This window comes from Acartia tonsa, chromosome 15 (assembly GCF_053477335.1).
Source record: "Acartia tonsa isolate MP-2025a chromosome 15, ASM5347733v1, whole genome shotgun sequence".
NCBI lineage: Eukaryota > Metazoa > Arthropoda > Copepoda > Calanoida > Acartiidae > Acartia > Acartia tonsa.
Window position 1 is genome coordinate 17831587 of NC_137274.1, and position 144179 is coordinate 17975765.

At 33.0% G+C, this 144179-nt stretch overlaps 2 protein-coding genes and 2 long non-coding RNA genes across 4 annotated transcripts; 1 reads left to right on the forward strand and 3 right to left on the reverse strand.

Moving 5' to 3' along the window:
* Positions 1-50741: 50741 nt before the first annotated feature.
* Positions 50742-51771, forward strand: LOC145306861 (uncharacterized). Its single transcript, XR_013875247.1, has 2 exons — positions 50742-50813; positions 51691-51771. It is a non-coding gene; the product is annotated as an uncharacterized LOC145306861 (long non-coding RNA).
* A 4778-nt stretch (positions 51772-56549) lies between these two features.
* Positions 56550-58707, reverse strand: LOC145307250 (uncharacterized). Its single transcript, XR_013875367.1, has 3 exons — positions 58585-58707; positions 57574-57681; positions 56550-56683 (listed from the first exon to the last, which is right to left on the reverse strand). It is a non-coding gene; the product is annotated as an uncharacterized LOC145307250 (long non-coding RNA).
* A 22869-nt stretch (positions 58708-81576) lies between these two features.
* LOC145306963 (uncharacterized) lies at positions 81577-86036 on the reverse strand. Its single transcript, XM_080149305.1, has 9 exons — positions 85968-86036; positions 85652-85756; positions 84125-84175; positions 83843-83877; positions 82728-82818; positions 82351-82401; positions 82167-82213; positions 81710-81845; positions 81577-81627 (listed from the first exon to the last, which is right to left on the reverse strand). The coding sequence occupies exons 1-9, from the start codon at positions 86034-86036 to the stop codon at positions 81577-81579; spliced, it is 636 nt and encodes a 211-aa protein (XP_080005431.1).
* A 45525-nt stretch (positions 86037-131561) lies between these two features.
* LOC145307704 (uncharacterized) lies at positions 131562-142315 on the reverse strand. The gene is made up of 10 exons (XM_080150215.1): positions 142199-142315; positions 140676-140739; positions 139536-139595; positions 138130-138222; positions 134266-134364; positions 133990-134088; positions 133727-133825; positions 133104-133202; positions 132563-132620; positions 131562-131697 (listed from the first exon to the last, which is right to left on the reverse strand). Exons 1-9 carry the CDS (start codon positions 142214-142216, stop codon positions 132592-132594), a joined length of 660 nt encoding a protein of 219 aa, XP_080006341.1. The 5' UTR covers positions 142217-142315; the 3' UTR covers positions 131562-131697; positions 132563-132591.
* Positions 142316-144179: the final 1864 nt, after the last annotated feature.

Sequence of the window (144179 nt, forward strand, 5' to 3'; positions counted from 1 at the left end):
GGCACTGTAGACACGGTGCCCTCCAGCTCGTTCTACCAACTGCTGGATCCTGGGCAGGGGGTAGCTATCCAGTTCCAGGCACTTGTTGAGGGCTCTGTAGTCGACGGCCCAGCGGGTGCTCCCGTCCTTCTTCTTGATGGGCACCAGGGGGCTGCTCCAGGCGGAGTCTGACGGCTCTATAACCCCCTCCTGTAGCCAGGTGTCCAGTTGTTTCTCCAGCTCAGCCTCCTGCCGCGGGTTCAGATCCCTAAATCTCTGGCGGATCGGCTGGGTCCCTGGCTTGAGGCGCAGCTGCAGCTCGACTACATCTGTGCAGCCGGGGGTAGAGTTGGAGAAGACGTCCCTGTATTCTGATAACATGGTCCAAACCTCCTTTTTGAGCAAGGGGTCCTTGCGCAGGAACTCGTTGTCTTCCATCTCCAGGGCCTCCCACAACTCCTGCATATCTGGGGGCTCAGCAGGCTCTTGGAACGAGTGGAGACGCGGGGGAGGCGTATCAGAAACCTCTAGAATGTCAGGCTTGACCAGCTCCCCAGCCACTGGGAGGCCAGCGTCCAGCAAGAGGGGCATCTCCCCTTCATTAACCACCAACACTCGAAACACAGTGGCGGAGCCATGCCTGTGGGCATACAGGCCTTCTGGGATGACAAGATCCTCCCCAAACCTCTGTTCTGGGGCAGCTAGTTGGATGGCATCCTTGGTGCGGTGGCCTACTAGCTCAACAGGGACCGCCATGACACCGCGGCCAGGCAAGACCACCCGCTTGGCCGTGCGGAGCTGGGGTGGCTGGCCGTCAGTTGGAGTGACAGCGCTTAGCCTATACATGGCTGGTGCGGGGTCAGCTTTGGCTCCGGGACCCACCGGCCGCGACTTGACGGGCTTGGCCTCTGGAGGGGCTGACGTGTTGGAGCCAGGTGTGGCTCCGAGGGCGTCCGGCCACGACTTGACGGGCTCGGTGCTGGGAGAGGCCGAGGTGCTGGGTCCAGCCTGGGCTCCGTTGGCGTCCGGCCGCGACTTGACGGGCTCAGCGCCGGGAGAGGCTGGTTGCTGGGAGTTGAGTGTGGCTCCGGGTGCCTCAGACCGCGACTTGACGGGTCTGGGCTCAGACTTGGCTGGCTGACTGGCTGGGGGCCCCAGGTAGAGGGGGCCAGATGGACACGGCTGGCCGTTGATGAAGGTGTCGGCGGAGAAGATGGGTTCTGGAGGGCTGGCAATCTCAGGGAACGTTGTTGGCAGGCTCTCCCGCGGCACCTTGGGCACTGGGGGCAACCCCATGGCTAGCAGGTTGGCCCCCTTGTGGGCGTTGAGCTCAGTGTCCACCCAGTGCGTGCCTTTCTCGACCACACGTGGCTGCTCTGGCAGTGGGCCTGGCAGAGGCCCCTCATAACTCAGCTCTCTCTCGGCTGTCTCCCGGTCAATAGGGACGCCACGGAGTGGGATAAACTCCCCACGCACCCACAAGCAAGGTGGTTGCATATCGAAACAGAGCCTAGTTCCGAACTCCTTGAGAAAATACCCTCCTAGGTTCAGAGGGTGTGAGAGGTTCCGGACCACAGTCACGTGGTACAGATGGAGTATAAGGGTGTGTGAGACTGCCATATATAATTCTTTCAATTTTCCTATTACCTGGAGGGGCTGGCCTTCCTCGTTAGCAGTCAGGATTTGGGTGTTGTCCGGAATCAACATGCGTTGCATGCCCATCGCGTGCATGAGGTGTTCAGAAATTACAGCAGACCCTGGTACACGGTTGCCAGAATCGATCATGGCATCAACCTGTACATGCTGGGCAGGGTCAGGAGTAGGAAACCTCACCCTGATATGGCAGGGGAAGTGGAGGTCCTGCCCTTGAGACAAGGGGGCCTCTCGTTCGGCTGGGGTTGGCAGAAACTTCGGTGGTGGCCGAACCGCAGCTATGGTGGTATCGCTTACCATGGTGGCTTAGACTGTAGCTTTGAATCACTAGAGCTTATTAATTATCACTGGGTCAACAATTTTATATTTTTTTTTTTTTTTTTTATCACTTGGTTGACATTTATACACACTTAGGTGTTGTTATCACTAGGAGCTCTAGGTGTGATTCTGGAAGCACTGGCAGCAGGGAATGTCCGTCCTGCAAGGTTCAGAGGGGTGACGGCGGTAGGGAATGACCCGTCCTACAGCGCCGCTGGTTCGAATCCCGAAAATGGCGGCAGGGAATGGCCCGTCCTACAGCGCCTCGGTTTCGAATCCTGGGAGGCAGCGGCAGGGAATGTCCCGTCCTGCCGTGCCTGTGGCTCAAAATCTGCTACCCGTCGCAGTGGTAGGGCTTACTTGTGTGCTGAAGCTTCGCAGCCACACATTGCCTTCTCAAGGAGACCAGCACCCAGCTGTCTGTCTCGTAGGTTTGGCCTGGGTGTCCTGGGGCTTGTCCCAGCTACACTTGCCAATTTAGACTCAGTTCTGTAGCCGTCTGAGCTAAATTATCCGATTACCGTGGCTGCGCACCTAGCGCTACTCCTACACGGTACGGAAAAAGCGTCTTAACTGGCGCTTTTAGCAGGCTAAATCTGCTTGCCGTAGGCCAGAGGCCCACATATTGCGTTCAAAATGATGGAAATTCGACCTAAAAAGGCCGTCTCACGGGTCAGTTGGCTTCTCAGTTGGCGGCTGATTGTCCCCTTACTTGCCAAAGGGTCCAATCAGAGGTAGAATAGGCTAGTTTCTGTAAGGCTCGATTGAAACACGCTGACACCAAGTTCTGGTAAGCCGAGCGTTCTCGGCCCACAGGGTAACGAGTTCGAATTCAACGAGCCCTAGCCTTTAATTATTCTACCAAAACAAACAAGCAGGATTTAGTCATACAGAAATTATATATTTAACTGAATAATATTTACAGTGAATGTTTACTATATATATACAACAGATTATAACAATGGTTAGGTTTGAAGGGGGTGTGGGACGCTAGGGCTTAGCTCCCGGCGGTAGACAGGCTGTGGGGGCAGCGGTGGTAAAAGGGGAGGCAGCGCCTCCCGGTTGTATAATCGCGTGAAGAGCGCGTGATAGCTGCATGTTTGAGTCCCTCCCCACATTTAGGCAGGCCAGTTTGACCGCTGGGTTGCGGGGTCAACATCGGTCATGAGATAGATGGTGATATAATAAGATTAGTGCAGGGGGTTTGTTATGATAAGTCACAGCGTTGCAACTCTGTAAACTGCCTGTCCGTCTGGTTGTCGTATTACCACAGTTGCACCAGATTTGTATTCACTCTGATAAAGCAAAGCTCAGCTCGTAGCTGGCTAAAAATAACATGACCCTACATCCACCCCCTTTTACCCCATTTTCTCCCCTTCTACTGGATGAATAAACTGACCCATTTTAGCAACCTAAATTTACCCCTGTCGATATATCCACGTATATCATATATTTATTAGACCATGAATTGAACTGGAATGGAAATTTCCTTAGAAAAAGTATTTTGTTGAATTGTTTACATAAAATATAAAGATAACAGAACTAGACGTGTACAATTTAAGGTCATTTTAATACTCAAACAAATATATAATATTATATAAAATATTTTTTTCTGTAACTTAGAATTTTAATTAGGGTTGGGCCGGATATCCGGTATGGCCGGTTATCCGGCCGGATATCCGGTCATTTTCAATATCCGGCCGGATACCAGATGCTAAAACTATCCCGTTATATGACATCCAGCTGATTTTTGACGCCAGATATCCGGCATTAAAATCAGCCGGATATCCGGTATCCGGTATCCGGCCAAAAAAGTATCCGGCCCAACCCTATTTTAATACATATTGAGCCGATTGAGTTCTTTCTTTTAAGGAAACCTCACCTGGATCCTGTTATCATTTAAGTATATTTTTAAAAAGCTCATCTTTTCTATAAATTAGGTTCGGTCTATCCGTCACAGACAGTTAGCTCTTTTCATTAATTCAGGTTAAACAGGTTAGAATTGTCCTATCAATTCCAAACTTTCCATGATTATTTCTGTAGTAGTTAGGTACAATTTTGAAAGCGTAGCAACTCTATGATCAATACCAGAATGTCCGTACGTCCATTTGGAACATGTCGATTTTTAACTTTTTTGACAACAAATTTTTGTATGTTAAAATTATCCGATTCTTCTGATTTTTTAAAAACTGATTCCTATTCCAACAAGGTACAATATTATAAGCAAAGCATCTCTATAAACCAGTCCCAAAAATGTAAGTATGTCCTTAAACAGTATTATCTATTTATGCAGTTTTGCAACAAATTTACTTACAATATTGTTAGTACTGATGCATTTAATATTCTGCTAATTCAGTTCTGACAATCTACAAGTGTTAATGTTTGTTTGTCCTACCATTTCAGAGCTTTGCTTTTCTGGATGTTGTCATCCTTGTTTTACATAATATTGTATCTTATTTGATTGAAATGAATTGTTTTGAATTCAAAATTACTAATCAAAATCAAGAAATAAAGAAATGCGTCAAATAAATTAGCATCGCACTTACAATATTTTGTTTGTTAACAATGATGACAACATCCATAAAAGCGAAAAAAGAAACTGGTATCGGCAAATGAAACCAATAGCATGCATAGGGTTTAGCCAAGGGAGGTGGGTGAAGCACAGATAAAGTTTTAGGACGAATGTACAAACAGCCTGGCCCTAATTACAGAATTTGCCCCAAGAGGTAATTTTTAAAAAAATATGTATTTCCAACCAACAACAAAAAAGAAATGAGAAGCATTTTTTGTTTTTTGGGGGGTTGGGGGTGTCCCATCCCCCAAGAAAATAGCTTAAAAGCACCACAGTACTAGAAGATATATTCCCTGAAGAGTAGAACCCAATCGGTTCAGTGATTACCGAGATCTTAAGGGAAGGACGGACAGACATCAAGCTACTTTGAATTACAGATAATATGTGAGTAAAAATTATCTATATTAGTAGAGAAGCTACTCTATAACTGACTAAAAGGGATGCAAGGCTAAAGATACTTTTATAGTAGATGCTCTAGTAATAATGTTAAAACATCTAGGGGCTCTATATTCGAAGGAAGGGCACTAAAATAGCCTAAAACCATACCCAAAGACTTTTTAAAAATGTAATGGCCTAAAACCATCCCAGGGTCTATAAGACGCTTCCAAATAAAGGAGGAACATATCCGTTCAGAGGTTAGCGAGAACTATCGCTACAGACAAAAAAAGCTTACTACTTTATATAATAGGATATAACATTTTGCCGCTAGTCTCAGTTATATTTTTTGAAAAAGAAATCAATTTTGTCCAAGTTGTGTAGGAAGTTTTAATTTATTTCATATATTTCATAATTTCATCATTTAAAGGTTTTTAATAAAATATCTTAATTACAGCTGTGGTTAGGGGGAAACATATTAGTAAAATTGAGGACCTCTCCATTAGGGTTGCGCCGGATATCCGGTCTGACCGGATATCCGGTCATTTTCAATTTCCGGCCGGTTACCGGATATTAAAACTATCCGGTTACATAATATCCGGCTTATTTTTGACGCCGGATATCCGGTTATCCGGCTGGATATCCGGTAAATTGCCGGATATCGAACGTTGGCCAGATATCTGGCCGAAACCGGATATCCGGCATTAGAAATCAGCCGGATATCCGGTACCCGGCAAAAAAAGTATCTGGTCCAACCCTACTCTCCATTTGCCCCCCAAATACTTATAAAGAATAATTTATTTCGCTTGTTGGTTATACCCTATAACCTATTTTTTTTTGGCTTTCCGTCCGACCAAAACGCTGAGAGAAAAATATATCTATGATAGATAATAAAAGAGAGAGATAGGGAGATATATATGATTGACAGATATTGAGAGAGAGAGAGAGAAAAAACATCCACGGTAGATAGATAAAGAGAGAGAGAGAGCCAGGCACAAAAATGATAGGGAGAGATAATTTCTAATCTATATTGCAATATACGTTTGTCTTTTCGTCTGTTTGAAGCTTAAGATCTCTGTAACCACTAGGGTTGGGCTGGATATCCGGTGTGGCCGGATATCCGGCCGGATATCCGGCCATTTTCAATATCCGGCCGGATACCGGATATTGAAACTATCCGGCCGGATATTCGGCTCTATATTTTTTATACTTTACACCAAAAATCTCTGCTATTTAAAATTTTAAATGGCTTTAATTTTCTTATTATTGAAGCTAGAAGAACATTTTTTCTGAACAAGTTTACCTTTATGTAAATTTATATAAGATTTCTGAAGAAATTTTTTTTTGCTACTTTAGTATCTGGTAATTTGGCCGGTTATCCGGCGTTTGAAATCAGCTGGATATCCGGTATCCGGTATCCGGTATCCGGCCCAACCCTAGTAACCACCGAACCGATTTGGCTCTACTTTTTAGGGAATATAGCTACAGGTCCTGTCGTGATTCTTAACTATTTTGTTGGTTTACCTCTTCCGATTTGGTTCTCCTGTACAGCTAAGTTTTATAAGTGAGTAGTTGCCTCGCCCTGGCATCTAGAAAATATACCAAGTAATTCATAAAGCTTCCTTGAAAAGTACAACACATTCGGACCAGCAATTTCCAGGATCTTAAGCTTCAGGCAGAAACCCCTTACTACTTTAATTATAGGATTTGAGGCAGGGTACAAAAAATCCCCCCAAAAAAAATATCTTCTCCCCCATTTTTGTTGTAATTTTTCAAAAACTAAATGACAACATCCATAATTAGCGAACTAAAGACAATATGAATAAAATAAGCATTAAAGTTAATAAAATGTAAATGAATAAAAAGTATAGTTATTTTATCCAGCTACAAGTTTCACTTTATTGAAGTACATGATAATCTGGTGTAAGATCCAAGCAATAATAAATCCATTTTTACACAACAGTTAGAATACAAAAATTGTTGCCAAATAAACGTACAGTTTCTGGTAGAGTTACTACGCATTGTAAATCAGATTTTTATCTCTATCTGCAATAAAAAGAGACAAATGCATAGAGTAGCTTCACTACCAAACATTATTAAAAGAATTCAAGATTAATTGATATATGATAAGAAGTCTACTTCCTAAACAAAATACAAACTTGATATATATTTTAATTTTTGTAGGAAAGCTACTCCTAAAATATTAGATTAAAGTACCATCTCTGGGGCAATGATATCCCCCCCCCCCCGGCCCCCCCCCCCCACTAAATTGAAATATATTAAAAATGAGGAGGGAGGGGGAGTTTTATAATTGTTATTTCCACAGTGTTAGGGCACTCTTAGGGGTTTGGCATAGGGTAAAAAAAACTACTTACTTTTAATGTTTTTCTTTTAATGTGTTGAAAGTTAACAATAAGAAAGAGAGTAAGAAAGAAAGAAAGACAGGAAATAAAAGAAAGAAGGAGAAAAACAGAGAAAGAAAAGTATGGTAAAGACATGTTCAATAAAAACCCTTATTAAATTAGCTCAGCTTAAATTCAGCCATGCAGCTTTTTATCCACCCAATAACCTCGGATAGCCTCTAGGAGACAGGATACACTACGAGATCTTATCTTAGTGTATCTCTGAACCATATCTATGTTAAGGATGTGCCTGAATTGGTAAAATCCCTTCGGACTATCATTCCTTTGATTGCGCGACTTTTATCTGGCAGTTCTAACTGTACATGGTAAGTAATGAGCTACTGCTTTGGGCCAATGCATTACCCCTACTTTAACTACTTATGTTGCTTACCTGACATGCATGGAAGCCTTTGAATTTTACAACAAGTTGGAGACTTTACAAAAATCAGCCATTTGACGTCATAAAAATGAGTGATTATCCATCTCTTTTTTTAGGGGTTTGCTTTCCCACTTCTCCTCTCATCTAGCTCATTCATTTTTATGACGTCACATGGCAGTTTTGTGAAATTATACAAGTAGGAACCATTTTTAACGGAATTTTGGGCCTAGATTTAAACCTATCCACTTCCCGCTGTAACCACGCTATGTTGTGCGACCAAGGGATCTATAGGGATAAGACAATGGCCTATAAATTGATGTACATCTCCAATGATAATATACAAAATTACCCCCTCTGTAGAATTGAATTAGTAGTAGAAACGTTTTTTGAACACTAAACCTTAAGAATTAACCAATAAAACTTCACTAAAGTGCCCAAAGTTGTTAAGCTATAACTTTGGGGACTAGTGTGATACAGCCGCAACAAACCGTTAGTGCGGGAGGGGACATTGGACTGTTTATTACACTAGTCCCCAAAGTTTTATATTTGCGTTATTGTTCATAAGCTTCAGAACTTTGGGCACTTTTATTGAATTTTTATTCATTGCTTAGTTTCAACCAATAATTGTAATCTACAGAAGGGGTAAGTTTGTGTATCATCATTGGGGATGTACATCAATATTATCGGCCATAGTCTCATCCATGACAAACCGCGCACATTCCAAGAAGCTTTCTAGCGGCTTGTAGGCATAACATATCCATAGTATAGATGTATATACAGAAAACTACCAACCCCCCTTTTTCGTCTGCTAGCAAATTATTTTCTGCTACTTGGCTGTGTTAATATTCCCGTTACTACAGATTTCTTTTTAGTGATGGTTATATTTGGTATAATTGGGTTGAGATTTTCAGTTTGTGTCTATTATTCTTAGCTTAGCTTCCCTCCCTTTGTAGTTCACCCAACCTTGTTAGTTTGGGATAGTTTTTTTTTACATTTTTTTGGTCCAGGCTCGGCATTATTATTGTCTAATTTTAAGATTTTATGTTTTTTAATGGTTTTATTGGATGTTTATTTTAATATGATTTGTATTTTAATTTAATATTCTCGCTTTATATGAATAAATGGACTAATATCTGATTTTTTGTTTTATTTTGGGTCAGATATTGTATAAAATATGTTATTTAGATTTAGAAATAATTTAGTTTTTTTCTTATTTTTCTAGATACAAGAACAATTTTTTCAGAAAATGTTTATTTTTACTTAATTTTTATGTTAGAATTCTCATGTTTGCTGGCATCCTGTGCCCGCCAGGATATTCAAAAAATTTCAACCCAAAGTTATGTGGCATACCCATATTTAAAAAGTCACTCAGTTATAGCCCTTTACTTTTCACACACAGAAAATAAGGTAAGAACAAGGATGATAACATCTATAAAAGTAAAGTTCTAAATCAAAAGTAAGGACTAACAAACATAAACACTTATAGAGTGTCAGAACTGTATAAACTGAATATAAATGTAAAAGTAGAAACCAAATTGTAAGTAAATTTGTTGAAAAACTGCTTAAATGCAGGATACTGTTTATGGACATACTAATATTTTTAGAACTTGATTATAGAGATGCTTTGCTTGTAACATTGTACTTTGTTATCCTAAGAATCAGAACTCCAAAAATCTGAAAAGAATAATAAAATTACATAAAAAATTTTTGTCAAAAAAGTTAAAAAATCATCAATCAACAAATTATAAATGGATGTACGAACATTCTGATAACGATTATAGAGTGGCTATGCTTTCTGAGTCCTACCTAGCTGTTACAGGAGTTATCATGCAAAGTTTGAAAACAATAGGACAATTCTAACCTGTCCAAATCAACAAAAAGATCTAATGGTTACGGACCGACTAAAATTATACAGCTGTTATACAGCTAATTTTACCAATAGCGTGCGCAGGGTTTTGACAAGGGGGGTGGGTGAAGCACACATAAAGATTAGAGCTATACATTTCTGACGTATGTATGTACTATCCCACCCTAATTATAGAGAATCTTAGCTTTGATTTAAGTAAATGTGCCTATAAAAATAATTTTGAGAATTTTCGATTTTTGTTCAGACTTTGAATTAAGTATTATTTGACGTCATAATTAGTGTTTGTCAATCTATCTGTCTGTTAAATATAACCTATGTTGATGGTGTCATCCTTGTTTTTTATCTCAATTTTTTATTTGATACAAAGATAATAGTTTAAAATTAAGTTTGTAAAAAAATCCGTCAAATGAAAATTGAAAAATCCGTGAACTTTAAAAATTAATTTTAGTTTTTATTGGCATTGAAAAATAAAAATGTAATAAGCATCAACTAAGGTAAAATATTTAATAAACAAGGATGATAACATCCATTAAAGCGAAGCTCAACAAATTGTCAGGCACAAGAAAGTAAACAATTAAAGAGTAAAGGTTTTAACACTTTGGTTGGATTAAAAAGTTTTGGGACTTTATTTGTTTATAAAAATCTATCACTGTATAAACTTTTTCACCAATAATTTTAATCTAAAGAAGAGGTATTTTTGTTTATCATGATTAGGGTGTACATCAATATATCGTTCATTGTCTTAACCCATTAGATCACTGTGTACAACATTAAATGTTAAAAATTTTAACCAACCAACAGCGTCTAAACTTTTCTTTCAATATTTTTAATTTAAAAATGAGTAATTTTGTTTAAGAAACATTCTATTTACCGAAAACCTTGCTTTTACAATTTCATCCCAAAAGTCTGTGTGACCATTTTAAACTATTGATTTTATTATTTCTAAGATTTTTAAAAATCTTATTGAAATGATTGTTCTTTTTTCTTATTTTTGAAATGGCAAATCCTAGGGTTATTCGAGTGATGGACATAAGCAGCAGACACAACAGACTGTTCATTAATGTTTATAACTGTATTGGGGGAAGGGTACCAACACCCTACCATGAAAACTTGCACCTTGAAAAAGTGCATCTTTTCCTAAATATTTTTTTTTTTAACTGAAACTAAATGTGAAGTGTTGACTCATCACTACTTCACATAATTGCCCTTAGAGGCCACTAGCATATTTAAAAACAAGGATAACAACATCCATAGATGTGAAGCTCTACAGCCAGTCAGACAAAAAAACAAATATTTAGTGAAAGTGCATTATGTAACCAAGAAACCAATAGGTTCAATCATTAAGATCTTATTAGACAAACAAAAAAAACTTTACTGCTTTTTAAAAGCTTAGCTTTTCTATAAAATGATTGTAGCCATAACCGACCAAATGCTGGTTAGTTCTTCAAACTCTGCAGGATTAATTTTTAAAATTCATCTGATTTTTAATATTGATTCCCAGAACAACAAGGTACAACAATAAGTGTTTATGTTAATTTGAAATAACCTCTATCTTTAAAGCTTTGCTTTTATGGACATTGCTATCCTAATTATAATAGGATAGAAATAACAATTCATCATCATATTACCAACACTATAGTATTATAGCCAACATCTTACAAATCATATTAAGAATCAAGAATTGATAATATCCATATGATTTTAGAACATATAAAGCATCTTTTTAAGACTTAAAACTTAAGTTAAAATAGGTCTTTCAGACTTGTAACTGACAGACAAAGAAAATTAAAAGTAGCTAAGCTAGTAAACAAAATTAAAATGATAAGTAAAAAAACTTTAAAATCTAAATATTCTTATTTTGAAAATCATGAATCTTACAATAATCAATTTTTATAAAAAAGGCACAGTTTTTTTTAAATCCAGATAATAAAGCATTGTAGGTAATCATTCTATTGACCCAAAGCAGTTCTGTCCTAAAATAATTGTTATATGAATTAATCATAATTATATTGGAATTAATAACAGATATAAGATTTTAAGAGATAGACTGGTAAAATTCATAGATTAATAAAAGAAACTAATAATTAGAAAAGTTTTTTTTAACTGTTGATTGTGAGTTTTATATTAGATATTTCGAGATAGGCAGATAATTAGCAAATATATAGATATAAAGATATGTTTAGATAAATAAATAAAATTTACTTCACAAAGGAGAGATCTGTGCTCTCTATGCACTTTAAGTGAAAGAACTGATATAGCTAATTCTTTTCTTCTTTAAACTTTTCATAAGAATTTATTTAAATGTTTTACCTTGTTATATTGTTGTATTCTGACTTTACTCAATCTCATATCCTTTCTTAGCTCCTAAAAAAGATTTTAACTTTTAGGATCAATGTGAATTTCCCTAAAATTTTTAACTAAATTAGTTACTTGGTTATCTTAAAGGACAAATCAAAAAACCTTTATAATTAACCAAGATTTTCCCTCCCCCCCCTCCTTAATTTTGAAATAAGGGCCTCATAACCTCTGTACTGCACGCCTATTGAATAAACTAAAGACTATATCTATATGTGAGGATTTTTTAACAACATTTTCACATTTCTTGAAAAGCTTACCTTTTTTTCTAAGTATATCTGCTATTTCTCTCTTTCTTTTCATTGTTTCTTCAGTGTCCCAAGGATATTCTTGAGCCTTATCCAGAGCTGTGCTCCCTATGATATTTATTGATTATTTAATAATATACATACAGGGTGGGGCACATAAATCCGGACAAATTCTAATTTTTAAACAAATGAACATAAAATCTTCAATTTTAAAGATTTTATTGAATTTTAAAAACTTGGAAGCAAAATAGGTATATGACTAGTAGATTATTCAACAAAATCGCCGCCAGCCTCAATCATCGCCTCTACCGGCCTCCTCAACCGCCGGCAGGTTCAGGTCAAAATGTACCTGTCCAAGCTGGCGTAGTTCTCATTGATAGTGGCAATGAGGGAGGTCTTTGTGGTATGGGCACATCTATTGGTGCATGCTTCAAAGTAGCCCCAGGCCCAAAAGTCCATTGAATTAAGATCGGGCTGCTGGGAGGCCACATTTCCTTAGGAACATGAGTAACCGCCAAATTGACAAAATCCATGTTTTTGCTCTCATTTGGGCTAGGATTTAGCTACAGTGGACTTTAAGTACTCAAAATGCGTGTCTCAATGAGCGTAAGACACACACAAAAAATTTGGGTCAAATTTCCAACTCCTTCCCTGTCGGGCCCTACTGTTTGTGATTTCTTAAGGCTCAAAATCTTGAAAAATCAACCTCTTTTCGGCTAGTATTGAGCTAAAATGGATTTAAACACGGCAAAATGTGTGTCTCAATAAGCCTAAGACACTCACAAAATTTGGGGTCAAGATTCTAACTCCTTCCCTGTCGGACCCTACGTTTTGTGATTTTGCGCATTAAACCACCGGCGCATTTGGAATCTGCCTTGTTGAACATATGCGCGGCCAGCTAGGTGTACACGTCCATCATCGTCCAAAGATTTTTTTGTGCTAAAAGGTCATTACCTAAGCTTTCTATAGTGGGGTCAAACGTCCTGATTGGTCAAGTAGTTTTGACGCTATGGCCGTTTAAAAAATGTCCGGATTTATGTGCCTCACCCTGTATATTAACCCTGTCAAAATTTTGTACAGTGAAGTGATAATAGTTATGTAGTCATAATATGATTAATGCTGTTTATATGTCAGCAATATATATTTTCATTACTTTATAAAGTTGGCATAAACTATATTTGAATTGTACACATAAACATAATGTTTCCAAGATAAATGGACAAGCAACATAGCAAAGTATTACTGAGTAGAGAGATAGATAGAGATAGAAATAGAGAAAGAGAGAGATAGAGAGAAAGAGAGAGAGATAAAGTTGAAAGGAAAATTTACGTATTTGTGCATAAGATTAATAAATAGATAGATAGTTAGATAGAGAGATATATAGATAGATAAATAGATATTAAGATTAATAAACAGATATATATTTATATATATATGTACAGGGTGGGGCAAATAAGACCGGACAAACTTTAAACAGCTATAGCGCCAAAACTACTTGACCAATCAGGACGTTTGACCACACTATAAAAAGCTTAGGTAATGACCTTTTAGCACAAAAAAATCTTTGGACGGAGATGGACGTGTACAACGACCTGGCCGCGCATATGTTCAACAAGGCAGATTCCAAATGCGCCGGTGGTTTAATCTGGATTCTCGACTAGGGCCCACTAAATCTGGCCTCAGCCCATCTGTAGGTGAGGTAGAGTTATGCAACTTACTGGGGATACTGTTAGATACATAATTAAGACACTAGAAAAGACTAGAGCTCTCTATCTGAAATGGCTTGGCCGTAGTACTCCAGCAAAGTGAAACGGGGCTGATTTTAAGACGTAAAAACGTCAAAAACCGTAAAAATTCGTGAAAATTTCTCGGTTCTTGACTTCAGGGACCCATATTGAACTTTAAAACTAATTTTAGACTATGGGTTGCGCTGACAACCCTAGCTGAAACTTCATGCCATTTCTAAAAAGGTAAAGAACGTCATTCTAGCTCAACTGTGGTTCAAATAAGAGCCTTCGTGTATAAGGGTAGTTGAAAGTTGGGCGAATTTGGATCCTGCGATTACGGACGTTCCTAAGGAAATGTGGCCTCCTAGCAGCTCGATCTTAATTCAATGGACTTTTGGGCCTGTGGCTACTTTGAAGCATCCACCAATAGACGTGTCCATACCACAAAGACCTTCCTTATTGCCACTATCAAGGAGAACTACGCCAGCTTGGACAGGTACATTTTGACCTGGACCTGCCCGCGGTTAAGGAGGCGGGTAGAGGCGGTGATTAAGGCTGGCGGCAATTTTATTGAATAATCTAATAGTCATATACCTATTTTGCTTGCCAGTTTTTAAAATTCAATAAAATCTTTAAAATTGACGATTTTATGTTCATTTGTTTAGAAGTTAGAATTTGTCCGGTCTTATTTGCCCCACCCTGTATATAGATATAGATAGATAGAACAAACTGTAACTAAAGATATACAAATATAATATAATAATATTATGTAACTAACCATGTAAATCATTAGCTTTATAGTTGACATCGGCTCCATATTCTAGAAGTATTCTGACTACTTCTGTATTTCCATTCCATGCTGCATATATAAGACTTGTCCATCCTAGATATAAAAATATTAGTTACATTATATATTATTTTTTTCAGAGTACAATTATAGATATACAGAGAGAGGTATACAGAAATAGATAGATAGATAGAATATACTAAATATACAAATATAGTATAATATTAGAACTAACCATCATTATCTTTATAGTTGACATGAGCTCCATGATCCAGAAGTATTCTGACTATTTCTGTGTTTCCATACTGTGCTGCCCTCATAAGACTTGTGTAACCTGGATATAAATATATTAGTTACATTATATATTCTTTAGTTCAGAGTACAGTTATAGATATAGAGAGAGAGGTGTACAGAGATAGATATTTAGACTAAAGATAGATAGATAGAATATGACAGATAGATAGATAGATAGATTAATAGATAGATAGATAAATAGATAGATAGATAGATAGATAGATGGATAGATAGATAGATAGATAGATAGATAGATAGATAGATAGATAGATAAATAGATAGATAGATAGATAGATAGATAGATAGATATATAGATAAATAGATAGATAGATATATAGATATATAGATAGATAGCGAGAGATAAAGTTGAAAGAATTTACATATTTGTTCATCCAACAATATGTTACAATATTTAAATAGTAAAATAATATTATGTAACTAACCATATATATTTTTATTGTTGACATTAGCTCCATGTTCTAGAAGTATTCTGACTACTTCTGTGTTTCCATACTGTGCTGCCCACATAAGACTTGTGTAACCTAGATATAAATATATTAGTTACATTATTAGTAGCTAAGCTACTCTATAATTTGAAATGTCCGTCTGTCCGTATGTCCGTCAGTCTTAGTTTGGGGGAAACATGATTTTCTCGGCTTGTATAAAAGATAAAAGGCTGAAATTTTTTGACAACATTCCCATTATTAAGGAGCCCAATTAACTATAAAACATCAATTGTGATCGGACCGCTTTTTAGCAGATTTTAGGCTATTTTTGATTTTTCACATTTTTCTCCATATCTTAGTAAAAGGGCGTTGTGGCGTTGAGGCGATTCAGCGTGTCATGGGCAGGTACTCGGTAAGCCGCCCATGACATTTCCAGCCTCCAGATGTGGGAGTTCTAGGACTGCTTGGGCAGTCCTCGGTACTCCGGCAGGTTATTCAGCATCAGCTTGCGGTACTCGGCTGGAGCCGGGGATTGTTCTGGAGCCATCCTTGAAGTTGATCGCCTCCTTGCGCTTGTTGTTGCTCCATAGGGTCAAAGGTTCAGCGTCGTGTCACTAATTCTAAGCCAAAACTATAGGCTGCTTACACTTTTGGTCACTATTCTAGCAACCGCTACTGTTTATCACTTGGTTGGTAGTTGGAAATACAAATATATAAATAGGTATACACTAGGGTATTGTTTCACTAGCTTCTCAGCTTTAGGGTAGGCTGGTAGGTCTAGAGAGTTGTTGAGGGTCTGAACTGCTGTCAGGAACTGATTTAGTTTTCCTTATCACACTGTAGATAGCGGGAGGAGCTTTGCAATTTATTGAAATATATCCTTTGTATGCTATAGAGTAGCTCCCCTCCTTTGTGTGTGTGTGTGCGTGAAATACCCTTTCTCACAACGCGCCTATGCGCCGTCAGAGCGCGCACACAGGTGAAACGCGCATCTATCCCTCAATCTGCTCTCTCATTGGTCCGCTTTATCTTCTTTGTCCGTCAGACTTTGTTGCATTCCGAGCTTCTCTGCGCAACCCGTGAAATGCGCTCTGTTCTCCCGGTCTCTGTCTCTGCACGGTAGATGGACTTATCTGAGTGCGGGGAGAAGTGGGAACGCATGAGGGGACGGGGTAAGGACGCCCTTCCCCAGGTGGGGAGGGGGTGCCGCGGGCTTCAGGTGACTGGGTTATAAGGTAGGTGGGCTTCTCCCTTAATCCTTGGCTTATCAGATGTCACCTTAGATTGTATTTACTTCAATTTATGGGGGGACGCTCCCCTTCTGTTGGCGTAAGGGGCGGTGTATTTGCCGTGCTGCAGGGTTGGGGTCCGAGTTTTTACCAATGCATTGTTAACTCGCACCTGGGTTCTATTTTTGGCTTATCAAAATTCCCGGCAATTGTTTACCAATCCCTGCCCATAAATCTGTTGTTTAGCCTTCACACCAGGGAGGCAATCCATAAAATCTGATACAATATCTGATTTTCTCAGTGGGTGGCTGCGCTGTAGCCTCTCAGGATACTTGGGGTTAGCGTAGTTTTCTCCTACTTGGTACACTACACTCGTATTTTTGCTCACAGCTCGCGGCTATTTTGCTTGCTGCAGCCAGTCGGCGGCAGGGAATGTCCCGTCCTGCAGCGCCGTGGGTCCGAATCCAGGTGGTGGCGGCAGGGAATGTCCCGTCCTGCAGCGCCGTGGGTTCGAATCCCGCTATCTTTCGCAGTAAGTAATGGGCCTGTTTCAGCCGTCTGCAATTACTTTGCCTGTTTCAGCCAGTCCGCAGGCCTGTTTCAGCCCTTGAGCGCACAATCCTCCGTTAGATTTCGTTGCTCTCCGCGGTTATCCGTCGAATTTTGCCGCTCTCCGCGGTCTTTCGTCAGATTTCGCTGCTCTCCGCAGCTCTGGTTCCGCCACTCCCTGTGGTCTTTCGTTAGGTTTCGCTTCCACAACTGCCGGATCCAGGGTGGGTAATTCAGGTTGCTTGTGTCAGTTTTGCCAGTTTCACTGCTGGGAGTACCTTAGCCTCAGCTGCGCGTCTGCTCTACACTTGTGTTTTGCTGTAATCTCACACAGCTGTCACCAAGTTGTGGTAACTGCCTCGGTTAAATGGCCGTTACCCAAGTTCAAATGACTACGGCAGTGCAAACAGACGTGGACACGTATAATTATAGAGAAGCTGTGCTTCTCTATCTATCACTAAATAACAAACAAAGTCTATTCAGATGTTACTTTATTCAGGGTCTAAAGGTTACTACTTTATAATACAACAAATAATAAATACACAGATTGGAATAAATAATACTAGAGCAAAATCAATATAACTATATATACATTAATCAAAATAGGCAACAATGATCCCCCATCCCTGGAAAGGGGTGGGGGAACAAAACAATGCAGCTTAGCCATAATGCGGCTGTCAAATCTATCATTAATTTTAAGCATGGGGAGGGGTCAGGTGGACCCCTTCCCCGGTACTCGGGGGAGGGCCCTCGGCCCTCCTCCGAACCAAGGTCAGGGTTGCCACATAACATGGCTCAGGGTCGCCGAATACCACACTATAACGTTGAATTAAAATCCTTTTTTTACTTGAAAACAACATTATAACATAAACATCAAAATAATATAATAATTACATTTAAAACTTAATTTAAAATCCTTTTTTTTAAAAGAAAAAATCAATTTTCTTTTTGCTTGGATTTTAATTCTTAGTATAAAAATTCTTCATATTCATTCCTCGCTCCTCCCCCCTTAATCTCTTAATCTCTTAATTTTAATTGACAGATTATAAGAGATCATCTTATAAAACATGAGTAATTAAAGAAAACACACTTTTCACGGACAATTTCAACCCATGATAACTTGCTTATTTTTAAAGACATTGAAATGAAATAAAAAGTGACTTGTTTTATTTGTCAATGCACACAGTATTAAAGGAAGCATGCAAGAAATACCACGCTTTAACTGCTGAAAGACTGCCACAAGTAGACCAAATACCCCAAATTTGAAGCCTTCAGCTTCTATAACAAAAAAGTTCTAGGCATTTTAAAATGACATTTTATGTACAATGGAAATTTTGAAAGAATTGCAATGCTCATGTTGAAAACTTTAAAATTAAACTACGTGGCCTAGAAACAAAATTATAAGCTTATTTTTGTCATAAATTTAGGTTTCCAGTAACTAATTATATTTTTACAATAAAAATACCCATTTTTATAGTCAAAATCATAAAAAAAAATTAAGTTTTACTTGCGTTGTACCGAATATACTGTAGCCAATCAGAAGGCTGAATCAGCTTAACAACCAATCACAGCTAAGCTTGTATTAGTTTACCCCTTTGTTTCCGCTATGATTTTCGTTTAAAAATGCAATTTAAATCGAATTTTTTTCATAGATTTTGACTATGAAATGTGGTGTTTTTATTGTAAAAATGTAATCAGTTACAGACAATCTAAGTTTCTGACAAAGATAAGGTTATAATTTTATGTCTAGGCAACGTAATTTAATATTGTTTTTTATTTTATGAGCATTGGAAATCTTTCAAAAATTCCATTGTACATAAAATGCTATTTTGAAATGCCTAGAACTTTTTTGTTATTGAAGCTGAAGGCTTATAATTTGGGGTATTGGGTCTTCTTATGGCAGTCTTTCAGCAGTTAAAGCGTGTTATTTCTTGCAGGCGTCATTTAATAGAGATTTTTTTCTAAAAATGACTTTGTCATAGAGAAATAGAAAAAAAGTAAATTCTGAAGAATCTAAAAAGGTCATTGCATGGAGCCAAAAAAGAAAATATGTAAAAAATTTCATATGTAAACATTGATTTAACCTTTTACTACTTTGATATTGTACTTTCGAAACAATATGTTGCAAAATATACAAGTTATTTCAATCTAATTGATATCTCATATTCAACATCAAGCATTTTTCCTCTACATGTACCAATCAGTACAGCCTCATTTTTAGAGATATCAAAAAACACCTTAAGTAAATCTGATGTACATTTTTACATAGAATATGGACCTATAATCCTTTCTTCATATTCCTTCTGGTTGTTTCTCAAAACCGGAAAACACAGTTTTTTTTAAACACCGTGTATATATATATGTATAAAGGGTGTTTAAAAAAAACTAATCGCTTCACTCTTTACAATATAAACCCTACAGTTTTGGTCTAAAACTAACAAAAAATTAGCCAAATCATGTCCAAGCAATGACAATGAAAACACAATTGAATTTTGATTTCTTGTCACCTCTCCTGAGCAGTACAGCTCGAGTCTTAGCTCTTGTGGAAAATTTTTCTCTATGTAGAGAGTGCATATTTTATTACAGATTAAGACAGTTTTGTCTTCTTTTAAAAAGAATAAACTGTCTAAAGTACTTGAAATCTTGTAGATAGACCACATAATGTTTAGAATTTTTGATGGAGCATGTGAAGACCTTTCTATAGACGCCTTAAACAGATTTCTGACTCAATCCTTTCAAATTTAGCATCAAAAAGACAGACATCAAACATTGAGACATGACTGCTCTGTCTTAAAAAAAACGTCTTAAGTACTTAAATGGAGTGTGAACATAAAAATTTCTCATCTGATTATCAAATCTTAACATTTACTAATTACATTTCACTACACTGATCAACCAAAAATGTCCTATTCACAAAAATATCCAGAAATAATGCCTTGATTTTATGGTATTTTGAGAGGGAAAAAGGAAAAAACAGGGAAAATCTGAACGTTTTTGTTTCTTATAATGTTTGTAGGGATATTTAACTTGTCATATATAGTTGAAACAATTTACTTACTGTTAAGGATTTATTTTATGCTAAAAAATTGCCAATTCGTTTTTTTATAACATAGTAATTAGGTAATAAAGACATATTTTAAATTCGTATTATTGACAAAAAAAATACCTAACTGTCTACAAAGGGTTGAATCTCATAGGTTATATAAAATAATAATATCCTTTTTCATTGTGTTGAACAATAAATAACCCACTTTGGAGAATTAGTTTACACTTTTATCAGACTGTTTATAAAGAAATATTGCGTCTTTATTATTTACAAATTTGTAATTAAAGGTGGGCGAGAGATGGGCCATTTAAAGTTAATTGGATACTAATAAAAAACCTGTTTCTGGCTTTGTTATTGTATTTGGTTTTCAATAAAAAAATATTGCTTATTTTATCAATTTCTACGTAACTATACATTGGATTAAAGCAAGGATTATGTTAAAAGTGAGCTTAACTGTTAGGAAAAATCTAGAACTATGTGAAAAAGTTTAATTTTAGCTATAATGGGAGAAAAAAGCAATTTAATGCACACTTTATATAATACGGAAAATTTCTTCCTTTCCCCGTACCTTATAAAAATCGTCGGAAAAAGCCGTTTTTTAAGCAAACAAAAGCGCGTTTTGCTCTATCTGTGAGATATTATGAATGAGATAATGTTAAGATTTGATTTTAAGATGAGAAAAATTTACGTTCACAGTCCCTTTAAAATCTTGTAGATAGAACCCATAATGTTTTGAATTTTTGATGGAGCATGTAAAACCTTTCTATAGACACCTTAATCAGGTTTCTAACACAATCTAAGCCATTTGACATCAAAAAGAAAAATCTGTCAAACACCAAGAACTAGAGAGACCCCTCATGTGTTTGATGGATCTGTCTTTTTCATGCCAAATTGGCTAGAATTGAGTTAGAAACCAGGTTAAGGTGTCTATAGAAAGGTATTTACATGCTCCAACAAAAATTCTAAACATTATGGGGTCTTTCTGTAAGATTTTAAGTACTTAAGACAATTTCTTGATTTTTAATCTACATGTAGGGAAAAATTCTTCACAATAGCTAAGACTTGAGCTGTAGTGCTCAGGAGAGGTTAGTATAAATCAATATTCAATAGTGCTTTCTCATTGCTTGGACATTATTTGCTAATTAATGTGGAGAGATAGATATAGATAGGTTGAAAGATAGTTATATAGATAGTTAGATATATAGATAGAAAGATAGATAGATAGACACAAATAAATATCTAATCAAGAGCTGGTATTGTAGGCCACCAAAAAAATCTGATATAGATAAGGTTTTGATATGAATTTGAAGTGAGCTATACTTAAACAATGAACAAAATTTACCAGAACTATGCTTATTTTTAATATTGCTTACTTAAAGGAAACCTCAGATTCTTGAATAATAAAAAATTTTAGTTTGCATTCTAATGTGGTATCCGCCTCGGTTAAATGGCAGATACCCAAGTTCAAATGTCTACGGCAGTGCGAACAGACGTGGACACATATATTATAGAGAAGCTGTGCTTCTCTAGCTATCACTAAATAACAAACAAAGTCTATTCAGATGTTACTTTATTCAGGGGCTAAAGGTTACTAAAGATGTACAACATAATATAAATACATATGGATTAGGAATAGAGATAGTTAAAGGTAAATCATACAAGTAAAACATAGATAGTTGCAATGGTTAGGTAGATGGCTATCCCTGTCCGGGGGAGGCAGGATAGCCCATGGAACAGCACAATAGGTAGATAAGAATAGAGGGGTTGAGTGGTAGGTATGGGTACTAAAAGGGAAGGTTTGATGATTACTGTGACAACAACAGTCTGTGTGGGTGGTGAATCTATCGGGTGAAGGAAGGCTTAGAACCTTTATCCTCAGGGCTCAGGTGGTGCTGATAACTTGGTGGTTGAAGGGGAAGGTTCCGGTGCTTAAGAAGGGAGAGGGAGGGGTCACACCCCTCCCTCCACTTGCAGGACAACTGAGAGATGAAATCAATACCGTTATCTTACATATTTGCAGGTGGCTTTACAATTGTAGAATAACAGGATTAGCATGGTGCGTAGCATCACTATAATATCTTGGTTTCCTTCGAGCATACCACACTAACGTCAGTTATATTTTTGTGCATTAAAAGTCTGTACTGCCAGTAGTTTGGCCCATAGCTCATGCTCCAGGTAATAGATAGATAGTTAGATATACACGGTGTTTCAGAAAAAACTGCGTTTTCCGTTTTTCTGACACAACCAGAAGGAATACAGAAAAAATGATTATTTTTCCTTATTCTCTGTAAAAAAGTACATCAAATTCATAACAGGTGTTTTTCATTATCTCTAAAAATACGGCCTCTATGATAGGTACATAGTTTCCAAAAATGCTTTATGTGAAAAATGTTGTGCAAGAAAAATTAAAATAACTCTTTTATTATGTATAAAAACATCATAGAATTTCAATATTAATTTAGAAAAAGGTATAAGAAAAGTACCTTAATGAGTTTTAAAGGTGAAATGCTTTTTAGCTCCTCACAAAAGCATTTTTAAGAAACTGCAATTTGTCATTTTTTCACATTTCTTGATTGTGATGCATTTCCAGTAAAAGAATCTTCTTTAATAACGTAGGTTATAGTAAAAAGAAAAAAACTCCTTTTTATTTGACAAAAAAATCCCTAAAAACAAAAAAGTTATTAAAGTTTGATTTTTTTTTATTAAAGCATTTAATTACAAATTATGGATAAATTATGAGTTTATATCTTAACCTGTCAATCAAATTAAAGGATTATAGGAATAAATGAGGGGTGGGGATTTACGAACATGAGCAATTTTTAAGGTCATGTTTCTTAAGTATACAAAAAGAAAAACTGAATATTTATTTTCAGTGAGGGAATTTTAAATGAAATTTTTAGTTTAATTGGTAGAAAATTGTATTGGCTGTATTAAGATGTTGTTTTCAAGTGAATAAATTTTTGAAAACCAACCTTAAGGCACAAATTTTTATCAGAAAAAAGCATCATACGCATCTTTTGAAATATCTATGCTTTAAAATGCGCCGTTATTTTCAGAGATATTAAAAAACACATGTAACAATTTCAATGCATATTTTTATAGAGAATATTGACATATAATTATTTTTTTTTGTACTCCTAATGGTTGTTTCCCAAATTTGGAAAACGCAGTTTTTTCTGAAACACCCTGTATATCTAATAGATAGATAGATAAACTTATATTCAGAAATAGATAGATATATAGATAGATCAATAGATAGATAAAAAGATATATATATAGATAGATAAATAGATAGATAAATAGATATATAAATACATAGATAAATATTTGGATAAATTGATAGATAAATAGAAATATAAATAGATAGATATATAGATAGATAAATAGATAGATAAATAGATATATAGATAGATATATAAATAGATATATAAATACATAGATAAATAGATGGATAAATAGATAGATAAATAAGTAATAATTATATAAGTAATTTTGAGAAAATAGAATTTCTGAATTCAATACTTTTTATATTATAGGAAATTTTATTGTTTCAATGTTTTGAGTACAGATATAGTCATTTTTACCTAAAGCAAATCAAATCTTTTTCTTTTTACAATTATTGACTCTTTGAAGAATTTGAGTAAATGTTTAAAATTGTCACATTATCAAATAGGTAATGCATATGATTTTAACTAATCTTAATGAAACAGCTTCTGTGACTGAAATTTCTTTACTCTTTCTAAAAAATGTTACCATCATAGTTAGTTTCATCAACAAAAAATTGACCAGTTTTCAATATATTCTTTACTTCTATATTGTCTCCAAGTCTTGATGCTGCAAACAAAGCTGTAAAAAAATTACTATATTAATATCCATATGCTATTACCATATGGAATGCTTTATTCAAAATTTCATAAGTTTTTAGTGCATAGAATCTTTATGAAATTGAAGGAGGAAAACATACTAGATATTGTTCACTGTGGGCTAAAATTGAACCAAGACAAAAGTAAGTGCCGAGCCCTGGGACCTATGTATGGTGAAAATAGACATAAAACCATGATGATTCCATGTAAAACCAAAATATTTCAGCAGGGGCTTTTTGAGAAAATTAGATTGTAAAATTTAACCCATTAGTGACGAACCGGGTATTAAAACCCGGTTCCAAAAAATGAAAAAAAAAACGGTTTCCGGCTTCATAATTGCATCATTCTCAGTAGGAATCCCCCCTCTACTACCCTGGCTTTCATTTCCCCCTAAAGCAGGCAGTTTAGCTTACTTCCGTTTGCTAGTATAGCTCAACAAAATTTGAAAATCATGAAAATTCCAAATACCCTTCTAACTTTTTTGTTTTTATAGTAAAGTTGCTGATTTTTTTCGTGAAATCTAATGTTTATTGACAAGTACATCTATTTGTTAATTCGTTTTATTCAAATTATTATTTTTTATATGATTTTTTTATTGTTTTTTTACACCCTTTTTTTGTGTATGTCGGGTTTTAAAAATTTGACAAACAGGCTTTTTTACCCGAAACGGCCGAAATAACCGGGTTTTTACTACAAAACCGGGTTTTAATGCCGCGGAAACCGCCCAAATAATGCCTGGTTGGTATTTATGGCCAGGCCGAACCGGGTTTTTTTGCAACTTTCCTGTGCATGCCACTAGAGCAAAACAAAAAAAATTAGAATTCCGTTTTTACCATTATAAAGCTTCCCTGAGATTTTCAGCTCGATTGGCCCATAAAAGTGGCGCTCAGCACTAATGGGTTAAAGTTCAATTTTCACCCCCTAGGAGTTGCTGCATAATCACGACAAGAAAAGCAAATATTAATTATTTTAAATTTTGGACAACTTTGCTTTCGTGAAGTCTTTCATAAAACCTCTCTATATATGATTTATGTTAGGATGAATTTTCGTGACCTTTGCAAATCAAGTGATAAAAATGGCCATTAATTAACTCTCTTCAGGAGTGGTTTTACGAAGAACTTTATAAAAGCAAAGTTGTTCAAAATTTAAAATAATTAATATTTGCTTTTCTTGTCATGATTATGCGGCAACTCCTAGGGGGTGAAAATTGAACTTGAAATTTTTAAATCTAATTTTCTCAAAAAGCCCCCGTTGAAATATTTTGGTTTTACCTGGAATTATCATGGTTTTATGTCTATTTTTACCATACATAGGTCCCAGGGCTCGGCACTTACCTTGTCTTGATCCAATTCTAACCTAAAGTGTGTTGAATGTTAAATGCATTGTTACTTTAAACATGTCAATGTTCATTTGTTGCATCCTGTTTTATTTTTATTTTCTGTCCAAATTTATTAATAAAAAGCCTTATTTAACAAAGTTTTATTATTGTACATTTACCTTCTGTCTTGTAGCTTACTTTTGATGCTAAAAATAAAATGTAATTATTTAATTTTGCTTTAAATGGTTGTGCACTTTAAAATAAATGCAAATAAACATTTTTTATAAAAATTAGTCAAACCTCCACATTGACTTTGTCCAAAATCACCACCAGCCTGTTTAATTTTCAACACAAAACGAGGATCACCACCTGCTGTTACAAGAGGTGTTTTTCCTGATTACAAAACATATATAAAAACTGAACCTTGTTATTTTTACTAAATTTAAAATTGATATGAAATAATTTATTGTATTAATAAATCTTACCTTCTTTATCTTGGATGTTTATATCTTCTTTGTAAACCATTACCACAGTATCAAATAAGTTGATGCATTGTGAAAGATAATTTCTACAATCATCTGAAATATATTATGAAAATGTTTAAAATTTTGAAAGTTTAAGCATGCTTAAATATTTAATCTGTTTTTTTTTATCATCATAGAGGAATCATCCTAGTGGTAACAGTATGCTAGCATATCTTGATTGGCCAGCTAACCTCTATTTATTAGCGTATATGTCAAGGGGTCATACAAAATACATGAAGATGGTACATACTACTGAATAATTAGAGTACAGTTTATTGTCTAAATTTTGTTACTTAAAGGAAGCCTGCAAGAAATACACTGCTGTTAGAATTCCAGAATTTATGCCCAGTTCACAAATAACTTTTCAGCTTATTTTAGTGCAACTAACATAACAGGCAATCAGAACTAGTAAGGAATAATGTATTATGGAAACACAAGTTTAGGCGCCCTAAAATGGTTTAAGAGAGATGTAGTATTAGTAATTCACAGTTGTATTCAGTATAATTTTTGTTATCAATGTTGTGCCAAAGTGCCTCAATAAAATGATCCTTAGAACAGGAGGAAACTGGTAGTGGATGTATCATTTATTAAATAATACATAGATATCCAATTAAAAACATTTTGATTGTGTAATTGTAAAACAATAAAACATGTATAGTCTAAATATTTTTTACAGTTCTTTATTGATATTACAATTATAAATGATGACAATAGGAGCTCCTTTTAATCCACAAACAATAAAATATGTATAGTCTAAATATTTTTAACAGTTTTTCATTGATTTTATAATTACCAAAGAAGACCATTAGAGTCCCATTAAATCCACAAGCAATCAATTGGGCTATGAGGTGAAAGAGCCTGCATTAATGTTCCCATTTGGCCATCATAAGTAGGTAGATTAGTAATTATACAATTCATTCATACCTCTTCTCAATGCAAATAAAAGGCTTCAGTATGGAAAAAAAGCATGAGGCACTCTGAAATCAGAAGAAACAAATCATGTAAATAAGTGCCCTTTTAAATCTTCATGCCACCTATTGCTTTTAAAGACAAAATTGCCTTCTTGTAAGGTTCCATATAATCATCATTTTAGGGGGAATTGGAAATCTAATTATTATTTGGTATTGTGTGAGGGTCTACAAGTGTACACAAAAAGGGCAGGGGGAATAAAATATTTTCCCCTCATCAAAGATTATTTATATATATATATATAGATGTTTAGATTAAAAAGAAATAAATAAATCTGCCCTTTTTTTGTATAGTCTATGATGTTTTAGGGCTGCCTTTGTACAAGGGAAGGCTGTACAAAATAAACCTTTGTACTGTAAATATTGAACTGCCTTCCCCTAATTGGAGTCACCCCCAAATCATCATAGAATAGACAAGTAGAGCCCTCTATACAATAAAAATAGCAATTGTAAAAGTATTTCTTTACAAGATAGTATCATGTTTGAGAGGATAAATAGGCAATGTTGAAGGGACCCTTTTAGTGGTACATATATAGAATCATCTTCTCAATCCTTGGGTAATTTAATAGCAGAACATTTATGTATGATCAGACCAGAGAAGTGATGAATAATGCATTCTAAAGCAACTGTATGAATGTAAAATAATCAAACTACTATCACAATAAAAGAAATGGCTCTAGAAATATTTTTCAAATTTATTTATTCCTTTTAATCTAAACATCTATATATATATATATAAATAATCTTTGATGAGGGGAAAATATTTCATTCCCCCTGCCCTTTTTGTGTACACTTGTAGACCCTCACACAACACCAAATAGTAATTAGATTTCCAATTCCCCATAAAATGATGATTATATGGAACCTTACAAGAAGGCAATTGTGCCTTTAAAAGCAATAGGTGGCATGAAGATTTAAAAGGGCACTTATTTACATGATTTGTTTCTTCTGATTTCAGAGTGCCTCATGCTTTTTTTCCATACTGAAGCCTTTTATTTGCATTGAGAAGAGGTATAAATGAATTGTATAATTACTAATCTACCTACTTATGATGGCCAAATGGGAACATCAATGCATGCTCTTTCACCTCATAACCCAATTGATTGCTTGTGGATTTTATGGGGCTCTAATGGTCTTCTTTGGTAATTATAAAATCAATGAAAAACTGTTAAAAATATTTAGACTATACATATTTTATTGTTTGTGGATTTAAAGGAGCTCCTATTAACACCATTTATAATAATGATATCAATAAAGAACTGTAAAAAATATTTAGACTATACATATTTTATTGTTTTACAATTACACAATCAAAATATTTTTAATTGGATATCTATGTATTATTTAATAAATGATACATCCACTACCAGTTTCCTCCTGTTCTGAGGGTCATTTTATTGAGGCACTTTGGCACAACATTTATAACAAAAATTATACTGAATACAACTGTGCATAACTAATACTACATCTCTCTAAAACCATTTAAGGGCACCTAAAGTTGTGTTTCCATAATAAATTATTCCTCACTAGTTCTGATTGCCTGTCATGATAGTTATACTAAAATAAGCTGAAAAATATCTTTTTAGACATTTGGTACAACATTTTTAAACCTTACCTGCAAGTTTTTCAGTTGTCATAAAGCAAAATTGATAACAACAGTATAAAAAGCAGAAATTTATCTCTATTTCGTGAGTATGAATTTTATTAACTCCATCTGTGTTAAGAGAAATGTCAACAAATCTAAAGGTTTGTTTAGCACAGAATTGTGTCAATAAATTTTAGTTATACTGTAGCAAATTTAAAAATAGGAGTTTTAAGGCACATTTTATATCAAATTTAGCAAAATTTGGCCATGATTTTAAATAACTTAGTAATTCCAACTATGTATCAAATTTTTGTTTCAAATGTATCCCTTGCTTCATGAACACTTTAAATGCTGAAAGACTGCCATACATAGAAAAATTGCCCCAAAATTGAAGCAAAAATTTTGATGTAACTAAAAATGTCATCTTTTAATAACTACAACTATTTGCTTATTGAAGCTAAAAACTTCAAAATTAAGGTATTGTGTCTCCTAGTAGCAGTCTTTTAGCACACACCCCACCCAAAGGCATGTTAGGTTAGAAAAAAAAAAAAACGCAGAAACCGTTCACACAGGATGTACTGGGACCTTATAGTGAGTTCAGAACATGCTTTCTCTAAATTGAGTTAGTACCTTCCCATAGTAGAAAATTTTAAAATTACTTTTAGTGATCAAATTTTACTTTTCACCTTCACCTAATCTGCTTTATTGTCTTATTTTGTCTTTCATGTTTATCATGTTATCATTTTGAGATATCTTATTTCAAAGTATTGCTGTAAAATTTTCTTTTACACAGCAAAAAGTTGAAAATAAAATTAGTTATTTTAGAGAAAATTACAAGTATCTTCATGTAAATCTTTCTGATTTTCTCCAAATTGACCAAATTGGATAGTTAAGGTGCCTTAAACTATCTACATTCAATGGACAATCCAAATCCACACTTTTTGAGACTTTTTAAGTCAAAAAGAGACGGCTAAAATGTAATATCAAAGAAACAAATGTAATGTAATTATTTTCAATGATCATGTTATTTTTCTTAAGATATGTTTCTATTGGTTCAAAATATCATATGATTGTTTTTTATTGGCTTTCTCATTACAAAGTGTCAACTTTATACACCATAACTTATCTTAAAATCCTTGGAAAAGTAAATTAAATTTCAATTTATTCAAAAAAACAGCAAATATCTTTTCCTTGAGCATTTTTAAAATTCACTTTATCATGCTCCTGTTGACTTATAAAGATTTTTAAGGCTTTCGTACCATCCCAATTTTAAAGATTTTTTCTTAATTTCAATTCTAGTGTGTCGATAAAAACCTGAAATTTCAAAGTTCTTGTACCAGTGCACACTGGTCTGAAAAAGCAGTTTTGGGTCAACAATTTATTTTCAGCCGTCTATTGGCCGATTTTGATGCTCAATACAGCAAATTGGGGGTTTTAGGGACCAAGGAGTCCATTTATGAGAAAAAAAATACATGACCTCGAAGGTCAAAGACCTTTAAAATGACCTTTAAAGTCTGATTTTCTCTACTCCTGAGGTTTTATTGGACATTTAGGGGGGGGGGGAGGAGTTGTCAAATCAAGAAGACTCTGAAAAATTTTTTTTGTAGGCAATTGCATTGGCTAAATATCATGTGAAGTAAAAAATTTTGTAGGTATAACCAGTTTTCAACCAGCCGCAAATTTCAAAGGAGCTAGGAAATCTTCTACAAATCCTATTATATGAAAGAAGTGAAATTTTATATAAATAAATTAAATTATCTTTTTTTAAAATAAGTTATTTGAGGAAAAACCCGCCTTAAGATGTAAAATGTCGTCTTTTTGTTGAGAAAACTTATTCTAATCCGCATAAGTGTCGCCATTCTTTTTTATATGAATATTTCTATATTCTTATTATAGAAAAAAATGGTAAAATGTTTTACCTTTGCATTAAAAGAATGTTTTATGTTTGTGATTTGTTTTTATTTAGAAGTATGGCCATAATAGTATTATAATTTTGGCAACATTCATTTGGTTTTATTGATAAATGCTTACTACACTCTTTCATAAAAGCGTTTGGGGAAATCTTAAGTAAACATTTTATGAGTTTTTGATGATATTTAGGGTATTTTAGATCTAAAAACAATAAAATTGAGTATTTACAATATTTTCCTCTAAAGCGCCTAAATAAAAATGTTTGTAAGCCAATACTTCAGTGTCTGCATACAATGGAAGTCAAGAATAATAAAGGAATACTTTTGAAAACGGTATTAAAATACTTAAAGGGACTGTGAACGTAAATTTTTCTCATCTTAATATCAAATCTTAACATTATCTCATTCATAATATCTCACAGATAAAGCAAAACGCGCTTTTGTTTGCTTAAAAAATGGCTTTTTCAGACGATTTTTATAAGGTAAAGGGAAAGGAAGAAATTTTCCGTATTATATAAAATGTGCATTAAATTGCTTTTTTCTCCCATTATAGCTAAAATTAAACTTTTTCACATAGTTCTGGATTTTTCCTAATGGTTAAGCTGACTTTTAATATAATCCTTGCTTTAAACCAATGTATAGTTACTTAGAAATTGATAAAATAAGCAATATTTTTTATTGAAAACCAAATACAATAACAAAGCTAGAAACAGGTTATTTTATTAGTATCCAATTAACTTTAGATGGCCCGTCTCTTGCCCACCTTTAATTACAAATTTGTAAATAATAATGACGCAATATTTCTTTATAAACAGTCTGATAAAAGTGAAAACTAATTCTCGAAAGTGAGTTATTTATTGTCCAACACAATAAAAAAAGGATATTATTATTTTAAATAATCTATGAGATTCAACCCTTTGTAGACAGTGAGGTATTTTTTTGTCAATAATACAAATTTAAAATAGGTCTTTATTACCTAATTACTACGTTATTAAAAAACGAATTGGCAATTTTATATCATAAAATAAATCCTTAACAGTAAGTAAATTGTTTTAACTATATATGACAAGTTAAATGTCCCTACAAACATTATAAGAAACAAAAACGTTCAGGTTTTCCCTGTTTTTTCCTTTTTCCTTCCCAAAATACCATAAAATCAAGGCATTATTCCTGGATATTTTTGTTAATAGGACGTTTTTGGTTGATCAGTGTAGTGAAATGTGCTTAGAAAATGTTAAGATTTGATAATCAGATGAGAAATATTTACGTTCACACTCCCTTTAAGTCTTAAATTACAAAATAACACATGGGAAATAATATTTAAAGGGTGATGTTGATGTCAAATAATTATTGTTAACTGCTGCAAAATTTTCAAGTTAAGAATATGGGTTATTATTGTTTAAGCTGTTGTATATTGGTGTTGTAATATGGAAACATACCCACGTCATCAATGTAGCAGAGCACACAAATATGCCTTCTCTCTGGGAGTCTTGTGTTTTCTGTCATATAGTAAGGACCTTGTCCTGCTGTGACTTGACACTGAGGCTCACCCTTGCAATTGCTGTGAATCAAGATGTTGTGCTATGGCTGACTGGTGTTTCAGACCATAATTTAGTATAGTTGTTGTATATTTTAGTATCCTTATTTTATTTGTTGTTTTAAAATAATATAATAATAGAAGTAAAACTGTGTTTGTATTTCTTGCTCGGCTACGCTACATTTTGGCGCAGTCTGGGTACGGACTTACATTCCTTTTCTACTTTGAATTGTTTTGTTCTTTTTAATTCTTCTTGTTTCATTTGTGTTGAGTATTTTTGGCAAGATGAATATGGACTTTGCTGAGTACAGGAAATTGTCTCCTGAAGAGAAGGAGGAGTTTCTACTTAATTTCTTGGATTCGGTCATAGGCAAGCTTCAGGCTGTTGGTAAGAAGCTTGATGTTTTGTATGGGCATGTTGAGCCCCTAGAGACGCAGATGGGGTTGCCAACACATTCTAGGTTGGAGGGGGGAGAGTGTAGAGGTGGAGAGATGGTGGACTAGGTCAAGGACAAGGAACAGGATGGAGAGATGGAGGACCAGGAGAAGGATGGAGAAATGGTGGACCATGTCGAAGACCAGGAGAAGGATGGAGAGATGGTGGACAAAGTCAAAGACCAGGAGAAGGATGGAGAGATGGTGGAACAGGTCGAAGACCAGGATGAGGAGAGATATGTGATGGTTAAGGACACCATGACACCATCCTGTAAATTGAAGGACACCACGACACCATCCTGTATAGTGAAGGACAACATGTGGGTGGAGGACACCAACATAATGTCTAGGGAGGGGAATGTGCCACCCTGGACATGTATAATGTTGGTGGAGGACACCATGATACCAACCTGTCTATTGAAGGACACCATGACACCGTCCTGTCCAGTGAATGTCGCCATGTGGGTGGAGGACACCAACATAATGTTTAAGGAGGAAAATGTGCCGCCCTGGACATGTATCAAATCAAATCAAAATCAAATTAAAATACTTATTTCAGTCAACATATTAAAACACAATTATATGATTCGAATATTTACATAGGTATATTGTTTATATAGTTTTATTTTGTTTTATTTATTTTAATACACAAGAAATATCAAATATGTTGCCTAGTGGCAGGACCTAATGCAAAACACAATGTTTAAATTTTTTAGTATTAAGTGGATTATTAAACAATAACACTGTGATCATGCGGTAAACAGAGATCAAGCCTTATTAAGAATATAATACAATAAAATAAAAATGAGATGAAAGTTAAATATTATAAGGGAAAAAATTTGTATTTCTTTTAAAAAAATAAAAAAGTAAATGGAGCATGTAGTTCAAAAAAAAGAGAGAAAGGAAATGTACGGCGTTGTAGTATGTTTAAAACCTGGCAATTTTTGCATTCTAATATTTTTTGATCACAGAATAATAAAATTATAGAATAATGGCAGCATTCCAACCAACAATAGTTCAAATTGCATTTAAATGGCAAATATGGCAAAGCAGTCTGTAGCAGTTTGTTTCAATATTTTCAACCATTGTTTTTTTCAAAAAATTAAAATTTGGCTTATTTTTTAGATCTTTCAAAATTTCTGCATAATTATTCCATGTTTTTGGTAGAGAAATAAAAGGCAATCTAGAAATTAGGGCAAGTCTGGATAATGGTATAGCAAAGTCAGCTTGAGTTCTTAAAGCATAAGGAACATTTCTGTCTCGATTCAAAGTCCAACAATTATCTATCCTGAATGATTTAGGCTGCAAATCTTTTAAATAAAGATACATAAAGTTTAATTTAAAATAGTCTATTAGAGCAGGAAATGGCAAAATACCCCATCTTTTAAACAGCGATCCTGTATGTGAATTATATTTAGCATTGGAAATACATCGAATAGCTTTCTTCTGCTGTTTAAAGACATCATTAATAAGACTATCATTTGTTGAAGAATATGCTAGAATTACACAGATTAAATGACAATGAAAAGTTGAATAATATAAGGATTGCATTGCTTCAGGGTTTAATATTTTTTGACATCTTCGTAAAACAAAAAGTGATTTTGAAGCTTAGCATTTAGTTGTTTAACATGGTACTTAAAAGTTGGATCAAAGTAAACCCCAAGAAATTTTATAGCAGGTATGTCTGATTCATGATTTACATATTCTAATTTTTAATAATTTGCTCATTGGGGGAAGGACAGTCAATATTATTTTCATTAATATAAATATTTATTTCATTCCATGGAATTAGATGAGGGGAGGGATGAAAAATAGTAAACTTTGTTTTTAAGGGTTGAAGAGACATTTTGTTAGTGCAAAACCAAGTAGAGACTTTTTGCAGTTCTGAATTTACAAATGAAACTAAATCTGCTAGATTAGACCCAGATGCAAGAAGTGTAGTGTCATCACAAAAAAGCAAAGTATATAATAGAGTAGATTTGGGTAAATCATTAATAAAAATAAGAAACATAATTGGGCCAGGTATTGATCCTTGTGGCAAGCCAAGTTTAATTTCGCGAAGAGTGGATTTGGTAGAATCAATACAAACAAATTGTTGCCTATCTGTTAAATAGTTTCTAAACCAGTTAAGATTAGACCCCTGTATACCTATCTTTTCGAATTTTTTACACATAATGTCCACAGGAACCATATCAAAAGCTTTGGTTAAGTCACAGAAAATTCCAACTGTATATTCATTATAATTCATTGCAGTTGAAATTTTGTTAAGCATATGAATCATAGGATGAATGGTAGAATTGCCTTCCTGAAAACCAAACTGATTAGGATGAATAATGTTATGTTCATTTAAATAAACTTTCAATTGAGTTGAAACTAATTTTTCTAAGATTTTACTAAATACTAACAATAAGTTTATGGATCTGTAATCATTTAGGTTTTCAGGATTTCCCCCTTTTTTAAAAACTGCTGACACTTTAGCTATCTTAAATTGAGAGGGGACTATACCATAATAATAATGTTTATTTGGTGCTGCCAGGTACCCCCTAGCTTAGGAGATAGCACATACAATACTCTAAATTGCTGCTATCTATTGACAATTTAGAGTTTACATTATGATGTTTAGTCTCATACAAAATAAAATAATATATACTAAGAGATTAATTATTAACTAAATATAAATTGGTGGAAAAGAAGTAAAATTTTCAGGATATGCACCAGGAGCTACAGGAGTACTTGACCAAAATGGGGATAGTGTATTTGATTCCTGAAGCCCCTTTTTAAAGAAGACAAAAAGAAAAAAAGAATATAAAACAAATTAAATGTGAAAGGGAAAATTGAAACTTTAATTTAGTTAAATTGAGTTGTGAGGATGGTAAAAAAAAGTGAAAAACACAAATAAACATTTATATTATGTTAGAGAAATCAGTAAATATTAAGAAAGATGAAAAAAAATATATGAAGGAATTTAGAGAAAAATAAAACAAAATTAATATGAAAGTAAAGAGAATAAAAAGGAAAAATAATAAGATAGATCATTGTTGTATATAATTTTAATACCATATTTCAAGTTTTAAAATATCATTGAAGATTAATAAGTAAAGTTTTTATAAAAAGAAAGGAGAAAGAAAAAAAAACATTAAAAGGAAAAAAAGCAATACTTCAAGCCTTTGTCATTATATTATTTTTAAAAAAAAACCAGAAATTTCTCAATTCAAAATAATATTTTTTATAGAATGCCACTTTGAGCTTTGCCCTATATTTAACCCTCCCCTCCCCGCCAAAAAACAACACTCCCCTCCCCGCCAAAAGACAACCCCCCCCCCCCTACTTAAAAAAATTAAAGGTTTTTTATGAAATCAATTTTCAAGATCGGTTTATGCACTCAGAACAGTTTTCTCTATTACAAATAAAATTAAGTTTTTCCAACAAAAAATCTTTGAGTTTCATACAAAATTGTTTTCTTGACATAACTGTGCTAAAAGTATAAATAACATTGTCATTATTATTATCATTTTCAGGATTAGGATTAGTATTAGGAATAATGATTTCATTCCATAACTTTGGTAGATCAGAGTAAGGGAATTTTTTAAATGTCTCAAGTCTAACAAATGGAACATTGTACTGTTGATTATTTCTAAGAACTCTTGTTGTTCTTGTGCTATTTCTAATCCATAAGTTATCAAAAGAACATGGAAGCCTATGATTAACGTAATCAAACATAAATTGTAATTTAGAATAGACAATTTGTTGAGTTACAGGAAGAATTTCTAATTTTTTAAATAAAATTGTAGTATGTGCATTATATTTTGAGTTGGTGATTATTTTTAGTGCTTTTTTTTGCTGTTTTACAATTTTATCAAGAGTTGATGCTGCAGCACTTCCCCAAATTAGGGCACAATATGTAAGTTGGCTATGGACAAGTGAATTGTATAGAGTTTGCAATGCTTTTCCACCAATAATATGTTTTGCAGCATTTATAGCAAATAATGAGCGTGAAATCTTTTTATTTATCATATCAATATGAAATTAAAGTTTAATCTAGGATCTAGATAAACACTTAGAAATTTAATTGCAGGAGTTTCACTCCTTGAGTTGACATATGAAAGTTTGTGTACCAAATTTGGATCATTTAGGTTATCATTATTGTGATCAAGATTAATACTAATGCTATCAAAGTCAATTGTTGATTCATCTTTTGTAAATATCATAAATTTAGTTTTTGATGGATGTAGGCTTAACTCATTAGTTCTAAACCAATAAGTTATTTTTCTTAATTCAATATTAAGAATATCAATAATATCATGAAGGTTTTTACCCGAAATTAAAAAACTGGTATCATCAGCAAAAAGTAATGTAAATAGAGTAGTACATTTAGCTAAGTCATTGATATAAATTAAAAATAGTAAGGGTCCTAAAATAGAACCTTGAGGTACACCTTTGTTAATATATTTCATATCAGACTTTTCATTGTTGATGTAAACAAATTGTTGTCTATTTGCTAAGTAATTTTTAAACCATGTCAATTCTGTACCATTGATTCCAAGCTTAGAAAGTTTGTCCAGCAAGATTCTATGAGAACAGCAATCAAAAGCTTTTTGTAAATCACAAAAGACTCCAACTGTATACTTTTTTTCAGTACTATTCTTTACAATTTCATTTATTAGATGAAAAATGGGCTGTATGGTTGACTTTTTTTTCTGAAAGCCATATTGATGTTTGTATATAAGGTTAATTTTATCAAGATATGCAGTCAGTTTATTTGCAACTATTTTTTCAAGAATTTTTTAGAAGATTGGCAAAAGACTTATTGGTCTATAATTAGACATGTTACTTAATAGATCAAATTCTTTTGTTTTAAGTTTGAAAATTGGCAAAACTTTGGCTATTTTCAGCTCATTTGGAATGTTGCCTGACTGTAAGGATAAATTTATAATGTGAGTGAGAGGAATAGCAATATTTTCAATGTTTTTTTTCATAAGTTTATTAGAAACACCAAGCATGTCTTGTCTTGATTTAGACTCTAGACCATTTACAATTGTTACTATATCTTTAGGTTGAATATGAGTAAATGAAAATATGGAGTCAGATGCAGTGCCTTAAAGATAAATTAAAATGTGTGCAAGTGGCCTAGAAATTATTGGCAGAATCTTTTTAACTAATTTAGTGGAGAGACCAGTAAAATCAGTGCTAGATTTGCTTTCAAGTTGGCTAAAAATTTGTATTATTTCTTCAGATGAAGTTAGATTGAAACTAAAATTTGCACCAGCTTCATCTAAATAACTATCAGGGGGACAATCCGTGGGGGGGATTGTCTGCTGGATGTTAGTAGTAACACTGGTAAAATGTCTATTAAATGCTCAACTATCTCCTCTGTTTGACTAATAATATTGCCATTAATGTTCAAGGATTTAGGGGATGAACTGGCCCTCCCACTCTTATTACATGCCTCTTTGATAATGTCCCAAGTTTTTTTTTAAATTACCTTGATTAGAAATAAGTTGCATACTATAATGTAGTTTCTTCATTGCCCTAATTAATTTATTATAAAGATTCTTACAATTATTAAAAATTTGTTTGCTTTCAGCTGAACGGTCTTAAGACCAAATTGAGTAAAGCTCTATTTTTTTGCGTCTAGAAGTTAAAAGACCATTTGACATCCATGGTTCTATCTTATGTATATTGATGTTAAAACGAATAGTTTTTTCCTCAAATTGTGTGCATAAAGAGAGAAAAAAATGTCATGAAATTTGTCATAAGCTAATTGTGGGTTTTCTTGCTCATTGAATGTACCTTGAAAGTTAGCCTGTTCTAAAAGGGTCCTAAATGAATTAATGTTTTCAGCAGAAAAATTTCTAGTTTTTATAAATTTTGGTCTATTGGCAGTTTTATGACTATTAACCCTTAATGGTCGGGGGGGGGGGGGGGGGGCGTTCAACGCCCCCCCATCCGGTTTTTTCTATCTCATTTTATGTGTGTGAAAGATAAAGAGCCCAGACTGCTTGACTTTTTAAACTGTTTTTAACCTATTTTTAAAACGTATATAAAAAATATACTATGACACCAGTAGAATCAGACTGCAGAGCCTAAATTTGAATAAAATCCCCAATAAACTTTTTTGGGGGTATTTAAATATTAATTTTTACTGTTGCCGTGATCATTTTGACCGAAGCAAAAGGTTTTTTTTTATTTGGGTAAAATTCGTAGCTTTTAGAGTGTTTTGCTTCATAAATATTGTATTCTGGTATAGAGTAAAATTAGGCCTTATGATTTTACTATAAAAATTCACTAAAAAGTTAATTCTCTATAATATATCAACTAATTAACATTAACATGTTTGTGTTCTCTAACTTATTTTAAAAACATAAAAAATGGCTGTAAAGGGTTAAATGACAACAAATGTTTATGCAATACAACAAATTTATTTTTGTCACATATACAAATGCGTTATAAAATAAGATTATTCAAACTTATTTTTTAAAATAATTTTAAAAAGAATGTATCTTTTATGTGTATGGTTTTCATTCTTTTCATTTTAATTAACCCATTAGTGCCGAGCGCCACTTTTATGGGCCGATCGAGCTGTAAGTTTCAGGGAAGCTTTATAATGGTCAAAACGGAATTCGTATTTTTTTGTTTTGCTCTAGTGGCGTGCACAGGAAAGTTGCAAAAAAACCCGGTTCGGCTTGGCCATAAATACCAACCAGGCATTAACACCCGTTTTTGGTGCTTTCCCCCAGTTTTAAAACCCGGTTGACCTGTATAAACCCGGTTATTTTGACCAAAAATCGAAAAATGTAATTTTTGAACGCCAAAAGTGAGATGAACACTTTTTAGAACTTTGATACGATCCGTAATTGAAAACTACACAACCTCATGTAATCTATAGAGCTACAAGTATAATACGAAGCGATTTATTTCAAATTTAGTGTTTTGGCTATAGGTGCCGCCGTTTTCGGGTAAAAAAACCCGTTGCTCGAAGTTTTAAAAGACACACACTACAAAAAAAAGAACATATAAAATTTGGGTGTTACATATCAGAAAACGATCATAAAACTATTGGGTGACACCTATAGAGATTACTAGGGTTATTATGGTGGCTCAAACCCTTACTAATGACGTTAATTGTTATTTTTATTGGTTGAAAAGTTAAAACCGGGTAATAAAAACCGAAACCGAGCCGGGTTTTAAAATTTTCGGGTATGTATGGCCAAGCCGAACCGGGTCATAATAGGGCGTAAAAAAACGAAAAAAAAATCATATGAAAAATATTAATTTGAATAAAACGAATTCACATATAGATGTACTTGTCAATAAACATTAGATTTCACGAAAAAAATCCGCGACTTTACTATAAAAACAAAAAAGTTAGAAGGGGTATTTTGAATTTCATGATTTTCAAATTTTGTTGAGCTATACCATAAAACGGAAGTAAGCTAAACTGCCTGCTCCAGGGGGAAATGAAAGCCAGGGTAGTAGAGGAGGGATTCATACTGAGAATGATGCAATTATGGAGCCGGAAACCGGTTTTTTTTCCATTTTTCGGAACCGGGTTTTAATGTCCGGTTCGGCACTAATGGGTTAAATAAAAATTATTTAACTACATTGGAAATAAGTCACTTTGTAAAAACACTCTTTTTTTGAATTGTTAGGAATTGAAATAAAACAAGACTTCTTATTGGTTAGATTTCAGAATTATTTGTTTTATTGTAAATGTTAGATTTTTCAATGAAATTAATTGTTCTGGAAAAAAAATTATTTCCAATGAACAGAGTAATGTTTCTTTTATTGTATCAATATAAAGTGAATTATATAAAAATGTTCTGTAAGCCACAATATTACCCAAAGTAAAAAAAGAGCTTTTGCTCCGGTCAATATGATTACAGCAACACTAAAAATTAATTTTTAAATCCCCCAAAAAAAGTTTATTGGGGACTAAATTCAAATTTGGGCTCTGCAGTCTGATTCTATAGGTGTCCTAGTATATTTTTGACCCCCCATTCAAAAATAGGTTAAAAACAGTTTAAGTTTGGGTATGACACATAACCGAGAGTTGAAATTTTTTGAATATCTCCATCCCGGCGGGCACAGGTTGCCAGCAAACCTGGCAGGGTCATCCAGGTAAAGAGCAAAAGTATTTTTTTGACTTAAAAAAAGCATTTTATCTTACCAAAATACTAAAATATCCTCTAGTACTACATCCTCATATTAAATACAGGTGTACAAGTCAATTTCAGGTTCCAGGTATGATCCTGCAGGTCCTGATCCTCCAGGTCTCCAGAAATCTTTTAATGACTACTGTGGCCGCAATTTTTGACTTAGAGACTTCAAATTTTAAGCTTAAGCTTTTCTTAAATGTCTACATATCGTATTAAAATTTCATAAAGATCCGCCGCCGTTTTCCTGCCGACCGCCGTCTGCGGCGGCTTGCAGCTGCCAAGTACAGCTGCGGCCGCTGAAATTTATATTTTTATATTTGAAATATATAATATATATAAAGATTAACATTTTCTGAAAAAAAATTTTATTCTAGCTTCAAAAATAAAAAAAATTACAGCCGTTTGAAATTTTTAAGTAAAAAAGGACCTAAAAACAAAGTTTATTAAAAAAAAAGGGTGAAGGAAGCGAAAATTGACCTTGACTTACTTTAGGTCGGAAATTCATCATAACACAGGGGACTTACACAAAAAATTTTAGCCCTCTAGATCTAATAGGAACTGAGATAACATGAGGGGGCGTTGAACGCCCCCCCCCCCCCCCCCCCCCCGACTGATTAAGGTGTGGCAAGGGGCCCGACTGTAAGGGGTTAAAGAAGCAAAAGGGTGCATAATGATCTAAAGTATGCGTAGTTATTATAATAGATTCTTCGTCTAATATTTTATACTTTATGGTTTCAGAAAGAAAAAAACCTACCCCACCCCCCCTAGATAGAACTCTATTCTTGTTAATTAATTCATGATAACCCCTTAATTTGAAAAAATCCTTATTTATTATAGAATGTAGTTCTTGAAGACCAATAATATCCAATGAAAATTTGTGACAGGCTAATTGATTCAGAAATTCTTGTAAATTATTGAATTTTAAAGCGAGACCCTGTATACTTAAACTTAGCAAGGAAGAAAGTTTATTTTCTTTAAATCAATTTGCAAACTCGTGTTCGCTATAATATGCACAATTTAAAAAACAGTTTTTGTAAGGAGAGTCAAAAATAACATTTTCCTGACTGCCTATGCCATTTTCATTTTGAAATAATGAGTTAAATTTATAATTATCATTGGCTAGAATACTACCTATACCTAGCAAATTATCATCCTGGATCATGTTTAAGCCCTAGGTGAAAGTCCCGCCAGGTACATATGTCCGCCACCGCCACTTCCTTCAACGCTCCTGCAAAGAAAAAAAAGTTAAATTTAATTTTTAGAATTTTAATTTTGTAAAAGGTAACTGGTAAGATAAAAAAGAGCCCTAAATGTACAATCATATAAAAGTAAGAAAGAGTAAAATAACACAATAAGGCTTTATTAAAGGGCGAATATAGGTTGGATATGATATGAGCTTATATCAAAGGTGCAATTATATACATTATGAATAACTCAAGCAAATAAAGATATTCCATTGGATAAGGCCGTTATGGCTAAAAACCTAGCCAATTTGGGCCAATTCATGACGTCAGAGGAGTGGTTCCCTACAATATTCAAATACCCATATTCACAACAGGATGTGAGTAGAGTTTGCATAAATACTGTTGTTATTTTGCAGTACAAATAAATGAGAAAAAGGTTTCTGGAAAAACTTCCTAGACAGTACTGAAAATCTGATTATTTAGGAAAATATTAATATTAAATACTAGGAAAATATTTACGGAGAAAATTTGTCCCCCCCCCCCGTACGCAAATGAAAGTCATGTTGAGATTAAGATAGCAGACGGGACGACATACATAACATAAACAAACAAAGTTTATATGTGTGTGTCAGGCCAAGTTGGCTGTACTTATCATTAGGTAATAATTTATTTTTTTAAATGTAGCGTATACAGGTAGTTCCAATTATGACTAAATTCCACTGGAATGAAACCAGTTCAAAGTCAAACCCATGACTAAAAATCATGTATTGTATTTTATTGTGGACAATTGAAAAAAATAAAATTTATCGATTTATTGGCCCCAACTAAACTGCAGAATAGATTTTGTTTCCTAAGTGAAATTAACATCAAAACCTAACTTTTATTATCTACTTTTCATCTGTTATCCTTTTGAATTTAGTGGAATGGGATTGATATAATCTAAACGAATAAGCTGACAACTAAACTAATTTATTTATAGGAATTTGTATGAGAGGTTTTAGCCAGAAAAAAGAACATTCAAGCCCTTTTTTCAGTTAACCCTTAACGGTCGGGGGGGGGGGGGCGTTGAACGCCCCCCCATCCGGTTTTTTCTATCTCATTTTCTGTGTGTGAAAGATAAAGAGCCCAAACTGCTTGACTTTTTAAGTATGGGTATGACACATAACTGAGAGTTGGAATATTTTGAATATCTCCATCCTGGCGGGCACAGGATGCCAGCAAACCTGGCAGGCTCATCCAGGTAAAGAGCAAAAATATTTTTTTGACTAAAACAAAGCATTTTATCATAGCCAAATAATAAAAATCCTCTAGTAGTACATCCTTACAGGTGTTCAAGTCACTTTCAGGTTCCAGGTATGATCCTGCAGGTCCTGATCCTCCAGGTCTCCAGAAATCTTTAAAAGGCTCCTGTGGCCGCAATTTTTGACTTAGAGACTTCAAATTTTAAACTTAAGCTTTTCTTACATGTCTACATAACGTATAAAAATTTCATGAAGATCCGCCGCCGTTTTCCCGCCGACCGCCGACTGCGGCGGCTGGCAGCTGCCAAGTACAGCTGCGGCCGCTGAAATTTATATTTTGATATTTCTAATGTAAAATTTACATAAAGATAAACATTTTCTGGAAAAAAAATTTCTTCTAGCTTCAAAAATAAGAAAATTACAGCCGTTTGAAATTTTTAAGTAAAAAAAGATCTAAAAACAAAGGTTGTTAAATAAAAGGGTGAAGGAAGCGAAAATTGACTTAGACTTGTAAAAGGTCGGAAATTCATTATCAAACAGGGGACTTGCACAAAAAAATTTAGCCCTCTAGCTCTAATAGGAACTGAGATAATAAGGGGGGGCGTTGAACGCCCCACCCCCCCGACCGATTAAGGTGCGGCAAGGGGCCCGACTGTAAAGGGTTAATGGACCCTCCATGGTGTCTCAGACATCAACCTTGACCTGTAGAAGCATTTACCAATAGTCCCAGGTAAAATTGTTTTAAAACTTATATCAACAGTTTGTTTATTAAACCGAAATAGCACGGTAAAAAGCCTTTAAGTTATCTTCTACTAGCAGCTTGTATACAAAGCAAAAATGTATAAAAATAGAGGGAGGGAGGGGCTGTCCACGACCACTTATGTTTAATTTATGAATCGGGAGTGAAAGTTGAACATCTATAGCAGTTAAATATTGTTGTGCTTTGCTAGGTATTTAATATTCGGGAATAGTCCCTTTTGTGGCAACGCCTCTTAAGGGGCGATTCTTGTTTTTTTTAAATAGCTTTTTATAGGTTATTTTAGGTTAGGTTATATTGGGTTAGGTGATTGCCCCACAGGGTTAGGCAATTAACTCCGCAAGGTTAGAGCCCACCGCAGGGGCTAGAAATAGGAGAAAAATAACTGTGAAAAATACGAAGAATCGCCCCTTAAGGTGCGTTGCCACGAAAGGGACTATACCCCTAGATTCTCAGCCACATTTGTATTACAAAATTTTCCACGAATATTAAAACAAAATCATCGGCCCCTCTGGACTAACAAAACTTGTTTTAATCTAATTTTTCATTTGTATATCCACGTAAAGCTGTCTATAATAAGATGCTATAATAGTTATTTATTTCATCGTATTATTAACAGCTTTCCACGGATGAAAAAGGTACAATTATAAGATTAAAAACTTTTTTTTTAGCCCCCTAGTCTATAACCTAACCTAATTATAAAAAATATTGTTCTCGGGTGTTGGGGGGGGGAGGGGGGGAGGGGAAGGAATAATGGGTACCAAAATTTTCAAAATGTCTTAATTTTCTAGGACTACTGAAAATCTGCTATATAACGAATTTTTGTCCATCCATGATTGTATTATAGTACCTAAAGAGTTTTTTTTTTGTAAAAAAAACGTTCATCCTTATTATTGCTGCGCTTCTTATGGACCTAATCACCCTTATTATCAGCAAGATAGAGTTGGAGGTGCATGAGAAAGACAAGACTCTGCTGAAGCTGCCCATGAAGAAGATGCTGGAAACAGAGAAGAATGGTTTAACCATGGATCTTGCCAAGGTATGTACAGGGGACAAGACAATGGACAATGAATTGACAACAGGGGTATGGGGTCCGACTTTTCAGCTTTCCATGGACAGTAATATAAAGAAGAAAAACACATATAATATATTGCATTTACATTGTCTTTCAAAGGTACATAGTTTTAAGTTATTTAAGGCCATTATGAATCAGCTAGTAGCCTTAAAAGTATAAATATTTTTTTTGGTGATATAATCGATGCCAGGAGCATTCTACGACAGGGGTGTATATTCTGCACAACATTTGTTTTTTCCCCTGCCACAAATTTTAAAAATCCCTCCCCACATATTTTTTACCAAGGAGGGGGGGGGGGGGGGGATGGAAAAATATTTAAAGAACTCTAGGTATATATTATTCATTTATCCCCACACATTTTTTTTTTCAAAAAGGAGGGAAGGGGGGGGGAGAATGGAAATTTTTTTTCTCAGTTCTTTTAATTTTTATTTTTTTTCCAAACCACATATTTTTTTTTTCTCCCCTCCTTTACTAGGGTCAATTTTGCAGAATATTCACCCCTGTTATACTGTGAGCGGCACAAAATCTATAATATTTTTATATTTAGATTGAGATGATCCAAAGCCAATATCTTGAAGATAGCTGTGACGTTAGCAATAGCCAATCCTTGCTACCTCTATACTTCATACATCATTATACTCAATTTCCAGAAAAATATATTTAATTTCAATAAAATAATAATATAATACTAATCTAGCTCTATTTATATGTAAACTTGTAGCTGCTCTATTACTATACTAATGGTATCAAAGTCCACCTTTTCTTTTAGTTTCACTTATGTTAGACAGAAACCAGTATGACAGCCATAAGAGCAACAAAGAATATGCGGGCAAAAATAAAATTTAACATAAGAATGAAAACATCTATAAAATCTAAGCTTGATTATACAATACAGATAACCTAGATAAACTCTTGAGGATGGGATACACCATTAGGTGTTGTTTTGGTGTATCTCTGAACCAAATCTTGCTACTGACAACCAACCCTTTGATTGCACTACCTTTGAGAAGTATTAAGTGCATGGTATTGAGTTGCGCCTGTTTTGGGCTAAGACATTCCCGAGACTTTAACTATTTATGTCGCGTGCCTGACATAGCAGCAGTAGAAACCATTTTAACGTATTTAGTTATGACATGATGTCGGGCCGAGATTCTAACGAAAGATGTCATAAATGTTTCCTCCTGCTGCTATGTCAAAAGCGCATCTTTAATAGTTAGAGTTTGGGGAATGCCATGCCTTAAAATAGGCTAACCTTTATAATGCATAGTTAAGACTTGCAGACAAAGGTTCTGCAATCAAAGAGTAGGTTGTCTGTTACTTGCATCATAATCAGGGTGTATGGATAGCAAAGGAGAGTTAGCTTAGGCTCCAGGGATCTACAGGTATAAGACAATGGTCAATGAGATGGTTGCATTAACCCCCCCCCCCCCTTGCTTCACCGCTAGATGCATATTCATCACACTTGAGGAAGGAGAGGTTTGTCAACCACCTTAAAGGGTGGGGGGCGTAAAGACATTTAAACTTAAACCGTGAGCAAAATGGTCTAAATATTGAGCTAGACACTTGAAACTTGGTACATAAGCCTAGTCCTATAGGTACTACATCTAAATGGCGAAAAAATCAAATTTTTTTATTTTAGGTTAGGTCAGGTAAGAAAAACCCTGCGGAAATGGGCGAAAATGGGGTTATTAGGCCATTTTGGTCTATTTTTATGTAGAAACTTACCTATAATTTTTTTTATTACGTTTTTTCCTTGAATACACTATGTCTATTACACAAGGACATTATTCAAGATGATTCAGCAAGTCGAGGACAGACCCCAGTAGGCTAGGTGAGTGGCTCGAAGGAGTAAAGTGCATTTTTTCTAAAGTTTGTGTGTCATATATCAAATCTAGGTTTTTTGAGTTTTGGTACCAAACTTGCTGAATCGTCTTAAATAATGTCCTTATGAATAGACAAAAAGTTTCTAAGGAAAAAACTTAAGAAAAAAAATTAAAAGTGAGTTTTTACATCAAATTACACCTAACCTTAAAATAAAAAAAAATAATTTTTTTTTCATTTAGATGTAGTATCTATGGGACTATGCTTATGTACCATTTTCAAGTGTCTAGCTCAATATTTAGACCATTATGCTCACAGTTTAAGTTTAAATGTCATTAGTCCCCCCCCCCCCCTTATTTTTAAAGAAAATAAAAATTTTACGGAGAATATTTATTCTAGTACCTAGCGACCTCAAAATAGAAAGAACAAGGATGACAACATCCATAAAAGCGAAGCTCTGAAACTGTAGGACAAAAGGACATTAACACTTGTAGAGTGTCAGAACTGAATAATCAGAATATAAATGTATAAGAATCGAAGCAAAATTGTAAAGGGGGGAGGCGGATGAGCCACTTTTTGAAACTAAAAGTAAAACGCACATGATCTTAGCTCATAAAAGAGTTACATCTCTAAAATTCGGCACAGCAGTTGCTTTTGTGAGAACAATATGGAACTGTGAAGAAACGGCGGCAGAACAGCCGCTCCCGCTGAAAACCCCCGTTTCCCGCCGAAATATTTTTTTACTTTTTTCGCCAAATTATACAGTTCTAGATCATCAGAGATAAACTTTTTTCTCATAAAAATTTTCCTTACATTTTTACATGACACTTGTAATATTTCAAACATGCCAATATTAAAAAAATTACAATTGTAAAATTGTCAAGTGAAAATATAAGGGAAATTTTATCAGAAAAAAGTTTATCTCAGATGTTTGAAAATTTCTATTATGGCAAGAACAGGGGGAAAAAATTTCGGCGGGAAAAGGCAGCTCCATACTGTTCTCCACAAAAGCAACTAATGTTTAAGGACATACTTACATTTTAATGACTTCATTAATATTATAGACTTACATATATTATTGTAGTTGTCCCAGGAATCAGTATACCAAAAATCAGATCAATCGGATAATTAGATCATATAAAAATTTTTTGTTAAAAAAGTGAAAAGAAGAACATGTTGAAAATGGATGTACGCACATTCTGGTATCTGACTACTACAAGGATCACCATGCCAAATTTGAAATCGATAGGAGAATTCTAACGTGCCTAAATTAACGAAAAAAGCTATACGTCATGGACGGACAGACCTACCCTAATTATAGAAAAGCTTTGCTTTTAAAAAAACTGTGGATTGAGAATTTCTACCCTTATTTTACTATTTTTATCATTATACAAAAGTAACAGGATCTGTGTATGTATGTTTGTCTTGCTAAATTTCTTCAGAAACACTTCATGGTATAACTTTCCTGAAAAATATGAAATTTCTTCAAAATAAAAAAATTAGTGACATGCACAGATACCCCCTTAAACCCAAATTGAGTGAAGTATAATACAGGCAACAATGGTGGTGTTAGTTTATTGTCAGAGGGATGGATTCACCTTCCTATATGTCAACCGTCTAGCATACATACTTAAGAGTCAAATTATCTTTAATTCTTGAAATTACGAGCGAAATTATGCCATAGCAAGGGAAAAAAGGGACAGAAAGAGAATATATTAAAATTAAAAGAATATCATGAAACCTTTAAAAAAAAAGGTTTATGTCTGTGTAAAGACTAGAATTGCATGTCATATGAATCTTCACTGAAAATTTCAGCTGTCTATCTTTTAAAAAGTTTTATGTCTTCTAATTCATGACTGACAGCCAGACAGGCAAAAAAATTAAGACTAGATGTGCCTTTGTCATACATAGGAATTAGGGTTGGGCCGGATATCCGGCCATTTTCGATATCCGGCCAGTTACCTGATATCGAAACTATCTGGATAACGGATATCTGGCCAGATGTCTTGTAATTAGCCGGATATCAAGCATTGGCCAGATATCCGGCTGGATACCGGATATTGAAACTATCCGGATACCGGTTTTCCGGTATCCAGCAAAAAAGTATTTTGCCCAACCCTAATAGGAATAGCTGTGTATCTTAAATAGCAGCCGAAAAAATCAAATTGACTGACGCATGGACAAAGTGAATCATAGAGTAGCTTCGCTACTCAAAAAAAACCTCCCTTATTTTTACCTGTATTTATCTGTAAATTGTTGAACTTTATTTATCTGGCTTTTTAGACTTCATCCACATTTTCACCTGAAATTAAAAAAAAATATTCTTTAATTAAGTCTTTTAAACTTTTGAGGTCTCAGCCAACTTCACAAGAATGAGAATATCCATGAAAGCAAAGATCAAATAAGATGGACAAACATATTGAGTAATATTTAAAATAAACATTTTTTCAGTGGCGTGCAGAGCATTTGTCATTCCCCTTAAACCAAAATCGAGCAGGGTGTAGATGGGTGTCAGATTCAGAGTGTGTTTTACTGACAAGAAAATGAAATTGCTGGAAAAAATATTTAGTTGGTAAAAAATAATAAAAAGTATACTATGATTAGAACAAAATTATCAAAAAGAGAGTAGCAAAAATTAGATGTATCCCAGACAGCTAATCCACAATAGAGTGAGACAGGGAGAAGGTTAATCAAAAAAGAGAAAGTGGAGGTTGAAGTGGTAAAGCTCCTTACACAACAATTCCCATAAAAATAAAAACTTAGGTAGATTCAAAATAAGGTAGGTAAATAGAAATATGAAGTTAATAAAAACAATGCTTTTCTATAATTATGGTTATTCTACAGTCTACACATCTATAAAGTTTAGCCTACTAGTCCAAACGTAATCATGAAAGCATAATAGTACAATAATAAAGAGTAAATAATTTTCAAAATAATTGTTTAATATCCTGCCGAAACCAGTTGTTATGTGTTATGAAATACTACGTACATTAGAAAGAGTGTTTGTTATTGAAATCAGCTGACATATACGCACAGGGATAGATAATTGCATTAAAAATACGTTTAGTAATGAATATTTATCAAAGTGGAATGTGTGACGTGTCAATGACGTCACACCTATGTATGCTTATTTGTAATTAAAATAATTACATTTAAAATTACGAAAATTAATGATTTTACGATCTTAAAAGATGCGTGCAAATGTATTAATTAAATGAACATAAGTAAAGTAGTCAAAAAAAAAAGTCTTGTAAAGGGCTAAAATAAACGGTTTGTCGGCAATCTCATTTATCAAATGTTCAATTGAAACAGAAAATTGCAAAATCTACTTAAGGATTTTGAATTTTTAAATTTGGCATAGATATTCTAAAAGTATGAAATGGCACCTTTCATATAAGCTCATATCATATCAAACCTATAGCCCAGTTCACAAAAGCATTTTAGAGGTCGACCGAATTTTTCAGTAGGTCAACTGATTTGAGTACAACTGAAATATAACCCAACCGAAATATAATCTTATTTTTTGCTGCAATTACACAGTTTTTGTACATGAAAATGATTAGAGATTGTAATAATAACCCCATTTTTCTGATTTACCAGTATAATTATATTGTTTAACGAAAAAAAAGTTACTCTATACTTGGTCTCATTTTTCATATCTAATTTAAATCATTGGTTTATCTTTCTATCCCTGCTAGTGGTCAGTAGTGAGACGATGTTTATTTGAAAATTACTCAAAAGCTGTCTTTTAAAAACGTTCAATATTATTTCTTTTTACTTGTACTTTAAAGTTTAAACAATTTAGATAATTATTTAATTTCTTTGAGGTTTATAGCAAAAAATTATATTTAGCTAGCCATGCATCGCTTTGTATTTAAAAAAATATTAGTCGCTGTTTGTATTTTATAATGATCAGCTGATATGATTTTACTACGATATTTGTTTTTGTATATAAAAAATGTGTTTATGACAAGGCCGGACAGTAATTCATTTAGTAATTAGCAAGACTATTTTTGTTTTTACCTTTTTATCATGTAGCTTTTATTTATAATTTAAAAGAAAGAAGCCCGCTATGTTTTTCCGATGTATCTTAGTCAAATAAATATGAAAAATTAGATTGAAGAGTAGGTATCATTCCGTGTTAAATTTCAGATTTAAAAAAATGATTTTCATGAGCACTGAACAGCTCACTTCTCTCTATGATTTATAAAAGGTAATTATTTTATAACCATTGACTGTTGCCTAATACGCAGCACATCCGTTCGTTTTTAGGAAGGTTATAGGTTCGTATCTCGGCCCAACTCCACGTCATACTTAAAGATGTTAAAACTTGTTCCTATTGCTGCTATGTTAGGTCTGTGACATAAATAGTTAGATTAGATGGGATTTGGGAAGGCCTTGGCCCAAAATAGGTGCAACTTATTACCATGCTTAATTAGTACTTACAGATAAATATATAGTGGCGTGCACAGTGTTGTGCCATGAGGGTGCACAAAGGAGGGGGTAGTTGACTTGCCCCCCCCCCCTCATTTTCAATTTTTGTTTGTAAAAGAAAGAAAATTGTGGGGAGGGAGGCCAGGTCAATTTTTGGTGGAGTTAAATATAAGTTCAATGGTAAGTGCCCTACGTGACGGACAAAACAATCTTTCTATCCTCTTATTGTATAACGTAATGCGATTTTTTTTGTCTGAAGCTTAAGATTTAAGTTACTACTGAACCGATTGGGTTCTCTAGTTTATGCAAGCTTCACATAGGTCCTGTGAATGTTTTAGGCTATGTTAATTTCCGATTTTAATTATGGAATGGGTTTAAGCTGTCTTTCTAGACCATTTCTGCCTTTTCGAATACAGAGTCCCTAGATGCCAATAGTATCTTATAAAGCAGTATGTTTTTTTGTCTGTAGCGAAAATTCTCGCTATTTGCTGAACCTATATGGTTCTCCTTTGCAGTGAAGCTTCCTGTAGGTCCAGGGAAGTGCTCTTTGAGGCTTATTGTCCTTAGCTCCTCTTATTATAAGTCACAATGTGAAAATGGACAAACATTTCGAATTATAGAGTACCTTTGCAACTAAAAAGTATTTACTATTTTAGAGGTTCCAGTTAGGCTAAGTAGGAGGAAATGAAACCAACGAGATGAAACTCTATGTTATACAATACAGCACACAAGAAAAATAATTTAATGTCGATGTGTAGTAATATATATAAGAAGAAAGTGGTTTGGACTTCTTTCCCTCAAGTCTTTATCTAACCAATGAACGTATTTTGATAACAACATGATATTTTTCTAATGATTATTAATGCCGTATATATGTGATATTTAAAAGAAAATTATATAATACTTTTTAGTAGATAAGCTACGCCAAATCTAAATGTCCTTCTATCTTTGTTTTGTTCTTGTTTTATAATATATTATCAGTATTAAATTTTACTTTTTTCTACAAGACCTTTATGCAAAGATGAAAGAACAAGTATCGTTACTTTTTATGTTTTTATAAGAATTTCTGGTTGCTCTGAAGTTTGTTTCATCCTTATAATAAAGTAACAGGATCTCGCTAACCATTGAATTGTTGAGGATCTCCTTAACAGGGTTGATTCTCAAATGTCTCAGGAAGGTTTATAACTATTTTGGTGGAGGGTACCACCCCCCTCCCAAGAGAAATCGCCCTTTAAAAATTAAGTTCCTCCCTAATTTTTTTTCTTTTTGAATTTAATATTTCTAATTCATCTCCTCCCTCAAGTGACATTAGAGGCCTCTAGGGGCATAGTCGCTAGATGTATATAAAGAATCATGTAGGTAGCTTTTTTGAATTATTCAATATGCTTCTGAAATTATTTCAAGTTATTTATTAGCATTCATTCTACATGTTAATTTGTTTTTCTGTCTGTTTTCTAGTCAAATTTTTAATGCTTTTGTGCTTCAATACTAATGAATGTTGTCATCCTTGTTTTATTATTAATACATTTTTTTATCCTTGCATTTTTTGTAAATAAACTTTCACATTCGAAGGCTTCATATTTGCAATTTAAATCAACAGCTTGGTACCTGTCTTATAACTATACCTAATGCTAATATAGTTAAATCAAGTTTTAAGCAATATCTCATGTAATTTTAAGTATTAACATTTCGAGAAAAAAAACCTGTCTTCAATGTTTCTAAATAACTGTTACATAGTTTACTTAATCTCATCGTCAAATTATGATTTTATAATGAAATTCAAATCTATAAAAAAAATATAATCATTCCTTCAATCAATCCTTTTAATTTATTAAGATCGTGGCTACTTTATAACTAGGTAGAGTGTTTGCATCTGTTATTTACTTAAATAATTTCAATACAAGGTGTGTGTATCATTCCAAGAACTTACAAAGGGAGAAATTTTTCTTGCTGGGTTTGCCATGGATGTATTTATTTTAAGTAGAACATAGTAGAATGCTGAAATTTGGCATGTAGTTGCTTCAATGAGATACAGTATTTTACTGAAGATACCGCCGCTGCCGCCGAAAACCGCTACATCCTGCAGATTTATCTTTTTCTTGCTAAATGAGATAAAGGGGGAGGTAGGTTGTGCTAAAATTCCGTAAAGGTATGAGTTTTAAGGCTTGAAAACAGTAGTAAAACGATAAAAGGGGGGGTTTTTTTAATTCAACCATCTCGTAATCAAGGAGCAAATGGCACTTAGAATTCGAATTTTGATCTGAAATTTTGCATGATTAATCCTTGGTAGGTCTATTTTCCCTAAATTGTACAAAAATTTGGAAAAGTAACGGCTGGCGGCTCAGCCGTTTAGCCATTTTTTAACTCTTTTCAAGGCAAATCATCACGAAACCTATCTCCACATAATACTCTTTGCTGCTCCAAAACGTTTTCAAACGGTTCTAGCCGCTGGTTGTTGGTACTAGAAATCTAAAAATGTTTTTTTTGTATCATTTCACATGATTTAAAGCAAAAACATGTTTCAAAAGTTGATTCCTACATAATTCATGGCAGATTTGACCTAAAGATAGCCAATAAATGAATATACTAGGGTTCTGTGTAATATCATTATATCGATTTAAAAAATCAAGTTTCACTATGGTTTTAAGTGAAAAAACAATTTGAAATGTTGAGCAATATTAGATGAAATATCATCAAATATTTTGTTGAGTTCAAAAGTTCGAAAAAAATAACAGGCCAAAACATAATCAAATGCTGTAAATTACAAAAGTACACTAATAAAACTGTTTATAACATTACAAGTTACCATCCCTTTTTCTAAATTAACATTTTTTAGTGAAAAAGTTTACTTTTGTGTCACAGCAGTTTGAACTCAACAAAACATTTGATGATGTATAGTTAAAAAATGTCTAACATTTTAATTTTTTTTTCATATAAAACCATGGTGAAATTAAATTCTTTAAATTGACATATTGATATTACACAGAACTCTCGTATATTCATCGAAAAAAACATTTAGAATCACTGCTGGATCATGCTTAGATTCGTGGATAGTTACCAGAAAGTCCTGTTTAAAAGTGAAGCTTTTCTATAATTAGGGTCAGTCTTTCTTGTTGTAACAGGTAGCTCTTTTGGTTAATTTAAACAGGTTAGAATTGTCCTATCATTTTCAGACTTTGCATGATGATTCCTATAAGTTAGGGATGACCTAGAGATTGCAGCAACACTTTAATCGTTAGCAAAAAGTCTCAAATTCCAATAAAATAGGCTCATTTTTTACTTTTTGACAACTAATTTTTTTGTGTAATTATACAATTCATCTGATTTGAGGAATAATGATTCCTATAACAACAAGGTACAATGTTATAAGCAAAGCATCTCTACAAAAAAGTCCTAAAAATGTAAGCATGTGCTTAAACAGCATCATGTATTCAAGCAGTTTTGCAACAAATTTACTTACAATTATGTTAAGGCTTATGCATTGATATTCTGCTTATTTAGTTCTGACACTCTACAAGTGTTAATATTTATTAGTCCCTCCATTTCAGAGCTTCGCTTTTATGGATTTTGTTATCCTTGTTTAAAAAAAAGGGGGTTGGTTATCAATTCTATTTTTCCTTAAAGTTATGTGTTCAGTTCATAAACTTTAAAACAGGATTTAAATGCTAAGATTAACAAGGATGACAACATCCATAATAGCGAAGCTCTGAAACGGTACGACAAACGGACATTAACATTTGTATAATGTCAGAACTGAATAATCAGAATGCGAATGTATAAGAGTCAAAGCAAAATTGTAAGTAAATTTGTTAAAAAACTGCTTGATACAGGATAATGATTATGGACATACTTACATTTTTAAAACTTGATTATAGAGTTGCTTCGCTTATAATATTGTACTTTGTTGTCCCAGGAATCAGTATACCAAAAATCAGACCAATCGGATAATTAGGTCAAATACAAATTTGTTGTTAAAAATGTAAAAAAAATTAACATGTTTAAAATGGACGTACAGACATTTTGGTAATGATTATAGAGTTGCTACGCTTTCTAACTTGTACCTAACTATTACAGGAATCACCATGCAAAATTTGAAATCGATAGGACAATTCTAACATGCCTAAATTAATGAAAAAAGCTATTTAAAAAAGTAAAAAAATAAACATGTTTAAAATGGACGTACGGACATTTTGGTAATGATTATAGAGTTGCTACGCTTTCTAAATCGTACCTAACTACTAAATGAATCACCATGCAAAATTTGAAATCGATAGGACAATTTTAACATGTCTAAATTAACAAAAAAAAGCTATCCGTGACGGATGTACGGACGGACGGACGTACGGACGTACGGACCGACCCTAATTATAGAAAAGCTTCGCTTTTAAAAATGGTTGCTTTTAAAGAGTAAAATGTAAAACTATGAATAAACGTCATTTTTGTGCTATTTCTTTTCTTAGACAACTTTAAATCATTTAAGAACTTATTTTTTTCCTTCAGGTTTAAAATATCACTGATGATTAACAATACTACAAGTTGTTGAGCATGAAGTAAACGTTAATATTATTCTTTGTGGACTAGTGCAATAAACAGATTAATGCCCTCTCCCTGCAAATATTTAAAATTAATGGAGAGAAAGAGCATAAAAAACGGTAGGAGATGGCCGCAGCGGTCCTGCCGCCAAAACTAAACAGTTCCACATTGTACCTAATCAAGTACCAGAGATCCTTTTACTTTTCAATAAGGATTAAAAGTATGACATTTTAAACTGTACTACACCTAAAGAATAGTTCCACGAAATGATACCAACAACAACTTGGAAATTATCTTAATTTTAAAAAAAATTTGTGTGGAAACTCTTTCAAAAATACCCGATGATGTTTTAACTCAAAACTCCCACATTATTTTTAATTTAGAAAATAAACAACATATTTCCAACAACTGTTTATCCCCGAAGGGCCCTGTTCCTAGGGGATACTACCCTGCATAGATCTTCTATCTCTTTGCCAAACCTTTTCATAAATAAACATACAAAAGTTTTCAAAAATAGAATGTATAGTCCATATGCGATCTGAGGGAACCCGCAACAATTAAAAATGTGTATTGATTCAAAAAGTTGTTTTCTGAAGGTCTTGTTTGAATGGTATCAAGTACGATATCATTAACTAGCAGCAAAGCAGAAAAATAAATATAAATTCAGAGATAGGTAACAATGGACTGTTTATTACACTAGTAGTAGTCCATTAAGTTTTAAAATAGTGTTCTCATTCGTTGGCTTAACAACTTTGTGGACTTTTACTGAAGTTTGATTGATTGGTTTATTACGTTTGGTGTTTAAACGTTTCAACAACTAAGTTTAATCTAAGGGAGGGGTAATTTTACTATTTGGGATGTACAATTTATCAACCTTTTATCTTATCCCTTTAGATCCCTGATATAATTCTATGTATGTTAAAAAGTACATTCAAATTAAAGAGTAGCTTCACACATTACATCATTGAACTAAAACAATATATGAAATATCTTATTTTATTTTGTTACAATAATCTATAATTTTGAAATCACTCACAAAATTTTATTAATATTACAAGCTATCGAACTTTGAATGTTTTTTCTTGCATGCAGCTATAAATACAACATCACTGTTTTCTGAAGAAAAAAAATACTTAATTCAAGAGTAGATTCTAACCATTTCTTTTATAAGCAAAGGTACTGCCCATTTAAAAAATCTAACAGCCATGCTTATGAAAACTACACTTTAAGAAAAGAGGGGGCATTTCTACAATAATTAAAAACAAACATTTTCATACTTAATGGCTTTTCCAAATGGCCTTTAATGACAACATCCATAAAAGCGAAGCACTAAAACGGTAGGACAAACGGACATTAACGCTTGTATAGTGTCAGAACTGAATAATTATAATATAAATGTATAGGGGTCAAAGCAAAAATGTAAGTAAATTTGTTGAAAAAAATGCTCGATTCAGGACAATGTTTTTGGACATACTTACATTTTTAGGACTTGATTAGAGATTTGCTTCGCTTATTACATTATACTTTGTTGTCCCAGGAATCAATATACCAAAAATCAGATCAATCAGATGATTAGTTCACAAAAATTTTTTGCTAAAAAAATCTAAAAAATCAACATGTTTAAAATGGACGTACGGACATTTTGGTAATGATTTATAGAGTTGCTACGCTTTCTAAATCGTACCTAACTACTAAAGGAATCACCATGCAAAATTTGAAATCGATAGGACAATTCTGACATGCCTAAATTAATGAAAAAAGCTATCCGTGACGGACGGACGGACCGACCCTAATTATAGAAAAGTTTCGCTTTTAAAAAACGATTTTTCTCTTATTCGTGGAATATCCCTTTTTGATAGTTTTTATTTCAATTTCTGTACGTAGATATTTTGCAGATCTTAACTATAACCTCTTTCTGACTTAAATAACTAAAACTGGGAAGAGACTTTAATATTTACGACCTTAAAATGAAAAAAAGGTGAAGTCCTTGAGCTGCGTATATTTACCTTGATATACATAGGATGTAGTGTGCAGAGAAATTCTTCGTTGTTTTATTCGTTGATAAAAGCTGTTGTTGTATAGGCGTGCTTCAAGTCAGTCTGCTTTCTATTAACCTAAATTTAAAAAAATCATAAACAACACTATGAATAATCTTTATAACAGTAACAGGATGTCTATCTGTCTGCGTGTACTGAAAGATTCTGATTTTTCCAGGTAAGGTTTAATCTAATTGTTACTCCCAATTTAAATTAGTTTTACTTTTCATGGAAGCTGCTTAACATAGAGTTGAAGCAAATAGTCCTATTTTATAAAGATTTTTTTTGTCCGAAGCTGAAGATGTCACAAAATACCAATCCTATTAAATTTACTTCACAGGGAAGCTTTATAAATATCTTGTGTAAGTTTGGACTATTATTCTCGCCTCGCCGTGAGGCTAGGGGCGAAGTAACTAACTAATAAAATCATGAATCCCTCTTCATAAATATATCACTGTACTAAAATCCAGTTTATATATCCACGACCATGGCTAAAAACGTTACGCATCCGCAGGTCGCCAGGGAGGTGATAGGGTCGAATCTCAGCTTAACACCACGTCATAACTAAAGACGTTAAAAATGGTTCCTACTGCTGTATAACTAAAAAATTTGTAATCGTTGAACTGAACTAATATTAACAGATACCATTAATCTAACAACAAAAAGCCTTTTTACTTCTTAATTGCATCCGATTTAAGTTTTGTAAATAAGAGAGGGGTAGGTTTATGGTAGAATCCGTAAAGGTGTGTGTTTTAAGGCTTAAAAATAGTAGTAGAACGACAATATTCACTAAATATGTGTATTTCTTATTGAAAAGAACTTTAGACAAAAATTTTTTTTTAAAAGTTAACATAAATTTTTATCGTTCTGCTACTATTTTTAACTTATAACACATAACCTTTACGGATTTTACCAGAAACCTACCCCTCTCTTTTTAACATGTGGGTTATATTGTAGTTCAAATGAAAAATAATGTAATACCTTATTTTTTTAGTAGAACATCGTAGAAAATCAATCCGCCGTCACTCAAAAAATTTGCATCTCATCTTTAGTAAAATCTGAAAGGATCCAAACTATTAAGAATATCGACGAAACAAAACAGGGATATAACACCCAAATATAAAATATTATGCCTTATTCATTACACCATATATATCTTTAACGTCAATAGTTGGTGGTAATTGGAATTATGGGTCTCTACACCACTAATAGTAACTCCCAACTTGTTTTTGTGAAATTAGGAAAGATGTTTTTTTGGCAGCTCTGCAAAAATTTTCTCAAAATGCCAAATTGGGCACTATACCTCACTAAAATAAAAATGAGGAGGGGGGGGGGGGAGGTGGGATATTTCCCGCTTGTTTCTTTATTATATCAAGTCAGGTTAGGATATTTTTGGTGCTATCGCTCGATCATTTAATACCTTGGGATTTTAATATCCATTTATGATAAATTTTGTTATAATAGACTCAGACACACACACACTTAAAAGTGCGTAACCTTTTCATTCCAAAACAACGTCTTCTCCGCCCGCCTTGCTTGATTTTAATTAACTTTTAGCAAACGTTTATATTATAATATTTGAAAAAAATCACAAAAAACTCAATATGATTTATACAACATACGTATTGCAACAATGTATTATTTTTATTAAGATTACGAAAATTTAATTGTTATTGTCTGGCCATTTTGTTTTTTGGTTGGACTTTTTAACGATCAGCTGTTAGCTTAGGTTAAATATTGAGAGATGTTTCTTCAACATTACAAAAAAGTTTTAATAGATGTAACAACACAAATATTTTATTTTCATTTCAATAATTAACTATATTACAAGTACTTTAATATTGTAAATTTAATTTCTAAATTTGCTAGAAAAATCAAATATTATTGAAATAATTTTCTTGGGATCATAAGAACGTCAGCCTAAATTTTTAAAAGTGTTAACCTCCAGCTGATTTCCTCAGGGAAAAAGGAACATTAAAGATTTTTTTTACTAAGTATATTTTAAAAAGTACGACTGAAAAAAGGTTGACCTCATAAAAGGTTGACCTTTTATTTCTCTCAGTCAACCTTTTAGCTTTTGTGAACTGGGCTTATATTCGCCCTTTAAATGTAAAATGATTATTATTTAAGAATAAAAGAGTAAATGTATAAGTACGGATCAAATGTATAGAAGTTTTGTCATTCATGAAAAATGTTGTTTATGTTTAATAGATTGTTATCAATAGGATTAGTGGTGCTAAAAAATATCAATCTGTAAGAAAAATAGACATGGACGATTATGTCTAATAGTGGTAAGAAGAATGATCATGTTTTAAATAAAAGGAAACTTATCACTTTATTTTTGAAGTTTCAACCTCAGCCCTTATTCCAGGCTTTCTTTTTCCAACAGGTGGAGGGTGTCTGGGGCTGCCGCGAAGCTCAGCTTGTACAGGTGACCTGCTGCCATTCCTCTCAGGGGGACTTCCACCATTCCTGGCTCTCCTGCTGCTCTCGTCCGCTGTCGAACTGTTCTCCTTATCTGAGCTGCCTCTCTGCTTAACAATAGATGTTATATTGTCAGCAGTGTTTGAGGCTGCTGTTGCACAAGAAGAGATAATATCTTCTACTGCTGGGTACACATCATTAACTTGATATTTGATTTTATCGTTTGAGAGAAGACAAAATCTAATGTGTCCATCTATGGACCAGGCTGCTTTAACTCTACTGTCTTGTTTTAAATTTGTCAGCAAAAGATGGTTGTCTCTAGTTAGATCTGGTGTGACATAGTAATAGCTTATGCCTCTAGCAACTTCAGCATTTGATGGTAATGGCATATGATTCCTTTTTAGTTGCAAAAACAGGTTTCTAAAGTAGCGAGATTTGAACCAGGAGATTATTGCAGGTGGTAGCAATAAATCCTTGCTTTTTTTGACTTTGTAGGACAACCCAAAAATGAGCATTTTCTAAAACCAAAAATAAGCCGGGAACGAAGTCAATCTGTGTTTCCAACTTGGTGCCAGAATTCAAATTAAGTTCTGCTACTTTCTCGGGCGTCAAGCATAGGAGCGTGGGTTTAATAACTTTGTCATAAATATGACGCAAACATCCAAACTAGAACCTCATGTTGGTGGAGGACACCATGATACCAACCTGTCTATTGAAGGACACCACGACACCGTCCTGTCCAGTGAAGGTCACCATGTGGGTGGAGGACACCAACGTAATGTCTAGGGAGGGAAATGTGCCGCCCTGGACATGTACCATGTTGGTGGAGGACACCATGATACCAACCTGCCCAATGTCCTTAGTCAAAGACATAATGTCTAGGGATGGAAAGGTGCCGCCCTGGACATGTATCAGCAGGGAGAGAAAGATGGAGAGAAGGATAGACATGTATTGTTAAACATTAATTCCTTCTACAGTTTGTTTCTACAGGGAGACGAGAAAAGACGAGTATCGTTAAATACGTATTCTCTCTACAGTTCGAGATTGTATCAGCAGGGAGAGAAGGATAGAGAATATTAGACATGTATTCTCTCTACAGTTCTAGCTATCAGCAGGGGGAGAAAGATTCTCTCTACAGTTCTGGATTGTATCAGCCGGGAAAGAAGGATAGACTTGTATCAATTAAACGAGTATTTCTCTCTACAGTTTGTTTCTACAGGGAGACGAGGATAGACGTGTATCGATTAAACAAGTATTTCTCTCTACAGTTTATTCTGGATTGTATCAGCAGGGAAACAAGGACAGACGTGATCGTTAGACAAGTATTTCTTTCTACAATTTGCACGGAAGCAAGGATATACATGTATCATAAACAAGGACAGACGTATATCGTTAGACATGTATTTTGCTCTATAGTTTATTCTGGATTGTATCAGCAGGGAAACAAGGACAGACGTGTATCGTTAGACGATTGTTTTTCTCTACAGTTTGCAGGGAGGCAAAGACATACATGTATCGTAGACATGTGTTCTCTCTGCAGTTATTATGACGGTTCTTACAGTTTATGCTAGTTCGAGTACAGCAGGGAAAAAAGGATATACATGTAACGTTAAACATGTATTCTCTTTACAGTTTATGCTTAGCATGACGGCGGTTTGACGGCGATTTGACGGCAGTGTTGCGGCAATCGATTTTTGTAGTTTTGCATTTTGTGTTTGAAAAAACAAAAATAAGATATCTATAATTGAATAATGTTGAGAAGTTTTGCACCTGATAGATTTAACGGCTTATAAAAATGTGTAGAAGTTGTGCATCCGAAAGTATAGATTTGACGATATAAAGTTATATAAAGCTTATAAAGAGATTTTTAGAAGTTTTGCACCTGAAAGTATTTTAATTTGATTAAATGCTTACAATTGGGGATGACAAACTCGGAGATGTTATGTTGACATACAAATCATATCATTTATTGGTAACGAATTAAACCAATAGCAAAATTATATCTTTGTGGAGCAACTTTGTGCAACATTTTCTAGAATGAACAAAAATTTATCTGCTATTGTCATATCCATGTAGATTACTGATCTTACTCGATTTTTTGGAATGAACGTCAATTTATTTGCCATTGTCGTATCCATTGCTAATCAATGCAGATCCCTGATATTCCTCGAATTATTGGAATAAACGTTAATTTATCTGTCATTGTCGTATCCATGAAGATTTCTGATCTTACTCTTGTTAATAATTTTATGATATTTGTTGATATAATAATAACATAAGGTTTAACAGAATTTATACAATGTATAAATAATAAAGAGTAGAGCTACTCTTATGTTTATATGTATGGAAACAAAATATTTTGAATATTGTTAAAATGAGACTATGAATAATAACGATTGTATTTGCGTAAATCTAGATTGTGATATATTATTCATAGTAAGAAATTTTATTATTTATAGAACAGAAATTATTTTTGATTTAGTTGTAAGAACCAAAATATTCAAAATTCGGATTGCTAAGCTATTGTAGAAATAATAAATGGTTTTGGACATAATCGTTTTGTTTAAATCCATTATATTTTCTTTTCAGGCCATTGAGGCACCGAACATGGATAAAAGAAGATGCATATTGAATGGATATAATGAAAAATTCAGAATTGTTAGAAATTAACAATTATTAGTTTATTCGAAAATAAGCAATATTTCTGAATTTAAGTTGATTGAATTAAAATGTACTTTGACTACGTTGACAGAATTTTGTTTTCTAACTGATTCAGATGTTTATAAATCTAAATGTTTGATTTTTAAACAATTTAATCACGATTGAATTTGGAATGTCAATTCATCAAAAATTTGGAATGAAGCAACTTTGTTAATCGATGATGTAGACATTCCTTCATTCCTAGTTGTGGAGAAGAGAAAGAGAGAGAGAGAGAGAGAGAGAGAGAAGGTGAGAGAGAAAAGGTGAGAGAGTGAGAGAGAGAGAATGCTAGTACGAAAACTTGTTGATTTGTGCAAAATTGGAATGTACAATGGACATATTATATATGGATAAATTATCAAAAATATTTGTATTTCGAAGAGAGAGCTAGTACGGAAATTTTTGTTCTTCTTGACAGTAAATCTTGAATGTGCAATAGACATATTAGAGATATAGACGATTGTGTCTGGACGAGATGTTTATTGTGTATATCTATTTTGAAGAGAGAACTGGTACGGAAAATTCTGTTCTTGTTGAACATATATTTTGAGTGTATAATAGATATATTATATATGGATGATTAAATAATGGGGAGAATGCTACGAATTATCAATAATTTTTGTTCTTGTTGATAAATAAAACTTTGTGTAAGTTTTGACAATAGACATATAAACCAAGGATGACAATATTCATAAAAAATGAAGCATTAACACTCCTATAATAAATGTTGGAAGCTTAGATTGGCTGATATATGACTTCTATTGGATATAAAAATATAAAGTTTTTTTAATAAATCAATCAATCGATATTTATTGTAATGAGAATATGATGTATAAAAACAAAGATGACAGCATCCGTAAAACGAAGCAATGGAATGGCAGGACAAACGGACACACTTGTGTAGTGTCAAAATTAAATAATCAGAATATACGCGTATAAGATTCAATGCAAAATTGTAAGTAAATTTGTTCGTATAAAAACAAGGAAGACAACATTCATAAAAGAGAAGCGCTGAATGGTAGGACTGACAGACATCAATACTTGTATAGTGTCAAATCTGAATAATCAGAATAAAGGTGTATAAGAGTCAAGGCAAAATTGTAAGTAAATTTGTTCCTATAAAAAAAAAACAAGGAAGACAACATTAATAAAAGCAAAGCATTGAATGGTAGGACAAACGAACATCAACACTTGTATAGTGTCAGAACTGAATAATCAAAATATAAGTGTATAAGAGTCGATGTAAAATTGTAAGTAAATTTGTTAAAAAACTGATTGATACAGAATGATGTTTTACTTACATTTTAAGAACTTGATTATAGAGTGGCTTCGCTTGCAAACCGCTCAACACGTAGCACATCCACTCGTCGTTGGGAAGGTGATAGGTTTGAATCTCAGTCCGACACTGAGTCATAACTAACAACGTTAAAAATGTTTCCTCTGCTACTATGTGAGATGCGTGACGTAAAAGTTAGAGTGGGGGAAATGTTTTGCAAATGTGAAAGGTTTAAATCTCGGTCCAACACTGAGTCATAACTAACAACGTTAAAAATGGTTTCCACTGCTACTCTGTGAGATGCGTGATGTAAAAGTTAGAGTGGGGGAAATGTTTTGGCCAAAACAGGCGCAACTCGTTACCATGCACAGACGTTAAAAATGGTTCTCACTGCTACTATGTCAGATGCTCGAAGTAAATAGTTAGAGTGGGGGAATACCTTCGGCCAAAACAGGTGCAACTCGTTATCATGCATAGACATTAAAATTGGTTCTTACTGCTACTATGTCAAATGCTCGACGTAAATAGTTAGAGTGGGGAAATGCCTTGGCCCAAAACAGGTGCAACTTGATACCATGCACAGTTGGGATTTCTCAGACAAAAGTTGTGCATTTCAGAGTGTTGGTTGTCTGATGGGTGATTGGATGCTTGACACCTGACAAGATGAATGTGGAGGAGTTTAAGAAGCTGTCTATGGACGACAAAATCGATTGGGTGTATAGATCTGCTGGAGCTGACGTTAACCCGAACAGTGATTCTGTTGCAGGTTTGGCTATTAGAATGGACAAGTTAGATGCTTGATTGGCTAACCTACAGGAGCTGGCGGTCGTAGCTGAAGCTGATGGTAATATAAAGGAGGAGGAGGTGACGGTGAATGGCAATTTACCTGCTGATTATATGTCTGATACACAACGTATTTTTGGTAGTTTTACGAGGAGATATCAGGCCATGATTTTATGGCTGGTCAGCTTGGTCGATAACGTATTCTTGATAATATAGCGAGGAGAAATCAGGCCATGAATCAGGAAGGAGGACAAAGTGGTGAATTTTGGGAAGTAGCCAGAGTCGATGCTAGAAAGGATTTGATTCCCAATTTTTTGAAGAGATTGGAGGCTTTTTGTGGTGGAGGTGAATGGCTGTTGTGTTGTTTGAGAAAATCATAGTTGCTAAGTGAAAACCAGTTGCTAAGTTCATAACTAAGCTAAGGTCAACTGGCTGGCATGGTTATATCATTTGTGGTGTTGTAGCATTGGGCTACCAAAACTGGTTGAAGAGAAAGAACTGGTTGGCATGGTTATATCATTTGTGAGATGTTGATGGATTGATGGATAATGATGGATTGATGGATAACTTGGTCTGCTATTGACAACTTTGGGTATTGGATTCACTGCAGTTCAAGATTACTGGAAGAAAATTAGTCATGATCACAGGACTTGGTATTCTCATTCCTGGAAAGAAGATACAGGGTTTCATGAAAACAGTTCCAGTATATGCAAAACATTGTCAGGTTCATTGTCAAACACTCCAAATCATGGTCTAATTTAATAGGATCATTGTCAAACACTAGAAATCAGGAGTCTCATCAGAACATTGGAAGTGTGAACCTTTGAACTGCTATATTACCCTGAACCAAGCACTTGGAATGTGTATGAGTGGTCTCTACCAAGGACTGGGTAGAATTTTTAAAAATTTGATTTCAAATGGATCTTGAGGCTGTTTTGATGAATTCAACTTGGATGAATTTGACCGGAATTTTTGGTTTAAGCCTGAAGACCAGTATGGTTATAGATGGAGGAGAATGTTGTATATTGGTGTTGTAATATGGAAACATACCCATGTCATCAATGTGGCAGAGCACACAAATATGCCTACTCTCTGGGAGTCTTGTGTTTTCTGTCATAGAGTAAGGACCTTGTCCTGCTGTGACTTGACACTGAGGCTCACACTTACAATTGCTGTGAATCAAGATGTTGTGCTATGGCTGACTGGTGTTTCAGACCATAATTTAGTATAGTTGTTGTATATTTTAGTATCCTTTTTTTATATGTTGTTTTAAATCAATATAATAATAGAAGTAAAACTGTGTTTGTATTTCTTGCTCGGCTACGCTACAAAGCCTTGGATTTGTTTTCATAGTGTTCTTTATTTAAATCTTATTACATCTATTGTGAAATTTAATAAAATGGGTGTTAATGTATTATGTGTTTTGTAGATTTAATTTAGTTGAAAACTTGATTGCAGTAGAAGAAATAATAAGTTTTAATTGTTTCATACTTTGCAAAAATGTCTTGGTTACTTTTTGCACTATATTTGCTCTTAAAAGGATTCTATATCTGATTTTTACATTCAGAATTATAGATTTTATGCCAATTATTGTGTTTACATCAAGAAAAAACACATTTTTTGTTCCTAAACCCTTTTTTTATCATAAAATGTAAGAAACTGCTTTTTTCATATATAAGGTGAAAAAAGTAACACTAAAGAAATTTTTTGGCCTTAAGTATGTTCTAAACTTATAGATAAACACATTTCATAAAAAAAGATTTTTTTCTAAATCTGTCATTTAAGGCATGAAATTAATTTTGCAAATTAACATTGCAGATTTTTGCAAATAACTTGCAAATATGATTTCTGGATGTGTTTGTTTGTTTGTTTGAATGCGTGTGTGTGTGTTCATGTCTCTCCTGCTACGAATGACATAGCAAGACGCGGGCTGGCACTTAGACACACACACACGAAGACCGAATATTGTTTTGTATTTTCAGTAAGCTATCTTTCAAATAATTAAACATACTTATTAAAAAGAATTTATTTTAATACTTTAAAATTTCCCAAATTGTAAGTTTTAACAAAATATTTACATATTATGAAAGCTAATGCATAAATGTTTTGTGTAAAAAAAAATTGTTTACCTTCGAGAACAGAACACAAATATTTACCAATGAGAGTGAAGCTTTCATATCTTATACAATTAAATATAGAATTTTACCGCTTTCATATGTTTTGGTTTTATGGCCAATTTATACCATTTTGGATTAATTCTTTTTTGTGTAGAGATAGATAAATGAATAATGCAAAAAAAAATTATTTTATAAATAAGTGCTAGTTCCATGTCCCCAAGTAATACCATTTTTGTTTCAAAGAACACACACTTAAATTTTTAAATACTTAAACAAAATTGACCAATCAGAGGGTCAAAAGTTTTACAGGTGACCAATGAGAGCTTCTGCATTTTTCATAACAACCAATCAGAGGCGAGATGGGTTTGAATAATGTTTTATTAAAATATTGATATTTTATGACATATATTTTATTTTTTTATCAAACGTGCGTTTGGGATTAATTTGAAACCGGGTTTTTTTTTGTTACATATAGCAAATTAAAATATTCTCTTTGAAATTCTCTTTAGTAAATAACCATTAATATCATGTCCTCTTCATAAGGAATAATTTTCTAAACTTATCTATTTGAAAGCTGATAAAAAAAATCACTTTTTTGCATTTTGTAACATTTTTTGTTTTTTAAATAATTATAATAATATATTTGACTTATTTTAGTTGGATAATTTCCAACATACAGATATTTGATTTTATTAAATTTTGAGCAAGTATAGCCAATTTATCAATGTCAACAATACCTTCTCATATTTTAGGGTTCTGCAACTTTGGCCCCAAATTATTTCAAAAAACATATTAACAACATGGGTTGATATTTAAAATTAATGTGGCCTAGGATGTCTTGGAAGACTGGCAGATCAACTTTTGTCTAAATTGATGGGTAGGAAAAATTGAATTGTTGACCCATCTAGACCACTGTGCAGTGCAATTTTTTGCATTACTGAAAAAAATTTTTAAATGGGTATTTTTTTGCATAAATCAACCATATTTTGGCTGGGGGCCAAAATTTTAACAAAATTTTTTAATCCGCTACGTGCTAATATATATATGAGTTTGACTTCCAATGAACACTTATGAGTGAAGTATCCAGGTAACAAATCCACAATGTAGCAACTTGCATTAATGTATTACCTTGTTTGGCATACAAAGCTGGATTACAATTTTTGATTGATCTGCATGCATCAATTGTTGTATGAAAAGCTGTCAAAATTTTCACTTCATTCCTGAATAATTTTAGAATGGTTTAAAGTTTTTTTTGTCATTTTTCTTATTTGTAAATAATTTCCTGTACAATAACTGATCGCCTTTTTTTATTATGTAGAAATAGCTGTGTAAATCATATTTTCCTTTTAAAATGACTCTCATTTTCTTACTGACAAACAAATGGACTAAACAATGTTTAATATTTAAGCTTTATAAATGAAATGGAAGTTTAGAAATTCAGACGGACTAAATGATAGATTGAGTAGGTTTTGTAAACAAACAATAAAAACTTACCCTGTTTTTGTCCACATTTTATGTTTTGGCCTGCAGGATGATATGATTGAGTCTGCAAGTTCAAATTTGTTATCTGGTTCCCAAAAAACGGTGCTGGCAGTGTTGATAATTTCATGGAGAGCAAATACAACTAATTATATGAGTATTTTTGTAGAAGTAAAATGGAAAAACTGAAATTTTTTTTTTCTAAGCATTATGATTGGCTAATGTTAGATTACAGAGTTGAGATAGATTTATATTTATAAAAGATATCACACAGAAATAATATTTAAATCTTGGAATTCCCTGTTTGTACACATAAATTTTAAATCGATACCTGGTGTTTAAATATAATATAAATTACAAGAAACTATAAAGAATATGACAAAAAATCCATTTAATATATTCTTAATTCTGCCTCATAAAATCTTTTAAAGGATGCAAACATTCTGTGTGGTAAATTTTTATTTTAATTTGTATCAGGGAATAATTTCCAAATTAAACATTCAGATGTTATTTTATTTTTTAGCTGTAGCTGTAAATAAGAATACTTTCCTAGTGACTCTGGTTTGTTTTCTAAAAGATTACATACACTGTTATTTCTAAATATTATATTTTATAATGTAGAAAAATATATGTGTCTGTTCTGTATATCCTGTAAATAGCTACACTGTCTTTACCCTATTTTAAAAATCTGAATATGTTCAAAGAAAAAAATTTAATCTAAAATGTAAATATATATGAAAAAAAATGTGGGATATTTGTTATTGGGTTGGGGTCAATATATAGGCTGAATTAAATCATAGATTACTTCAAGAAACTAGTTTTGAAATATCTTTTTGTTGAGAGGAAAAATTATGAATATACCACGCAAGAAATACCATGCTTTAACTGCTGAAAGACTGCCAGAAATAGACCCAATACCCCAAATTTAAAGTCTTCAGCTTCAATAACAAAATTAAATTACATCGCCTCAACACAAAATTATAACCTTATCTTTGTCAGAAATTTAGATTGCCGGTAACTGATTACATTTCTACAATAAAAACACCACATTTTATGGTCAAAATATATAACAAAAATTCGATTTAAATTGTATTTGTAAACAGTACACTCAGTATAACACAAGTTAAACTTAATTTGTTTCAATGAATTTGACTACAAAAATGTGTATGTTTATTGTAAAAATATAATTAGTTACTGGCAACCTAAATTTATGACAAAAATAAGCTTAAAACTTTGTTTCAAAATGTCATTTTAAAATGCCTAGAACGTTTTTGTTATAGAAGCTGAAGGCTTCAATTTGGGGTATTTGGTCTACCTGTGGCAGTCTTTCAGCAGTTAAAGCGTAGTATTTCTTGCAGGCTTCCTTTAATAATACTAGAGGGTTATTCAAATACTATAAAATCAAAAATAATAATAATTCTCCATATATTTTCACCATTCTTAAGTTGGTTTTGTTCAATTTAATAGTTAGGTATAATGTTAGGTAAAAATTAATGATTTTTTATAAAAGAAGACATTAAATATTTTGGCAGCCTCAGTAATTAAAATTTTTTGTCAACAATTTTTCAAAAATAACATTCTATTGCAACAGAAATATTAATATTAAAAATGAAAAAAACTGTGAATATTACAAAAAATGATTACCCTGAGTTTTCAATATTTTCTATGAGTTGGGCAATTTCTGTTCTATTCATATTTTCTTGGACTTCAACAAATCCTGTTTCTCTGTGAGTTTGAACAATTGCCAGCGAAATTGCTGAAATGATGAAACCAAAAAGAAGAAAACCTAAACATGGAAATAAGCTTCATACTAAAAGATCTAACAAAGATAAATAGATATTTGTCATAACTTTATACTTCTACTGTTTCAAAATAGTCTAAAAGTAATTAGAATAAGCATAAATTTTAATTTTAATTTTAACCACAATAGGAAATAACAATAAGAATTAAATTCCACATTATTTTTTAGGTAAATAACAAATTTATTTCTTATATTCAAAAAAAATTTATCACAATACTTATATATCTTTAAATTTTCATCTTAAAAAGTGTTTTGCTTATTATATTCTTTTAAAAATTAGAATAATTCCAGCCTCCTGATTGATTTTATTGTTACTGTAAAGGTTTACCCCTACCTTAATAAATTCTCCCCACCCCACCAAAAAAAAAAAATAAAAAATCTTGCATTTCTTGTTGTGCCAATTATCCTACCTGCAGCAAAGTCAACAATTCTTCTTTTTTCAAGAAATCTAAGTAAGATAACTATGAAGATTATTCATAATATTTTGACACATGTCACACACTATTTTTTATTTTTTTTTTAGAATTAGAGGCAAAAAAACAATTAACATGTCTGAAAATATCAAACTGGTAGTAATGTTAGATTTGCTTTAACTTCCCAAACTAGAATGGTTGGAAGGTTTTGCTTGCACTGGATGTAGTTGCCAAACAAAAGTATTACTATGAAAGGTTGATATGATATGAAGTTTTAGTGGGTGTTAAAACAAATATATACCTTTTCAGATTTTCCATTCTAGAGGTGACAATATTTTCTTCTAAATAGGAAATAAATGTTACATGATTTGATTCCTAGGAGAAATAGATAGCAACAATATTCAAAGATCTAAAGTTATAAAACAAGAAATTTTAGCGTAAGAATTTTGCAAGACTCAACCCGCAAGACTTTTAAAGACTTTTTCAGAAAAAAGTATTATTGACATAAGTAAGGTTAGGTAAGAATGGCTATTTGGTAGCTATGCAAGATAAGGCCATCTTTTTTTTCTCCTGACCTTGTAAATTCTGTCTTTGTTTTTTCCAACTAACCTGTAGCGCTTCCTAGTGCTTCCAGAAACAAGAAATTGATCCAACATGACTTGAACATCAAGTATTGAATGAATTCAACACTTGATATCCCAAGACATGTGGCAATTGTCATCCATACAATCTTCTGAAGAAACAGTAACTTTCTGGCTCTCTCTGCACAGTTCCACCTATTAACAAAAAAAAAATTGATTTCGGACATTTAAAAATAAAATTTTAGAAGCTTACCACAAATCAGGTTCAACAAAAGGAAAAACTTCTTGCCAATTCAGGATTTGTAGGACCACAACTACTACAATTAGAATGAAAACAACAAATTTGTTGTACATTCTGGACAGGATGATGTAGTTAGGATCTTCAGCCAACTTGAATGTAGGAACAGGCATGAAAACAGTTGATCGGTCAGAAAGAGAAGTTTGGTTTTTAGAGTGTTTATTGTACCACACAGCCAGTGAAGGAATGGTGAACACAAACAAGCATATACAGGATGTTGAAATAAGAACACCATACTTCCAATTGAGACTGAAAACTATGATGCTAATCAACATAGCCAATCTAAATAAAGAACAAGATATATAAAGTTTTTGTATTTGCTCCCATACTAATTTCCAGAAAAATTTGTCATAACTAGATGCATTTCCAAACTTGTTTACCAATCCTACTTGTAATCTCAAAGCAAAAGAAAAATTTTATCATACACTAAATGTGAAAAAGTGGTATTTGTTTTCCATCCTCAATCAATATGATATAATTTTTTGTATAAGTGTATTACTACAAAATAATAAATAATATATTTAAACAAAATGAAGAGATTGCAAATTATCCACATAATTTTATTTATTGTTTTTGTCCTATATTTGATTCATAGATAATAATTTTTTAATACAATCAATCAATGAAATCAAATACTTACTTTATTTTACAACAAAACGCTTTGAAAGCTGAGATTTTTTTAAAAAATAATAAAAATGATTGTAATAAATGATTCATTGGACTTTTGTAATTATAAAAAAATGGAAAAAAATGTATTAAAGTTTTAAAAAGATTTATGCCCCCCCCCCCTCTAGTTTTTTCAATGTCATTTTATTTGTAGGTAAGATAGAGAGTTGGGACTTTATGACTTTTTAAGTTAAGTAATTATACGTATGCAAGAGTTCATCTTATAAGGATATCTGGTCTGTGTCAGTAATGGCATCCAGTTAAAGTCGGTTAGGTGGCACCAAATTTAGAAATAATTCTAAATAAATCTTAATTTCTATATTATGACTTTTGTGTATAAGGTAGAAACCTAATTTTTTTTTGGTGAATACTTAGATATCAATAACCCTCTGAGAAAAGTGGTGTTATGACCGTTTGACTGCTCCCTGACCGACTTTTGACAGATTTTTGTCTTGGTTGTACTAAAGACATATATCATGAATGTAGTGGCTTCTATTAAAGCTAGAGACCTATAGTAAATCCTTGAGCAACAATAAACAGATAGAAATATTAATTGGTGCTGCCAACCGCCGTTTTACCGCCATAACTGCTAAAAATGGCAGTTTACGTTATTTGCCTTTTTTCAGCGATGATCAGAAAAAGTAATTTTTTTGTTATGTAAAATAAAAGTTTGTCTTAAAATTTGGTCATCCTAGCTGCAAAATTGGCCGCTCTACAGCTGTTATAATATTTAGCGGCTGGCCGCTAAAGAGCAGCTAAGGAACAGTCTGCCCCTATGACTTGAAAAAGTAATTTTTTCTAAAAATACACATGAACCACCAGAAAAATTTTATGTCTCTAACTGTAACAGGAGCCGATATAGAGGGGGGGGTCAATATGACCCCCTCCCCCCAATATATTAAGGTGAGAATTGAGGCCTGATCTGTAAGGGTTAAATACAATAAAAAAAAAGATCTGACCTTGCAATGATATCAACAGAGCTTCTCACTATCAATATAAGCTTGTCCAAGATCTTAGGCTCTCTCTGAGTCACATTTATCTTGAAACTGCTAAGGCCCCACAAGATGCTGATGAAGGAGGTTGTTATACTCACCATTTCCACTGTGTAATCATCTTCTTTCATGAATTCAAATTGTGATGGTGCAGTGTAGAATAACTTGTACAGTAGAACTCCAGACTGAAGGAAAAACTGTAAAGTTGCCTCAGTACTAATTTCATACACCTACAATGTTTAAAAATAAATGAAAAAGTATTATAGGAAATAACAATATTATTTAGTTTTGGGAAATAAAAGGAATTTCAAAAATATACTATAACACCAGTAGAATCATACTTTTTTGGAGGATTTTAAAGTTTATTTTTTAATATGGGTTGAGAAAGATTTTGCTTCATAAATATTGTATTCTAGTAAAGAGTAAAATTAGTTCTTTTGATTTCATCTATCAAAATCAAATTATCATAAAAACATTTCTTTACAATATATAATGAATCAACATACAAACTATTCTGATTCAGATTTCAGATCAAACAAAAAATCTTGATTTCTTTAAATTTCAGAAAGAGTGTTTTCACAAAGTAACTTATTTTCAATATAGTTAAATAACTGAAATGAAAAGAATAAAAAATATGCACATAAAAGATACATACTTTTTAAAAATATTTAAAAAGATAAGTTTAAATAATCTTATTTTATATCATATTTGTATATGTGACAAAAATAATTACATCTTACATATTTAACTCTTTTACAGCCAAATTTTGTGTATTATAAATGGGTAAAAGATTATAAACATGTTTATGTTAATTCATTGATTATTTTAGAGAATTATTTTTTAATGAATTTTAATAGATGAAATCAAAAGGCCTTTTTTTACTATATACTAGAATACAATATTTAAAGAGCAAAACACTCTAATACCTAAGAATTTTACCCAAAAATAAAAAAAACTTTCTCAATCCATAGTAATTTTTTTTTTTAAATCCCCACAAAAAGTTATTTATAAAAAATAGCATCTTATTTCATTTATAGTTCGTTGTCTTTATAGGACACAGTTTTAATAGCCCTTAATTTTATAATTTTTTTTTTAAGGGCGTGTTTTGTGAAAATTTCTCATCATATTATCTAAGCACCTTTCACTAATCAACCAAAAACTTTATTTGTCATATATACAGGGTGAGTCAGAAAAAACTGAGTTTTGCGTTTTTCAGAAATAACCAAAAGGAATACAGAAAAAATAATTATATATCCTTGTTCTCTGTACAAAAGCACATCAATCTTGTAAAAGGTGTTTTTCATTATCTCTAAAAATGCGGCCTCTATGATAGGTTTAATGAGTTTTAAAGGTAAAATGCTTTTTGGCTCCTCAATAAAGCATTTTTAGAATACTGCAAATTGTCATTTTTTCATATTTCTTGATTGTGATGCATGTGGTTTAAAAGAATCTTCTATAATAACGTAGCTTATAGTAAAAAGAAAAAAAACCTTTTCATTTGACAAAAAAATCTCGTAAGATAAAAAAGTTATTAAGGTTTGAATTTTTAAAATGAAAATGCCTTTTAGAAACCCTACCCTATTTAAATGAAGTTATTATGACTGATTATAACACACAAGTATAATTTGTCAAAAGAGGGCGGAGATTTTTGAGATTAAATCCAGTCTTGCACCAAATATAGAGGAAATTCAGGGGGAGGGGGTAGAAATTTAGGTAACAAGATGGAATATTTCCGGTCATGAGCTGGTTTTCCGGTCATGGAGTTTTTAATCTTAAAATAGATTACAACAAAACGTTTGATTTATAATGTGATAATTTAATTTAAATAAATTGCATTTTTAAGATGTTAAATATTTACAATCTGTTGAGTACAAATTTTAATAATCAAAAAATATGTTTGTTTATCTTTTTAGAATGGTAGACATATTTTATTATTCATAAATCTACCTAAAAAGTACAAAATAATGGCCGAAAAAGTCATCACACACACTTTTTGAAATCTCTATGCTCTAAAAAGCGCAGTTGTTTTCAGAGATATTAAAAAACACCTTTTCTAAGTTTAATGTATATTTTTATAGAGAACAAGAACCTATAATTGTTTTTTCCATATTCCTACTGGTTGTATCAGAAAATCGGAATACTCCGTTTTTCTGACTCACCCTGTAGTTTAAACAATGTACTTACTGTTAAGGATTCATTTTATGATTTAAAATTACCAATTCATGTTTTAATAACATAGTAATTAGGTAATAAATATTTATCTTGAATGGGTATTATTAACATTATTATTCGAGTAAAATTAGTTCTTTTAATTTCATCCATCAAAATTCATTCTTTACAATATATCATAAATCAACATTCAAACTATTCAGATTCAGAATTATACAATGAGAAATCTTGAATTCTTTAAATTTCAGAAAGAATGTTATCACAAAGTGACTTATTTCCAAAAGTGGTTAATCAAAATGAAAAGAATGAAAACTATACACAAAAAAGATATGTACTTTTTAAAAATATTTTAAAATTTTTTTTTGATCAATAATCTCATTTTATTTCATTTTTGTAAATGTGACAAAATAAATTTGTTGTATTGCATTTAATTACATCTTACATTTTAACCCTTTACAGCCAAATTCTATTGTTTTAAATGGGTAATAGATCATAAACATGTTTATGTTAATTCATTGATTATTTTAGAGAATTGATTTTTTAAAGGGACTGTGAACATAAATTTTTCTCATCTTGATATCAAATCTTAACATTATCTCATTCATAATATCTCACAGATAGAGCAAAACGCGCTTTTGTTTGCTTAAAAAACGGCTTTTTCCGACGATTTTTAAAAGGTAAAGGGAAAGAAAGAAATTTTCCGTATTATATAAAATGTGCATTAAATTGCTTTTTTCTCCCATTATAGCTAAAATGAAACTTTTTCACATAGTTCTGGATTTTTCCTAACGGTTAAGCTGACTTTTAACATAATCATTGCTTTAAACCAATGTATAGTTACTTAGAAATTGATAAAATTTGCATTTTTTTTTTATTGAAAACCAAATACAAAAACAAAGCTAGAAACAGGTTATTTTATTAGTATCCAATTAACTTTAGATGGCCCATCTCTCGCCCACCTTTAATTACAAATTTGTAAATAATAAAGACGCAATATTTCTTTATAAACAGTCTGATAAAAGTGTAAACTAATTCTCGAAAGTGGGTTATTTATTGTCCAACACAATAAAAAGGGATATTCTTATTTTAAATAACCTATGAGATTCAACCCTTTGTAGACAGTGACGTATTTTTTTTTGTCAATAATACGAATTTAAAATAGGTCTTTATTACCTAATTACTATGTTATAAAAAATCTAATTGACAATTTTATATCATAAAATAAATCCTTAACAGTAAGTAAATTGTTTCAACTAAATATGACAAGTTAAATATTCCTACAAACATTATAAGAAACAAAAATGTTTAGATTTTCCCTGTTTTTTCCATTTTCCCTTCCAAAATACCATAAAATCAAGGCTTTATTTCTGGATATTTTTGTTAATAGGACGTTTTTGGTTGATCAGTGTAGTGAAATGTGCTTAGAAAATGTTAAGATTTGATAATCAGATGAGAAATATTTACGTTCACACTCCCTTTAATTAATTTTCATAGATTAAATCAAAAGGCCTAATTTTACTCTATACTTGAATACAATATTTGTAGAGCAAAACACTCTAAAAGCTATTTATTTTACTCCAAAAAAAATTTTCTGATCAGTAAAATCTTTCACAATCCAAAGTAAAAACAATCATTAAAATTCACCAAAAAAGTTATTTTGAAATCTTATCAAATTTTTAGCTCTGTAGTATGATTCTACTGGTTTCATAGTATATTTTTGATAAACCTTTAAAAGATTGGTTAAAAATACTTTAAATGTGCAGGTGTTGCATTATTTTTGTCAAATTTTGTGCTATAAAGTTAAATTAATTAAATAAGAAATATCTCAAAAAATCTATGCATATATGCCCGCACACTATTGTAAGCAGCATAAGACGGCCTTCAAATAAACTGAAATAACCAAGATTTAATGATGCACAGGGAAAGCTTCACTGTAGAAAAAAAACTGTAAAATATTTTTTTTTTTTTGTGCATTAAAGTGCACTGTAAGATAATTGTTCATTATTGATTAATTACTATTCCAGATTATTTGTATGCCTTATTTTTTCAGATAAAATATTGTGCAACATACATTCCAACATTTTGCCATTAGAAGCCTCAAAAGTTCATAGATGTTTAAAAATATTTCACGGTGAACTGTAGTTGACCCTTTTGCTTTAATCATAATTCTAAGTGTTCAAACTCACTCATGACAGTTGGTAACTCCCCCTTAACTTCCATAATCCCCTTAATTTGTACAAAAAAATGTCTTTTCCATCAGGAAATAGAATTCTCCATTAAAAGCTGTTTGTATCAAGCCAAAAAAAACAAATATGACAATATCTCAAATACAGTCATTGCTTTAACCTTTTTTATCGTTAAAAATATACTTTTCAACCAATATATTGCAAACAAAATAAGTTAAAAAAGTAAATTTGATGTATTTTTTTACAGAATATGTAGACCTATAATCTTTTTTTTATGCTCCTTCTAATGGATTACCAAAAGGCAAAGTTTTTTCCTGAGCATCATGCATATAATTTTTATTGCTTCATGCATTTAATTCTTATTCCTTTCTATAATTTACTAGAGTTTCTGTTTATTTTCTAAAAGACTTGATTAAACCTTCTTAAACAAGGACAATTATGTCAAATAGTTGTAAAGTTGTTTTAAATTTAAGCTAATAATTGCAGAAGAAATATTTAAAAAAGAAAGAAATTATATTACTCCAAAGTCAAAAGATTATATTTTCATTTTATGTAGAACTGATAGAATTTTAGTACTTGGAAGAGCTAATCTCTTATTTAGAATTATTTTGTTCACAGAAAAAAAATTTCATAAATTTTTCTAAAAGTTTTAAAATCTCACTTTTCTCTCTTGATATTTTTTCTTCTGGTCATCATCATGTGGATTCAAGAAACAACAGAATCCCTTAATAAATAAATATTATTAGAATAATGAAAAAATATAATATTAAAGATTACAAAAAAAAGGTTCTCAATTGATTTCAAAAAGAATATAGCATTATTTTTATTTATTATCATTTGAAAAGTTTATCAATTCATTTTCAATAGTTTAATTCTGTGATATCTCTGATAAATGCTTTTTAGATTTATTAGTATAAAGATCACAAATAAAAATAAAATAGCAGAATTCTAGGCACATATTTTAAGTAAGTATTTATGAAAGATTATTGATCTCTTACACACAGTAGAACAGTGATAATCTCATTTAAAATAAAAAAAGAGTTTATTTTCTAAAATTTCAGGGCCTTTAACTACAGTGCCCTAACCCCTGCCAGGCTATCTAGTGCCTAATTTGGGGAAAAAATGATTATCTATATCTTAATTTTGGGTATGATGAACTCTTACAAGACACTCTTACTCATGGTGATGATGATCTAGATGGTATCGAAGTACATGTGCATAACAACAACTCATCCATTGAACTATGGTCCAATTTTTGTATTTGTAACAGCCTCCAGAAGAAAATTGTAACAAAAAATATGACCATCTTTTAAAAACTATAGTATTTACCTTAAAAATTGGAGAATTTAAAAACCATGATTGTATGTTTTAGGATTTCTTTTGATTGGAGAATGGTACAAATACAAAAATCGAACCATAGTTTAATAGATAAGTTGAGATAATGCTCATATATTTTGATACCATTTGGCTCAATATCACAACTAATAAAAGCATCTTTAAGATCATCATCAAAATTAAGATTTAGATAATTGTGTTTTTACCATATTAAAAATCTTTTTGTTTTACTTTTTGGGCTAATTATTATCAAGTATTTAACTACATCCAGTAAACTGGAGGTTTGCAGCTGAAGTGATAGAGGTTGAATTGCTTAATTTTCAATTTTTTGTTCTTTGAAATAAAATTAATGTCTACCTAATATTATTTTATATAACAATTATTGCATAAATCCCTTTCAAAGAGTTAATTGAACAGAATCAAACTTTAAAAATGAGAGAAAATTAAAGTGGATTTTTCCAATGATTTTATGATAACCATACATATAAAAACCCAAATTTGCATATTTTTATTATTTTCAATAATTTTTCAAGAAATACAAAGATATTTTAAACTGATACTTGGGCATGTTGATAAGCTGTTTAGTATGTTAGGTAGAAAAAGATCTGATTTGAAACCATTTTTGACAAAGTTATGGCTACATACATGATCAAACATATAAAAAACTAACAGACTTTAGACTGATATTCCCCGCGCTGCCTCTAGTGGCAGGACTGTGCATTGTATAAAAATGTTTGTAATGATAGTAACTTGTACACCATGTTTGTAAATACATGATCCTGTTATTTATTCAATATAAGTAAAACTTCTATACATTAGTGATATGTCCGTCTGCCTTCCACTTGGGTTATTATTTCAAGAGTTTAAAGTTCTTTAACAAAGGTGGGGACTACAAATACAATAACAAAGATAAAAATAGGTTTATATATAAAAGTAATTTCAATTGGCCCATCTCTTGACCACGTATAATTACAAATTTGTAAATAGAATATGTTCACTCTTTTTCTTTATAAACAGTCTGATAAAAGTGTAATCTAAAACTTCCAAGTGGTTTGTTTATTGTCTAACATAATAAAAAAAGGATATTATCTCTTTAAATGAAGCCTGCAAGAAATGCATCAATTTAATTGCTGAAAGACTGCCACAAGTAGACCTATTACCCCCAATTTATAACCTTCAGCATTGTTATAGGCATTTTCAAATGACATTTTATGTACAATAAAAATTTGGAAAGATTTTCATTCCTAATGATAAAATTTAAAAATTAAAAATTAAACTACATAGCCTAGAAACAAAATCATAAGCTTATTTATGTCATGAATTTAGGTTGCCAGTAACTGATTATATCTTTACAATAAAAAATCAATTTGTAAAGTCAAAATCATTAAAAAAATTAAGTTTAACTTGTGTTTTATAGAGAGTACTTTAGTACTTTAGAAGGCTTAATCAGCTCAACAACCAATCACAGTATGAGCTTGTATTAGTTTCATTTATATCCACTATGATTTCACACTGAAAAATGCAAATGAAACCATGGTGTTTTTATTGTAAAATGTAATGAGTTACCGGCAACCCAAGTTTCTGTTGAAGATAAGATTATAATTTTGTGTCTAGGTGAAGTAATTTTAATAGTTTATTATTAATTCAGCCAAATTTTAAAAATACAAACTATTGGCAGCTAGCCAAAACAAGCACCATGTTTACAAAATGTTTTCAACTTAAAACATAATTTTTTTATTACAATTTTGTTTAAAGTTTCTGCTAGGAACAAAAATAAAAGGATTTCTATCTTAATGTATAGGACCAAGGACCAAGCTAATTTTGATGATACATAAAGAAATAAACCCTAATAGATACTTTTTTTGAGGTAGGTTCATACTATATAAATACAATCCATTTTTACATATTTACCTTGTACACCATCACTGGCTGATAAGCAAATGCCATCACAAGCTTCTTGACATTCCAAGTTTTCTCCAACACAAGGTCCAGTATGAGTGATATGCTTGGTAGAAGTAGTATGATAACTGAAAATAGAGATACAGGTCAATATATTGTCAAATAAAGTTTAAACTTGGAAATATACTTCATAAAAAATATGCCAAATTTATCTAGCACCTGATGCAATAAACCCAATGGAATTCATCTGTTCTTGTCCAAACTTTGTATATCTGTATGTGTAGTTGGCTACATCTGTATGTCAAGTGAACAATCAAGATAATTAAGAAATCTTATCTGGTTGTGTTACTTTATTTTAATCAACATAATTGCCCCTGCATTTCTCTTAGGTTTTATTTATTCAGGGTTTTATATAAATACATAATTTTAAAGTATAAGTATGAATTGACTATAGTCAGTATCAATATAAACTTTACTTTATCATAGTATAATATATTTAAGTTTTGGGTTAAGTTTAGGCTATTTTTATGTCATTTACTACCCCTATTGAATAGAAGACTTTAGATGCTAGGAGTGCAGCTGCTGGAGTATATATATGGAAATTGTTGTTCATTCTACAGGGTGTTTCAAGATAAATGTCTTTTGTAAATAATTATGCATAGAAGTTAAAACAATTATATAAAATGCATTAAGTATTTTGAAAACCTGTTCTGGTACATTTATGTTTCAAATATTTAAAAATGATTATTTCAACAAATTTTAATATATGAATTAAAGAAATAGATATAAGAAAATTTAAAAATAAGAAAAGTGACCTTAATAGTAATATAAAATTAAAAATAAGAAAGATGTAATTAAACTTTTTGATTGTTTCCTGTGGCCTGAATATACTCTTCAAATTCATTCTAAAAACAAATATGAGAAAAGAATTAGGAATACAGAATACCTAAATAAAATCAAAGTATAGAACTTATTCTTAATTCTTACCCAGTTTAAATCTGAGTTTGACCAGTACTGGATGACAACTTTTAAGTCACTGATGAAATCCCAGGCTGGCAAACACACATCAAGAATCAAGAACAACAAATTAGCCATTACAAAAACTTGACTTGTCTTCATGAAACTAGAAATAAATTCCAAATCCATTTTAAAAAGAAAAAGTATAAGAAATTTAACTAGGCATTATCCAAAATAGTTTTAAACCTTCCAAGGATCAATGAGAAGTTTCACTGAAAAGAAGAACCATATTGTTTTGGCAGTTAGCAAAATCATTTGCTACAAACACACATATACATATATTATATTGCTTTTACATGAGGATAAATTAGTAAATACTTAAGATTTAAAGAAAATTGTAGTTGTAAAAAATATTTTGTGAAATAATACATATGACATAAAATTGATAAAGTGAAACTTTAATCTAAGTGAATTAGACATTATTTACCTAGTGCATTTTACTAAACATCCCTTTTTCAAAACATTTTCCTGATCCTAAAATATAAATTGATTAGGCAGGGAAGGATCTGTTAAAGACATTTCTTTGGTGAGATTAACCTAATAATTTGTTAAGGAAATATTCTACTTATTATTATTTCTGTTTTATTTTAAAGAATAAAAGTTGAGCTAACCTCTTTATCACTGTTCACTGTCTCAGACTGACATGGAGATTTGTCTCTTTCCTTTATATATAAAATATTATCTAAAATGAATATCCTTTTTATACTTTACTGTTCAACGATTTTTTTTTAACAATGCTTAATGCTTGCTCAAAATCAATATGAATATCTTATTTTCTAAATGAATTTTTATAGTATTTCTCTTAGAGTATTGTAGTCTATGAGCAAATAATAATAAATATATGAAATAAAAATAACTTGTTCAGCAAGTTTTTTCCTATTTAAAATGGCTTATCTTGCCTTGTGAACTAAATATAAAACTATAGAATGTGCCTAAAACTTTTTTTGATTATTGTGAACTTATAATTGAAAGTATTAATATAATGTACCTGATGAGTTGTGTACTTCAGAATTGACAAGTGAAATATAAGAAATATCTGGAGAAGGATCTGTTGAAAAATTTCTTCTGGTGAGAACAACCTAATTCATCCAAAATAAATAATCTAAACCTTGAATAGAATGAGAAAAATAATTTTTAAAAATGCTAACCCAACCAAAATTTTGAATATTTTCTTCCTCTTGTTGTATAAATTCTTACCATTGTTGAAAAGTTTGACCGCCAATTGTCATCTGCTAACCCTTCCCCCCCCCCCTTTCCTTTACAATAAATAATTCAGTTGTACATAAACTCTCAAACAATTAGGTACACCATATTTCAAAGCATTTGGATTTTATTTTGTTTTCAAAAATTCCTTTTTACAAAGTACTTAATATTTTTAACCTGTTTTTTGTTAAACTTATATTAATTTAAACTAGGATGAAGCTTTTTGTTTTCTTAAGAATTTTTGCACATATGGTTATTATTTTTTACAATTGAGAAGGCTTGAATAAAGCGGAATATATTTTCTACAAAGAAGTGTGTTCATACTGTGTAGTTAGCTCTAGCCGCGCATTTTTTGAGAAAGAGATAAAAAAAAATTATTGAAACTTCAATTGTCAATTCTTAAAAATATGAGCTTGTGGTCCAATCATGGTTATAAGGGATTCCACCAATTAAAATTACTTCTTAAAAACTTAAATATTAATAATTACTTTAAAGTTGTATGATAAAACTTTAAGCTTAGAAAAAATTGCTATTTCTTAAAGAAAGCAATTTTGTTCTAGGTCATCTAGAGTTTTTGAGGTATATTGCCTTTAGGACTTACATTATCAATGTCCTTTCATTATTAAATTTAAGGTCTAAAAACAATATATATTTTTCTTATACAAAATTTCTGTTATAATTAATTTAAAGGTCTGAAAAGAATATTAATTTTTTACTCAAAATTTTGTTTATCATAGTTCATTAATTCTTTATAACTACTTATCTTCCTTAAACTTTTAACTAAATTAATAAATTAACTAATTAATTATTAATTTATTAAGTTTGCTAATTCATTTAGCTTGCAATAACATAGTAAATTTTAGTAAAATAGAATTTAATTTTAAATAAGAAATTTAGTACCTGAAATCTTCGTTCTCCTCCATTACAAATTGGGCCTAGAATTGTGTATCATTATTAACATATTACAAACTATCTAACTCTATTCTAGCCCCACTCTTTTCTTGAACCATAAAAGTTACAAAAAAACACTGCTATAAATATTTAATAACAGTAAATTTGGCATTATGCATAATTTAATTCAGACAAAAATATTTGTAATTCTGTAACTAACAACATGACCTAAATATATAATTAATTAAAATTAGATTAATTTATTCTAGTTTTCTTCCTAAAGAAACTAACCTCTTCATAGATGTTTTCCAAATCAGACTCACATTGAAGATTGTTTTGTTCCTATATATTAAAAATTATTTATATCTCCTTGATATTTTGATGTGGAATAACTTCATACTAATAAAAGCTTAATTTATGTGGCTAATTCTTCAATTTTCTTAATAAATCGATGTATAAGGGATAAAATAACTCCCATTCACAAGGCTTTCCTTATTAATTGATAATATCCTATCTTATATGTCTGATCCAAGCTTTAAAATAAGGGATGTGTGCTAAACTAAGTAAATCATTGATTCTTTTCTTTGATTATTATTGATTTTTAAAGCACACAATTGGCTTCAAAGAATAAAAGGGATTTTAACATTACCTTAAACCCTTACAGTCGGGCCCCTTGCCGCACCTTAATCAGTCGGGGGGGGGGCGTTCAACGCCCCCCCATGTTATCTCAGTTCCTATTAGAGCTAGAGGGCTAACAATTTTTGTGTAAGTCCCCTGTGTTATGACGAAATTCCGACCTTAAGTAAGTCAAGGTCAATTTTCGCTTCCTTCACCCTTTTATTTAACATCCTTTGTTTTTAGGTCCTTTTTTACTTAAAAATTTCAAACGGCTGTAATTTTTTTATTTTTGAAGCTAGAATAAAAATTTTTTGGCAGAAAATGTTAATCTTTATGTAAATTTCAGCGGCCGAAGCTGTACTTGGCAGCTGCCAGCCGCCGCAGTCGGCGGTCGGCGGGAAAACGGCGGCGGATCTTTATGAAATTTTATTACATTATGTAGACATGTAAGAAAAGCTTAAGTTTAAAATTTGAAGTCTCTAAGTCAAAAATTGCGGCCACAGGAGCCATTTAAAGATTTCTGGAGACCTGGAGGATCAGGACCTGGAGGATCATACCTGGAACCTGAAATTGACTTGAACACCTGTATTTAATATGAGGATGTACTTCTAGAGGATATTTTAGTATTTTGTTAAGATAAAATGCTTTTTTTAGGTCAAAAAAATATTTTTGCTCTTTACCTGGATGACCCTGCCAGGTTTGCTGGCATCCTGTGCCCGCCAGGATGGAGATATTCAAAAAATTCCAACTCTCGGTTATGTGTCATACCCAAACTTAAAAAGTCACGCAGTTTGGGCTCTTTATCTTTCACACACAGAAAATGAGATAGAAAAAACCGGATGGGGGGGCGTTCAACGCACCCCCCCCCCCACGACCGTTAAGGGTTAAAGAAAATAACTTGTTTAGCAACAGTATTGATAACAACATTACCAGCCATGTCTTCAGTACGAGACTTTTCCCCACCCTTCAAAGATTTTTATTTTTATGATTTACAAACAAATTTTGATTACATCTTTATAAAGTCTTTTCCTATTAAATAAAGGAGATTTATTAATTAATTGTTTTAACACACTGTGAACATTTAGTTGATAAATGCTTTCAATTTGAACAAAACTTCATGAATGGCAAATTAGCCTCAAAAAATCATAAAACTTATAATAGATGATTATAAAAATATAGAAACAAATCAACTGAGTATACCTCACTTAATTCTTCTAAATTTAACAACTCATTGACAATATTCAATTCAACCTCCTCATTCTGAGGAGCAGACATCTCAGACTTGCAATCAGGATTTTGTGTCTCCTTTAAACAAATAACAATTGATTCAAACAGTCCTAAATTTGGATTTAGATTCTTTTTTGGTAAGCCTTCAAAAACTTTTTATTCATTGGGATTATGGAGGCTTTTTTTCTTATTTTTTTTTATCTAGAAACCATGATACTCAACATAAATATTCCTTCTTTATATTTAATTATATTAGCTTGATAAAATACCTGAACTTTTACTAATGTACCTGATTAGTTGATGATGCAGAATTGACCAGTTCCATATCAGACACATTAATATCTGGAGAAGGCTCCATTGTTGATATTTCTTCTGGTGAAAACAACCTATTCCATCCAATTTAGATAATCTAAACGCTTAACAGGCATTCTCATGAAAGGGACTATACCTGAATATTTCCTAATTTAATGTATTATCTCTTCACAAACTTTTTTTTTTTAAGCAACTGTTTTTACCTTAACCCTTAACAGTAGGGCCCCTTGCCACACCTTAATCGAGAAGAAGGGGGGGGGCGTTGAACGCCCCCCCCCCCTTCTTAATATCTCAGTTCCTATTAGAGCTAGAGGGCTAAAAAAATTTTGTGCAAGTCCCCTGTGTTATGATGAATTTCCAACCCTAAGTAAGTCAAAGTCAATTTTCACTTCCTTCACCCTTTTATTTAACAACCTTTGTTTATAGGACCTTTTTTACATAAAATACTTAAAACTTCAAACGTCTGTGATTTTCTTATTTTTGAAGCTTGAAGAAAAATTTTTTTTGCAGAAAATGTTTATCTTTATGTAAATTTTATATTTGAATTATCAAAATATAATTTCAGCGGCTGCAGCTGTACTTGGCAGCTGCCAGCCGCCGCAGTCGGCGGTCGGCGGGAAAACGGCGGCGGATCTTTATAAAATTTTAATATAATATGTAAATATGTAAGAAAAGCTTAGGTTTAAAATTTGAAGTCTCTAAGTCAAAAATTGCGGCACAGGAGCCTTTTAAAGATTTCTGAAGACCTAGAATATCAGGACCTGCAGGATCATACCTGGAACCTGAAGTCGACTTGAACACCTGTATTTAATATGAGGATGTACTACTAGAGGATATTTATGTATTTTGGTAAGATAAAATGCTTTGTTTAAGTCAAAACAATAATTTTGCTCTACCTGGATGACCCTGTCAATCCAACTCTCAATTATGTGTCATACCCACACCTAAAAAGTCACGCAGTTTGGGCTCTTTATCTTTCACACACAGAAAATGAGATAGAAAAAAACTAATGGGGCGGCGTTAGGGGTTAAATGTTCCTTCTCCAAATTGGATTGGGCCTAGAATATGATATCACAAGTTTACAAATTGACTTACCCTATTCATGTAACATTTATATTAGATAGCTACATTTCTTCCCAAAGTCCTACCAGTTATTTTTTTTTTTACTGTACTGTTTAAATGAAAACTGAAATATTTTGAATTTTAATTGTCTTAAAAAGGAAGAAAATAAGCAATTAATTATTAAATTCTGATAACTAAAAGTTGTGTAAAATTGCTATCAAAAAAGTTCTCATAAAAACAAACTCTGTACAATGTTTCACATAATTTTTCAAAATGGCTGAAAACCAGGTCTAATCCAGTGGATATTAATCTTTTTTAAAGCCATTCTAGTAATTGAATAAAATTGCAGTTTTTAACACTCAAAAATTGTTCTATAAATCTTATGATCCCTCACACTATCTGTCTGTATTTCTGGTATTTACATGTAACTCTTACAACATACATAAATAGTTTTTTAATGAAATATTTTTTCACAGTTTAGTCGCAGAGGTCTTGCTTTTATAGCGGCCGAGTAAATCTCATTTACTCCATAGCGTTACAGACTGACTGACAGACAGACAGACATTTTGAAATATGGATTAGCAATCCCCCAAGTGGTTGGCAAGATTTTAAGCTTTGTCCAGACAGACAGACAGACAGACATTAAAGTAATATATAACTAACTTTATTAGACAGACAGACAGACAGACAGACAGACAGACAGACAGACAGACAGACAGACAGACAGACAGACAGACAGACAGACAGACAGACAGACAGATAGACAAACAGACAGACAGACAGACAGACAGACAGACAGACAGACAAACAGACAGACAGAAAAACAGACAGACAGACAAACAGACAGCCTTTGTATTAAAACACACCTTGGATTCTAACTATTTTAATTTTCTCACAATAACTTTATATCACATTAATTGATAAATATTTCAGTATCGCTTCAAAACTGATTAATATCTGGTGGTTAAGAACCGGTTATCAGCCATACTGAAAAATTATTTCTAGCAACGTATTATATCCAGTTTTCTACAAATATAAAATTCTACAATCACAAAATAAAAAGTCCTTTAGCTTGTGCCTTTTGGTATCTCTGGGCTGACAAAACTGGTTTTAATCTATATAATTGTATTTTTTGCGAAAAACTGTCTATAATATGATGAAATGAATAACTATTTTGACATTGACATTGATAAAAAAGATTTGTGCAACTAATTTCTACATTTAAATTTTTGCTGACATTATAATTATTATTAAGTTCAAGGACGTCCAAGAGGGGGGGTTAAGGGATCATTAACCCCCCCCCCCCCAAACGAAATTTTGGAGGTGCCAACATACTACAGGGGGGTATTTACCCTTCCTAATAGATTTCAAGGGGGGTAATTCCCCCCCCCCCTCAAGCAAATTTTACCCCAGGGGTAAGAAATTTGGGAGTGGTAAAAAAAATTTGCGCCATTTTACTTCCCAAAAAAACAAATTATCCCCCCCCCTGAATTGATTTTTACCTCCCCCCCCCCCAAAATTAAAAAGCTTGGACGCCCTTGATGCAGTTTTGCGTCAAATCTAGTTTCACTCTCAATAAATAAACTTGTATGTGTTATTATGACATAATTACATGAGTAATATTAATAAGTCATACGATTCAAAAATGTACCTAAAGGGAGTGTGAATGTAAAAATTTCTCATCTAAATTTTAAATCTTGACATTTTTTAATGTTAACAAAAATATACCAAAAATAAGGATTTATGTCTTGATTTTGTGGCATTTTGGGAGGGACAAATGGAAAAACAAGTAAAATCAGAACGTTTTTGTTTATTACAGTGTTTCTAGGGATATTTAACTTGTTGAAACAATTTATTTTAATACGTTTTGTAGACATGTAAGAAAAGCTTAAGTTTAAAATTTGAAAACTCTAAGTCAAAAATTGCGGCCACAGGAGCCTTTTAATGATTTCTGGAGACCTGCAGGATCATGCCTAGAACCTTAAATTGACTTGAACACATGTATTTCATAGGAGTATGTACTACTTTTAGAGGATATTTTAGTATTTTGGTAAGATAAAATGCTTTAACCCCTTACAGTCGGGCCCCTTGCTGCACCTTAATCAGTCGGGGGGGGGGGGGGCGTTCAACGCCCCCCCATGTTATCTCAGTTCCTATTAGAGCTAGAGGGCTAAAATTTTTTGTGTAAGTCCCCTGTGTCATGATGAATTTCCGACCTTAAGTAAGTCAAGGTCAATTTTCGCTTCCTTCACCCTTTTATTTAACAACCTTTGTTTTTAGATCCTTTTTTATTGAAAAATTTCAAACGGCTGTAATTTTTTATTTTTAAAGCTAGAATAAAATTTTTTTTGCAGAAAATGTTAATCTTTATGTAAATCTTATATCAAAAATATAAATTACAGCGGCCGCAGCTGTACTTGGCAGCTGCCAGCCGCCGCAGTCGGCGGTCGGCGGGAAAACGGCGGCGGATCTTTATGAAATTTCAATACGTTATGTAGACATTTAAGAAAAGCTTAAGTTTAAAATTTGAAGTCTCTAAGTCAAAAATTGCGGCCACAGGAGCCATTTAAAGATTTCTGGAGACCTGGAGGATCAGGACCTGGAGGATCATACCTGGAACCTGAAATTGACTTGAACACCTGTATTTAGTATGAGGATGTACTAGTAGAGGATATTTTAGTATTTTGGTAAGATAAAATGCTTTTTTTAAGTCAAAAAATATTTTTACTCTTTACCTGGATGACCCTTCCAGGTTTGCTGGCATCCTGTGCCCGCCAGGATTAAGATATTAAAAAAATTCCAACTCTCGGTTATGTGTTATACACAAACTTAAAAAGTCACACAGTTTGGGCTCTTTATCTTTCACACACAGAAAATGAGATAGAAAAAACCGGATGGGGGGCGTTCAACGCCCCCCCCCCCCCGATCGTTAAGGGTTAAGTCAAAAAATATTTTTGCTCTTTACCTGGATGACCCTGTCAGGTTTGCTGGCATTTTGTGCCTGCCAGGATGGAGATATTAAAAAAACGCTCAGTTATATGTTATACTCATTAGATCTTTTCATGAAAATACCCATTCTCGAATTTCATTCTTCTGCTAACCTAAAAAGTTACTTTAGGGGCCTAGAAATACATGTACAAAATTTCAGCTCTTTATCTCTACTGGCGACCTAGCGCCAGGCATGTAAAATATCAACAGATAACGGTAGCACGGCGGTTTTAACAATATCTCAGTAATGTGCAGGTTTTAAGCTCTTCTGCATATTTCAATTTAAACACATAAGGCCAAAGATATTATATCCAAAAAATCTTTTGTCAAAGTCTACTCTACACCTAGCGCCAGTCAGTTTTCTAAAATCATGCATTTTATACCTGTGAAAAATGAAATCGCCAGCGCTAGGTGTAGAGTAGACTTTGACAAAAGATTTTTGGGATATCATATCTTAGGCCTTATGTGTTTAAGTTGAAATATGCAGAACACCTAAATTCACCTTCCAAGCCATTCTCTATGCAATTTAATTTTTTTTATGAAATAACGGGATTTCAAAACTGCCTTTTGAAAAGGCCTAAAAAGTATTTTTTTTGTCCCTCTTTTCACTGTTTATAGTTACAACTTATTAAGATATTATTCTCAGTTAAAAAAAAATTGGCGCTTCCAGCACCAAAACCGGCAAAAACAGGCAGTTAAACTTCTGTACCCCTACTTAACCCCCTAACAGACCCCCCCTCTATCTCGGCTCCTGTTACAGATAGAGACGTAAATCTTTTTTCTGGTCGTTTATGTGTATTTTTAGAGAAAATTACTTTTCTAGTCATAGCGGTCAGACCGCTCCTTATCCGCTTTTTAGCGGCCAGCCGCTAAATATTAAAACTGCTGTAGAGCAGCCAATTTTAAAGCTAAGAAAACCAAATTTTATGACGAACTATTATTTTTTATAACAAAAAAAATCCATATTTTTTTATTGTACTACATAAGTTTTGTTGTCCCTCATTTTTATTTTATTTGTCAAAATTTATTCAGAAGGTACCATGTGATCAATCATATATATTTATTCATACTTTTCTACACTTTTTGTGTGTCAAATCAGATTGATTCCTAGATTTTCAAGTAGCTTCTCATAGGTCCCGGGAAGGTTTATAACTATTTTCTGGGGGGGGGAGGGGGACACCCCCAACTCCCCCAAAATTGGTTTCATCAAACCTCTTGGGGCAAAGCCCCTAGAGGCTAGGGGCAAAGCTGCTAGTAATAAATATTTTACAAAAGTTTATATAAAGACAACCATAGACACAATTTTTCTCACTATCACTGATTATAAACTTTTTTTTGTTAGATACTATAAAAATAGGTCCTTCACTTATTGTATCTACCTTTCAACTAAAATCAGAAGACATTTCTAAAGTCATTTTATGCATACTAGCACATAAGAATCACCGGCAACTTTGTTTTCTGAATTTGCTATGTTTTGCAAGAATTTGCTATGTTTTGTAAGAATTTGCTATGTTTTGCAAAAATTAGCTATTTGAAGGACAGAAAAGCTAAGTTTTCCAAGAATTTGCAATGTTTTGAAAGAATTTGCTATGTTTTGTAAGAATTTGCTATGTGAAGGACAGAAAAGCTAAGTTTTCCAAGAATTTGCTATGTTTTGCAAGAATTTACTATTTGAAGGACAGAAAAGCTAAGTTTTCCAAGAATTTGCAATGTTTTGAAAGAATTTGCTATGTTTTGCAAGAATTTGCTATGTGAAGGACAGAAAAGCTAAGTTTTCCAAGAATTTGCTATGTTTTGCAAGAATTTGCTATGTTTTGCAAGAATTTGCTATGTTTTGTAAGAATTTGCTATGTTTTGCAAGAATTTGCTATGTTTTGTAAGAATTTGCTATGTTTTGCAAGAATTAGCTATGTGAAGGACAGAAAAGCTAAGTTTTCCAATATTTTGCTATGTGATGGACCAAAAACCAATTTTATGCAAGATTTTGCTATGTTTTGTAAGAATTTGCTATCTTTTGCAAGAATTTGCTATGTTTTGTAAGAATTTGCTATATTTTGCAAGAATTTGCTATGTGAAGGACAGAAAAGCTAAGTTTTCCAATAATTTGCAATGTTTTGCAAGAATTTGCTATGTTTTGCAAGAATTTGCTATGTGTTGCTAGAATTTGCTATGTTTTGCAAGAATTTGCTATGTTTTGCAAGAATTTGCTATGTGAAGGACAGAAAAGCTATGTTTTGTGAGGTTTTGCTATGTAAAGGACAGAAAAGCTAAGTATTGCAAGATGAAGGACATAAGCAGCCTTACTAATGTAAGAATTGGTCAGACAAAGGACATAAGTCACCTCCCTTCAGTTAGATTTTGTTAGATGAAGGACATAAGTAGCCTTCCTTAGATCAATTAGATCAATTTCCAGTGACTTCTGTCCTAATTAGGAATTTCTATTTCTAAATGTTAATTTATTTGATTGCCTGCGTCTGGCATCTGACTAAAATAAAAATCTATTACATTAGTTTCAACAATTAACTGTGTTGCCCCTTTCCGGACCTTAATCAGCCAATTTTTGTATGAAGTCTTTTTTGTGATCATAAACAGATAAAAATATTAATTAGCGCCGCCAACCGCCATTTTACTGCCAAAATTGGCGGTTTCCGTTATTTGTCATTTTTTTGCGATGGTCAGAAAAGGTATTTTTTTGTTATAAAAAATAATAGTTCGTCGTAAAATTTGGTTTTCTTAGCTTTAAAATTGGCTGCTCTACAGCAGTTTTAATATTTAGCGGCTAGCTGCTAAAAAGGGGATAAGGAGAGGTCTGACCGCTATGACTAGAAAAAGTAATTTTCTCTAAAAATACACATAAACCACCAGAAAAAAGTTTTACGTCTCTATCTGTAACAGGAGCCGAGATAGAGGGGGGGAGGGTCTGTTAGGGGGTTAAGTAGGGGTACAGAAGTTTAACTGCCTGTTTTTGCCGGTTTTGGTGCTGGAAGCACCAATTTTTTTTAAAATGAGAATAATATCTTAATAAATTGTAACTATAAACAGATAAAAATATTATTTAGCGCTACCAACCGCCATTTTACCGCCAAAGTTGGCGGTTTCCGTTATTTGTCGTTTTTCGGCGATGGTCAGAAAAGGTATTTTTTTGTTATAAAAAATAATAGTTCGTCATAAAATTTGGTTTTCTTAGCTTTAAAATTGGCTGCTCTACAGCAGTTTTAATATTTAGCAGCTGGCCGCTAAAAAGCGGATAAGGAGCGGTCTGACCGCTATGACTCAAAAAGTAATTTTCTTTAAAAATACACATAACCACCAGAAAAAAAGTTTTACGTCTCTATCTGTAACAGGAGCCGAGATAGAGGGGGGGTCTGTTAGGGGGTTAAGTAGGGGTACAGAAGTTTAACTGCCTGTTTTTGCCGGTTTTGGTGCTGGAAGTGCCAATTTTTTTTTAACTGAGAATAATATCTTAATAAGTTGTAACTATAAACAGTGAAAAAAGGGACAAAAAAAGATACTTTTTAGGCCTTTTCAAAAGGCAGTTTTGAAATCCCGTTATTTCATAAAAAAAATTAAAATGCATAGAGAATGGCTTGGAAGGTGAATTTAGGTGTTCTGCATATTTCAACTTAAACACATAAGGCCTAAGATATGATATCCCAAAAATCTTTTGTCAAAGTCTACTCTACACCTAGCGCTGGCGATTTCATTTTTCACAGGTATAAAATGCATGATTTTAGAAAACTGACTGGCGCTAGGTGTAGAATAGACTTTGACAAAAGATTTTTTGGATATAATATCTTTGGCCTTATGTGTTTAAATTGAAATATGCAGAAGAGCTTAAAACTTGCACTTTACTGAGATATTGTTAAAACCGCCGTGCTACCGTTATCTGTTAATATTTTAAATGCCTGGCGCTAGGTCGCCAGTAGAGATAAAGAGCTGAAATTTTGTACATGTATTTCTAGGCCCCTAAAGTAACTTTTTAGGTTAGCAGAAGAATGAAATTCGAGAAAGGGTATTTTCATGAAAAGATCTAATACTCATACTTAAAAAGTCACGCAGTTTGGGCTCTTTATCTTTCACACACAGAAAATGAGATTGAAAAAACCGGAGGGTTAAAATGATTCATTTTATGACATAAAATTGCAAATTCATGTATTAATATATTGACTATATATGTTTATAGACATAAACTAAACTCGTTTGTAATTTTAGCAATAACATAAATCATATGAATATACTGTACATGTATATTGTATAATATATACATACTAGCGGCTTTGCCCCAAGAGGTAATTTTAAAAAAATAAAAAAATGCATTCACTGAGTTCGAACTGATTAAGAAATAAAGATCTATTTTAAATTCGTGTTTTTGACAGAAAAGTACCTGATGTCTATAAAGGAGGTTATTCAAAATGATTAATAATTAATACCATACTTAGGATATTTAGATTTTGTAATCAAAAGTGGGCGAGAGATGGGCCAACTAAAGTTACTTGGATACTAATAAAAAAACATGTTTCTAGCTTTGTTATTGTTTTTTATATTAAATAAAAATATTGCTTTTTTTATCAATTTCCAAGTAACTATACATTATATACAGTAACTATATACTATTCATTGGCTAAACAACTTTGGGGACTTTCACTGGATTTTGATTGGTAGGTTATTAGGTTTGGGTCTAAACATTTCCAACAATTATAAAAGTGGTAATCCTGTGTATCATCATTGGGAATATATATTAATAAATCTGCCATTTTCTTATCCTTTTAGATCCCTGGTTAATATATATTTTGACTATATATGTTTATAGACATAAACTAAACTCGTTTGCAATTTTAGATTTAAAAGCAATAACATAAATTATCAGAGAGAAAGGGGACATTGGGCTAATTATTTATACACTAGTTCCTAAAGTTTTATAATAAGTTTCTTATTCGTTGACTGAACAAAATTGGGGAATTCAGTGAATTTTATTTTATTTTAATTATGGTTGCTTCATTAAGTTGAAATCTATAGAAGAGTTACTTTTATGTATCATCAATGGGGAATGGGGATGCACATCAATTTATTGGCCATTATCTTATTCCTATAGATCCCTGGTTAAGTTGTCTCCATATGACTATGTGTTTATAGACAAAAACTAAATTCGTTTGCAATTTTAGATTTGAAAGCAGTAACATGAATCATATATACTGTACATAAATAAATATACTGTACATGTATATAAATATATACATACTAGCGGATTCGCCCCTAGCCTCTATGGGCTTTGCCCAAAGAGATAATTTAAAAAGAAACTGATTTAAAAAAAAATTGAGGGTGATTTTTATGTTTTTTTGGAAGGGTGGGGGTATCCCACAACCCAAGTAAATAGCCTAAAACCACGAATGGACCAGTAGGTATATTCCCTGAAGAGTAGAATCCAATTGGTTCAGTGGTTACCGAGATCATGGACAGACAATATTCTACTTTGTATTATAGAAAACATACTATAGAAATTAATTTATCAAGGATGACAACATCCATAAGGCGAAGCTCTAAAATCGAACACTAAATCTTGTAAAGTGTTAATGCTTGATAAAAAGAATGTTAATTTAAGTGTCTAAACAAAATTGTACGTAAATTTGTTGCAAAATTGTGTGAATACAGGATACAGTGAAAGAGCATACTTTCAGTTTTAGTATTTGATTATAGAAATGTCTCACTTATAATATTATACCTTGTTGTTCTAGGAATCATTGTTACAAAAATCAGATGAGTAGGATAATACAAAAAGTTAAAACTACTTTTAAAAAAATTTATGTAGGAATTATGATTATGAGTTGCTATATCGTACCTAACTATTAGAGTAATCATCATGCAAAGTTTGAAATAGGAATTACAACATGTAAAGATTACCAAAAATAGCTAATCGTTACAAGCAGAAGGATATAAAGATGTGCAGGCCAACCCTCAATACAGAAAAGCTTCCCTTTTAAAATGTATTAGAATTTATATGGTCTGAATTAAATATAAAAGTTAACTTCATTATTTCTTTTCTTATGTTTTATCAATTAAAGAGAGAGATAAGGGGGAAAGGAGAAAAAGAAAAGAAAAACTTGATAGAAAAAAATAGAAATACAAAATGAAGAGAAAATAAAAAGAAATTATGTAATAAATTTGATATTATTTAGAATTTTAAAAAATCGTATAAATCTATTTTTTAAATTCAGAATACTATGGAAATACACACATCTTAAGCAAATGGATGTAGAATATACGTGAATATTATGACAGGGGAAAAATTTACGTCAATTTAGGTTGCTAAGGGGGTAGATGGGAAGGATCGTTATTTTAGCCAGCACAATGTTCACTTTATTATAATACATGATAATCTAGTGTAAGATTTATGTAATGTATCCTATGTATTGCATTGTATGTAGAGATGCTTCCCTTCTCGCAAGCTAAAAGATCATAATATTAAAAGTATGCATACGGACTTTCTGATTGTAAAGATGCTAGGCTTCTTAAATTGTACCTAATTGTTACAGAAATGAAATGTTGGAAGAGTTTTGGAAAGTATGTGTATGAATGCTTTAAATAATTGCAAAAGCCCCAAAATTTTTTAACCAAAAGTCTTAAAAAAACTACAAAAGTTTAGAACAAAATTATGAAATAATCACCAAACCTAAAATTGAATTTAGAATATCAATACCAGGGATCTAAAGGGGTAAGACATTAGACGATAAATTTATGTACATCACAAATGATGATAAACATAATTGTCCCTTCTTTATATTACAATTAGTGTTTGAAAAATTACTGCTTGGCAGCCGTGCATAAGCCTCAAATTAAAACCCGTTAGTGTGACAACAAAAATTTTTCGAAAAGATGTATTGTCTGTTTAGGAATAGGTTTAGACATCCACCTAAATTTTAAAGTTATGATATGATGATTTAACTGAGGCTGACATGCAGCTGCCAGGCCTTGCAAAAAATGTTTCATAAAGATTTTGTCATTTTGGAGGGCAATACTCTAATATACATTTATACAAGATAGACAGATAGATAGATAGTTAGATAGTTTGAAAAACACAGGTGCAATAGTCTTTATCTAGACTTAATAAAGGTTGCGTGATTTTATGAAGCTTTACAAAGTGTCTAAAGAAATAGGCCATGTGACGTCATAAAAATGAGGGATGAGAGGAAAAATGAGAAAGAAACCATAGACGTCCAAGGGGGGGGGGGGGGGGGGTAAAGTGGCGATTACCCCCCCAAAAAACGAGTTACTCCCCCCTCTTAAAAAAATTTTACCCCTCCCCCAAAAAAAGCTTGGACGACCCTGTAGGAAACCCCTACCAAAGAGAAGGATAATCCCTCATTTTTATGACGTCATGTGGCTGATTTTTTAGAAACTTTGTTGAGCTTATTATATAAATTTTACTACAAAAGTACTTGTATTAAAGTAGTATTTTTTTTAGCTGAGTTACTTTATAATTTGTAATGTCTGTCCGTCTGTAAGACACCCACAGTATTATTTATGGATGTTATCATCCTTATTTATTAAATACTATCGGCTGCGCCCCTAGAATCTAGGGGCTCTATATTCAGCTGGATATGGAAGGGCAGAAAAATAGTCTAAAATCATATCCAGTATTTTTATAAAAATAAAATAGCCTAAAACCATCCCAGGACCTATAAGAAGCCTCACTGTAACGGAGTACTATATTGGTTTGCTACAGACAATAAAGCTTACTAAATTACTACTTTATATAATAGGATTATACCTTAGTTGATGCTCATTACATACTCATTTAAAAAAAAAATTTTATTTTTAAAGTTCACGGATTTTTTTTATTTTTCATTTAACGTATTTTTTTTCAAATTTAATTTTTAAACTTTCATCTCTTTATCAAATAAAACAATGATGTAATAAAAACAAGGATGACAACATCAACATATGTAAAATGTGACAGATGGACAAATTAATAATGACGTTAAATAAAACTTAATTCAAAATTCGATATGTCTGTATCAAAATTACTTAAAATGAAATTATTTTTCATTAACCCTTTACAGTCGGGCCCCTTGCCGCACCTTAGTTGGTCGGGGGGGGGGGGGGGCGTTCATCGCCCCCCCTAATTATCTCAGTTCCTATTAGAGCTAGTGGTTTAAATTTTTTTGTGCAAGTCCCCTGTTTAATAATGAATTTCCGTCCTTTTATAAGTCTAAGTCAATTTTCGCGTCCTTCACCCTTTTATTTAACAACCTTTGTTTTTAGGTCTTTTTTTATTTAAAAATTTCAAACGGCTGTAATTTTCTTATTTTTGAAGCTAGAAGAAAATTTTTTTCCCAGAAAATGTTTATTTTTATGTAAATTTTACATTAGAAATATCAAAATATAAATTTCAGCGGCCGCAGCTGTACTTGGCAGCTGCCAGCCGCCGCAGTCGGCGGTCGGCGGGAAAACGGCGGCGGATCTTTAATACGTTATGTAGACATGTAAGAAAAGCTTAAGTTTGAAATTTGAAGTCTCTAAGTCAAAAATTGCGGCCACAGGAGCCTTTTAAAGATTTCTGGAGACCTGGAGGATCAGGACCTGCAGGATCATACCTGGAACCTGAAAGTGACTTGAACATCTGTATTTCATATAAGGATGTACTACTAGAGGATTTTTTAGTATTTTGGTATGATAAAATGCTTTGTTTTAGTCAAAAAAATATTTTTGCTCTTTACCTGGATGACCCTGCCAGGTTTGCTGGCATCCTGTGCCCGCCAGGATGGAGATATTAAAAAAATTCCAACTCTCAGTTATGTGTCATACCCATACTTAAAAAGTCAAGCAGTTTGGGCTCTTTATCTTTCACACACAAAAAATGAGATAGAAAAAACCGGATGGGGGGCGTTCAACGCCCCCCCCCCCTGACCGTTAAGGGTTAATAGCCAAGCTTTTCTATGATTAGAGTCGGACGGTACGCATTACTGTTGAAACGGATAGATATTATCAAGTTGAGACATTCTAGAATTGCCCTATCAATATTAAACTTTGATTCCTGGAACATTTAGGTATGATTTAGAAAGCATAGGGACTTTATAATCATTTCAAAAGAGTCTTAGGTACACTTACAAAATGTCGATTTTTGACACATTTTTTGTATGATATAATCATCCTATTCATCAGTTTTTTGAATACTGATTCCTAGGACAACAAGGTACAATATTATAAGCAAAGCATCTCTATAATCAAGTCATAAAAATATAGGCATGTTCTTAAACAGAATCTTGTAATTACGCAGTTTTGCAATAAGTTTATATACAATTTTGTTTATACCTCTGAAATAATTTTCTTATTATTAGATTTTGACATTCTTCAAGCGTTCATGTTCGTTTGTTTTTCCTTCAGATTTTTTAGCTTTGCTGCATATGGATGTTGTCATCCTTGTTAAAAGCGATGCTTTTCTATAATTAGGATCGCCCCGTCCGTATATCCATCCGTCAGTACGTCCATATTGGTTAGCATTTCTCATTAATTTAGGCATGTAATATGTAATTGTATCTATTGCAAACTTTGCTTAGTGATTCCTGTAGTAGTTAGGTATGTAGGATTTAAAAAGAGTAGCAACTCTATGATTGTTTACAGAATGTGTTTTAATTAATTATTCAATGGTCTGATTTTGAAATACTTATTCCTAGGACACCAAAGTACAATCAAATAAGCAAGGCATCTCTATAGTCAAGTCCTTTTATTGTATCCTATATTTATAATTATTTTGCAACAAATTTATGAACAATTTAGAGTTCATGTGTTTGTTTGTCCTTCCTTTTGGTTTTAGAGCTTCGCTACTTATGAATGTTGTCATCCTTATTTTATTATGATTTGATAAGAAGCTAAGCAAGAGATAAATTTTGATGTACCAAAGTACATAGTAGATGTTCAGTAGATAGATAGATAGAAGGATATATGGATAGATAGATAGATAGATAGATAGATAGAAAGATAGATAGATGGATAGATAGATAGATAGATAGATAGATAGATAGATAGTTAGATAGATAGATAGATATATAGATAGATGGATGGATGAATAGATAGATAGATATATAGTTAGATAGATAGATAAATAGATTTCAAAGAACAAACGTACATAGTCAATTATATTGTAGTGGCACAAAAAAATATTTATCATAACAATAAAAAACACGAAACCTTTTTGCATGAAATATTTATGATTATAAGTAAATTACATATTCTAAATAATTAAAATGATAAAGTGAATCTACAAAAAATTGTCAGACTTCTATCTTGAAAAGCAGCTGAGACATTCATGTTTCTTATTCTGTTACTTGTAGAAAATGACGGACAAACATAATTATAAAGTAGCTTCATCACTCATAATATTTATGTGCATTATAGTAATCTTGTGGTATTCGGCGACCCTGAGCCATGTTATGTGGCAACCCTGACCTTGGTTCGGAGAAGGGCCGAGGGCCCTCCCCCGAGTACCAGGGAAGGGGTCAGCCTGACCCCTCCCTATGCTTTAAAATTAATGATAGATTTTGACAGCCGTATTATGGCTAAGCTGCATTGTTTGGTTCCCCCACCCCTTTCCAGGGATGGGGGATCATTGTTGCCCATTTTGATTAATGTATATATAGTTATATTGATTTTGCTCTAGTATTATTTATTCCAATCTGTGTATTTATTATTTGTTGTATTATAAAGTAGTAACCTTTAGACCCTGAATAAAGTAACATCTGAATAGACTTTGTTTGTTATTTAGTGATAGCTAGAGAAGCCCAGCTTCTCTATAATTATACGTGTCCACGTCTGTTCGCACTGCCGTAGTCATTTGAACTTGGGTAACGGCCATTTAACGGAGGCGGTTACCACAACTTGGTGACAGCTGTGTGAGAATACAGCAAAACAGTGTAGAGCAGATGTGCAGCTGAGGCTAAGGTACTCCCAGCAGTGAAACTGGCAAAACTGACACAAGCAACCTGAATTACCCACCCTGGATAGCAAGGTCTAACTCTGTATCCAGCAGTTGTGGAAGCGAAACCTAGCGAAAGACCACGGAGAGTGGCGGAACCAGAGCTGCGGAGAGCAGCGAGATCTGACGAAAGACCGCGGAGGGCGGCGAAATTCGACGGAGAACCGCGGAGAGCGACGAAATCTAACGGAGGATTGTGCGCTCAAGGGCTGAAACAGGCCTGCGGACGGGCTGAAACAGGCCAAGTAATTGCAGACGGCTGAAACAGGCCCATTACTTACTGCGAAAGATAGCAGGATTCGAACCCACGGCGCTGCAGGACGGGACATCCCCTGCCGCCACCACCTGGATTCGGACCCACAGCGCTGCAGGACGGGACATTCCCTGCCGCCGACTGGCTGAAGCAAGCAAAATAGCCGCGAGCTGTGAGCGAAAATACGAGTGTAGTGTACCAAATAGGAGAAAAACTACTTTAACCCCAAGTATCCTGAGAGGCTACAGCGCAGCCACCCATTGAGAAAAACAGATATTGTATCAGATTTTATGGATTGCCTCCCTGGTGTGAAGGCTAAACAATAGATTTATGGGCAGGGTTTGGTAAACAATTGCCGTGAATTTTGATAAGCCAAAAATAGAACCCAGGTGCAAGCTAACAATGGATTGTTAAACACTCGGACCCCCAAACCTGCAGCACGGCAAATACACCCCACTATCTCAACAGAAGGGGAGGGTCCACCCATAAATTGAAGTAAATACAATCTAAGGTGACATCTGATAAACCAAGGATTAAGGGAGAAGCCCACCTACCTTATAACCCAGTCACCTCAAGCCCGCGGCACCCCCCTCCCCACCTGGGGAAGGGCGTCCTTACCCCATCCCCTCACGCGTTCCCCCTTCTCCCCGCACTCGGAAAATTCCGTCTACCGTGCAGAGACAGAGACCGGGAGAACGGAGCGCATTTCACGGGTTGCGCAGAGAAGCTCGGAACGCAACAAAATCTGACGGACAAAGGAGATAAAGCGGACCAATGAGAGAGCAGATTGAGGGATAGATGCGCGTTTCACCTGTGTGCGCGCTCTGACGGCGCATAGGCGCGTTGTGAGAAAAGGGATTTCACACACACACACACACAGGAGGGGAGCTACTCTATAGCATACAAAAGATATATTTTTAGAAAAAAACTTGCAAAGCTCCTCCCCCTATCTACAGTGTGATATGGAAAACTAAATCAGTTCCTGACAGCAGTTCAGACCCTCAACAACTCTCTAGACCTACCAGCCTACCTTAAAGCTGAGAAGCTAGTGAAAAGTATCCTAGTGTATACCTATTTTATATATTTGTATTTCCAACTACCAACCAAGTGATAAATGGTAGCGGTTGCTAGAATAGTGACCACAAGTGTAAGTAGCCTATAGTGTTGGCTTAGAATTAGTGACCCGACGCTGAACCTTTGACCCGATGGAACAACAACAAGCGCAAGGAGGCAACCAGCTTCAAGGATGGCTCCAGGACGATCCCCAGCCGGCTCCAGCCGAGTACCGCAAGCTGATGCTGAGTAACCTGCCGGAGTACCTAGGACCGCCCAAGCAGTCCTGGAACTCCCACATCCGGAGGCTGGAAATGTCATGGGCGGCTTACCGCGTACCCGCCCATGACACGCTGAACCGCCGCAACGCCCTCTTACTATCCCTGGCGGGGCAGGCGGCGGAGATGGCCTCCCACCTGTTTGGGGAGGCAGGCCAAGCCTTGACCTACGACCAAGTCAAGGCCGAGTGTAAAATGTTGTTTCGTCCAGCCTATGAGTCCCAGACCCTGAAGCAAGCCTTCAGGGACTATAGGCAACACTCGACGGAGCCCATCCAGGCCTATATCTCCACAAAGTGCGCCCTGTACAGGGAGGCCTACAGCCACGAAGATCTGGAGTTGCTCATTGATGAGCTTAACCGTGGCATCCGCAACGCCAACGTGAAACGTGTAATGATGGGACATGAGATCGCCTCGGTCCCTGAGTACACGAGGCGTGCCATGTTCACCGTGATCATGATCACCAAGCAGCTGAAGGAGGGTGTGTGCCTGGTGGACGCCACCGACGGGCTCACGGGATCGGCCAGCGTCCAGTTGCCCCAGTATGATGATTCAGAGCCAATGGAGATTGGTGCCTTGGCTCCGGGTCTCCACCAGATGGGGAAGGTCGCACCAGACGACGCCTCCAAGATTCCAGGTCGCTGCTACCGCTGCCATGGGAAAGGCCACCGAGTCAGAGACTGTCCTACTCCTATGGAGGTCAGCCTAGAAGAGCGACGCACCCAGTCCCGCCGTGACTGGCCTGCCAGATGTGAACGTTGCCACTACGCAGGCCATACGGCAGCCGAGTGCAAGGCTGACTGGGACCAGGTAGCCGGGAGGAGACGCATAGCCGGCAAGGGCGCTAACTCGGGAAAGCCCAGCTCCCAGGTAGCCAACATGGAAGGGAGCGCGTTGCCAGCGACACTCCAGCAAGCCGCCGCCCCCAGCGCTGTGGGCCACTCAGAAGGAATGCTGCAGTTTGGGACCATCCCAGCCAGGATCAACGTGCTGGGAGGAGCGGCTGAACCCAACCGGGTTAGCCTGGGCTTCAGCCTCAACCACATGGGACCGGAGTACATGCAGCCAACCAACATCGCGGAGCCAGAAGTCCTGCGGCCGCTGCCCTTCGGCCTCAACATGATGGTACCTGCCAGACCGAGTCCCCCGAAGGAGTAGGTAACCACTGTCACCCCCAGCGAGAGACGAGAGGCGCTACCCAGCGCCACCTGGACGATGTACGGGGAGGCCCTCGCGGCCGCCGAGTGGGAGAGGCAAGAGGCACTAGCCAGCGCGTCCGAGTCGATGTATGGGACGCCAACCGGCGTCGCCACCTGTGAAGACTGGGGGGTGCTATCCAGCGCCCTCACGCTGGTGCCTGGGGCGACAACCGTTGCCGCCACCGAGAGACCTGGATCCTGGAAAGAGCCCGCAGCCCCGGAGGAAGGGGTGACACCCGTCACCCCCAGTCAGCCCGAGCCCCCAGCCAGCAGGGAGAGTCCAGCTGTCCCTCACCCTCAACTACGTCCAGCTGTCCAGCCCCCTCAACCGAGCCAGGATAAGTTAAAATTAACAAATACATTGTACCCAATATATTGTAACCCCCCAGCCTTGCCTGTGCCCCCCGCACCAGAGGCTGGGGAGATTGAGATTTGGGGGTATCAGGACTTGTCTGTGCCACATGCACCTGAGTTCCTAGGGCAGGGGAGGGATGTAATGCAGGGCGAGTCTGTGCTACACGCACTAGAGCCTCATGCCACTGGGCATGCCATGGATGAGGGAAGGGCCACCTTGAGGCTAGGGGAGCCTGTTCTTCACCCTTGATATTGTGGGAGCACTGGTCAACAGCCCCAAGGGGGTGGGTTGTGAAGGGGAGGACGTCCATTTTGAAGGCCAACTGTACCGCAATGAGTTAGTGCTCCAGGAGCGACGGCTGCTGGTCAAGGAGGAGACCTACGTAGTCGAGAACGGACGGATGGAGTCCCAGTCCGACCACCTGACCCTGGCGTGTCCCCAGTCCGAGCTGTCCTGCGTCACCGGAGAGGCCATGTACGTGTGGGACCACCTGGGGAGAGATTGCCCCTTGAGGCTGATCCGCAGCCTCCAGCCCAGCCTAGTGATGGATGCATTCTTGGTTGACCATCAGGCGCAATTCTTTATTAACATGACTACCCCCACCTCGATAGTGAACTGCGACTTTGAAGCCCATGCCACCAACCACCCAGCATTGTTCGTGGCAGCCGACCCGGCCGCGGCAGCGTTGCCCAGAGTATCAGCTAGGGACGCTGATGTCCCCCTCCAGGCCCAGATACACGCGGCCTACATCAGATTCACCCTGGAGACTAGGATGCGAAGCCGCCCCCGCTGGATACACCCAAACAACTGCTGACCGAGCCCTTGGATGACTTTAGCTCGGGAGGGTTGTATTCCCAGGCTGAGCTGAATGATTGGCAGCAGCTACTGTCGTTTCCGGCGTATAAGGCTGTAATGCTGACCGGCCTGTCTTATGGCTCTTGCGTCCAGCAGGGAAGCTGTTCAGCCACCGGAGACCATGGCATAGTTTCCTATAATATTGACCGACTGGCGGAGGAAGGGGAGGAAACCCTCAAGTGTGACGTCATAAAAATAAGTTTAAAAAGGAATGTTGAGATGAGAAGTGGGAAAGGAAACCCCCAAAAAATAGATGGATTATTATGACGTCAGAAGTAACATTTTAGGATTTCTCGTTGATTACAAACTAATAGTGTCTAAAGTTTTCAACAAATAATGTACATCAATTTCATGTCCATGTCCATTGTCTTATCCCTGGATGTCCCTGGTAATAAGAGCCCATAATAACATCAACTGATAATTGATTTCCCATTTGTTCCCTAATTTCCGAAGTTGTACGACAGATAACCCAACTATTGCAAAAGCTATTTACAGCGACATCATCATTAATTTAACAATAAATAATAAGACAACTTATACATTCAAAATTTTTATTTTTTTAAATATTGATTTTTTTTAAGTTTGAAGCTTTTTTAGCTAGTAGTAAATATTGAGATGACGGTGATATGTACAAATTCGGAAACTAAAATTCAGCTGACCCATAAAAAGCTAGTAAATAAATAAAATAAATATGTGGATATTATGACAGGGGAGTTTTTGTCTTCAATTTAGGTTTGCTAATATAGTCCTCAGATATATTCGTCAATGCGTTACTCCAGATTCAGGGGAGGGGTGGGGTTAAGTCATAAAGGGGGGGGGGGGCTTGGGATAGACATTTTATCAGGGTTTGTGAAAATATTCTTTCGAATCTGGTGGATAAGAACCGGTTCTCTTCCATACGAAAAAACTATGTCTAGCATCGTATTATGTCCAGCTTTCTACGAATATAAAAATGTGCAATCATAACATTAAAACCAGTTTTAAGCCCATGCCTTCGGCACCTCATTCTAAAAAAACTGGTTTAAATCTTATAATAGTACATACAAAATTCGCGAGTCGGATTCTATATCCACGGAAAGCTGTTAATAATACGATGTGAGCAATAACTATTTTAGTTTTTAAAAATTTACTTTAATTTTTATTTTGAAACAGGTACTAATAAAAAGTATTAAAAACAGAAGTACAGTAAACTGTTATACAGTAATTCTGTTAAATAAGTGATTTATTACCAAACCTGATTCTGCTTATCTCTGTACAATTTATGCCACAATAACATAGCTGTCTATAGTGCCCTACTAAAATGGGGATAAATGTCACTGCTTTTGGCCTACCTATCCTATTGACGTCAGAAAATACCCTATACCCCATCTCTTTTTTAAGGGGATTCTTTTCCCCTTCCCTTTCTCTTTCCCTTTACTATGACTTTAATAGAATAGGTAGGCCAAAAGCGGTGACATCTATCCCCATTTTCCTAGTGCACTAAATAAAGCTAATACAATAACAATTGATTTAAAAACCCGCCATTATCCTGTTTTTTAAAAGCAAAGCTTTTCTATAATTAGGGGTTGTTCGTCCGTATGTCTGTCCGTCCGTAACAGAAAGTTTTTTCGTTAATTTAGGCATGTTAGAATTCTCCTATCGACTTCAACCTTTGCATGAGGATTCCCGTAGTAGTAAGGTACGATTTAGAAAGCGCAGCAACTCTATAATCGTTACCATAATGTCCGTACGTTTATTTTATAAATGTTAATTTTTTAACTTTATTAACAAAATTTTTTTGTGGGTTATAATCAACCGATTGATCTGATTTTTGGAGAATTGATTCCTATTACATTAAGGTACAATATTATAAACGAAGCATCTCTATATTCAAGTCCAAAAATGTCAGCATGTCCTTAAACATAATTCAGTATTTAAAAAGTTTTGAAACTAATTTATGTATTATTTTGTCAAAACATATGTATTAATATGTTGTATATTGAGTTCTGACACTTCACAAGAGTTAATGTTTGTCTGTCATACCATTTCAGAGCTTTGCTTTTATGGATGTTGTCATCCTTGTTTATGTTGCAACTGAAAAGTAAGTTAATAATGATGGGAACACCAACAAAAGAGAAGCTATAAAATGGAAGAACAAACAAACATTAAGTCGAAACGAAATTTTAAGTAAATTTGTTGCAAAACTGGTAAATACAACCTACTGTTTAGGGAAATGCTTACATTCTTAGAGCTTGATTACAGAGAGGCTTTAACTGTTTTAAATAGATGTACGGATATTCTGGTAAGGGGGGAGTTGAATTGGAAAACCCAATTTTTTTATTTTAGATTTAAAACAAAACAAAAAAATTCAACCACCCCTACCCTTTTTCTAATTTCCTCCAGAATAGTTGTAAACCTTCTCAGGACCTATGAGAAGCTACTGAGTAAAGGAGAACAATATCAGTTCAGCTGGATCATTCAGTCAAACAAACCATTCAATTAGAACTCTTTCTGAACCCAATACAAAGGGCTTTATTATTCCGAAATATATTTCAAGTAAAAATACGCTTTTATAAATCGCATCTGGAAAAATAAATTTATTATAAGATAAGACAAACAAACATACTGTTACTTTATTTAGGGATAGTTTTAAAAAATATGATTAAGTGGTCAGGTATTTAACTCCCAACCATATCAAAGTATAAGAATTATTTCTAGTCCCCCCCCCCTCTGAAATAGATATAATTGTAATAAAATTTTGGATTAGTAAACCAACTTTTAATTTATTAAGTTGGGTGCTCAAACATTTCAACCACTAATTTTTTTGAATCATCATTGGGGATGTTAATAAATTTATCGGCCATTGTCTTATCCCTTTAAATAGATCCCTGATTTTACACCCTTCACTTTTCCTTTTTAAGTTTGATGGATTTAAGTGTCCAAGAGTCCATCTATGGTTATAAATCTATTGTATATACAATGATGCGTAGATATGTTTGGAGGGCCCCAAGGAGGAAAGGGACATTGGGCTGTTTATTACACTAGTCTCTAAAGTTTTATAATAACATTTTCTCACACTGAATTTTCTTATTCGTATTCTTAATAATTTTTGGGACTTTTATTCAATTTTGATTGGTTTGTTCATTAAGTTGAGTATCCAAACGTTTCAACCACTAATTAATATTTACAGATGGGGTAATTTTGTGTATCATGAATGGGGAAGTGCATCAAATTTTAGGCCATTGTCTTTTCTCTTTATATCCTAAACAAATTAAACTTTACAACCTACTTTAAAGGCCCCAGGCAGGAAGGGGATATTGGACTGTAAATAACACTGGTACCCAAAGTCATATAACAACTTTAGTTTTGGGTAGAAGGAATAATTTTGTCTATCATCCGTGTGGGTATGTCTATAAATTTATTATCCATTGTCTTATCCCTTAAGATCCATGTTAAGGCCCTACTATATGATATTGCAGCAGTCTAGTGCAAAAAAACAAGATTTATAAAAACAAATGGATCTAGAATTATGGTTGGTCTGTCCGTCCAACTGTAGAGGAAAATTATATCATAAAACAAGGATGACAACATCCATAAAAGTGAAGCACTGAAACGGTAGGACAAACGGACATTAAAACTTGTATAGAGTCAGAACTGAATAATCAGAATATAAATGTTTAAGAGTCGAAGCAAAATTGTAAGTAAATTTGTTGAAAAATTGCTTGATAAAGGATATTGTTTATGGACATACTTACATTTTTAGGACTTAATTATAGAGTTGCTTTGCTTTTAATTATAGAAAAGCTTCACTTTTGAAATTTTGTCGTCAAAACAGTAAAAAATCAGCTTCTTTTTAATGGACATGCGGATTTTCTTATAACGATTATAAAATTATAATTGGCAGGTTTTTGGCTATTTTTTTTTCTTCACATTTTTCCCATATCTTTGGCGTTTATTGTCAGATTTTCAATATTTTTTAAAAGATATATCTTTAGTATTAATTAGTCTTTTTTAGTTAAAAATATCAAAAATAAATTTCCTGTCCTTTTAAGAAAACATCCAAGGTGGTTGGATTGTCATATTTTGGCTATTTTTATATTTTATACTTATTTTCCAATATGATTTTGGTCCGACAATATGGAATGACAGTATATTTTCCCGTTGTTTTGAGCATCTAGAGTGTAATTCATTTTGATCCTCATAATACAAAATATAAATATTAGAAAATAAAAAAAATATAAAAAGGTTTGGTGATTTTTCTCTAATATTATTGATTTTAACAATTAATTGCTCTTTTAAGTTTTTATGTTAAGCTACTTATTGTCATCCTTGTGCTTTTTAAGAATTACATTTAAAGTGTATCTAACTGCAATCTCCGAGGTAATTTTTACTCCCTTATCAGAAAACACAAAAACAGCAGTTTGGATAAACCTTCAAATATGACCAAATGGTGATAAACGAGGTGTCAAATCACAATTATTTGCAAATGATTATATGTTTTTTTTGTATTGTGATTAATTGTATCCAATTCTTATGCTATAACTTATGAAAACGTTGACCATGTGTATAATAATTGAATTGAAAATATACTATACTGTACTATAAAGTTAGGGTTGACTTCCCCTAAACCCCATTTTCAATTGCCTCTAGATCCCTTTATTGGCGATATGACTAGTTAAAGATATAGAGTAGCTTCAATACCAAACATTTGAATGAATTCTAGCTAAATTGATAAGGAGTCTACTTCCTAAATAAAAAGATTTAAACATCATATATTTTGAAATTTTAGCAGCAAAGCTACTACAAAAATAGTTTTAGTTTTTCAATTTAAGCACTTACAACCTCTCCATGATAAACCCTTGTTTTATATTTTTTCTTGTTTATTACAAAGGGTATAGGTTCCGCAAGGGTTAGAGAGGTTTAATCAAAGAAAAAAAAGAGGAAGACAAGTTGAATTATATGAAAGCCACCCTCTCATGCGCAGCCTATCATATAAAAGGCTCACAAACAAGCTACATGACCTCTTAAGCACCAGAATAAGCCACACACTGTTAGCAACTCTCAGTAACATGGCTAAAGCTGCAGCCACGTAATTCAAGAGAGCTTTGTGGTATGGAGCTGCTGCTGACAGCCCTGCACCGGACGTTCGTTCTAATAATAGAGAGGGTGGAGTGCCAACAGTTACAATTACAATAATCAGAAAACTAGGGGCGGAGCATGCTATGACAGACAGACAGACAGACAGACAGACAGACAGACAGACAGACAGATAGATAGATAGATTACTACACTTTCCTGGGGCTTAGAGAACGAAACTGCCACTTAAATCAGCATCTGCCCTAAACTGCACTCTATCTATCTCTCTACTCTAACTGCACTCTACCTCAGCCAGAGCAACCCTAAGCTGGAACCACACATACCCTAATCCACATATGCATACCTGACGACCATTGGAAAAGAACTTGCAAATTTATATTAGAATGAATGTTAAGACGATTGGGACTAATTGTGTGCAAAGGTGTAAGGTGTAGGAAAAAATATAATCCTCCATTATCAGTTTTTTTGCTCAACTTTGAAGAAAATAATAAAAATATTTTTCTTTTGTTTCTTTCTATTCATGTCTTTCTTTCTCTCTGTTTTTATTTCTTTTTCTTTATTTTTCCAATTACCACATTTTTTTTTATATGTCACTCTCTATCTTTGGCAAATTCCGTATCTTTTACTCTCTGTCTTTCTTTCTTTCTTCATCTTTCTCTCTCTTTTCTGTCTTTTTATTTTTTCTCTGTCTTTCTTTCCTTTTCTCGCTTCCTTCTCTCTTTTTCTCTTTCTTGATTTGTTTTCTTTCTTCTTTCCTTTTCTCCTTTATTTTTTCTCTCTCTTTCTACATGAAACATCTTTCGAAATATTAGTTCCTAGAGTAATATTACTTGCATATATTCTATATTTATATCTATGAAAGCAAAGCTTTAAAATCAGAGGGTAGGTCAAACAAACTATAGACTTTTAGAGTGTCGAAATTACATAAGAATTTATAAGTAAAAAATTTATTAAATAAAAAAAGTTGTTCCAGTACAAATTTACATTTTTAGGACTTGGTTATAGAGATGCTTTGCTTATAAAATTTAGCTTTTTTTATCCTAAGAATCTATATTGTACTTAACTATTACAGGAATCATCATGTCAAGTTTAACATCAATAGGACAGCTCTTACACACCTGAATTAAAAATAAGTGCTATCAATTTTGGACGGACATACATACGGACCAACCCTAAATATAGCTTGGCTTTCAATAAAAAAAGAAATATGCCTATTTCAAACATATGTAAGTAATTTTGAGAAAGAACTATTAAATTTTGTTAAGACTTTAAAGTAATTATTGAATATTATCATTAATTTGTCTGTCTGTCTAATTTCACCTATGTTGATGATGTCATCCTTGTTTTTAAAAGCAAAGTACTTCTTTAATTAGGGTCCGTTCTTCAGTCTGTCAGTCATAATGGTTAGCTCTTTTTGTTAATCTAGTCATGTTAGAATTCTCTTATCAATTTCAGACTTTGAATAGTGATTCCTGCAGTAGTTATGTAGGATTTAGAACGCATAGCAACTCTTTAATCGTTACCAGAATGTCTGTATGTCCATTTGAAACATGTTGATATTTAACTTTTTTTAACAGGAAATTTTTATGGGAACAAATTATTTGATTGATCTAATTTTTGGAATACTGATTCATATGACAACAAAGTACAACGTTATAAGCGGAGCAGCTCTGTAATCAAGTCCTAAAAATGTAAATATGTCCTAAACATTATCCTGTATGTAAGCAGTTTTTCAACAAATTCACTTAAAATTTGATTACAACTTTATACATTTATATTCTGATAAATGTTCATTATTCAGTTCTAACACTCTACAAGTGTTAATGTTGATTTATCGTACCATTTCGCTTTTATGGATGTTCTCATCCTTGTTTTTACCTAAACAATAAATTTGATGAAGATATACAGCATGACCCTCAAAAAAGTATTTTTAAGCATCTGCAGCCCTTATTTCTCAATGAATTATAAAAAAGTTCATATGTCCTTGTTCTCCATAGTATTCCACATAAGTAGATATAAAAATATTTTTTTTACCTCCATTAACACCGGAGATTTTTAGAGCTAAAGTTTTGAAAAAGTGACTGAGGAAAAAGTAACTTTTAACATGAAACGACTTTTTTAGCAAAATTAAGGTAGAAATCCTTTTATTTTTGTTACTAGCAGAAACTTTATACAAAAATGAAATAAAAAATATAGTTTTTGAGTAAAAAGCATTTTTTTACACATATTTTTTGAGTCTTTTTAGTTTAATGATATTTTGAAAAACTTACTTATTAGGCAAAATTGTTTAAGATTAAAAAACCAAATAAATCTTTATGAATATAGCAGGAAAATTGTTTTTGTTTCACAATCCTAACTTTAATAACAAAAAAGTTATAAAGAAAATAAAATTAAAACATAATGATTTTTTTGTCTAAAAAGCTTAATTAACCCCCTATTAAATTATTGAGATGTCAGAAAAGTAGGCGGAGCAACTGTCATAATTAATCCTTTTCTCAAATAAGGGTTAATAAATAACCTAAAATTTGCAAATAATCAATTCATTCAGTAGTATTTTTTGCCATTAAAAATTTATATTTTTTGGTGGAATAAAAAAGAAATAATTAGTTAACTTGTTTTTCTTTGTGTATCATTATTCAGTTGCCAGAAAAACATAATATAACCATCCAAAAAATAAGAGAAACAAAAAAAAATTCTTTTTCTCAGTCACTTTTTCAAAACTTTAGCTCTAAAAATCTCCGGTGTTAATGGAGGTAAAAAAAATATTTTTATATCTACTTATGTGGAATACTATGGAGAACAAGGACATATGAACTTTTTTATAATTCATTGAGAAATAAGGGCTGCAGATGCTTAAAAATACTTTTTTGAGGGTCATGCTGTATAAAGTATTAAACATGTAAAAAAAATCCGTCAAATAAAAAATGAAAAATTCCTTGAACTTTTAAATTAAATTTTAGTTTTTATTGGCATCTGAAGAATGATAATTTAATAAGCATCAACAAAAGTAAAATATTTAATAAATAAGGATGATAACATCCATAAAAGCGAATCTCAACAAATTGTCGGGCAAACAATCATAAACAATTGTGACAGCCAGGGAGGGAGTAGAAATTTACAACAAGTTTATACGTTTAAATTAATTTTCTTTTTATTAGATTTTGACATTCTTCAAGTGTTTGTGTTCGTTTGTTATTCCATCTGGTTTTATAGCTTTGCTACTTATGGATGTTGTCATCCTTGTTAAGACTTTTCTATAATTAGGATCGGCCCGGCCATACGCCCATCCGTCAGTAAGTCCGTAACGGTTAGCTCTTTTCATAATTTGGGCATGTAATTTTGTAATTGTATTTATTGCAAACTTTGCTTGGTGCTTCCTGTAGTAGTTAGGTAGGATTCAGAAAGAGTAGCAACTCTATGATTGTTTACAGAATGTCCGTACGTCCATTTAAACATGTTGATTTTTTATGTGATTTAATTAATTTTTTGAATGATCTGATTTTAAAATACTTATTCCTAGGACAACAAAGTACAATCATATAAGCAAGGCATCTCTATAGTCAAGTCCTAAAAATGAAAGTATGTCCTTTTACTATATCCTAGATAGAGATAGATAGATAGATAGAGTTTAAAAGATAAATGTATAAAGTCCTTTAGTAAATGTTAAATTGTTGCAATGTCTCAAAAAATAAATATTCATACAAAAAACACGAAACCTTTTCACATAAAATATTTATGATTCTAAGTAAATTACAGATTCTAAATACTCTAGATCAATTTGATCAAAATATCATAATGATTGGATAAAGGATACAAATGTTTCTTATCAAAAGAAGACCTTGAAGATTCACAATGATTGGTAGCTATAATTGCAACAAAAAAACAAGGATACCAATATCTAGGAAAGGGTCAAGGAAAACGCAATAAAAATAGTGAGTTGCTTTAGTATTATAGACGTAGGACAAATAAACCTTAATTATAGAGAAGGCCCGCTACTTTACCAGAGAGAAACTTCACTTTATTTAATACAAGATTACTTTATTGTTAACAATAAGTAGAGGCAATAATAATAACTGGATACAGTGTATATATTTATGTAAATCCTGGGTTGGATAAAATGTAAGTCTGGGATCTACACCTAGGGACTCAAACCAAAGCTACTAATGTTAATGTCGTATGGGTGAGTTGCACCTGGACTGAATAGTCAACTTGTCAACTCAAGGCCAGACTCTTGGTCCTTCACCTCATACCCGTGGTACAGTACATTACAGACAACCAACCCTTTGATTGCACGATCTTTGTCTGGAGATCCTAACTGTGCATGGTAATGAGTTGCGCCTGTTTGGGGCCAAGGCATTCCCCCTACTCTACTTTTTGATGTCCTGTGCCGAACAAAGCAGGTAGGTACCATTATTAACGTCTTTGGTATGACGCGGATTCGAGTTGCATCCTTCCCATCAATTTCCTTGGCACTTTAATTAAGACTTGTGGGTAATTTACACTTCAACCTTATGGGTGGATAGTTAAGGTTTCGTGATTTTTTGGTCACGGTATCATTGCGACAATTAATGCAACCAAAGCATGAACATGACGCTGTATCAGCAATGACTGAAGTCACGTCGAATCCTAGGGACTTTTCAATGCAACCTAGGATCCAAGCATGACTCCTAGTCGTTGAACTAACAAACGCCACTAATACACTAGTGAGCTACTACACAATGCTAGTCCACAAGGACTTTTCAATCAACCTATGACCTTACAGCGTTTTTCGATCACTAGTGCACCATGCCAAGGACCACCCATGCATACCTGATATAGGGCTAAGGCTTCCCCCCTACTCTTACTCCAAATCTCTAACGCCTGAAAGAGCAGCAGTAGGTACTAATTTTTACATCTTTAGTATTGATGCGGTCTGGGGACTCGAACCCGACACCTCCCCAACAGATAAGCGGACGTTAAACCACTAAGCCATATCTGCGGGTTTAACCAAAGCTACTAAGGGGCGACTCAACAATGCCAAGACTAAAATCCAACTGAAGTTATCTAGCTTTGCATATTATGATTTAAGCAGCAGCTTGCAATATTATGACAGTTATCCCTTTTGCCATTACCCTATTTTTAGGACACAATAAAAACTGTCCCGAATTTGTATTGATTTTGAGGAACACGACTCCAGTGACGTCATATTTTTCATTCCCGAAAAAGGGAAGGGGGGAAGAAAATCTCTTCAAACGAGATAGGGAAAACCCCCTTTTCTCCAATCCCTTTTTTCTTCCCCCCTTCCCTTTTTTTTCTTTCCCCCTTCCCTTTTTCAGGAAAGAAAAAATGACGTAACTGGAGTCGTGTTCCTCAAAATTAATACAAATTCGGGACAGTTTTTATTGTGTCTATTTTTAGCTGTCTGTTTTGTTACAAATACATTTGGAGCAAAGCTAGTCCTTAATTCACTTTGCCGCTTTCTAGATAATACCCATTACAGGATTCATTATGACAAGTATTAAATTGATATGAAAAGTCTAACATGCATAAATCTAAAAAAAATCTAAAAAAAAAGATAGACGACTAAACCTAAATGAAAAAAAGCTAAACGCATTAACTTTTTAAATACTTCTATGGAAGCAGCTTATAGTGCCTTTAACAAAAATTCATACAATACAAATGACCAGTGATAGGCCAGTACATTGAGCAATGGTAAAATGTATACTGGCCTGTTATTGGTCATCTGTTTTGTATGACGTCATTTTTAAAGGCACTGTAAGCTGCTTCACCTTTTGGCCTTAAAATTCATCATCATCAGACGCATCTCTCTTTTTGACTGTGAAGGCCAGAGAATACGGACACCTTGTTCCTCCATGAATTCCTGCTGTCTTTGGCAAGTTTCTCAGCTTCTCCCCATGTTAATTCCAAATTAAAGAGGTCCTTTTCAGTGCTCCGCCTCCAGGTCATTTTTGGTTGTCCCCGATTACGTTTACCAGTGGTGGGGTTCCATTTTAAGCACTTTTTTGGAAACCTATTTTGTTCCATTCTGAGCACATGTCCTAGCCACCTTAGTCTTTTATATTTCACTTCTGCTTCAATACTATTGCACTTGGTCTTAGCATACAGCTCAAGGTTTGATATTTTGTTTGGCCAGAATATTTTGCAAATTCTTCTTAGGCAGCTATTGTGAAATGCATTAAGTTGATTTGTTTCAGTTTTCACAGTTCTCCAGCATTCCGCTCCATAGAGAAGAACTGATTTCACATTACTGTTGTAAAGTCTGATTTTTGTTTTCAGAGCAAGTTTCTTTGAATTCCAAACGTTGTGTAGACTGTTGAAAGCAACCCTAGCCTTATCAATCCTGGTTTTAATATCAGCTTTTGAGCCATTTTCACTGCTGATAACACTCCCCAGATAGGTGAATTTGTTGCTTTGTTTCAATTGTTCACCATTTATTGTTATAGTTTGATCAGGGTTTGTAGGTATATTCATAATTTCAGTCTTCTTGACATTAACAAAGAGCCCGACTTGTCCTGCATATTTGACTAGTCTATCTGTCTTAGCTTGTAGATGTTTAATTGTTTCTGAAATCAGTGCCAGGTCATCAGCAAAGTCCAGATCTTCTAGGTGTCCTAGTATGCCCAGCTGGAGACCACGTTTTTTGTCCTCTGTGGTTTTCTTCATCACCCAGTCAATGACCAATATAAATAGAATAGGTGATAAAATGCATCCCTGTCTAACTCCAGTGCTTATTTTAAAGAAATCAGATGTCTTATTGTTTCCAACTGAAACACAGGCTTGGAAGTTGTCATAAAATTTAGTTATCATAATTATCATCTTTTCTGGTATACCATAACTTCTTAGTATTTTCCAGAGTGTTTGTCTGTGTATGGAGTCAAAGGCCTTAGAGAAATCAACAAAATTCACGTGAAGTGGCTTGTTAAATTCAACACATTGTTCAATAACTGTCCTAAGGGTGAAAATTTGGTCAACACAGCCCCTTCCAGCACGGAATCCAGCTTGTTCTTCTCTCAGTTTATTGTCAATTTTCTCATCAATTCTGTTTAAAATAACTTTACATAGGACCTTGCTTGGGATAGAAAGCAGCATAATTCCTCTCCAATTATCACAATTGTTCAAATCTCCCTTCTTAGGTAGTTTTATGATTATACCTTTAGACCAGTCCGTTGGTATCTTTTCTTGCCTCCAAATTTTATCAAAAAGATCAGTTAGAGTCCTAGCAGAAAGATCTATGTCTGCCTTGAGCATTTCGGCAGTTATCAAGTCAGGTCCTGGTGCTTTGTCATTCTTTAGGCTATGTATAGCAGCTTTAACTTCTTGAATAGTTGGTGGTCTTATATCTATGTCTATTTCATGTCCTGGTTCTGGTTCAGCAGTAATTTCTGGTTCAGGTCTGTTCAACACTTCTTCAAAATGTGATTTCCACCTTTCAGCAATTTCTTTTTCTGTAGTGAGTAATTTACCATCTTTAGCCTTGATAGTTTCACCACTCTTTTTGCTATATTTGCCACTTAATTGCTTGGTTATGTTGTATACTGTTTTCATGTTACCAAAGTCAGCTGCTCTCTGGGCCTTTTCAGCCAGATTGTCAATGAAATCTCTCTTGTCTTTCCTTGTGCACTTTTTGACTTCTTTGTCTTTAGCAGTATATTCAGCTTTTAAATTGCTCATGTCAGCCAAGTGTTGAGCATTATGGATTTTGTTTTTGAGCTTCTTTCTCTCTTCTATTTTGATCCATGTTTCTTCAGAGATCCAGTCCTTTTTCTCTGGTTTCTTGTGTCCTAGGGTTTCCTTAGCAGTAGATTGAAAGTTTTCTTTTATTGAAGTCCATGTGATCTCAGTATCGTCATTTAGGTCCTCTAAGACTTGAAATCTATTTCTGAGTTTTAAAACAAATTCATTCTTTATCACAGGGTCCTTTTATCTTGAAGAATCATATTGTCTACCAATCTCACTCTTTTTATCATGGCCAGTACGCTTCAGCTTTAATTTAATCTTACTGACAACTAGTTCATGGTCACTAAATATGTCGGCTCCTCTATAGCTCCTACAGTCTTGCATTGATTTGACCCATTTTCTATTGATCATAATGTGGTCAATCATGTTTCTTGTTTGTCCATCAGGTGTTGTCCAGGTATATTTGTGAATGTTTTTGTGTTGGAATAATGTACCTCCTACAACCATATCATTATTTAAACAGAATTCAAGTAAAAGTTCTCCATTTTCATTTCTTGTACCTATGCCAAAGTGTCCCATTGCATTCTCCACTCCAGTCCTGTCAGTTCCTACTTTAGCATTCATATCTCCAAGAACTAGGCACATGTCATGTTTGGGTACTGAGTTTCTGATTGATTGCAGTTGATCATAAAACTCTTGTTTTACTTCTCTATCTTTGTCATTTGTTGGGGCATAGCATTGGATAATGGTCAACTTGCAGTGCCTTGATTGGAATCTAGCCTTAATTATTCTGTCTGATATAGGTTTCCAGTCTATTAGTGAATTGACATGTCGTTTTTGAATAATTATAGCAACACCATACATATGTTGGCTTTCATGACCGGAATAAAGTATTAGGTGGCCATCTTTGGTTGTAGTTTGTCCTTGTCCTGTCCATCTACATTCCGCAATTCCAAGTATTCCAATATCGTAACTTGTCATTTCTTTAACTACTTGGGCTGTTTTAGTTGACTCATACATTGTTCTAACATTCCAGGTTCCTATCTTACAGCTTTGCTTAGAACTTATTGGTCCTGTCATCAAGTTGATAGCTTCCTTTCGGATTTGACCATCATCTTTCATATTCTCAGTAAACTGAGCATCAGTTCCAACAGTTCTTGTTTCATGTACACCTCTGGCTGTGTGAAAGCCATAAGTGTTTGAGGTTCTGTGGGTGTTTTCTTGAACAGATTTTTTTTACAGGTAGGATAGTTAGTCCTACGCAAACCTTTCATATCCCTGGAAGGAAGGGTGACTGGTAAGGGGAGGGACGTCAATATCCCCCAGTACTTCAAGAAGTACCTCCTGCCCTCTGCCTTAAAATTATTTTATCTTAATTTTAAAAATTCATATTCCTTATCAAAAGAAAACCTTGATAAATTGTAGTAATAGACATACAATATGTAAAAAATATAAATTTAGCGAATGCACTTTCTTGACCTTACATTTTTAATCTACAAATGCTTATACAATAACAACAACTTTATTGATTGCTGTACCTTTTTGAAATTAAAAATGAAGATTATTTGTTCTGGAGAAAATAATTACATTAAACAATGAAAATATCCATGTATATCATATGTACATTATAATAGTTCTAGCTGATTACTTAAAAATGAACAAGGATGACAACATCCATAAGTAGGGAAGCACAAAAATCTTGGATTGGAATATTTACAAGTAGAATGAAAGAGAATTCTTTAAAATCAATAATAGATTTATTGGAGAAAAATCACAAAACCTTATTTTATTTTGTATGATGACTAACATACCAACGGTCAAAGTATATTACATACTGGAAGCTCAGAACAATAGGGAAAAAAATATGATACTGCCATTTAAAAATATTTAAAAAATCGCCCAAAACTTACTTAAAGGCAGTCCGATTACCATGGATGTTTCATTAAACAACGAGAAATTTAATTTAGATATCCATAACTAAAAAAATTCTACATCGGACAATAAACACCAAAGTTATGGTGAAAAATGTGAAAAAAACCCAAAAAATAGCCTAAAACCTGCTAAAACGCAGTCTGACCGCAATGGATTTATTGAAGTTAATTATGTTTCTTGGTGATGGTAATGATGTCAAAAATTTTAAGCCTTCTATCTGTCATAGAAGCTGAGAAAATCACGCTTTCCCCACTTTGTCTCTAACAGACGGACATTTCAATCATAGAATAGCCTCGCTAAAAAAAAAATTAGTAATCCCCAAAACAAGGATGACAACATCCATAAAAGCGAAGCTCTGAAATGGTAGGACAAACAAACATTAAAACTTGTAGAGTGTCAGAAATGAATAAAAAAAAGTGTAAGCAAATTTGTTGCAAAAATTCTTAGATACAGATTAGGTTTTCATTATAGAAATGCTTTGCATATAACATTGTATCAGATGAATAGGATAATTAAAACATAAAAAGATTTGTTGTCAAAAATATAAAAAATCAGTATGCTTTAAATGGTTGTACGGACTTTCTGGTAACCATTATAGAGTTGCTACGCCTTCTAAATCGTACCTAATTGTTATAGGAATCTTAATACAAAGTTTGAAATTGATAGTGCAATTCTAACCTTTCTAGATTATCAAAAGAGCTAACTATTTTGATGCCTACTATGAATTTTCAACATCTGGAAAAAAAACGTGACATCCCTTGAATTATAATTAAACATATAAACTTTTATGGAAAGTAACAGCATGTCAGTCTGTGTGTACCAAAGGATCTTGCTAACCTCTGAACTGATATGTTTTTCCTTTACAATATAACCTCCTATAGGTCCTTGAAGGTTTATATTTCTTTTGGGGAATGATAATACTACGCTCCCAAAAGAAATCTTCCAATTAGAAAATTGGGATCAATTGCAGTTCACAGTAAAATATTCCTGGTAACAAATATATATTTAAAAAAAAACTATGAATTTTAAAGGCTGATAGCTACCAACCGGCTAAACGTACATATCATACCGGCACACCATTTTAAGCAACATAAGAACGCCTACAAATAATCTGGAATAGCCAAGATCCAATGATGCACAGCGAAAGCTTCACTGCCTTTCGAGAAAATTACGCATTATTGATTTATGGCTACTCCAGATTATTACAAACAAAATTTCTTCCAATGAGAGATTCTAGTACAAAGTTTACTTCCTCTGTTTGTTTATGTTAAAGATGGATATATTATTATATGAAAAGGTTTTGTGATTTCCTACCTCTCATTAGACATTATTGAAGATTATTAAAGTCCCTCAACAGATTATGACGTCATACAGTGAAATAACCAATGAGAGGCCAGCATAAATTTTACCATTGTTCGATTACAGTGTATACTGGCCTCTCATTGGCTATTAAATCTTATGAAGTCATAATCTCTCGAGGGACTTTAATCATCTTTGATATTATTTACACTAAATAGTACCTTACAACTAGGAATGTCCCTCTGATGCGTCCCTGATCCATTTTATAATTTAATTTGTTTGTTAGTCTGTCGGTGATGCTACAAAAGATGAATATGGTGCATTATTTGCCAAATGTACCACTTTTCTGCACTACCTCTCCGATTTTGTTAATACTCTATATTTTGGTCCGTTGGGTCATTCAAGGATGCTGGATGGCCAAAAAAAAGTTTCAGAGTCCCTGGATGTCTAGATATCTAGCTATCTATGAAGGTAGGTAACAAAAATGTAAAAAACACCCATTTTTTCACAATTTTAAAAATTAATTTTTTCATCAATCTTACATCCAATCTATACATTTTATACACCAAAATGATCGTTTATTCATGTAAAAAGCGCACATAATGCTATTTTGGCCAAAACTCTAATTTTACAGGGTGTCCAACAAAAAGTGTATTTTGGATATCTAGCGTAATACCCAAAATACCTGTCCGAAAAAAATCATTTTTTTTGGCTTAAATCCTGTGTTTTATCTGTGTGCATATGTGGTATATAACGGTTCGGACCACCCGGGACTATAAGGTTGTCAAATTTCACTTTGGGACACCCTGTAAATGTGATTTTTGCGTCTGTAGAGCTAAAACTTGGTCCAAATTGGCTATTTTTTTCAAATTACTCTAATATGAGTCTTAGTATGTTTGGCCATAGTGTTTTCTGACCAGATCAATATTTTCATATTTTTTGGACACCCTGTATTTTCAAAAATAGAGAAAAAAATTTTTTGTTTTTTTTAAAATTTTTTTTCTATTTTTAAGTTACTTAAAACTGTCATATAGATACAGATTTTGACTAATAACAATAATATTTGCCTATTTTACAATTTTTTACACTTTTGGGACACCCTGTGCATGTTTTTGAAAAATGATGGTTTTTGCCCATTTTTGGGGGGAAGGAGTCGTTTTAGGGCCATAGACTATTTCTTCATTTTTGTAGAACTTTTCAAGACACATCATTTGTTATTTATGCAAAAACCGCAAAAACCGAACCGTTTTGCCGTTATTCACCGCTACAGGCGGAATTTTTTTACGTTTTTGCCGTTCCGGAGGTTGTAATGGGCATTTGTGGTAAGAAAACGTTGATTTATCAAAATCCCTTTTAAATACTTTTATTTAGGTAATTTAATTTACTAAATTTCATATTAAGTAAAATTTTTTGTGCAGCTAACCGTTTTTCGTCAAGATGGATTTCAATTGTTAAAACAAGAAAATTAAGTGAATATAACATAAATAATTGCTATAACATAAGTGATTAAAGAAACATAAATCATGTGCATTTGAAATTCCTTTTGACAAAAATCGGTTGGATATACAAAAAAATTTACTTCACATGAAATTTAGTAAATTAAAATGCCTAAATAAAAGTATTTCACAGTTATCTTGATAAATCAACGTCTTCTTACCACAAATGCCCATTACAACCTCGGGAACGGCAAAAAACGTAAAAAATTCTGCCTTTAGCGGTGAATAACGGCAAAACGGTTCGGTTTTTGCGGTTTTTGCATAAATAACAAATGATGTGTCTTGAAAAGTTCTACAAAAATGAAGAAATAGTCTATGGCCCTAAAACGACTCCTTCCCTCCAAAAATGGGCAAAAACCATCATTTTTCAAAAACATGCACAGGGTGTCCCAAAAGTGTAAAAAATTGTAAAATAGGCAAATATTATTGTTATTAGTCAAAATCTGTATCTATATGACAGTTTTAAGTAACTTAAAAATAGAAAAAAAATTTAAAAAAAAACAAAAAATTTTTTTCTCTTTTTTTGAAAATACAGGGTGTCCAAAAAATATGAAAATATTGATCTGGTCAGAAAACACTATAGCCAAACATACTAAGACTCATATTAGAGTAATTTGAAAAAAATAGCCAATTTGGACAAAGTTTTAGCTCTACAGACGCAAAAATCACATTTACAGGGTGTCCCAAAGTGAAATTTGACAACCTTATAGTCCCGGGTGGTCCGAACCGTTATATACCACATATGCACACAGATAAAACACAGGATTTAAGCCAAAAAAAATGATTTTTTTCGGACAGGTATTTTGGGTATTACGCTAGATATCCAAAATACACTTTTTGTTGGACACCCTGTAAAATTAGAGTTTTGGCCAAAATAGCATTATGTGCGCTTTTTACATGAATAAACGATCATTTTGGTGTATAAAATGTATAGATTGGATGTAAGATTGATGAAAAAATTAATTTTTAAAATTGTGAAAAAATGGGTGTTTTTTACATTTTTGTTACCTACCTTCATAGATAGCTAGATATCTAGACATCCAGGGACTCTGAAACTTTTTTTTGGCCATCCAGCATCCTTGAATAACCCAACGGACCAAAATATAGAGTATTAACAAAATCGGAGAGGTAGTGCAGAAAAGTGGTACATTTGGCAAATAATGCACCATATATTTATATATAAATAAAGGGTGTTAAAAAAAACAATCACTTCACTTTTTTCAATATAAACCCTACAGCTTTCGTCAAAAAATGACCCAAATCATGTCCAAGCAATGACAATGAGAAAACACTATTAAATTTTGACTTTTACTCATCTCTCCTGAGTCTTTGTGGAGAATTTTTCCTTACATGGAGATTAAAAATCAACAAATCGTCTTAAATACTAAAAATTAGTTAACTCCTACTGAACATCTGATCTATAAATCACTTTGTCGGTTTGTCAATCCATGATTTATTTTATTCCTAGTGACCTATGGGTGTTATGACATTTGTGTTGAGATAATGATTAATCTTAAAATAAAAGTAACAGGATGTTTGTATGTGTGTAGCAAAGGATCTTCACAACCCCTGAACTGATAAGGTTTTCCTTTATAATAAATCTTATATAGGTCAATCAATCCTTTCCTATAAACTTACCTGCAGCCCAATTCTTTTATTTAGTTTTTAATAGCAAAGCTACTCTATAATTTGAAATGTCCATATGTCTGTATGTCTGAAACGTTTTGCGCAAAACATGATTTTTTCGGCTCCTGTAAAAATTAGAAGGCTGAAACTTTTGTCACATTCCAATCATTAATGAGCATTATCAACTATAAGTCATCCATGACGGTCAGTCTGCTGATTGGCAGGTTTTTGGCTATTTTTATTTTTTTGACATTTTTTCCCATGCTTTTGTTGTTTATTGTCCGATTTTCAATATTTTGTTATATGTATTATAATTAAATTTCTTATTGCTTAAAAAAAAGGTCGGACTGTATTTTAGCAGGTTTTTAGGTATTTTTATAATTTTCACATTTCCCCCATATCTTTGGTGTTAGTTAATTTTAATTAGTTAAGAATATCAAAATTAAATTCCCCGTCCTTTTAAGAAAATATCCATTGCAGTTGGATTGTCTTTTAACAATTATTTAGCTATTTTTATATTTTATACATATTTTCCAATATGAATTTGGTCCAATTTTCAAACTTTTTTGGGATGATATTTTTCTGTTGTTTTGAGGATCTAGAGTTTAATTTATTTTAATCCTCATTCTGTCAGTCATAATACAAAATATAAATATTACAAAATAAAGAAAAATGTTAAAAAGGTTTGGTGATTTTTCTCTAATATTATTGATTTTAACAAGTAATTGCCCTTTTAAGTTTTTATGTTTAGCTACTTATTTTCATCCTTGTTCTTTTTAAGATTAACATTTAAAGTGGGGGTCAATTTCCCCTTCTTTCCCCCTTCCCTTCCTCCCTTTCACTCAATTAGCTGTAGAACCTTTAGTTGTAGAGTGGCTTCACTACCAAACATTAAATATATATACTAAAGTAACAGGATGTCTCTTTGTCTGTCTGTTTGTTTGTACCAAAGGATCTTGCTAACACCTGAACCGATCGGGTTCTCCTTAACAGGGTAGATTCCCATAGGTCCTGGGAAGGTTTATAACTATTTTAGGGGAGGCTACCACCACCCTCCCAAGAGAATTTTTTTACGTTCCTCGATTTTATAAAGAGAGTTTAACGAAACATAAATGTCAAATGCAACATTTTCAATTCCCTCTAGACCCCTTTATTGTCGATATGACTAGTTAAAGATAAAGAGTAGCTTCAATACCAAACATTTGAAAGAATTCTAGCTAAATTGATAAGAAGTCTACTTCCTAAACAAAAAAATCAAACATCATACATTTCAATTTTAATAGAAAAGCTACTCCATAAATATTTTTAGTTTGTCAATTTAAGCACCAACAACCTCTCCACGATAAACCTTTGTTTTATATTTTTTCTTAGTTTATTACCACGGGCATAGCTTCCGCAGGGTTGGCGAGGTTTAATCAAAGAAAAACAAGGAAGACAAGTTGAATTATATGAAAGCCACCCTCTAATGCGCAGCCTAGCATATAAAAGCCTTACAAACAAGGAGAACGCCGGATTATTATATCATATGAAAATATTTTTTTTTTATAAAAAAAAATTAAAATTATATATAGTGCTTCACTTTCTATATGGTATTTACAGGAATCATCATGCCAAGTTTGATAGAGTTAGGACAACTCTAACATGCCAGAACTAAAGATAAGAGTTATCTATTTTAAACAGACTTACATACGGACTAACCCTAATTATAGAGCTCGGCTTTTAATAAAAAAAATAAATATGCCTATATTAAACACTAGCGGCTTCGCCCCTAGCCTCTAGGGGCTTTGCCCCAAGAGGTGATAAAAAAAAATTAATATTTATTGTTTTTAGTAAGAGAATGTTGCTATTCTTTCATTCAAAATAAATGCTGGAATAAAAAATATTTTTTAACAAAGGACCTAGGAAATCTTCAGCAAATAAAAAAAAAAAAAAAAAAAAAAAAATGGGGGGGGGGGGATTTTTTTGTTTTTGGGGGGGTTGGGGGTGTCCCACCCCCCAAGAAAATAGCTTAAAACCACCACAGGACCAATAGGTATATACCCTGAAGAGTAGAATCCAATAAGCTTCAGACGGACAGACAGACGGACGGACGGACAGACATCATTCTACTTTGTATTATAGATATGTATGTAAGTTATTTTGAGTCAGAACTAATAAATTAACCACCACATATCTGGTCTGTGTCGGTCATAGTGTCTGGTCAAAGTTGGTTGGGTAGCACAAAAATTAGAAAAAAATTCTAAATAAATCTTAATTTCTACATTATGACTTTTGTGTATAAGGTAGAAACCTAAATTTTTTTTGGTGGATACTTATATATCAATGAACTTTTGAGAAAAGTGGTGTTATGACCGTTTGACCGCTCCCTGATCGACTTTATGACCGAGTTTTGTCCGGCTTTTACTACAGACATATACTTTGAATATCGTGGCTTCTATTACAGCTAGAGACCTATAATTTTTTTTGGTAAATCCTTGAGCAACAATGAACAGATGAAAATATTAATTGGCGCCGCCAACCGCCGTTTTACCGCCGTAACTGCCGAAAATGGCGGTTTCCGTTATTTGCCGTTTTTCGGAGATGATTAGAAAAAGTAATTTTTTTGTTATGAAAAATAAAAGTTCATCCTAAATTTTCGAAAACATAGCAACTCTATAATCGTTACTAGAATGTCTGTACGACCATTTTAACTTTTTTGACAGCAATTTTTATGTGATAAAATTACTTGATTCATCTAATTTTTGGAATACTGATTCATATAACAACAAAGTACAGCTCTATAATCAAGTCCTAAAAATGTAAGTATCCTAAAACATTATTCTGTATTAAGCAATTTTTCAACAAATTCACTTAAAGTTTAGTTCCGACTTTACACATTTATTTACTAAGTATATTTGCGATTACTTTTATTTAATGAAATCTTCTAATTTTTAACATGTACAAAACGGCCTGCTATATTGCATCAAGATCCATGACAGATCTATATAGGAAATAAACGTCTATAATCGAGCTCGAATCTTCCAAGCGTATAGTGTATAAAACTCATAGTGCTCCAATAATCCCTATTAAATTCTCATTGACCAGAACGTTAAGGCCCATTATTCTACTTTTAGCATCATAAATTCAGTTTTTTAATTCATGTTGCTATTTAAATAACATTGAAGTATTTGATTTTTATTCATAAAACAGAAAACTTAAATTTATAATATAGTAAATCTAAGAAAACTTAGTTTTAAAATGAAATGATTCATGCGACACTCCCGTAATGTGGTCAGATATTAAACTAAACATTTCAACCCTTTGAGGACGATAAATTGAAATGAAGAATATTAGGATTTCAATCTTTAAAATATGATAGAAAAATGGAGCAAAACGTTAAATCGTGTATTGTTACATTGGGTGTAAATATAAAACTAATAATTACTGATTAAATATAAACAGATATTCTAACGTAAAATATCATTATGTGTAACGTATATATGAAGAGAGAGAGAAAAAAAAAGGAGCAAGAGAGATAGAAAGAGAAAGGGGGGTAGACCGAGAGAGAACGGGAGAATGAGAGAGAGAGAGAAAGAGGTTGGGGGGGGGGGGAAGTGAAAGAAAGAGAGAGAGAGAGACGGGGGGGGAGGGGGTACATAATGAATCATAGGCATTCTAATTTTATTACAAGCTGAATTTGAAGAGATGATAAAATGAACATTTAATTGAAGAATAAGAGAATAAAATTTGTAAGGCAAAGAGCGATAGTATTTAAAAAGAGTAATTATCTCTGATAATTAATAACATTAACAAGGATGACAAAATCCGTAAAAGAGAAACATTAATCAATTCTACTAAAGAAAATTTAGAAATATAGAGTAACTGCACTTAAAAGAGAAAATATTTAGATTTCAGCAAAAATTTAAGTAAATATGTCATTTAATAGCTTAAATAAAAGTCATTTTATTTGGACATACTAACGTCATGGTGATAGGGCTATCAGAACTATCTGTTAGGGACGTACGGATTGTCAGATCAACCCCCACTGAAGAAAAGTTTAGCTTTTAACAAGAAATAGATCATTAACATTATACAACCCTTTTACCCCATTTCCTTCCCTCTTACTGGATGAAAGAACTAACCAATAGATAAGGTCCATACTGGCAAGCTATATAGTGAATATTAACACAATTTTCAGCCATTGAATAGCAAATGAGAAAATTACTTTTTCCTCTAATCCTAGCCAACAGACGAACGGACGGACATTTTGAATTATAAATAAGCAATAAGCAATTATAATAATAAATAACTTTGACTAAAAAACTTAATCAGTGTTTCGTCAGTTCTAAACAAGAAGTGTTCAAACTTTTAAATCAACCGAAGGCTTACCCCTGTTTATCATCATGGGGGATGTAAAATAAATATAAAACATTATTTCCTAAGATCCCTGAGTTTAAAAATCATCAACAAGGATGATAATATCCATAAGTAGCAAAAATCCTAATAGTAAAAGTAAAACTCAAAAGCAAAAAGAAGAAAACGCGGCATAACCCACAGACAGACGAACGATGATCAGGGCAGTGGTCATACAAATCTTCACACAAAATATTAGTAGTCTATAGACAGAATAACGGACTAAGTAAGGAATAAAACTTTCAAAGTTTAAATTAATTGACTTCGCTACTAACATTTAACAGGTAAATAAGGATGACAACAGCCATAACTATAGAAGCTCTTGAATTTAAAAAAAAAGGCAAAGCAAATAAAAGCAAAAAGGGTGCACAACAGACAAACATAAAAAGTAATGAAGCATAGTGAATCTTTACACAAAAAAACTTCGATAAAAGCTGGGAAAAGTATTTAAGAGCATTACCGATAGACCAACAGACAATATTATTCTTAGAGTAGATGTGCATTGGTCAGCAAACATAAAATAAGTCTTCTGTCTTAACCCTAAAAGATCGGGCCCTCTACAAATTCTTAACTGATCGGATTTTATACCTTAATAATTGCATTAGCCTTCTACCTTTCCAGTACGGATATTTAATATTCCCAAGAGCATTACAGACCAGCGAACAACGTGAGCTGTAGGCTAGTATTCTGATATTATTCAGTTCTGACACTCTACAAGTGTTAATGTTTATTTGTCCTACCATTTCAAAGCTTCGCTTTTATAGATGTTGTCATTCTTGTTTTACTTAAACATTAAATTTGATGAAGATATTTCAAGTAATAAAAATGTAAAAAAAATCTGTCAAATAAAAAGTGAAAAATCCGTGAATTATAAAGATTAAATTTTTGTTTTTATTGGCATCTGAAAAATGAAAATGTAATAAGCATCAACTAAGGTAAAATATTTAATAAAAATTTATGGATGACATCATCCATAAAAGCTAATCCCTACAAGTTGTCGGGCAAACGAACTGCAAGCTATTGTAGATTGACAGCCAGGGAGGGAGGAGAAATTGGACTGTAAATTATACTGGTCCCAAAATTTTTTGGGACTCAATTTTTTTGTACAAACTAGCGTTGTCTAAACTTTTTAACCATAAATTTAAACCCACAGAATTGATAATTTTGTTAATTTGCCACCATAGCAATCTTATTTTATCACTATTATCGCTACACATTGACAGACAGACATCCTGTTACTTTTTTATAAGTATTGAGTATTTTTATGATTTTCATATCTTTTAAATTGATATATTCCAATAATAAAGTATATACTACCAACATTAGTTGAGTACCATTATTGATTCTTATAATAAATCACTATAAACACTTGAAACATCAATAGATCTACTTTTAATGGTAGAGAAAGGTAAAAAAACTAAAACCATTTAAATATTTGAATAGACTATCCTTAATGTATCCATTACCAATATAAAGTTTCTAAAAATGGAGTAATCTATCGGTTTAGTCATTAAGATCTTAACCCTTAACGGTTGGGGGGGGGACATTAAATGCCCTCCCCCCCTCCATTTTTTTATCTCATTTTCTGTGTGTGAAAGATAAAGAGCCCAAACTGCATGACTTTTTAAGTATGGGTATGACACATAACTAGGAGTTAGAATTTTTTGAATATCTATCCTGGCGGGCACAGGATGCCAGCAAACCTGGCAGGGTCATCCAGGTAAAAAGCAAAAATATTTTTTTGACTTAAACAAACTATTTTATCCTATCAAAATATTTTTATATTAAATACAGGTTTTCAAGTCAATTTCAGGTTCCAGATATGATCCTGCAGATCCTGATCCTCCAGGTCTCCAGATATCTTTAAAAGGCTCCTGTGGCCGCAATTTTTGACTTAGAGACTTCAAATTTTAAACTTAAGCTTTTCTGACATGTCTACATAACGTATTAAAATTTCATAAAGATCCGTTGCGGTTAACCCGCCGACCGCCGACTGCGGCGGCTGGCTGCTGCCAAGTACAGCTGCGGCCGCGTAAATTTATATTTTTATTATTCTAATATAAGATTTTAATAAAAATAAACATTTTCTGTAAAAAAAATTTCTTGTAGCTTCAAAAATAAACAAAATACAGCCTTTTGAAATTTGTAAGTAAAAAAGGACCTAAAAACAAAGGTTGTTAAATAAAAGGGTGAAGAAAGCGAAAATTGACTTAGACTTACTTAAGGTTGGATATTCATTATCAAACAGGGGACTTGCACAAAAATTTTAGCTCTCTAGCTCTAATAGAAACTGAGATAAAAGGGGGGGGGGCGTTGAATGCCCCACCCTCCCGACCAATTAAGGAGCAGCTAGGGGCCCGACTGTTAAGGGTTAATAGACACACAAAAAAAAACTTTTTAAAATCTTAGCTTTTCTAATTAGATTCTGTTGTTACCATAACCTACCATTGAGCCGCACCTAAGGGTTAGCTCTTATCAACTTTAAACTTTGCAGGATGATTCCTGTTACAGTTAGGTAGGATTTATAAAGGATATGATCATCATCAAGAATGTCAATTTAATACATGCAGATTTTATGACCTTTTACCAAGTTATTCATCTGATTTTTGGAATATTGATTCATAATCTCCATAATCAAGTCCCAAAAATGTCCCATTATATACATCTGTATTTGATATTTTTCTGCTCATTTAATACAACTTTTTAGGCATAGAAAGTGATATTCTGCTAGCTTATTAAGTTCTGACCCTCTAGTAAAGTTTATATCCATATGAATAACCTTTATCTTTAGAGCTTTGCTTTTATGGATATTGTCATCCTAGTTATAATAGAAATAACAATTCAGCATTAGAGTACCAACACTAAATATAATAACCAACATCTATCAAATCATCTTGAGAGTCAATGATTGAAAATATCCATAAAACGTTTTAGAACATATAAAGCATTTTTTTAAGACTCAAGATTTAAGTTAAAATAGGTCTTTCAGACTTGTAACTGACAGACAAAGTAAATTAAAAGAAGCCTAGCTAAACAAAATTAAAATTATAGATAAAAAAACTTTAAAATCTAAATATTCTTATTTTGAAAATCATGAATCTTACAATAATCAATTTTTATACAAAAGAGTCACAGTATTTAATGATGAATATAAAGCATTGTAGGTAATCATTCTGTTCACCCAAAGCAGTTCTGTTCTGAAATAATTGTAATATTAATTAATCAAAATTAAATTGGAATCAATAGCAGATATAAGATTTAAACAGATGGACAGGAAAAATTCATAGATAGATAAAAGAAGCTAAAAATTAGAAAAGGTTTTTGTCTGTTCATTATAATTTTCAGATTAGATAATTTGAGGTATATATATATATATATATGTTTAGATAAATAAAAATATAAAGATATAAAGGTAAACATCTTCTGCCTTATAAATTTAAACAGTTATAGGTTTAGAATTAAGGATTATATAAGAGATATATTACTTATATAGTCCACAGATTATAAGATAACAAGTATGGCAACATGTATAAAAGCATAGCCCTAAAACGGTAGGACAAACAAACATAAATACTTGTAGAGTGTCAGAGTTGAATAAGCAGAATATAAATGTATAAGTCAAAACAAAACTATATATAGATTTATTTTTGTCTAAATAAACAAAAAGAACAAACTGTTAGAGACATACCAAGCCAAATTATAGAAAAGCCACACTTTTGAAAAGGTAATTACTAGATGTATATACAGATAAGAAAATAAATTGATATATAGATGTTCAGAGCTGGATCTGAATGGTGCGTTAAATCGGGGTGCGCTGAATTTCAGCCAATCACAACATGGCATTTGGTAAAATGCTGTGCTCTAATAGGTGTAAAGTTGGCTCACCCTGATTTGGCGCACCAATGAAATGATTTAAAGATCCAGCTCAGGTAAGTTAGTATATGAAAATTAATGGACTCCCTTCTTTTTAATTCATCTCATCTATACATTGAATGAAGGCACTAATATAGCTAACCCTTTTGTTCTTTGAAATTTTTATAAGTATTTATATCAATATTTTACCTTGTTATATTGTTGTTATTATTCTGACTTTACTCAATTTCACTTCCTTTCTTTGCTCCTAAAAAAAGGTTTTAACTTTTTAAATCTTTTTAAATGTATTTTTTTGCAATGAATTGTTAATCATAACATATGATGGCAGTGTTTTTTAAGGGGGGGAAAGAAAAAAACCCACAAAATCATCATATAAAATGATAAACTAAAATATCCCTAAACCATCCTAGGAATTTTCAACTCAATTAGTTTAGTGGTTATCAAAGGACCAATCAAAAACTTTATTACTTGTTTGTCTTTATGACCAAGACTCCCCCCACCCCCGTGTTCCTCATTTTTGCAATAAGGGTGGATAAAACCCTCATTACCTCTGTTCTGCATGCCTATTGAATAAACTAATGACTATTTTTTTCAATAAATTCATTATTTTCAGAACCCAGCCCCTAACAACCCTCCCCCACCCTTAATCTATTTCATTAAAAGTGACCAATAGAAAAAAATCATGAAAATCTGAATGAAAGGATAGCTATACTTATAATTATAAGCTTACCATTTTCTCTAAGTATATCTGCTATTTCTCTCTTACTTTTCATTGTTTCTTCAGTGTCCCAAAACAATTTTCTAAGGGCCTCATCCAGAGCTGTGTCCCCTATAATATTTATTGATTATCTAATAATACACTATATTAACCCTGTTAAAATTTTGCCATGTTAAATGATAATAGTCAAGTAGTCATAATATAATTACAATATTATTAATATTGTTAATATGTCAGCAATTTGACTTTTATATAGTTTATAAAGTTGGCATAAACTATATTTGAATTGTACACATAAACATAATGTTTCCAAGGTAAATAAACAAGCATCATAGCAAAGTATTACTGAGTAGAGAGATGGATAGAGATAGAAATAGAGAAAGAGAGAGATAGAGAGAAAGAGAGAGAGAGATAAAGTTGAAAGGAAAATTTACGTATTCATGCATAAGATTGATAAATAGATAGATAGAGAGATATACAGATAGATAAATAGATATTAAGATTGATAAACAGATATATATTTATATATATATGTATAATGTATGTATATAGATGCATACATATATATATATATAGATAGAACAAACTGTTACTAAAGAAATACAAATATAATATAATAATAATATATAACTAACCATAATTATCTTTATAGTTGACATCGGCTCCATGCTCTAGAAGTATTTTGACTACTCCTGTGTTTCCACCCAGTGCTGCCCTCATAAGACTTGTCTCACCTAGATATAAATATATTAGTTACATTGTTTATTATTTTGTTCAGAGTACAGTTATAGATATACAGAGAGAGGTATACAGATAAATGGATATAAAGATAAAGATAGATAGAATATACTAAATATACAATATATAAATAGTATAATAATATTATATTGTAACTAACCATTATGAGCTTTATGGTTGACATCAGCTCCATAGTCTAGAAGTAGACTGACTGTTTCTGTGTTTCCATTAATTGCTGCCCACATAAAACTTGTCCTTCCTAGATATAAATATATTAGTTACATTATATATTCTTTAGTTCAGAGTACAGTTATAGATATACAGAGAGAGGTATACAGAAATAGATAGATATATAGTTAAATGAATATATATGTATTTATATGGATAGAATATTCTAAAGATAAACTATATAGTAAAATAGTATTATGTAACTAACCAGAATTACTTTCATGGTTGACATCGGCTCCATGTTCTAGAAGTATTCTGACTACTTCTGTTTTTCCATACAGTGCTGCATACATAAGACTTGTCCATCCTAGATATAAATATATTATATACATTATATATTCTTTAGCTCAGAGTACAGTTATAGATATACAAAAATATGTATGTAGAGAGATAGATATAGATAGATTGAAAGATAGTAAGATAGATAGAGAGATAGTTAAATATATAGATAAAAAGATATATAGGCATCTACAGATAGATACTTAATCCAGACAAAATAAGAACTGGCATTGTAGGCCAACAAAATAATCTGATGTAGACAAGGTTTTTATGTGCATTCAGAACGAGCTATATTGATAGAGACCGTAAATGAGAAAATTTCTCATCAGATTATCAAACATTAACATCATATCATTCATATAATCTCAAAGATAGGGCAAAACTTTCTATTGTTTCCTTAAAAAACGGCTTTTTCCGCCGATTTTTATTATATCCAAGATTGGGGAAAAAATTTCCAGACTATATAAATGTGCAGTTAATTGTCTTTTTTTTCATTCTATAGCTAAAACTAAACTTTTTGACATAGTTCTCTATTTTTTCTAACAGTTAAGCTGACTATTAAAGTGATCACGAAGCAATTTAAAAAAATTTGATATATATTTGGAATTTCTTAATTATTTAAAATTATGACAAAAATTTTGCTAAATTTGATATAAAAAGTGCCTTAAAACTTCTATTTTTAAATTTGCTACAGTACCCAAAAAAATTAACTTACACAATTATGTGTAAAACAAACTTTTAGATTTGTTGGCATTTCTCTTAACACAGATGGAGTTAATAAAATTCATACTTAAAAAATAGAGATATTTCTGCTTTTCATACTGTTGTTATCAATTTTGCTTATTGGCAACTGAAAAAGTTGCAATTAAGGTTTAAAAATGTTTGACCAAATGACTAAAAAGACATTTCTCAGCTTTTTTTAGTGCACCTAACATAACAGGCAATCAGAACAAGTATAGAATAATGTATTATGGAAACACAACTATTATGGAAACACAACTCAAATGGCTTTAGACAGTATTAGTATTAGAGAGTATTAGTATTACAGATAAATTCAGTATAATTTTTGTTGTCAATGTTGTGTCAAAGTGCCTCAATAAAATGATCCTTATAGATGTTATTAAATCTTTTGATTGTGGAATTGTAAAAATATAAGCCCTTTCACCTCACAGCCCAATTGATTGCTTGTGGATTTAATGGGGCTCTAATGGTCTTCTTTGGTATTTATAATATCAATGAAAAACTTTTAAAAATATTTAGACTATACATATCATATTTTTACAATTCCACAATCAAAAGATTTAAATTTGATATCTATATTTTTACTTATAAAATGATACATCTACCACCAGTTTCTTCTTGTTCTAAGGATCATTTTATTGAGGTACTTTAACACAACATTGATAACAAAAATTTTACTGAATTTTACTGTGCATTACTAACACTACATCTCTCTAAAACCATTTCAGGGCCCCCTTAGTTGTGTTTCCATAATACATTATTCTACATTCGTTCTGATTGCCTGTTATATTAGTTGCACTAAAATAAGGTGAGAAATATCTTTTTAGTCATTTGGTCCAACATTTTTGAACCTTGTTTGCAACTTTTTCAGTTGACAAAAATTGATTTTATCAGTATTAAAAACAGAAATTTATCTCTTATTTTACAAGTATAAATCTTATTAACTTTATCTGTGTTAAACCTTACAGATTGGAGGGGGGGGGTCATATTGAGAGTTGTGACTTCATGACTTTTTAAGTTTAGTAATTATACATCGGCAAGAGTTGGTCTTATAAGGATATCTGGTCTGTGTCAGTCGTGGCATCCGGTCAAAGTTGGTTAGGTGGCACCAAAATTAGAAAAAAATCCAAATAAATCTTAATTTCTTCATTATGACTTTTGTGAATACTGGGATATCAATGAACATCTGAGAATAGTGGTGTTATGACCGTTTGACCGCTTCCTCACCGATTTTATGACCAATTTTTGTCCCGCTTTTACTATAAACTTACATCATGTATATAGTGGCTTCTATTACAGCTAGAGACCTAAAAACTTTTGTAGTACATCCTTGAGCAATAATAAACTTCCGTGAGTAGTAAGGTCATGACTGTTTGACCACTCCTTGACCTATTTTTGACCGATTTTCTATTTTCTACCTGTAATTTTGCTTTTTTTAAGCTGCCAGCTGCCGAATTTTAAAACAGCTTTAGACCAACAAAATTTTTTATGTAGTCTTTTATTGTGATCAGAAACAGATAAAAATATTAATTGGTGCTGCTAACCGCCGTTTTACTGCCGTAACCGCCGAAAATAGCAGTTTCCATTATTTGCCGTTTTTTGGCGATGGTCAGAAAAAGTAATTTTTTTGTTATAAAAAATAAAAGTTCGTCCTAAAATTTGGTGATCCCAGCTTTTAAATTGGCCGCTCTATGGCTGTTTTAATATTTAGCGGCTAAGGAGCGGTCTGACCGCTATGACAAGAAAAAGTAATTTTCTTTAAAAATACACATAAACCACCATAACTGTAACAGGAACCGAGATAGAGGGGGGGTCAATATGACCCTCCCCCCCCCCCCCCCAATCTATTAATGTGGGAATTGGAGCCCAAGCTGTAAGGCTTAAGAGAAATCTGTGCCAACAAATCTAAAAGTTTGTTTAACACATAATTGTGTAAGTTAATTTTTTTGGGTACTGTAGCAAATTTAAAAATAGAAGTTTTAAGGCACTTTTTATAACAAATTTAGCAAATTTGTTGTCATAATTCTAAATAACTAAGTAATTCCAAATATATATCAAATTTTTAAAACTTGCTTTGAGATCACTTTAAAAGCCTCTTATATACAGAACAAATTGTTAATAAATATGTCTAGAAATTTATGTGTTTTTGTATTATACTAATCAATCCCAAAGAGAGAGAGAGGGGGGGGGACAATGGGCTGTTTATTACACTAGTCCTATAATAACATTTTCTCATTTGTTGGCTTAACAACTTTGGGGACTTTAGTAATTTGATTGGTTGGATCATTAAGTTGAGTGTCTAAACGTTTTAAACACTAATTTTAATCTACTGAAGTATAATCATACATATCATGGTTGGGGATGTACATTAGGGCGGGTTCATATTGGAATTAGACAAAGAGGGGATATGCAACAGATAAAATTAACCTTTAAAACATTTCTGACCGAAAAAGAATTTTAAAAGATTGAGTTTTAGAACGAGACCACTAAAAAATATATTTGATTACTTATTAATATGCAAAGACGACATTCAAAAATTTTTTTGAATCAGAACTATAGCTTCATGGTACTCCCAGGAAAGGCCTTGAAGAGCTGAATCAGGAACTTTTGTCCGTTTCAAAATATCTTGTTCCTAGCCTTAGAAATCACTAAAAAAAACACATTTTTTAAAGGTTTATTGAGAATTGTCCAATTTGTAGAGGTTTTTTTAGATTTTCTCAGGCTAGAAACGAGATTTTTTGAAACGGTCCAAAGTTCCTGATTCTACTCCTCAATACCTTTCCTGGGAGCACCATGAAGCCATAGTTCTGATTCAATAAATTTTTGACTCCCATTTACAAATAGCTATACAATTGAATGTCTGGTCGTCAGTGGTTTTAAGACTTAGGATAAATTTTAAATCTTCCAGAGGTGTATTATACTCATACAAATCAGTTGCAGATCCCCGCTTTGGCCTCAGAAAAAAAATGTCCAAAATCGACCCACCCTAATGTACATCAATTTATCGGTCATTGTCTTATCCCTTTAGATGAATCCAATGATTAAAGCCCACCAAAATGATTTTTCTCTTCAATATTGACTCCAGCATCCAATAACTTGATAACTTCATCAGTAGATCCTGTTTTTACTGTTTTTTCTAATAAATCTAAACAAAATGATTTTTGATTAACATCTTACCTTATTGTAATAGGAATCAATATTCCAAAAGTCAAATAAATATCATAATTATATTATATCACATAAAAATTTATTGCTTCTAGTAAATCTGAACAAAATGATTTTTAATTGACTTTATACCTTGTTGTAATAGGAATCAGTTTTCCAAAAAAAACAAATTAATAGAATAATTATATCACATAAAAATTTATTATTTCTAATAAATCTAAACAAAATGATTTGTAATTTAAAGAAATAAACAAGGATGACAACATCAATAAAAACAAAGCTCTGTAAAGGTAGGACAAACCAACATTAACACTGTAGAGTGTCAAAACAGAATAAGCAGAATATAGATGCATAAGTCTAAACAAAATTGTTAGTAAATTTGTTGCAAAACTACTTGATACAGCTTAAGACATTATAGAGATGCTTTGCTTATAATATTGTACCTTGTTGTAATAGGAATCAGTATTCCAAAAATCAGATATTCATAAGATATGAAAATTTAGTGTCAAATATGTTAAATATCGTCATGTTTTAAATGAACATAAGTACATTCTGTTAACGATTTTAAAGTTTCTACTCTTTCCAAATCGTACCTAACTAATACAGGAATCACTATGCCAAGTTTGAAATTGATAGGACAATTCTAACCTGACTAAATTTAAGAAAAAAGCTTACTGTTATCTAACCGGACTATCCTTAATTATACATACATTGTACATTGTATAGTAGTAGAAAACTGGTTATATATACCAACAACAAAATTAATTTGAAAAAAAATCACGAAACCTGTGTTTTCAGCTGTTGTTAACAAATCAATGTGTTTTAAATGGACGTAATGGCATTCTGGTAACGATAATAGAGTTGCTATGCTTTTAAAATCATACCTAACTACTACAGGAATCACTATGCAAAGTTTGAGATAAATTTTAATATACCTTAATTAACAAAAAAAAAATTGGTTCTGGATGGATGGACAGACTGACGGACCGACTCTAATTATAGAAAAGCTTTGCTTTTAAAAAGAGGCCTTGTACATTTGAATAAAATTCATAATTGTCTATTCATTTGACTTTTGAGTTGGTTAATTCTACGTCGATTGGAAATAATGTTATAAGCTTAAAGAGCATTGTAAGTAGGTAGGGAGAGGACATTGCCTTAATTGAAAAAAAACATTCAGTTCTGGACGGATGGACAGACTGACAGACCGACCCTCTTATAGAAAAGCTTGGCTTTTAAAAATAAATTTCTTATAGACATTTCTATTTACAGCTTTGGTTGTATAAAATTGCTTACTCGGATCCACATTATTATATCTGCTACCATTTTCTAATCCGTTATCATCTTCTTCAATGTCTAAACAAAAGATGTAACCAAAGTTTATCAGAATTTTTTATTCTGTCAATTATGGTTGGGCAGGATACTTTTTGGCCAGATACCGGATATCCTGCGTATTCCCTATGCCGGATATCCGGCATCCTGCTGGATATCTAGCCAACAACGGATGTCCGGCAAATTACCAGATATCCTGCCAGATAACCGGATATCCGACATTCAAAATCTGGTATCTGGATAGTTTCAGTATCCGGTATCTGGCCGGATATCCGGCCCAACCCTTCTGGCATTTTTCCCTGCACATATTTTTATCTTTAAATATATTTCCAGTATGGCTTATAATATCTGTTGGATTAGAAATCTTGTATAGTATTGTATTACAGACAATTTTCTATGAACATCAAAATAAAAAAAAACCATAAATAAATACCAGTTTTTTATAGACCAGGCCTTTGGCCCCTCAGGGCTAACAAAATTATTTTCAATCTTCAATTTTTTTTTCATTTCAATACCTAAGGAAAGCTGTTTATAATACGGTGCAATGAAGAACTATTTTAGGATGATTTAGGTAAGGATTTGGGAGGAGGGGGAGGGGTGATAGTGAGATTCTTAAGTACAGACAAAGATCCTGTTACCTTTTTATACAGATTACATTTTGGGCTTATTTAAATGGGGTGTTTTGTTTTTAGGTAAGGTTTTATTAGAGGCAGGACAGCCAGGAGGGTTAGTTTTTAGATTTGAGCCCTGCAGGGTCAAGCCATCCACATGGGTTAGGCAAAAAAGAAAACAATTCATTTTATAAATAGGGGTTTGGGTAAGAATAATTCGAGAGAAACCACAATAAAACAGGGATCTAAAGGGATAAGACAATAGCAGATAAATTGATTTACATTGCCAATGATTATACACAAAATTATACCCGTCTGTTGAATACAATTAGTAGTGGAAACGTTTGGACACTCAACTAAATAAACCAAAAAATCAAAATTCAATAAGTTCCAAAGGTTGTTAAGTCAACAAATAAGAAAATGTTATTATAAGACTTTTGGGACTAGTATTAAAAACAGCGCAATTCCCAACCCCCTGACAATAAAATCTCACCTATAAATTTGGATAAGCATCCTCCAACATATAAGCCTTCTCCAACATATAGCATCAAACAAACCTTAAATATTTTCTTTTTAATTTTATCGTATTCATTCGAAACTGATTAATATCCAGTGGATTAGAGCTGGTTCTCATCCATACAAAAAAACTATGTCTATCATTGTATTATATCCAGTTTTCTAAGAATATAAAAATCTACAATAATATGATTAAAATCAGTTATTTAGCCCATGCCTTCGGCATCTTGGAGTTAAAAAAACTGGTTTTAATCTTTTAATTGTACATGTTATATCCGCAGAAAGCTGTTTATAATACAATGTGCAAAATAACTATTATATACTTTTTTGGCTAACTAACATATACAGAGTTATAGCCAAATACAGAATAAATTAACGGGTCCATTTTATATATATAAAGGGTATTTAAAGAGAAATTGATTTTTGAAAAATTATGAATGCAAAAATTACTAATTTAAATTTTAAATGTCCACAACAACATAACATAACGTTATTCAACCATCTAAAATGTCTGAAGTGCGAAGATTTATTCTGATAAAGTATGACCCTAAAACCACTGGGCTCTTTTTTGTGAAGTAAAACATGATTTTTTGCAAAAATGAAATTAGATTAAAGAGATTACTTCCCACCTCAGATGTCCATTAAAAACACAGGAACGGCAAAAATCATCAAAATTGATACATAAACAGTCTTTCCAAAATTTTTTATGTGCTAAATTAAAGACAAAGTTATTGAAAATCCATTTCTCTTAAAAGACTTTTTATATTTAATCCTTTATACTAATTTTAGATTAAATTTCCTCCCCCCTCCCCCCCCCAAAAAATGTAATTATATTTTTTTGGGGGGGAGGGAAATTTTCTAGGGGAGATTTCTTTTCGGAGGGTAGTTGTACCCTCCGATAAAATGGCTATAAACCTTCTTGGGACCTATGATAAGCAACACTGTAAAGGAGAATCCTATATGTTCAGCAGTACTGGGATTCTTTGGTACAAACAGACAGACAAAAAAACATCCTTTTACAATATAATTAGGATATATATAGATAGATAGATAGAAAGATAGAAAGATAGATAGATAGATAGATAGATAGATAGATAGATAGATAGATAGATAGATAGATAGATAGATAGATAGATAGATAGATAGATAGATAGATAGATAGATAGATAGATAGATAGATAGATAGAAAGATAGATAGATAGATAGATAGATAGATAGATAGACCCATGCAAAATATTTTTTTACTGGTACAAACACTGCAAAGTTTTAAAATCTGCCAAAAAAAAAACTTTTTTTAAAGCTTTTGTACCATCTCAATTTTAAAGATTTAACAAAATTTCAATTCTAGTGTGTCGATATAAACCTGAAATTTACCAAAATTATAACATATGAAGGTATAGCAAGTAATAAGAAAACGTTATTATAAAACTTTGAGGACTAGTGTAATAAACAGCCTATAGTCCTCCCTCTTTCTCTGGATGTAACTATAGTAATACTTACAAAGCTAAATGTGTTCATGATGACAAACGCCACAAAACTGATTTTAGGTCCGAGTACTTGAATCCTAGTAATTTCTCTCTATTTCGTTTTTCTGGTAATTCACCAGGTTAAAAATAGAAAGTGACTACTGGTATATGGTCCTACTTGACCTAGTACTGAAGAATTTGGGTGGTGGTGCGTGCGCGTGTGTGTACTTGTGAGCGCGCGCACGTGTGTGTGTTTGAAATTGTATGAATAGTTTTGAGGACACTAAAAAAACCAGGGATCAAAGGGATAAGACAATGGCTGATAAATTAATGTACATTCTCAAAGATGATAAACAAAATTATCCCTTCTGAAGATTATAATTAGTGGTTGAAACGTTTGAACACTTAACTTAATGAAGCAATTAATCAAAACTCACATAAGTCCCCAAAGTTGTAAAGACAACGAATAAGAAAACGTTGTTATAAAACTTTAGGGACTAGTGTAATAAACAACCCATTGTCCCCTATCAAGTATTTTATAGATTATTGCTTTATTTCCAAAAAGTTTTATAACATTTTCTTATTCATTGGCTTAATAGTGTCCAATCCTTTTCACCACTAATAGTATATAAGGGGTAATTTTGTTTACATTAATTCATCAGCTATTGTCTTATCCCTTATCTTAAGATTCCTGGTCAGATCAACTAAAGCACGGACATTTTCTTTTTTTTATGTTGTAAATTACCAACTTTCAAGACAAGGACAGATTTTATCAGGATGTATATCTATACTACATAGTAGCTTGATGTCTGTCCGTCTGTCTGTCTGTCTGTCCGTCCCTTGAGATCTCAGTAACCACTGAACCGTTCGGATTCTACTCTTCAGGGAATATACCTACTGGTCCTGTGGTGGTTTTAGGCTATTTTTTGGGGGCTTGGAACACCCCCAACCCACCAAAAATATAATTCCTCCCCCCCCCCCCAATTTTTTAGGCAGACAATTAAAATGTTTATAAATTTATTTATTTATTTATTTTTTTTTATATTTTTTTTTCTTATTAAAATGTGGTAGTGGCAGCACCAGAGGTACTTAATTTTATTTAAATTAACTCTTGGGACAAAGCCCCTAGAGGCTAAGGGCAAAGCCACTAGTTTATGTAAAAAGTAACAAGATATGTGTATGTCTGTAATAGTTTAGAAACAAAGCGATAATCGTTACTAGAAAGTCCGTGTGCGTTTTTCACTATATAAATATTTTATTAATCTGATTTTTAGAACAATGATTCCAAGGACGACCCTCCCCTTTAAGCCATTGTCTCCCATCTTGCTAGATGAACGATCTGGCCAATAAATGATATCCATGTTAGCAAACTTAATTGGCGACAATTTTTGCCCTGGTCATGACGTCATCAATTGGTGAAAGTGTTGTTACCCTTGGAAAACTTGATTTTTTATCAGAGAGAGAGGAGACGCTGAACTGTTTAATACATTAGTTCCCATTTAAGTTTTATAATACCGTTTTTGTATTTGTTATAAACAATTTTGGGGGCTTTTACTGAATTTTAATTGGTTGGTTTATTAAGTTGAGTGTTCAAATGTTTTAACCACTATTTTTGATATTCAGAAGATGTAATTTTGTGTTCCATCATAGGGGATGTACATCAATTTATCGGCCATTGTCTTATCCCTTTAGATCCCTGTATTTTTTTTAAAGGCCATATCTGAAATCAAGGACCTAGTGAATTCTAAGCATTTTTTGAAGGAATTTAAAAGGATAGTTGGGGGTAATCTATATATTTTTGCTTTTTATTTTGCTTCATTACTTTGTTTTTTTTTACTTTCTTGTAAATTTAAAGTCTCATTTAAATTCATTTCAGTCAATCAATAAATGTTTAGGTTTGTAACATTTTAAAGATAATGATCGCATTAATAGTGTTTTCTTTTATTCATTCGAACCTGGTGGATAGGAACCGGTTCTCATCCATACGAAAAAACTATGTCTAGCACCGTATTACA

What these genes read in the sequence shown, in the direction of transcription:
- LOC145307704 (XM_080150215.1), bottom strand. An exon ending in ATATAATAATGTGGATCCGA is followed by an intron (nt 138,223 to 139,535) that starts GTAAGCAATTTT and finishes CATTTTGTTTAG; the next exon opens with ATTTATTAGAAAAAACAGTA. An exon ending in CAACCATAAAGCTCATAATG is followed by an intron (nt 133,826 to 133,989) that starts GTTAGTTACAAT and finishes ATTTATATCTAG; the next exon opens with GTGAGACAAGTCTTATGAGG.
- LOC145306963 (XM_080149305.1), bottom strand. Translation starts at nt 86,036, where the DNA reads ATGGAGCCTTCTCCAGATATTAATGTGTCTGATATGGAACTGGTCAAT. An exon ending in GAGGAGAACGAAGATTTCAG is followed by an intron (nt 82,819 to 83,842) that starts GTACTAAATTTC and finishes TGGATGAATTAG; the next exon opens with GTTGTTCTCACCAGAAGAAA. An exon ending in TGTTTAGTAAAATGCACTAG is followed by an intron (nt 81,846 to 82,166) that starts GTAAATAATGTC and finishes ATTTATTTCTAG; the next exon opens with TTTCATGAAGACAAGTCAAG.